The following is a 127781-nucleotide window of genomic DNA, read 5'->3' on the forward strand; positions in this document are numbered from 1 at the left end:
TGAAAGGGGGTACAGTTTTAGTGAAACTCCTGAGCAATGAGAAAAGAGAAGACGTAGCAATCTTCTCTCATGATTAGGTTTTGAGTTTAAAAAGACAAGTCTAATCTGTTTGGAAAACTGTTGACAGCCTTTATCATGTTCTTCATTTTAATAAATTCTACAAAGAATGGTGACAGACTTTGAAAGCATTTTTTCAAAATGGAATTAATTATAAAAATGTTTATAGTAGTTCTTTTTTTGTGTGTATATATAGTCAACTCTTTATTACCCAGCATTGATGTTTCTTTTGCATTCCTTGAAAATAGTCTTTTCATGTTTATTAACTGTCAGCATCCATAGTATAAGCACAAAACAAATTTGAAAATTAAAGCAAGTGAACCAGATGATTTCTGATTCTATCTTGACTAGTTACTTATTTTATTATGCCTTATTCTACATTTGGCCTTCATACCATTAAGGAAGTTCATCGAAATAGCACATTTAGCTCCAAAGATTTAAAAAAAAACAATAAGCTTTAGAATTGTCTGCCAATGATTCCAAAGGAAGAGCTGGCCAGTAGAGACTAGATGACAAAATTGATCCGTTTCCTGGCCTTGCAGGAATGAGATCTATATAGTGCATGTTATTTGATTAGAGGGATATTCCAAGATTATCAGCCACCTTTGTATTCAAATGCAGAGAGAAAATATCTACCAGAGTTCAATGGACAATGTTTTTTAGATTATTGACATTTACATTATCCACAAATTTGCCTTTATTCCTTACAGGGGAAAGAAAAACTGAAAACAAAGAATATCTTGTTACTCTGTGACTTAGTATAGAGGAGACTGCCTAGCTTTTCAGAAAACTTGTTTCTTTTCTTTTTTTTCCCTGGGCACACATTTAAACCATACATTCCTGCCTTCCTTGCAGTTAAGTGTAATTATATGACTGAGTTTCAGCTAATAGGATGTATTTGGCTAATAGAATGTGCCTCACTGCCAGGCCTGGCTCATAAAATTCTTCTACATCTGATCTTCTATGCCATTTCTCCACCTGCCTAGCTGACTAGGGACATGGCGACTTTGAAATCTTATGATGAAGAGGGCTATGCCGCAAGATAGAACAAGCCTCCATTTCAGAAACACTGCTTAGAGGAGAAGTGCCCAACAATCAGGAATACTTATTTGGGACTTGATGTAAGTAAGACAAAAACTTTTATTATTTTTGAGCCACTGAACTTTTTTTCTTGGAAATGGAGTATGGCTGAAAATAACAATGCCAAATTTGTCACATTGGATTAGTGGTTGAACGTCAAGCAGTGAGGAAACGGATAGCAGAGGCTGGAAAGATAGAGAATCATGATATGGAGAAACAAAACACATGGTAAAACTGTTTTCAATGATACCTCAACGAAAGACCATACAATCACTGAATCTGTAGCTCTAATGGAGATGATTAGAAAAAGTAAGGGAGACTGCTTTCAGCAAGCTATCACAAGAAACTAATGTGATCAGAAAAGAATTGCAGCTTGCAAACAGAAATGAAAGAGGATAAAGAAAGTTCGGAAGTGTCATTCCTTAAAGGATTGAGCAACGAAGGGCCATAAAGCAATTGTATGTGCTAGTTTGCCCAGGATAGTCATGGTTTATGACTATTGTTTCTGCCTAAATATTAATAGCATTAATATGACTCATTGAGGCAAAAAATCAGATTATAGATGTGGTCTTTCTACACAAAGCCCAGGTGCCCTCAAGGTAACTAGTTAGTTAACAGAAGAGAAAAATGCATAGTATAATATAGTTATCTATTGCTGTGTAACATACGACCTCAAACTTAGTAGCTTAAAACACAACCATTTATCTAGTCATGATTGTGCAATTGGGAAGTAGCTCAGTGGGGATGTCTCATCTTCGCTCTGTAAGAAATGAGCTAGAGTCACTCAGTAGCTGCATTGAATTGGAATACTATTTATCATAAGAGGCAAGGAAGCAAAGAAATAAATGAGGCTTGACAGTTATGTCGAAGAAGGACTTTTAGGTGTGGTTACTGATTCATAGAACTGAATGAAAAGCACATAAATCAATAATCTACTACAATTTTGAAGCAATTGAACTATCAGCACAATTATAAACCCAAACTTGCACATGGGGAACAAGCAGAAAAAACTGGGCAGCTGCCAAGAAAGGGTCACTTCAGATGTAGAACACAGAAGTACCTCCAGAGGGCAGGGTCTAGGAACCATAGAGGACAATGGAAAAGGGACTTCCAGCCAGAGAGAAGAATTGGTAAAGGCCTTCATAATGCCTGCTCAACAAAATTTCACAATTGTGACGACCAATAATGGCTGTGTATCTCTAATTCTTTCCCTTCCTGAATATGAGTGTTTATTACAATTATCTGACCCTGTTCCACCACTGTAATTTGAGCGTATATGTTGATGACAGTGGGGGACATAAAACTTGTCTTTTTAGGTCATGTCTGTACTCTAAAAATTGGTACATCAATATGGACTTCATTTGAATGTGGTGTCTGCATAAAACTTTGGTTTATTTTCCTTGAGAAGGGAATGAGTGTTTTCTACATGTAAGGAGAAAAGAGAAAACAAATATTTGGTGATCAGAAGACTAGACCGTGACAGAGACCTTTACGTGTTAACTAAAGTCCATTTCCTTTTCCTTCAAAGCACATAGATATGCTTCTTTCCCCAAAATTCCTCTTGCAGTTAAGTGTAACTGTGTGTGTGACTGAATTATGGCCAATGGAATGTGGATAGAAGTGATGGATGCCACTTCCAAGCCTAATCCATTAAAAACTTTCTCTGTCATCTGAATGATATCTTTTCTTATCCACTTATGGAATGAAAGCTCCTCAAGGACCTTAAGAAAGGTGGATCCTGGGTCCTTGGCTTGACTGAGAACACCCTCATTTATTGATGTGAGAAATCAACTTTTATTTTGATGAACCACTGAGAATTTAGGGTTTATTTGTTAAAGCAGTCAGCATTATCTTAACTAATACAAGAAAATTATATGTACCAAAGATAAACATTGTCTGGTTCACAAATTACTACAGGGTCAATCTTGTTTGTGATCAATAAACTCAATTGTATTTATTTTCAATAGATATTTTACAGTTTTTATTTTCTTCTGTGGGTTTAAGAGAAAAATAAAACCTGTATTTCTTAGGCAGATATTTATCTGCTTCCTCTCTCCAGCTCGGGGGTGGTCTCTGGTAGTTTTACCATGATTCTATTCTGCTTATATGCCCTCCCTCTCTGGTCTCGGCCCCCTATTAAGCATCCTTTGCTATCATTTCAGATTCCCTGGAAGATCCCAGCTTTGGAGCTCTGCTAACACCACCATTCCCTGTGGTGCTTAGCCCTAGGGGTGACAACTCCTGCTGATTCCGTTATCTGGATTGTCTCATGATCAACCTTGTTTGGCTCCTCAGCAATTCCATCACCTGTGTAAACAATTCTCTGAATTAAATTTCCCTGGTATAAAATATCTAAAGTGGTTTCTGTTTTCATGGCAGGACATTGATTGATGTGTATGTTAAGGAAAGCCTCATTCGAAAGGTGACATTTGATCAAAGACTTAAGAGAGGAGTGAGTTAGCTATGTTGATATCTGGGGAGAAGTGTATTCTAGGCAGAGGGAAGAATCAATGCAAAGTCCCTATGGTGAGAAAATGCCTGGTGTTGAAGAAAACTACAGAATGAGGAAGGAGACAGTAGAGGCTGAGGTAAGAAAGATACTGTTGTCAGATTATCTTTGATGTAAGAACCCATTGGAGGGTTCTGAGCAAGGGAATGACATGAATTGCCTTATATTTTAAAAGGACAGTTGTGACAGTTGTGTTGAGAATATACTTTAGGAGCAAGCATGAAAAAAAGAAGACATGTTAAAAGACTCTAGCAGCATTCTAGGCAAGAGATGATGGTGGCTTGGGCCTGTGAGCTAGCAAAAGAGATAGTGGGAAGAGATCATATGATAGTTATACTTTGAAGGCAGAACCAAAGGAATTTACTGGGGTGAGAGATAAAGAGAGAAGTTAGGGAGGACTCCAATGGTGTTGACTGTCTAAATAGGAATATGCAAAGTGGTCACAAGTCTTTAAGCATAGTAGTGAGAAATTACTTGCAAGTGTTCCTCTAATATCTGCACAAATTTTGTTTTATTTTATTTTTTATGTTCTTCTGGATATCTTCCAATGTTAATGGTTGAAAGTCATTAAAGCAGTTTCTGGTAACTGTTTTTAGTTCTTCAATTGACTGTTGTCTAATCTCATGTATAGGGACTTTGTGGCCACTCTGTCCTATGAAATCATTTTTCAGAAACATCCCAACATGTTTCAGAGCTAGTATACCAAAGAAAGGAGAGTCAAAGATAACTCCAAAATTTTTAGATTGAATAACTGAAAGGATAAAGTTGCCATTAGTTAAGATGGGGAAGGCTGTGAGTTGAACAGATTTGGAGATCATAAATTCAGTTTTGAACATGATAAACTTGTAATATCTATTAAGTATCCAAGTGAGGAGATCAAGTAAACAAGTGGAAATAGAAGTCTTTAGTTCACGAGAAAAGAATGAGCTGTAGATAAAGGTACAGGAGCGGTTGGTAAATGGATGACATTTAAAACCCATGAGACTGAATGAAATTGAGGGAGAAGAAAAGCAGACCAAGATTGAGTCCTGGGGGTCTCCAACATTAACATTTGGGGTAAGAAGAAGGAACTGGCACTGGAGTCTAAGAAGTGACTCATAAATAGAGAGGAAAACCAGGATGTATGGTGTCCTGGAAACCAAATGAAATAAGTGTCTTGAATACCAAATAATCAATTTGTGTCGATTGTTAAGTCAAATAACATGAAGTCTGAGAATTGATGATTGGCTTTAAAAACAGGGAAGGACATTGGTGACCTTGAAAGGGCAGTTTCAGTGAAGAGGTGGGAGAGAAAGCATGAGTGAGTGGATTGAAGAACGAATGGGAGAAGAACTGGAGACACTGTATATAGACAACTCTTTAGAGGATTGTTGTTGCAAGGAATGGGGCAGTAGTTGGTGGGATCGATTGAGTCAAGGTAAGCTCTGTTTTTTAAAATAGGAGAAATACAACATGCTTGTGAACTGAGGATAATGTCCCAGGAAATAATGAAATATTTATAGTGTAGAAAAGAAGGGGCAGAATTACTGGAACAATGTTCTCAGGTAGGTGTCATGCTGGGATGTGACCTAGTGTACAAATGGAGGGATTCACTTTAGATAGAGGCATGAGCAGTTCATTAATAGTAACCAAAGGAAGGAAGAGTATGTAAGTGCAGTCTTTGGTAAGTGATATGGTGGTGTGTGTTTGAAGAACTGTTCTTTCAATTAATTCAATTTTCTCAGTGAAGTAGGAAAGCCATCAGTAAGAAATGAGGATAGGAGAAGAGGTAGCAGAGGTTTGAGTAGAGAGAAGAAAGTTAGAAAGAGTCTTCTAATAAAGTCAGAAAATGAATGGGGTAAGAATATATGAATATAGAATATAGGGAGGTCTAATATGATTGCCAAACAGAATTGATCAATTTGAGGTTCATGATCGAGTGAGCCATATCAGTATGGTTTAATGCTTTTCCCTAGTCGTGTTCAGCTGCATGAGTGCAGGTGCAGGATAGAGATAGATTTGACTTAGGTAGCAGTTTTGCTGAGTCTAAGAAAGTGAGAGATGGGCAAGGGAGTTGTGAGTATAAGCAAAAAAAAAAAAAAAAAAAAATGATTATAATAATTGGCCATGACATTTTTTTCCGAGTAAGGAGGAGAATCCTCATCAAGAGAGTGTAGATAGGGAAATGGTGGTAGGATCAATGGGTTGGCAGTTCTTATGGAATCAAAGGATGGTTGGAGTAGCCAGGCTCCCTCTAACGCAGTATTTGCTCCTTCTGGACATCTTGTCTTCATGATCTGATTCTTTATATTTACATCTAGGTAGCAGGATGATAGAAGAAACAAAAAGGGAGGGGAAAGGAGATGCAATTGCTCTTTTTTATTTTTAAAGAGGCTTCCCAGGTGTTGTCACATGATACTTCTTTCTTACATTTCTTTGGCCAGAACTTGTTACATGGCTATTTCTAGAAATAGAGAGGCTGAAAATACTTTATTTCAGAAACCAATAAATAATGGCTTTTTCCCCCCCAAGGACACAGGAAAGAAAATATATTGGATTAGGCAATTACTATATTTCTTTGCATCTAACATGTGCATTTCCCAATAGTTTACCTCTCTGAAATCAGGATATATAATATAGTTGGTAGTGTTTCATGGTTTAATTGCTGCATTTTTTTTGTACTTAATAATACAGAAAATAATGATGCATTTTACAGTAGATGACATCTTATATTGGCAGAAAGATGGTAGTATTTTGCCAAGACAGAATATTGGATGGGAGGAACAGATTTGCTTCAGGTAAGAGAAAGGTAAGGAATATAATTAGTTTGATTTTCTACATGTCAAGTATGAGAATGACCGATTAGCGGTTGAAAATTGAGGACTGGAACTCCAGATTGTGATGGGACATGTGATCAAATTTATGTGGGAAAATTCTTTGAGTTCTTAGGAATTTTGATTGTTTGCACCGTCTGTTTTCCAAAAATAACTTCAAATGGCAGTTCTTCACTATAGGTAGAAATTATTTCACTTGTTGGCAAAGACTCAGCAGTTCTGCCAGCTATCATAATTTTATAAGATGATAATGTATTAATTCAAGATTTTCAATTAAATTAGCAGTGAAAAACAGAAGTGATTTAAAATATTAGTTTGTAGCCAATAAGTGATGGTGATTTTTTTTTCACGTCTATAGAGATTGCATGAGACACTTCTGATAGAAGTATCTGGTTTTAATTTATTTTCTTCTGGATGCTTTATTGAAGACCCATGTGCAAGGGGAAAAATTAAAACCAGACAATTTCAGATCTACTGCAAATTTCACATGCCATCAGAAAGATTAAACTAAATGTTTCTTTTGGCCACCATGCTTGAAATGCAAACAAAAAGTAAAATCGATTCACATTTTAAAACTTCTTTTTGAAATAATAAAATGGCATTTGGACCTAGGCAACTATTAAGCCTAGTGGTAGAATATACAGTTTGGGTGAAATTGTGAAAAAAAATCAATGCACATAGCAAATTATTTCAATTTCTGAAAGGCCTATATCCTGTACTTGAAATATGAGAAGTAAGGAAATGAAGGGGTTATTCATTTTTTTAAATGCAAGCCTAGAAAAAGCTAGATTCATGGTTTCAGGTCTCTTGCCAGCACTGGGCCCCTATCCCCAATATCCCACCAAGGTCTTCAGGAAATGGAACTTGATCAAAGATGAAATATTAGAAACCAATGAGATCTGTAGACCTGAGAGAACAATCACTTTATGAAGAATCTGTATAACAAATTGGCAGTTATAAAATAGTCATGGGGGTGTAAAGTACAGCCCAGGGAATACAGTCAATAATATTGTAATAACAATGTATAGTGTCAGGTGGGTACTAGACTTACCAGAGAGATCACTTCGTAAGTCATATAAATGTCTAACCACTATGCTGTACACTTGAAACTAATATAATATTGAATATCAACTGTAATTGAAAAAATAAAATTAAAACAATAATTTATACAAGCTTTTTCAAAGAAAAAATAACAACAAAAAAAGGCACTTTCCTCAATTTGTTTTTGACATTTTAAAAGTTTCAGTTAGCTTCATTCATTCATTCACTCATTCATTCTATACTTTCTTTGGGGCTGCTATGTAACAGGGACTAGGCTAAATACTGGGAAAATGATCAGCAACAACAGATATGATGCCTGTCTTCAGAGAACTTACTTTACATTCTGGAGAAGGAGATGATAAGAGTGCATTAAAACTGCAGCATGGGAGGTGCTCTGAAGGAAAGAAATGTGGTGCTAGGTGGGTCTACAAAAAAGAGTTGATGTGGTCAGGGAAGTCAGAGAAGTATTCTTTGTTTAAGAGCATCGGTAAAGATATTTTTGCTGCATGATATCTAACGGGGGGGTGGGGCGGTGCATGTTAAACAATTAAGCCACTTTTTATTTCATGTAACGCAAAGTCTGGAGGTATTTTGATCAAGGTTGATTCAGAAGTTCAATGATGCCATTAAAGATCTAGGCTCTTTCTCTCTCTCTGCTCTCCCATCTTTTATTGGTGGCTAGGTTCTTTGACTTGTCCCCTCATGCTCTCACATAGTTGCATCCAAAGGCAGGAAAGGAGGCATTTCTCCTTGTGTATCCCTTTTTTTTCAGAAGCCTTTTTTTCCCAGAAGGGATTTCAGATCCCCTTGATCTTGAGTATGTCCATGTGCTAGCTGCAAGAGCTGATGGGAAAGCAAGTATACTAAATTTTTTAGTTTCTATTGTAGGAGTCAGTCGGGCTCTGTCATTAAGCAATGGGGAGGTGGGAAATGCCTATAAGATACCTACAGTTTGTACCACAGGGAGTGACTTGTGATCTGAAGGGCCAAAAGGTTGACTAGATATCATTCCAGTAGGCAACAGCTTGTGAAAGGCTCTAAGCAAGGACAGAAAGAAAATCAGTGGCTAGAGAGGAAGGTGAGGAAACAGACCATGTGGGGCCTGTCAGATCAAGTTAAGAGGCTTTGTCTTTATCCTGAGGACAATGGTAAGCCATTGGAGGGATTCATACAAGTGACATGATCATGTGTTCATTTCCAGAGTAGAATATAAATTGGAGGCCAGAATGAATGTGGTAACCCAGTAAGGGCCATTGTAGATCTCCAAGTACAAGTGGGAGTAAAATGATACAGTTTACTAATTATTGTAAGTAAAAATTTATTTTATCTATGTTTATTGTAGAATTATAACAATTATTTCTGGAAGCATTACTGTGAATGTAAGGAAAAGTTTATATCTGTAGCTGGGGAGAGATTGACTTTATTTACTGGAGGATTTTCCTCCAGTATTTTATAATTCATCTTTATCATAAAAAGTTCATAAGGTACTAAAATTTATAAAAATGATAAGGAGGAAAAATAAGGCAGAGAGATGTATAGAAAATGTTGGGGTAGGGTTGAAATTTTGGAGGATTTATCCCAGAGAAATGAAAATTTATGTACACATAAAATGCTGTACATGGTTGTTCATATCGCTTTTATTTGTAATAGCCCCAAATATGAAACCACCAAATGTTTTGCAATAGGTGAATGGTTAAACAAACTGTGGTACATTCACCAATATTGGTTTTCATTTTCTGGAGAATCTTGATTAATATATCATGAAATGCTACTCAGCAATAAAAAGAAATAAAATATTGATATGCGCAATAACTTGGATGGATCTCAAGCTCATAATGCTGAGTGATAAAAGCGAATCTCAAAAAGGCATATACTGCATGAGTCCATCTATGAAACATTCTTGAAATGTCAAAATTATAAACACGGAAACAGAGTAGTGGTGGCCACAGGTTAGGGGAGTGGGTGTTACCATGAAAGGGTTAGCACTGAGGAGATCTCTGCAGTGATGGAATAAAACTTTATCTTTATCGTGGTAGTGGTTTCATGAATTGACACACGAGCTAGAATGACATAGGACTATACAAACACTTTATATCAACGTCAAGTTCCTGGCTTTGATATTGTACTGGAGTTATTAAAGATGTACTCAATGGGAGAAACTGGGTGAAGAGTACATGACACCTCGCTGTACTATTTTTGTAACTTACTGTTAAATCTATAATTATTTCAAAATAAAGTTTTCAAGAAAATTTCGAGATCACTCCCTTGCCTTTCTTCATCTTTCTGTGCATATTCTTTCTCTTTGGTGTTAGGTACTATCGTGCTGAATCTTCTTTCCTCATTTTCCTTAAGCTTTCTTTTATTTGGTCATAATGCAGAATTGAGTCATTCCTCATCCTCCTGTTAATCCTATTCTTTTAATAAAGGTTATGTTTTAATGTGCTTAATTTTAAAAGCAGCCATTTCTCTTTTAAAAATCTCTTTGAAAACAAACCCCACAAACCTACCTGCTTTTTATTTTATATAATCCACAGTTAATCTTAAAGTCAGTAGCCCACAATACAAACATGTTTCCAACACTTGTCTTGAAGATAATTTTTGTTTTATATGTATGGAGCATTAATAATATTCTTGGTGTCTGGATTATGATTACATATTCAGGAATTATAGGAAAAACAGTGATATGAAATATTATGTTCCATTAGTTTTTTCATATAAATCCACGCATCGAAAAAATAATCGTTTGCAGGCCATGTGTCCGGAGTTTCCGTTTGGAAAAAATGATCATTATAACTACAGAACATCAAACAGAATACAGCCCTTTCCTGAGGGCTTGCAAACTGAATCTGGCAACACTTTGGAAAAGTACTACTTTAGGTTCTCAAGAACCCAGAGAGCCTCTGGCTCTTCCATTGGGCTCAGCCTTAAATATTGAGTCCTTTGAAAAAAATTATGAGTTGCAGGTGTTTAAATTTTAAAGTTTTGCTTTTTTTTTTTTTTTGTCTTTTCATTAAATAACGAGTAAATAACTAATCCTAACAAGAAACAAAGATTACACTTTAAGGGGTAGTATTTACATTTAATGCACTTCTGCATTTTTCTCCTATCCGCTTTCCTACTTATCTCTTTCACCCAAACCTTTCACCTCTTTTCTAAACTCCAATATTTAACAAAAGCCCAAATAAGCATAAAATAAACAACTCTCCCCCACCCCCAAATCCATTACGTTGCAGTTACACCAGCTTGAAAACGAAGAAAGTTTGTCCCTTGCGGTGATCCGTCCTGGTGTTTGCCTGCGGCAAGATGGCGGCGGTCTCAATGTCAGTGGCGCTGAGGCAAGCGTTGTGGGGGAGAAGGGCAGCGTCTGTAGCTGCCATTTCCGTTTCCAGGGTTCCGACCAGGTAACGCTATTGCAAGGTTTCTTCTTCGAGCTTTTCGGGTCTCTTCACTTTGGCGGAGGTCTCTGCTGGCTGGGTCCCGTAGAAGGCCTCTGTTGACCCTTTTCTCGGGAGAGGGCGGGCGAACTAGCGGCGATCTAGGGGCGCTGGCCAGGCGAGTCGGGTGTGAATGCGGAGAGGTGGGAGGTGGACGACCTCTGGTTCCTTGGAAGCTTTGCACAGTTGCTGTGGGAGAGGGTCTGTGGGGTGGGGTTGTATCTGGGGCGGCGAGCCGAGCCCTACCTAGCCCCCAGAGAAGGGGAGGAGTCTCACAGGTTTTTCGCCCCACTAACCGCACCCCTCTATTTTGCACCTGTTTGCCCGTCACTCCAGCCCTTACTTGTGGGATAAATTCGTCTTTGCTTAAGTAGTAGTTGATTAGGTTTTTGGACAGAAAGATCGTTTTATTCATCAGTCTGCTTGGGAGGAAAACTTGGTTAGAATTCAATGTTAGTAAAAATATCACTGCGAGTAATATTGGAAATTAATTTTTTAAAGGCTGGTGGTAATGCTGGGAGGTTTCCCACCCAGAATTTTATTAAAGCCTCACAATAATTCAGAAATTTTTGTTGTTATTGTTTTGCCTTGAAGCATTTTTGTGATGGTGATTTTTTCAACTGTATCATCTGATCCTCTATTTCCCTATTTTCCCGACTTTATTAATAGTACTAACACGACAGCACACACACACAAGCATTTTTATCTGCGAATGATTATGTTTTATCGCTATTTTCACAGCTTGTTTGTTTATAAATATAAACCAGGGTTTATATTTAGTGTCTAATGCGTGCTTTTGAGACGACACTAAATACTTAGAATAAAAATGGGAAGACTGGATGGACTGATGTGAATGGGGTAGGAATGGAAAATTAAAGAATAAAAATTATTTCTTTAAGGTAAAATACTCCATTGGTTGACTTCGGGCTTGAATAGAAGTGGCTCAGGTTAGTTCTCGTTCTAGATATTATGGAGATTAATTTTGCATTCCCAAATAATAATGTATTCACAGTTGCCCTAGAACTGAAAACAGATTTGAAGTGTCCACTGGTGCATGGCTAATCAAAACATGGCTGTATATAAGTCACAGCCATTTTGTCAGCAGTTAAAGTAGTTAAGATATTACATTTTGGAAACTTTGATGATAATTAGTACTACTTATTCAGATTTAAAGAATTTTCTGTTTACAGGTGTGTTAGAAGAGATTTGAAAATAAAATTTAAAATCATGACTTTCGTTTTACACTTTAAAAAACTTAAAAGCCAAGGAAAACAAATTTAAACACAAGTCAAATGACACATTTGCTTTGCTTTCTGTACCACTTTTTTTCTGGAAGAGCTTATGCTGTTTATCTCTCTTTAAGGGAAATCTGTGGCCCTTCTCCCTTATCTATTCCTCGGTTTTCCTTGAAGTACTCTTTTCCTCTTACGATTTTAGAATAATGAGGATCTGAAAAGGTTGAGTGTGCAAAAAGAACTAATTAATGGGGAAATCTACATCTAAAAAGCATTTTATTGTAATATTTAGAAAACATTTGTAAATGATGTAACATTTCAGATCACTTGAGTAAAATGAGAGGGTTCAATCAGTAAGGCACTTGCTAAGGAGGGGAGTAGTGAAAAAAATTAAGTATTGGAGAAAAGGAACTATCAGAAGGAAAGAAGCAGTTAACGGCTACATTAATTTAAATGAACTTAACTATAATATATCAGTAAAAAAATAAAAAACTAGAAATCCAACAACATGTACACATAAGAGAAAAAAATATTTAAACAGCGTAGACTGTTCAGCTGAACTAGATACTTAGCTCATGCTCTAGAGTCTCAGTTTCTATGTGCTTCTCATTTCCCAGGACTGAAGAGGAGGGAAAACCTGATAAATGGCCTACATTTATCCTTACTTTCCATGACTTTCCTAAGGGATTTTCCAGGGTTAATTTAACTATTTAGGATATTCATATGAAAGCCAGATAAAATGTCATTCTATTTTAAAATAGCAGCACTTAGGACTCAGGACATTTGATGCAGTGGTTTTTTTGTGGTGGTGGTTTTCTTTAAACCTATTCACTAATACTCACCTAGCCCAGTTTCATCACTTCTCAGTATGGACCGAGTCTGGTGTGTACCTCAAACATAGCTCAGGGTCTGCAGCAGATGTTAATGACTTTAGTGGGAACTGAGTAGGTGGGACCTTTTTTTGAGGCCTATTTTGTACTCCAGTCTTGCTCTATTCTGTTGCTCTATTTCCTTTTTCAGCATTAGGTAAGCCAGTATGAAATTATCAGTCTGCAGGAACCTCCAATAAGTAAGAGGCCCTACGGTTGACAAAGAGTTCTGTGTTTATTAAACCTTGATGAGAAACTGTCTCAGCTCAAATTTGAGAAACATTTAGGGCATTTAAAACCAATAGATTGGCTTCTACTTGAGATAAGCTGGGATAAACAAATTCTTCTCTGTAGGGCAGCTACTTTTGCTATCTTTGGAACATATCAAAGCCAAGTTTTGTGCACTTGAAATGTTTTTAAAATATCTTCTGAAAGGTTTTATTGTGTGGCTTATTTTCCTCATTAAAAAAAAACATAATTAGTTGGTCTTTTTCATCAGTAACAGTCATCTTGGATGAATTCTCCTTAGGAGAATTAAATATTTTAATACTAATAAATATTAGAATAGTATCTGGCACACATTTAGGTAAGTAAACCTTACCTAAATAAATGTTAATTTTATTATCGGTTTGAATAGCCTGAATATTTTTCTTTTCATTAGTCTTGGTGATAGATATGTGATAGATGGAATTATTGTTTAAAATATTTGCTTCCATTCCCAGTTAGAGGATCATAAATCACTACCCGATTGGCCAGTCAAATGTTTTAACTGGATATGGTAAGCATTGTCAAGCAGAAACTTTAAGAGCTGTCCCATGCTTTTTCATGGCCCTTTCCCTCTGCTGTGGGATGGACACATACTGGATCAGGTCTTTTCTTTTAGTATAGATCCTGGAATGTAGATAACATGGAGCAAAGCAGAAGCTGATTCTTGTAGGTTGTATAAAATATGAAGAGACTAAGAAATAAACCTTTGCTGTAAGTCACAAAGGTGTTTGGGTTGTTGGTTACCTCAGTATAGCAACCTATGCTGACTTTTTTACACATACACATTTGCAAATGACTAGGTATTAGCACCTAGACTGCTATATCAGGAGTGAGGTCACTTGCTTTTGGATGGATGGAAAAAAATTTTATTTTTGTGTACTTCATGGCACTTAGTGCAATGGCTCACACATAACAAGTAAATGCTTACATAGATGAGTAAATACATTTTTAAAGATGTGTGATTGTAAGGAAAAGCAGAAAGCCATAAGCAGTATTTCTAGTAATAGCCAGATCAGTGAAAGCCAAGTAGACACTAACCTACATAAATATCTACAACACATACTCTTTCCTAATTATTTGCAATAGTTTGAGTTTAGGATATTCACCTAAAACTGCCTCTGGATTAAAGTTGTCTTATAAATTGATTTTTTTTTTTTTAATACTCATACATTTTCTTGACAAGTCTCCTGACTACTGTATTCAGATTAAAAGAGGTGGAAATGAATTTATTTGGGAAAGGGTACTCATGGAACATGAGAGCTTTTTTGGAATAATAGTGACTAAATGTGATCATGAGACTTGTTCTCTGCAAGCTACTTTACAGGAAGTTTTTAAAAGTTAGTAATACATGGGGCTTAATGGAGAAAGCGGGAGCAACCTAGTTCTTGTGTAATATATGTTGGAAGAAGTCTTTGTTTTGGTATGGGGTTAATACAGAATAAAACAATTTTAAATGGAAAAGCTTCTACAAATAATATCCCTTGGTGAAAGTTGAGAATCATTTTTATGGCTTTTATTCTGAGCACAAATTAATAATAATGCTAATATTTATTTCTCACTTACTGTGTATTGGCCACTGTGCCAAGGACTTTATCTACATTATCTTATGTATTTCTCATAGCAATCCTGTGAATTCAGGTGTTCCTAGTCTCTTCATTTTTTCAGATGAGGAAACAAATACAGGTGAAGAAACAGATTTTTTCAGTTTACTGGCGTACCTTGTTTTATTGCGTGTGGCTTTATCGTGCTTCACAGATGTGTTGTTTTTACAAATTTAAGGCAAGGCCCTCTACCAGAAAAAAACAATTATAGCTCTCTTTATTGTGGTGGTCTGGAATGGAACCTGCAGCATCTCCGAGGTATGCCTGCCAGTACATTACTAGGGACAGTCTGATTTAGCAGTCTAAAGGAATATGTTGACTTTTGCAGTGAGAAATAGTGTCTGATAGTAAATTAAAATCTCAGTATCTTTTTTCTTTTCCTTTTAGTAGGTCATGTTCTTTATTTGAGAGACTATATAATGCTCTTTACTTTCACTCCACTGGTCCTTTTGTACAGTGAGAGTCTCTCCAATTGAGAAATTAGAGTTTTTGTTTGCTTGTTTGTTTTTTAGTAAGGATTTCTTCCCTAAATTTCATAATAATTTTTGGTGAGAGACTTTCTATAACTGACTTGATTTTTTTTATATACTTTCTTACCCTCTTAAAAAAGATACATGTAATGTATGCATTAACAAGGTATAGTGAACATATTTTTTTGTTTTCTTAACTCCAGTGATCATTAGGAAAAAGTTATTGTATTCTGCCGCCTTTAAAAACTATCAGGTGTCTCTTATGCTTTCTGAGTTCTTGTGTCTGCTATTTAAGAGTGTTTTTGTATCCTTCCTTGACTGGTCTGCTTCCCTTTAGCAGTTTCCCTACCCCTTTTCATTTATCATGAGTTTGAACACCAAGTAAGTAAACCTATTAGAATTTTATATAAAATAAAGTAGGGTTATAAAACTCTGATGATGGCTGAAATATACTTTGTTGTAAATAAAGCTTTGGTATTTTTTAAGGTTGATAGATAATTACATATAATACGTGAGCTCTTAATATAACTTTTCTTTTTTAGTTTTCAGTGTCCAGCATTCTGATGGAACTTTTATTGTACCTGAATTAAGCAGTGGCCACTTTCTTCATAACGATTTTCATCTAAATATTTGGATGTTTTAGCAAACTGTTCGAAGTCTTTTGTCCTTTAATGACATGAGAGCAATTCAGAACTTCTATTTCAAATTCTCCTTCTGTTCTCTGTTATTATTTTGATAGGTGAATACAACCTTAGGTTCTTTACAGCTAGTTAATTGCTCAAATGTGACCTTTTCTTCCTACCTTTACTCACTAGACTTAAGTTTTTCTTTGTGGGATGGATCATGCTCCAGCCAGTTCAGTGGTTTTTAAATCTTTGCTGTGCATCAAAATCACCTGTTGTGTGCATAAAAATTCAGATGCCTTGGCCCCAATAAATATTGGTTCAGTAAGTTTAGGTTGAAACTTAGTTTTATGTTGATTCTGATGGGAAGGTAGGACTGTTAAGTACTTCAAAATGAATTTTTCCTTGGGGCAAGGGTGAAGATTTCCAGAAACAAACAAAATATCCCTCAATTTTTTCATATTTTCCTAATGTAAATTAAGTTTTATGTTTTTCACCCATGCACTTTATAGAGGCTTTTTCTTGGAGAAACTTTCCTTTGAGGCAAAGCAGGCATTTTGATAATTTTGGAGAAAGCAGGCCATGTTACTCACTCTCTGGAGACTCTTGTTCTTCCTTTTGGAAGGGCTCAGGTTTAATATAGCGCAGCTGTTGAACTCTCTGCCCTTCAAAGTTTTAAGAAGAAAGTGTTTTATCCTTTAAAATGGAAATGCCTTTTTTAGGGAGATTGTCTTTGGTGGATATAGTTCTCTAAGAAAGTTTCATGCTTTTCTAGAATTCTTTTGTTTTAGTGATTTCTTAGAATTGTTTCAGATGTTGAGAGCACCGTCTCAAAATAAAGATCTGGTTCCTTTTGTATTATATTTTGCTATATCCTTAACAAAACTAGATGAAGAGTTTATTTCTTTGTATTTTCTAGGACTTAAAAATATGTTCTTTCCTTTATTCAGCCACTCTATACATAAGTAAATGGACCTTGAATAGGGTTTACTAGACAAAAGATTCTGTTCTAGATGACTGTTTAGCAAGCCATATGCTTCTCCTAAAAATGTCATTCTGTCTTGATGAGCTTTAAAGTGAATACAGATGTTTTGGCTCTTTTGAGGACTACCACTCTTTATGTGAAAAGATCACTTCTTTTTCAAAGGATTTCTTCAAAAATATAGAAATTTGCATGAAATTTATTTTTATACCTTTTGTCTTTTAAGTCTAATGAAATTAGATTTAGACATTAGTAATATGAATTTAATTTTAATATCTTTAATACAAATGAGATAGAATTAAATGTCTCAATATGACTTTGTTAAGATGGTTAGTTTTTTTTTTTTTTAATTTGGAATTTAAAGTACTTTATAATTATTTCTGTCCAATGAAAGGTGATATTTTGGCAGGAAGGGATATCTTTTTTGATGTTCAGGGCCTTTTACTTTGGTAAGTTACCTCTAGAGGTTATAGATCATAGTCATAATGTTTGAGTTGGAGGAAAACTCTAGGATCATCCTGTTTGACCCTTATTTTAATGCAAGATTCTCTAGAACTTCCTGCTTCTTGATTGTCTAGAAGTTGAGAAATATATGGTTAATATCTGGTAGCCCCAGAAAACCCTCTATACTTTTAGACTCATTGGCAAATGATGTTTCTTTTTAGTTCTATATACAAAAATCCTGACCCCTGTATACATATCAGCTCTTTAGACAATTGAAGACATTTGTCATCACTCATTCTCCCTCCCAAGTTTGTGCTTCAGGCTTACCATGTCTAGTTTGTTTACTCTTTTTTAATGACCATATTTCTTAATGTTTGACTACCTGTTGGTAGTCCTTAGAATGTATTCCATTTTGCCAGTATCTTTCTTTGAACTATATATTATTTTCTTATTGTTGAATTTTGAGAGTTCTTAAAATATTCTGGATACAAGTCCTTTATCATGTATCTGGTTTGCAAATATTTTCTCCCAATCCGTTTTTTTCTTTCCATTCTTTTAACAGTACCTTTCACAGAGTAAAAGTTTTTAGTTTTGATAAAAGTTCAGCTTACCACTTTTTTTCTTTTATGGGTTGTACTTTTGTACTCTTTGCCTAACCTTAGACCATGAAGATTTTTTCCTATATTTTATTCTTGAAGTTTTGATGTGTTAGGTTTTACATTCAGATCTATGATCCATTTGGAGTGAATTTTTATAAAAGGTGTGAGATTTACGTTAAATTTTTTTTTTTTTTTTTTTTGCGCCACCATTTATTGTAAAGACTATCCATTGAATTGCTTTTGCACCTTTTCCAACAATCATTTGGCTACATTTGTCTGGGTCTATTTTTGTATTTTCTGTTCTGTTCCATTGATGTAAATCCCTTGGCCAATACCACACAGTCTTGCTTTCTCTAGTTTTACAATAAATGTGTATTGTACTTCAGTAGCTGTGATTCTTCCAGTTTCCTTCTTTTTCAAAAATTTTTTAGCTGTTCTAATTCCTTTGCTTTTCTATCTAAATTTTAGAATCAACTTATCTATATCTATGAAAAATCCAGGTGGGATTTTGATTGGTATTGCTTGAAATATAGAGCTTAATTTGAAGAGAGTTGTCATTTTTACTATGTTGAGTCTTACAGTACATAAATATGCTATATGTCTCTTCAATTATTTATTGATTTCTTTCATCAGTGTTTCATGGTTTTGAATATACAGATCTTATATCTGTTTCATTAGATTTATGCCTAAGTATCTGCATTTTGGGGAGCCATGGTAAATAACATCGTTTAAAATTTTTAGTTTCTAATCATACTGTATATAGAAATAGGATTGATTTTTGTGTTGACTTTATATTGTGCAATCTTGCGACATTCATATGTTCTATAAATATTTTGTAGATTGGGATTTTTAAGTGGGTAATCATGCAGTCTTTGAATAAGGGCAATTTATTTCTTCTGTTCCAATCTTTACACCTTTTGTTTCTTTTTGGTTTCCAGAAGGATATTAAATAAGATTGGTAACATTCTTGCCATTTAACAGTCTTAGGGGAAAGTATTAAGTTTTGACCATTAAGTATCATGTTAGTAAAGGTTTTTGTTTGTTTTGTAGAAGTGCCTTTTATTAGATTGAGGAAGTTTTCTCCTAGTTTGCTAATAGTTTTTATCATGAATGGATGTTATATTTTGTCTAGTGCCTTTTCTGCATCAGTTGATAAGATTCTTGTGGTTTTTTTCTTCAGATTGTTAATATGGTGAATTATATTGATTGATTTCAAATATTGAACCAGCCCTGCATTCTCAGGATAAACCGCACTTTGTTGTATTAATTCTTTTTATATATTACCATATTTAATTTGCTAAGATTTTGTTGAGGATTTTTATAGCCATGTTTATGAAGGATATTGGTCTGTAATTTTCTTTTTTCATACTGTCTTTGTATAGATTTGGTATTGTGGTAATACTGGACTCATAAAATGAGCTAAAAGTGTTTCCTCATCATCTGTTTTCTTTTGAGTTGCTTTAGTTTCATCCCCAAATTTAGATGTTATATTTTGTTTTCATTTGGTTCAAAATATTTTGTTATTTCCCTTAAGACTTCCTCTTTGGTGCATGGATTATTTAGAGATGTTTTAATTTCCAAGGATTTGGAGATTTCTCTATCTTTCCATTATTGATTTCTAGTTTAATTCCATTATGTTATGAAAAACTCAATTCCCGGGGTTTTCTCTTTACAGTTTCCATCCAGAAACCAGTGGCTCTTTTTACCTTGCTCTGTAGTGCAGTCCTACAATTGGACTTGCATCGGTGACTAAAGGATGGAAGGACAGAAAGAAGAAAAAAACAAAAAAAAAGCAGTAGGTATTGGTCCTACCTTCTTAGAATCACAATGAATGGAAAAAGAAGGTTTCCTTCCCTCAGAGTTTTCACTCTAGCAGGTTTCCATGTGGCCACAGGATTGCCTATGGCTGGTGCATGGTGCATGAGAGAACAGAGAAAAGAGGGAAAAAAAAAAATGCAATTTCTACTCTTGTCCATTTCTACTAGTCCCCTTTCTAGCTCCTTCAGACAGAGTGCTTCTCCTGGAGAAAGGCTTACTTGTGGATTTCCTGCTGCTTTAAGTTCATGCAGGGGATACTGGAGGGAAAAATTCTGGTAAATTCATTGCTGGTTGAGTGGTACTTTGAATTCTGGTGATCTTCCCTGATCTGCCCATTTGCTTTTCAGAGTCTTCAAATAGCTTTTCCATACATCTTGTCCAGAGTTTATGGTTGCATTCAGTCAGAGAGACAGGATAGAATATGCTTACTACATCTTAACAGGACCAGCCATTCTATGATGAATTATTTTTAAAGCTAAATTCTAATATGTCTTGCATTTTAGCACATCTGAATAGATTTAAAAGATTCAAAGATGATTCAAAAAAGGTCTTCATACGATCAGATTCTAAACCATTGATTCTCAACTGTGGTGGGAGGAAGGGAGTAGTTAACATCCCAGAATCTTAGAAATGGGGCAGAGGAAGGATTTCAAAATACATATGCCCTCAGTTGAAGATCATGGCATTTAATAAAAGATGGATGTTTGTTGCACATGTAAGTGGGTACAAAAATATATCAAGTCACTGGTTTAGACCATCAGCCAATAAATCTTAACTACTTTGAAAGGGTGTGGGAGTCAGAGATTTATTTTGAGGCACTGATGGAAGTTTTGGTGACTCCTCTCTAGAAATAGTTGCACTCATATATATAAAATCAGTGTTACATTTCTAGAGGATTCATGGATCCCAGACTTTGTAGCCCTTCCCTAGAGAATTTTAGGTCTTATACAATATTTTGTTTATACTAGCTCTTGTGTCGAATCTTTTAGTTACAAGTGACAGAAACCTAGAAACTCAAATGACTGCCTTAGGCAACAAGAAGGAATTGGTTTATGTTACCAAACAATGGAAAGAGCAAGAGTACAGCTAACCAGTCTCAGGGACCAGAGCAAGGAAGCTACCAGGCTCTTTCTAATTTATCTCTGACATTCTCTGACAGCTACTACTTCAGATTGTTATTTCCTGTGTGGCAGCAATCATAGCTGATGGAAGTTTTTTCAGGCTTATATCTCATAGCTTTATCACTAGGAGGTTACTGGAAATCCCCTTCTTTGGTACCAAGTTAAAAAAAAATTGGAAATACTCAATTGAGTCAGATTAAACAGACTAAGGGTTTACTATTATATAGTCATTATTTGTAATGCTAATTATACTGCTATATCATATGTATGTAGATCATAGGAACCCTGGAAGTCAGATATAATGAAAGGTGAGCTCCCTGAACAAAAATTAAGAACAGGAATACTTTATATTTAGATATCTTTAGGGAACAAATAACGTTGATATATATTATGTAGGCTGACTTTTTTTCCTAATGAACTTTAAGAGTTTACTTGATAAAGGTGTGTTCACTCATTCAACAAATACTTGTATTTCTTTTTTCTTTTCTAGTCCCAAAAGACTGCATTTCTACAGACTTTACTAGGAGGTATGTCCTCAGAACATCTGCTTTGAAGATGAATGTGTAGGGTAGAAGTAGTCAAGCAAAGGATCATTTCTCAGGATTTTGTGGACAGGCATTGTCTTAGATTGGCATGTGGGTATAGGTGATTTATTTGAGAGTTGACTTAGGAATTAGAAGTGAGGAGCCTGGGAGTGAAATAGGGAAGGAAGAAGAAACAATATTGAGATTGCTGCTGTGAGCCATAGAGGTTCAGTTCTACTGGAACTCCCTAAGAAGCATGCAGAATACCTTTCAGTAATGTCCATTTGGAAGATGGAAGGCTTGAACATTTATCTACTGGTTCTTATTCCCCTTTGGTTAATGAAGGTGTTAACTCTCCTGTGCTTTGCGCTATACCTGTGCTCCTAAAGACCCTGAGGCATAATAGGTTTACTTGAGGTAGGATGCAGGAGGATGAGCTCCTATAGCTGTGGCTGAAATGTCAGATGGGCCAAGAGAATATGATGTACCAAAGGTGTCGATTACAGGCTTCCTTAAAACTCAAAAGTCTCTGTAACCTATTTTGGGGGGATGGTGCTAATCATAAGAATTCTAATGTATCGTTTATTCAGCAATTGGGCACTGAAGTAGTTGCTTTATGTATGTTATTTCATCTCATGAAAGTGAATGATCTCATTTTAGATAGTCTATTGACAATTATAGTTTAACCCATTCTTTGGGTTGTAATTAACTCATATTTACTGGAATTTGCTTTATTCACCAATATTCTGAAAGCCATGACAAAGGATTGGGAAACTGACATCTTAAAACTCCCTTATCTGTAAATAGTAATAGAAGTACTCCAGGGAAGAGATAGTTTCTTCCATACAATTCAGCCTTTAAAGAATTCAGGATAGCAGAATACTCCCATACTATGTACCAGGTAGTTGACCAAGGACTGTGTATAATATCCCAACAAACAAAGATCAGCCTACAGAATTTTCTTTGAGAATGTAACAAAGCTAGTGGCCTGGATGATCTCATTATTTGGATGAGCATATATTTTCTCTTCACTGATACTGCCTAAAGTATTCAACATAGAGACTTTTGTTTATAGTTGCCTTTTAGGCTCTTGCCCCGTCTCATTGTCATCTCTGATAACTATGGTGGCAGCCTTGTCTTCCATCTTATCAGTGTGCTTCAGCGTACCATTTCAGTTCCTAGTTAGCAGTGGGATGGATACAACATGCATCTGAGGTTATTTCACAAATTTCAGTTTCCTCTTCCCTTAGTTGAGACTTAAAGCATCGTTATTCTGTTGCTGATGAAGTTCATGCTTTAAGTATATCTTAGTTCCTGTTTGTAAGTGGCCCCTAATTAGGGCCTAAGTTTTAATTTTGGGCTCAAATTTCATCTTTTGGCTTTGAGTTCAAACTGTTGATATGGCCAGCTCCCTTAATAATCTCTTGCTACTGTCCTTGACTCTGGCTTTGGCAAAAACTGCTTTCCAGAGGTTTTTTTTATTAACTCTTGATAGTAGCCATGCCACCAGGCTGTATTAGCTTTCTCATACTTGAGCTACTCTATTGGAGTTAGGAGCACACGTTTTGAAGTCAGCCGTACCAGAATTTGAGTCCTAGCTCTGTGCCTAATTTGTGTCTGTTTTCTATTCCATAAAATGGACATAATTCTGTTTCATAAAGTCTATAAAGTATTTAGGGCAGTGCCTGACATATGCTAAGTGCCAAATAAATTTTAACATCAGCAGCATCGTCATTATTCTTTTGTGGCTTCTTTTTCTCTCTTCCTTTGTTATTTCACCCCTCTTTTTTTTCCCTTTTCATAAACCTTTCCTAGATTCTACTTCCTCTTTCTGTATTATCAGAGTATCTTGGATCTTGTCTTTTTATTAACAGTATTTTATTCATGAGTCTATAAAATAATTATCTGCACTTGGCTTTTTCCAGATTGTGACCTCCCACGCACTCCTCAGCTCAATGTGTTTTATTTTTGGCATCTGTCATTCCACTGAAATAGCTTTCATCAAGGTTGACAGTGACCCTGTTGCTAAATGAATAGACTCTTCGCAGTCCTTATCTTATGTGACCTTTGCAGTCTAAAAAGATGACCTTCTCATTCTTGAAAGATTCTTCCTTTGACTTCCTAGTTTGCATCTCCTCCTTCTCAGTTCCCTTTGAATGCCCATCATCTTTTGCCCATTCCTTGAACTATAATGACAAAATGAATTTGTGTGGATTCACCATCTAATTTAAGAACTAGAGAATTTCCAATACCTTTATTTTTTTGCATACTCTGGTAGGCTGAATAAACCCCCGCCCCCCAGTTATGTTCATCTTAATCCTCAGAACCTGTGAACATTACCTTAGATGGCAAAAGGGTCGTTGCAGATAGGATTAAATCGAGGATCTTGAGATGGGAGATTATCTTGGTGGGCACAATGATGTAATCACAGTGGTTCTTATAAGAAAGATACAAGAGGAATCAGAAGGAAATGTCACCATGGGAGCAGAGACTGGAGTGATGTGACCACATGCTCAGGAATGCCATCAGCCTCTAAAAGTTGGAAAGGACAAGAAACAGATAGATTTTCCCTTGGAGACTTCAGAAGGATCCAGCCTTTCTGACACCTTGATATTAGCCCTATGAGATTCATTTTGGATTTATGACCTCCAGTACTGTAAGAGAATAAATTATGTTTTAATCTACCAACTTTTTGGTGATTTGTTACAGCAGTAGTAGGAAACTAATACACTTTCTTTGTATCTCATCTACTATGACTTCAGTTACCATCTGTTTTTTCTAAAGCCTAAATATATGTAGTTTATTTGCATTGTGCACTCATTTCACTCAAAGTCAGCACATATACACGGCAACTAAAAAAGAGTAGAAAGTATTTAAAAACATTTAAAAATTCAAGTTAATTCTAGTGATCATTTAGAACCCAACCAAAGAAATGGCTTTTTATTCCAGTGCTAGAGGACTGGCTTATTAAGAGATGCCATGTGTGTCTCCACTGGGGAATCGGGGCTTCTAAAGGATTTCCAAAGATAATTTTACTATTTGCAGTTCTTGCCTAATACACCGACTTTAGGACCTACTCTCCATATAAGATGTGTCTCTGCATCTTCTTCTTGACTTCTCGGCCCCTAACAGGACTTCTCTTCTTGGATTTTCCAGAGGCATCTCAATCACAGCATATCTGAAACAATTTGATGATGATCATCTTCACCACTCGTTTGCCCTCTTAATTACTGTCACCAACACCTAGCCAGTTAACTGAGCTAGAAACCTATGCATCTTTTTTGTCTCCTTCCTCTTAGGCTTTCTGTCAATTAGCCATTCAATTCTAGTACTCATTTTCCTAACCCCCATTCAGTTTCCATCCTTATGCAACTATCCTTGCTGCCAACCCAGCTTTCTAACTGGTCTCCATGTCATTAATCTTAGTTTGTTCTCTACACAGGGGTCCCCAACCCCCAGGGCATGGATTGGTCCGTGGCCTGTTAGGAACCAGGCCACACAGCAGGAGATGAGCAAGGGAAGCTTCATCTATGTTTGCAGCCGTTCCCCAGTGCCAGCATCATTACCTCAGCTCCACCTCTGATCATCAGGCAAAGAATTCTCATAGGAGCTTCAGTCCTTGATGTTAAAAAGGTTGGGGACTGCTGGCCTGTAGGATAAAGTCTTAACTTCTCAGCATGCCACATAGTCACTCCTTCATATTCCCTGATTGCATCTTTTATTCATTCCTTGGCATTCGTCCTTCTGGCCCAGTCTCCAGCCATACACAAACTATATTTTAGTGATCCTAAACTACTTTGCGCTTGTATGCTTGCTCTCTTTTGTAATTAAGGTTCTTTTTGCGTAGATTATTTCTTCTGCTTTCTCCGTCTTCCCTACCCCTACACCACCTCAACACCTTTGCCTATTAAAGTTCTATTCATCCTTGAGGTGAAACTTTAAGAATCATTTTCTCTAAGGAGCATTTTTTGAATTCACAAGCTTAGTTTTGTGATCTAAGAGCCCCCTGTCCTTACCTCTTACCTCTTCTGAGTAATTATGCTTTATTGTGATTGCCTGTTTCCTTGTCTGTGTTTCCCACAAGACTTAAGGTCTCAGAGCAGGAACTGTTTCTTCTTTACCTTTGCATTTTCATAGCATAACACAATGATTAACCTGTAATTGATACTCAGTAAACATCTGTGCTCATTTGATTATGGAATAGTATAAAAATTTTAAAAATATTTCACAGCAGCATCTCCTTAAGCAGAATAGCATTTTAGATACTTGTTTTCCTTATAACTATGTGGGTTTTAAATGTAACTGTCATGGACCATGACGTTATAGATTACTGAAAAATGATGACTTTTATAGTTTTATGATGCATCCTGCTTCTTCCTTATATTGAATAATAGTATTACAGACTTTTATCTTATGGCAGTATTTATTAAAATGTATACGTGTAATTCTGTCACATGGCTTTTTGTGTGATTTAAGTTTTTACTAACACTCCAAAATTTTTCATCAAAGAAATGGAAAAGATGGAAATGTATTGCAAATTTAAATAATTGCCAATAGTAAAATAAATTTTTTTCCGTAATAGCTGTGTAGCTATTATACTACAGATTGGAATGGAAGAGTGCTCGATATACAGAATAAACCCTGACAGTTGAGATTGAGAATTACATATTCTACTGTTATAGTCTATATTAAATAAACCACATAATTTTACTTAAATTTGTTCAGTTTTATTTATTTAGAAATAAAAACAAAAAATGGAATGTTAGAGTTTAAGACATATGGAATATTGTAGATATTGTTAAATTTTATCAATTCATTTAATTTGCTGGAAGGGAGTTGGGAAAAGGCAAAAAAAGCATTGTGGAAAAATAAGCAATTTTTGAGAAAATAAAGAATTCATGACTTTTCAACCAAAATTTAAACTACTAGTTTTAAGGTATTATACCTTACTTAAAAATAAATTTTGAACGTGTTTGTCAAGACTGTACTACACATAATAGGCACTAAATGTGCGAAATAATATGCTAGATGTATTTTTTTTTTTTCTCAATCCTGCAGCATTGGATGCTCAATGAAAGCAAAGTATCTGAACAGCTCAGGCAACAGTGTTAAAGAAGTTTTTCCTTACAGCCCTGCAACATCCCACCACACCTCCCATTCCCCAATGCAGAGTTGTTCCTCCATGAATAGAAAAGCACTTTGTATATTCCTTTATTATAGAAATTACCACTAGTATTCAAAGCAGTGACATTGAAATTATTGTTTACATGTCTGCCTTCCCCCAATAAAATCTTTAAGGCCAGCCATTGGGTATATCATTGTGCAGAAGACTTAGTAGATATTTCAGATGTTTAATGAATTGAGAATAGGAATTAGAATCTTTGTATACATTCTTAAATATATGTGGCCAGCAGAATTCAGCTGGGCTTTTCGAATATGCACTATTTTGTAGCTGATAATATTTACTCTGGCCAGATCTTTCAAACTTCTCTTCAAAGAGTATTTTACTGCCTGAATATTTATCAACATAACCAAAAATATTTTAAAGTCAAACATCTTCCTTTAGGTACAGCATAGTGATTATAGTTAATAATACTGTATTGCATATTTGCAAGTTACTAAGAGGGTAGATCTTAAATAGTTCTCATCACAAGAAAAAAGGTTGAAACTATGTATGGTGACAGATGGTAACTACACTTATTATGGTGGTCATTTAACAATTTATACAAATGTCTAATCATGTTATTCACCTGAAACTAATATACTGTTATATGTTAATTACACTTAAATTTTTAAAAATCTTCGGGTGAATATTTTTAAAAGATGGAATGTTATGGAAAGTCAGTGGAAAAAATGCTGGTTTTATGTCTCATGTTCTTATTAGTTTTGTGATTGAAATCAAATCACATACAATTCTGACAAAACTTATTTAAAAGTCAGACTTGGGTGTTTAGTTAAGTAATTAGAGAAGTCAGTGGGAGTTTTAATTACTCTGTTCAGGTGTAGTAATCTGAGTTATATAACTGAATTTGGATAAATCTTAGTAATAGTTGAAGTTTTCTTAAATGGTGTGAAGGCCTGTAAAACTGTTCGTTGAATAACAAGCAGGCTGTTTTCTTCATTAAGCTAACCACTGTGAAGTTCAGTGTGTGCGTCTTTATTTTTATGTAATCTTTTGTGCAGTTGTGCATATATATTTTGTTACATTTATGAGGTGATAAAGTCTAGATTGTAATTTACACTTGTTTTTTTAAAATTCTCTTTGAATTTGTTTAAACAAATTAAGTTTTTCAAGTTTACAGACATGAGTTAAAAAATACGGTATTTCAGAGTATTACTGTTCTGTTATCTAGTGCAGGATATTTTCAATTTTTTTTTTTAAATTAAGAACTCACATCTAGTTACATTAATTTATTACTAAAACTTTCCTTGATTTGTGCCTTATTTCCAAAAACGATTGCTCTAAAATAGGTCATAGGTAGCAAACATCTACTGCAGCTGTTTAGGGAAGTGAATTGTTAAGTTTTTACTCTGAACTTTTTTTGTAGTTGAATCCATGTCTTAGAATTGGCATAAAGTTCAGGTTAAGCTAATAAAAACTTTAAATGAAATTTCACTGTAAATTTAACAACATTACTTTCTCAAGAATAATAATGATTACTAATAATTTTACTTGGAATATATCAAGAACAATGCTAAGTGCTTATCATTTATATCACTTTAATCTTAGTAGCTCAATGAGGTGATACCATGATAAACTAAAAGGGTAGGTAATAAATTATGATGATGGGAATGGTCTGTGGTCAGGTCAGGAAGCAGGGGCCTCCTTAAAGAGGTGCCCCGTTTACAGCCTCTATATTGGTTTACTGAAGATGAACAATAGCAGTAGTCTAGTCAAGTCAGGCAACAATATCTTTCTTCAGGTGGGAGATCATAGGCCCAAATGGAGCTCTAGACCTTGAGTGCTGTTTTAAAAGTCTAGGCTTGCTGAGCTTGCTCAATTGTTAAACCTCGTTCAGTGGTGCCCATGCAGTTTTTCTAGCCAGATATATACATCTCAAGCACCACTTATTTTATTGAGGAAAAACAATTTTGGTCTTGGTTTATGCCAATCAAAAAAATCCTATGATATAAATTTTAATAATGGTATTTGAAAATAGAAGTAGCCTCTTCTGGAGAGTGTAACTAACTAACTATCCCAAGGGTATACACATTAGATGGTTCTATTACCATTTTTTTCTTTAACAGCTGGACTAGCTAACATTTGTTGAGTTTTGACCAAGTGCCAAGCACTTACTAAAGCTTTATATATGTTGTCTCATTTAATCCTCACGTTAACCATATGCAGTAAGTAGAAATATGGTCAATGTACTTTTCAGTGTAATATTTTGAATAGATAATGCAGTCATAGAGTTTCGTTTATTTAAGTAAATTATATGTAAGTCTTCCTCTAGTCTGCCCACCATCTGCTCATTTACCACTGCTCCTCCCCCACCAATATATCATTGTTATTAGTTTCTTATGCTTGGAGTTTGTCTATGCATATTCAAGCAAATACATTCTTATTTTCCATTTTCCACAAATGAAGCATACTAATAGTTTTTTATTTTGATCTTTGTTTTACAACTTCTTATTACAGTCTTTACACGTGCAGAAAAGAGTACAGTGAATCCATAAACCCACATTATTTTGCTGTTTTTTGCTCATTTTGCATTTGTGTATTATATGTATATAGGTAAGCAAAATGCACATATATCAGTATGCGTATGTATGTAGATGAGCAAAATGCATGTATACATCTTTTTTACCTAAGCTTTTTGAAAGTAAATTGTAAATCTCATGGTACTCCATCCCTAAATACTTCCATTTTTTGAGGTGAGTTACCACTAGCCAATGAAGGATTTTAAGCAAAGGAGTGGTGTGATTATTATTGCTTGGTGATGTAGAAGAGGATTAGAGACAGGGGCCGGTTAAGTGATTGTTACAGTAGTCCATGTGAGAAGGAAGAAGGACGAAAGTAGACCTGTGGATTTGGTAGTATTTTGTGGTTAATTGGACAGAAGAGTTAGCCGTTTACATTTTTTTAGAGAAAATCTGGAAAAGAAGTGTTTGTTAATCTTTTGTAGGGTTACATTTCCTCTCTTGCCGCTAAATGAACTTTTCCTGTTTGTTACTAGATGGAAAGAAATGAACATTTATTTCTTTACACCAGACACGCCATGGCAATTACTTAACATGTTATTTAATTCTGCCAGTCATTCTATGAGGTATTATTATCCTTATTTTTGTAAATGAGGAAATTGAAGTGCAGAGTTGTGAAGTAATTTGTTCAAGATCACATCGCTCTTAAGTGGCAGGTCCGGAATTTTAACATCGGTCTGACTAACTCTGAAATCATTGTGTGACTGTTTCCAAATTGTTTCATGAAGTTAAAAAAAAAAAAGAAAGTGATTTTTTTCTAAATATATTTTTAAATATATTTCTAAATATATTTTTTCTAAATATATTTGTAATTATTTTTAATCATGTAATCATCAGCGTTTAAAAAATAGGGTACCCAAGAGTGCCAGATCTGCGGATGGACAGATACTTCATCTTTGAATTGAAGAGTAAGCAACACCTACCAACTAGCTTTGTCTTTGATGTAACATTGCTAAATGATGAATGCTAGTCTGTTCAACTGTTATGTCCTATAAATTCAGCATATTTTATGTGAACAAATTTATTATTTTATTATAAATATATTTGTGATACATAATCCCAATGGTTTTATGTTAGAAGTTTTATCATAAAAGATTCCTAAACTGAAGCAAATAAGCAACAAGTTGGAATACTTTAAAGTGAAGATTAATGTGATAAATAAAATACTTAGCCTTTTTTTCTTTTTTTTTTAATTAGGCGAGCCATCCAAGATGAAACAGCATTAAAGCTGGTGTGAAGCAAATAATCCAATGGCTTTTTGACACCTAAACTTTGGGGGCATTAGAAAATAAATTATGTTGCCTTTAAAGAGTAAAAATGTAGCTTTTTAAAAGTGACATCTTGATTCACTTGAAAATAGTAAACGATCTATAACATTCCCAACTTCAAATAATCAAAGTAAAACTCATCAGACAGCCTAAGTTCTCATATGCCATTTTCTGGAGAATAGCGTAGATAAAGAATTGCCTATCAAGCTAAATCAGTCAGGATATATACCCCCAAAATCTGTGGCTTAAAATAACAGTTTATTGTTCATGCTTCATGTCCCTTGCTGGGAGTTCTACCCCTCCATTTATCCTCACTCAAGACCCAGACTAACCACCATTGTTTACTCTGACAGAGGAAAAGAGGTAATTATGCACTGACTTTTAAAGCTTTTTCTAGATGGTTTCACTTCCTCTCATTTCATTGGTGGAAGTAAGTTACATGCCCACACCTAACTTCAGAGATAGCAGTGAAGTGTAATCTCACCACATGCTTGGTAGAACTGGAGTCTTGGTGCACAGCCATAATTTCTAACACACAGCCTTATGAGGAACACAGATTTATGCATGGTTAATTAGTAGAATCATTTAAACAGGGTGGTTAAGTACCTCTGAAGTAATCCCACTGTGATTAAATTAAGGGTCTTGATGCTGAAAGGTAAACTAGGTAGGTAAATGAAAATGTCTAGTAGTTACTTATTTGACCAGAGGAGTAGACTGGTTCAACTGGGCTTGCTTTTCATTGTGTTTTGTACATTACATTTTCATAAATATATTAAAGAAGTTTGCTCTTATGCGCTTACTTGTAATAGAAATCTGTTAGTGAAGAAAGATTCAAAATTCTCAATTATTTTTATGCAAAACATGTCGAATAACAGTGCTAATGCAATGATCTGGTAATTAGTATTAAATATGATAACGAAGCATCACTTATTTTTTATTACATTAGACATACTAGAAATATTTTTAAAAGTATAATTTGGGAAAATATGCTACATGAGAGTGCAAATGAATAACATTGAAGTTCAATAGCTACAGTTTGGTCTTCTAAAAATTCTTGAAGATTGATTATATATATATAGAGAGAGAGAGAGAATTTCTACATATGTACATGAACAGGTATTCTCAAAGCAAAGTTATAAATCTTTAGCTTTGACAAACTTTTGTGTTTGTTCCTCCTTATTGGTGTTATAAACCAAGTGTCAACAGTTTCTTCATAAGGCATATTCTTTTTTACTTTAATTGTAAAAAATGCATAATATTTTATGTGTTATCATTTTAACTATTTAATTGTAGTTCAGTGACATTAAGTACATTCATTTTGTGCAACCATCACTACCATACATCTCTAGAACTTTTTTCCATTTTCCAAAACAACTTCTGTACCCATTAAACAATAACTCTCCATTTTCCTCTCCAGCCAGCCCCTGGCAACCACCATTCTACTTTCCACTCTATGAATTTGACTACTCTAGGTACTTTGTATGTGTGGAATCATATACTCTTCATCCTTTTGCGACTGGCTTATTTCATTTAGCATTCATTAAAGGTTCATCCCTGGTGTAGAACGTGTCTGAATTTCCTTCCTTTCTAAGGCTGAATAATATCTCATTTCTATATATACCACATTTTTAATCCATTCATCCATCAGTGGAAACTTTGGTTTCTTCCACCTTAGGCTTCTGTGATTAATGCTGCTATAAACATTGTTGAACAGATATCTAGCTGAGTCCTTGCTTTTAATTCTTTTGGGTATATATTACAAGTAGAATTGCTGGATCATGTGGTAATTCTGTTTTTAATTTTTTAGTGATTATACTGTTTTCCATAGCACCTATACCATTTTACATTCCCATCAGTTTCCAAATTTTCCACATCCTTGCCAACACTTGCTCCTCCTTCCCTCCTTTTTTCCTTCCCTCACCATCCTAATGACTACTATGTGTTATCTCTTGGTTTTGATTTGTATTTCCCTGATAATTAGTAATGATGAACATCTTTCATGTGCTTATCAGCCAATTGTATATCTCCTTTGGGAAAATGCCTATTTCAAGGCCTTTGCTCATTTTCGAATTGGGTTGTTTTGTTGTTGAGTTTTAGTAGTTCTATATATAAATTAGTAGTTCTGGATATAAATTCTTTGTCGGACTTGTGACTTGCAAATACTTTGTCCAGCCCATTTCTTTTCCTTAATGAATGACATTGCATTGTATGGCTCTGCCACAGTTTATTAGTTCACCTATTGAAGGCTGTCTTGGTTGCTTGCAATTTTTGACAATTATAAACACTGTGATAAACATTGTTTTGCAGATATTTGTGAACATATGATTTATGTTCAATTGGGTAGATACCTAGTAGCATAGTTGCTGGATTATATGTTAAAACTTTGTTTAGCTTTGTAAGGAACTGCCAAACTGTCTTCCAGAGTGGCCATACCATTTTGCATTTCCACCAGCGTGAATGAGATTTCTTGTTTCTTCACATGCTCACCAGTATTTGGTGGAATCAGTTTTTTTTTTTTTCTTTTTAGCCATTTTAATAGGTATGTAGTGGCATCTCATTGTATTTTTAATTTTTAGTTTCCTAATGACATGATGTTGAACCTTTTTTTATATGCTTATTTTACAATCTACATAGCTTTTTTGGTGAGGTATGATTAGATCTCTTGCCTACTTTTTAATCGGGTTGTTTTTCTAATGTTGAATTTAAAGGTTCTTTTTTATATTGTGCATACAAGGCCTTTATCAGATAAGTGTTTTGCAAATGTTTTCTCCCAGTCTGTGCATGTTTTTTCATTTTCTTAGTCTGTCACTGACGAGAAGCTTTTAATTTTGACGAAGTTCAGCTCATGTATTTTTTCTTTAGTGGATCATGCTTTTGGTGTTATATCTAAAAACTCAGTACCAAACCAAGGACACCTAGATTTTTATGTTATTTTGTAGAAGTTTGATAGTTTTGCTTCTTACATTTAGGTGTGTGATCCATTTTGAGTTAATTTTTGTAAAAGGTGTAAGGTCAGTGCAGATTAATTTTTTTGTGTGTGGAACTTTTTGCATGTCGATAAATGCCACTTATTGAAAAGATTATCTTTTTCTCCGTTGGATTCTTTGCTACTTTCTCAAAGATCAGTTGACTATATTTAAGAGTCCTTTTCTGATCTGTCAATTCTGTTCCATTGATATATTTACCTCTTCTTTTACCAATAACACACTTTCTTGATTACTGATAAGTGTAGTGAGTCTGAAATCTGTTAGTGACAATCCTCTGACTTCGTAATTCTTTTCAGTATTATGTTGACAGTTTTAGGTCTTCTGTCTTTCCGTGTAAATTTAGAATCAGCTTGCTGACATCTACAAAATAACTTATGGAATTTTGATTTTGGATTTATAAAACAAGTTGGGGACAATTGACAACTATATTGAGTCTTCCTATCCATGAACATGGACTGTCCTTTAAGTAGATGTTTTGTGATTTATCAGAGTTGTTTAGTTTTCCTCAAATAGCCCTTTTATATATTTTGTTAGATTTATCCTTAAGTATTTATTTTTTGTGCTAATGTAAATAGTATTGTATTTTTAATACCAAATTCTAGTTATTCATTGCTAGTTATATAGGAAAACAGTTGACCTTTTTTTGCAGGTTCCATAAATTTGTTTACTAACATTCACATATGTGTATAATAATATTGATGTGGTCTACGACCATGCTACTATGAACAAGCCCGATCTCAGAAGCTAAGAAGGGTCAGGCCTGGTTAGTACTTGGATGAGAGACCACCTAGGAAGATCAGGTGCTATAGGTGTAAAAAATAAGGGATTGTAAGCTGATAAGGTCCTTGGAATCCATGAGGTCAACCAAGGGTTACCTCTCCTAATGGAGGGACGGAGGGAGGGAGGGAGGGAGGGAGGGAGGAAGGAAGGAAGGAAGGAAGGAAGGAAGGAAGGAAGGAAGGAAAGGAAGGAAGGAAGGAAATAAATAAGGAAATATTGATGTGGGTAATCACGTGCTTGCTCACAAGCATATTCTCAAGTTTATTTTTAAAGTATAGTTGACATGCAGTATTAGTTTCAGGTGTACAACATAGCGATTCACATTTATATTTCTTACAATGTGATCAGTACAATAAATCTGTAAACATCTGTCACCATACAAAGTTATTACTATAGTAACTATTTTTTCCTTATGCTATATATTACATCCCCACAATTTACTTTTGCATATTAATATTGTATCCTGCAGATTGCTATTGTAATTACTTGTTCATTTCAGGAGGATTTTTGTTGATTCTTTGAGCTTTTTCTATATACAGTGATGTCATGTGCAAACTAGGACAGTTTGATGTCTTCCTTCCCAATGTGCATTCTTTTGATTTCATTTTCTTATTGCATTAGCTAGGACTTCCTGTAAAATGTTGAATAGGAGTAGCTAGAGGGGATATCCTTGCCTTTTTCCCCGTCTGAGGGGTAGCATCTAGGTACCATTATATGTGTTGTAGATTTTATGTATATGTTCTTCATCCAGTTACGGAAGCTCCCCCAGTCCTAGTTAGCTGAGAGTTTTTAGCATGAATAGGTGTCGGATTTGGTCCTTTTATGTGACAATATGATCATGTGATTTTCTTTTTTTCTACCTGTTGATGTGTTGGATTACATTAATTGATTTTCTAATACTGAACAAGCCTTGTATATTTGGAATAAATCCCGTTTGGTCATGGTATATAAACCTTTTTGTACATTGTTGGATTTGATGTACTAAAATTTCGTTGAGGATTTTTGCATCTATGTTTATAAGAGACAGTGGTTTGTAGTTTTTATTTTTTAAAAATGTATTTACCTGGTTGTGATATTAAAGTAATGGTGGTCTTGTGGAATAAGTTAGGACATGTTCCCTTGTTTCTATTTTCTGAAACAGACTGTAGAGAATTAGTATAATTTCTTCTTAAATGTTTGGTAGCATTCATCAGGAAACCATTTGGGCCTGGGGCTTTCTTTTTTGGAAGGTTATTAATTATGAATTCAGTGCCTTTAATAGCTGTCGGCCTATTCAGATTATTTCTCCTTATGTAAGTTTTGGTAGTTCATGTTTTTCAAATAGTCCATTTTATCTAAGTTATCACATTCATGGGCATAGAATTAGTTGTTCATAATATTTCTTTATTAATCCTTTAAAGTCCATTTCCATGGTATGAGTAGTGATGATACATATCTCTTTGATTTTTGATACTGATAATTTTTGTCTTCTCTTTTTTCTTGGTTAGCTTGGCTGGAGATTTATCAACTCTACTATCTTTTTAAAGAATAGTTTTTGGTTTTGTTGATGTTTCTTTACCAATTTCCTTTTTACAATTTCATTTCTGCTGTAATTTTTATTTTTCTTGCTTGCCTTGGGTTTATATTGCTTTTTTCTATAGTTTTTCATGATGGAAACAGATTATTGAATTTAGATTTTTCTTTTTTTCTGATATACATATTCAATGCTATAAAGTTCTAAATGCTGCATTTACTGAATCTCACAAATTTTAAAAAGTTGTATTTTCATTTATTCAAATATTTTTAAATTTCTCTTGAGGTTTCTTTTGAACCATAAGTTATTTAGAAGTGTGTTGTTTAATCTCCAGATAATTGGAAATATTCCAATTTTCTGTTACTGATTTCTAATTTAATTTCCTTGTTGACTGGGAGCATACATTGTGCTTTTCTTAAGGTGTGTTTTATGACCCACGATGTGGCCTATCTTGGTGAATACTCCATGTGAGCTTGAGAAGAAAATGTATTCTGCTGTCGTTGGATGAAATATTCCATAAATGTCAGTTAAATCCAGTTAATTGATGGGGCTGTTAAGTTTAACGATGTCCTTACTGATATTGTTTGCTGGCTCTGTCAGTTACTATTAGAAGAGTGTTGAAGTCTCCAGCTATAATAGTGGATTTTGTTGTTTCTCCTTGTAGTTCTTCCAGTTTTTGCCTCACATATTTTGACATTCTTTTGTTTGGCATATATACCTTAAGGATTGTTTATGTCTTCTTGGAAAATTAACCCCTTTATCATGATGTAATGCTGTTCTTTATTCCTGATAATTTTCCTTGTTTTGAAGTCTGCTTTGTCTGAGATTAATATAGTTACTGCAGTAAGATTCGATTACTGTTAGCATGGTATATCTTTGTCTCTTTACTTTTAATCTATCTGTCTTTATATTTAAAATGGTTTTAGGCAACGTATAGGTGGGTCTTTTTTTTCTATCTACTTTGACACATTCTCTCTTCAGTTGGTGTATTTAGACCATTCTCAATTGATGTAGTTGATAATATCTACCATGTTTATATCCATTCTCTCTTTTTGAGGTGATTTTTGTCTTGGTTTCCTGAGTCCTTAATATTTAAAAATATTAGTCTTTTATCTACTATGCATGTTATACTTATCTGACATTTCCTTTTTCAAATTTAGTTTGTAGTGCCTTCCGTTGTTCAGAAGTTATATTTCTTTCATAGTTTGTGGTTATTGTGTCTTGATTAAGAAAACTTTTCTATCTAAAAGTTATAAAAATTCTTATATTTTATTCCAGTAATTTAAACACACAACACATTTTTTTTTTATGTATTAATTCATCTAGAATTCTTTGGTATGTGATGTAACTATTTTATGAGGATTCAGATATTTTTCTTTCATGAAAGGATAGCCAGTTGTCGCTATCATTTTATTGAATAGTCCAACCTTTCACCATTGATTTAAAATTGTACATATATAATAAATTTACAGATTTACATAATCTAGTTTTGTATTCTGACCAGTACTATTTATTTGATCTATGTGTCTTTGCCTATGCTAATACCATATTTTAATTACTATAGCATATTAGCTGGCAAGGCAGATCCTACCTTATAATTGTTTTTCAAATTTTCTTGATTATTTTTATGAATTTTTTCTTCCCTATGACAGTTATTAAATTTTGATTAATCATTGGTTAACAATGATTAATCTAGAATTTTGTAGATTAATCATTGACTTCTTTGTGGTAAATTTGCTTCCAGTTAATTACAAGACATGCCAAAGAACAAGCAACTTAATTCCTTCTTTTAAGGCATTCCAAACCAGTAAAGTTTTTCTTTAGTGGCCAGTATAGTTCAATAATTTAACCTTTCTAAATATGAACTTTTCATATATTTCTTGTGTTTTGTAATAGTACTGTCATCACCATGACATCTTTATTTTTTATTCCTTTTATTTTTACCTCATTTCTATTTATTCGATAACCTGGTGCTGTAAACTTGGATGTATTTCTCCTTGACTATACATTTTCCATCATGCCCTCCATTTTCTTTGTTACCACCCTCAGAAACCTCACCCACATTCTCCTTATTACTCCTCAATATCATAATATCATGTGAACATAATTACCCTTATCCATATTACACATATCTTTCCTAGTCTCTTGGATGACTCTCAAAGGATTAGTTTAAGTTTTTGGTTTGAGTTGTGTCCAGAGGCACAACTACTATTAGTTCCTGCTACAAGTTCCACCTGGCTCAAAAGAATGGGAAATAGGAATCTATGAGCAGAAGATTATTAATTTTTATTGACTTGACTAGTTGAACATTTAAAGATAATATTAAGTACTGTGGGTAAAAGTTAGAAATTATTACGATAAATCTGAATTAGATTCAAAGATTATAAAGTATCTTCACTGTTATTTCCATTGAATTTAACCAAAGTATTCATAGGATCTTTATTTTTACTCCACATATTTTCGAGAATATTAACATGGTCTCTTGACCCCTTATCTTTATTTTTTCTATTTATAAGTAGTTCTTTCTTCTTCCTACTGAGTACACAGTATAATGAAGACAGTTTAAATTTTCTCTGTTGTTTCAAGATCTTGAAAAGCTTCAAGATCATTAACTTGAAAGTAATTGACCCACATATCAACATATTTTAAGTCTGAGATAATTATTGTGACATAGAGACTATGTATATATTATTTTTTTATTGTTTCAATTAGAACTCTTAGTAATATTTTCTTATGGTTTAGTATGGAACTGAACACTTTCTGATTTAATGTGAATTTGATTAATTCAATTGGCAATAAGTTGATAACAAACATAATTGGCTTTAATCAAAAGGTTTAGGATTAATTAATTCTTTAATTTGTATTTAAGATTAGGAATTTTGCTTTGTCTAGAAGTCCAGCAGTCCATTTCTTGTCCTTCGAAGTTACTGGTTTGATTTTAATGTTTATAAACCCATATTCAATTATTTGTAGGGATGTTTTTGCTATCTATAGTTGGACATGAACTACTCTGATAATTGCTTAAAACGACAATCATTTGTTTTACTCACAAATTGGCAATTTGGGCAGTGTTTGGTTGGGAAGCTTATCTCTGCACCACGTGGTATCGCGGGGATGGCTTAACTTGAGCTAGTGATCCTTGTCCAACAGCTCACTCACATGGCTGGCAGAGCGGTATTGACTATTGATTCCTCTACACATGGGTCTGTCTGTGGGGCACCTTGGACATTCTCATACATAATGACTGGTTTCCAAGAGTGAATATCCCAAAAAACGATGTTCTAAGAGACAAGAAGTTGAAACTGCTAGTTTTTTAAGGCCTGAGCCTGGAAACACGCATTGCCTCACTTTTGTATTATATTGATCAAGCCATAATAGGGCAGAGATTTTAGGAATGGAGAACATAGACCTCTAGCTCTTGATGGGAGGAAGGAGTGTAAAAGATATTTGGAGCCATGTTTTCAGACTACTGTAATGATGTGGGGATTTTGCTATTCTTAGTTGATAAGATTATTTTGCTTCAAAGGGAGAATAGTGTTCGAACGTTGAGACAGTAATATTAGTTTTATTCAGATACTATTTTCCAGTGCAAATGGTTTTTCTATCTTTTCACCATTCAGACTTTTTGAAGAGTATATCTGAAGTATTAAACAGTATTTGCAAGATGTGTATGAGGAAAACTAGAAAACCATGATGAAAGAAATAAGAAAAGATCCTAATAAATATACATGGATAGGAAGATTCAATATTGTTAAGAAGTCAGTTTTTCCCAACTTGATCTATACATTCAACACAATCCCAATCAAAACTTCAGCAAGCTACTCTGCAGATATCTAGAAACTTATATTAAGTTTATAAAGTCAAAAGACCCAAAATATTCAATATAATAGTAAAGAAGAATAACAGAGTCAGAGGACTGACACTAACTCACTTCAATATTTAGTACATAGCCACAGTAATCAAGACAGTGTGGCATGATCAAAGAAATGCACAAATAGATTAGTGGACAGAATTAATAGTCCTGACACTTAATAGACACTTAAATATAGTCAACTGATCTTTGGGAAAAGAGCAAAGGCAATCAATGGAGAAAAGATAATCTTTTCAATAAGTGGTACTGGAACTTATTCACATACAAAAATGTCAGTCTACACATTGACTTTACACCTTTCTCAAAAATTAACTCAAAATGGATCATAGACCTAAATGTAAGAAGCAAAATTGTCAAACCTCTACAAGATAACATAAGACAAAATCTAGGTGCCTTTGGTTTGATACTGAGTTTTTACTTACAAAATAAAAAACACTGTCCAAGAAATAAAAAATACATGATTGAGATCTTACTAAAATTAAAAATTCAGTGAAAGATACTTAAAGAGAGTGAAAAGACATGCACAGCTTGGAAGAAAATATTTGGAAAACACATGTCTGATTAAGAGCTTGTATCCACAATATACAAAGACTCTGTAAACTTTAGCAATAAGAAAACAACATAATTAAAAACTAGATAAATGAACAGACACCTCACCAAAGAAGATAAGTAGACGGCAAATAAGCAAAAATGTCTCAACATCATATGTCATTGGGGAATTGAAAAATAAAACGAGATGTCACTACACATCTGTTTAAATAGGTAAAATCCTATACAGTGACAACTTTTATTTTGGTGTAGTCCCATTTGTTTATTTTTTCTTTTGTTTCCCTCATTCGAGGAGATAGATCAGAAAAAAAATTACTAGTAGCGATATCATAGAGTTTACTACTTATATTTCCGTCTAGAAGTTTTATAATTTCAGTTCTTACATTTAAGTCTTTAATACATTTTGAGTTTATTCATTTCAAGTATATGGTGTGAGAAGATGTTCCAGTTTCATTTTTTTTGCATGTATCTGTCCAGTTTTCCCTCAAGAGACCGTCTTTACCCCTTTGTATATTCTTGCCTCCTTTGTCATAGATTAAATGATCACATAGGCACAGATTTATTTCTAGGCTCTCTATTCTGTTCCATTAATCTATATATCTGTTTTGATACATAGCTGTACCATGATATTTTGATTACTAGAGCCTTGTATAGTTTGATATATTAGTATGATACCACCAACTTTGTTGTTCTTTCTCAAGATTGCTGTGGCTATTCGAGATCTTTTGTGGTTCCATATACATTTTTGGATTATTTCTTCTAGTTCTGAGAAAGATGTCATTGATATTTTGATAGGGGTTGCATTGAATCTATGGATTGCTTTGGATAGTATGGCCATTTGGAATGATGTTGATTCTTCCTACCCATGAGCATGGTATATGCTTCCATTTATTTGTATCTTCTTCAATTTCTTTTTTCAATGACTTATAATTTTCTGAGAACAGGTCTTTTACTTCTTTGGTTAATTTGATTCCTAGGTATTTGATTGTTTTTGATACAATTATTAATGGGATTGCTTTCTTAATTTCTCTTAATTTCTCTATTTTCATTGATGTCTAAAAGTGCATCCAACTTCTGAGCAATAATTTTGTATCCTGCTACTTTACCAAATTCATTTATCAGTTCTGACAGTTTTTGGTGGAATTTTTAGGGTTCTCTCTATAAAGTATCATATCATCTGCAAATAATGCCAGTTGTACTTCCTCTTTTCCAATTGATATGCCTTCTATTGCTCTTTCTTGTCCAATTGCCTAGCTAGGACTTCCAATACTATGTTGAATAGAAGCGGTGAAAGTGGGCATCTTTATCTTGTTCCTGATCTTAAGGAAAATGCTTTTAGCTTTTCCCCATTGAGTACAATGTTAGCTGTGGATTTGTCATATATGGCCTTTATTATGTTAGGTGTGTTCCCTCTATTCCCACTTTACTGAGAGTTTTTATCATAAATGGATGCTGGATTTTGTGGTTTTGATTTGCATCTCCCTAATGATTAGTAATGTTGATCATGTCTTCTTGTGCTTGTTGGCTAGTTGTAGATCTTGGATAAATGTCAGTTCAATTCTTTTTCCCATTTTTAATTGGGCGGATTTTTTGTTGTTGTTTGACTGTCTCTTTTGAAACTTATTAATTTGTAGGAGCTCTTTCACATATTTTGGATTTTGATCCTTCACTGTCTTTTTAAATATTTTCTCCTTGTTATCTTCATTAACAAGGAAAAGCTTCTAAACTTATTTGGTTTAGAAGTTTTTATGTAGTAGCTCCTGTTATATTTTCCTTTATATTTTATATCTTATTTCATAGTGTTTTATAGTCTAATATTAAAAATACTGTCTTTACTCTTACCTTTCATTGATATGACTTTTTTTACAGGCTAATCAGAAAATAGATATTTGCTGTATCATTTACATTTAATCTAAAATTAACTGTAGATCACATTTTGTAGGTATAACAAATTAAATGCTGTGTTTGTAATTAACTCTGGATCTTTGTTTATACCTTAATGATTTAGAATTGGAGGAAAATTTTCTATATCTGAGACTTCATTTTTATATAATAATTGCTGTCTCCATGTTCAGGGAGTAGTTACTTAGCACATGACCTAAATAACCTAAACATACACACATAAATACACATATACCCACACATATTATGTGTGCTTTTTTTACTTAGGTATTTTTTTCTGAAATAAATTATATGAATATAGTTTCAAATAATAAAAATTCCTATTTGTGATCTCTGCAATCTAGCCTATCTTAAAAGTTTTTTCCTTTAAAAAGTTTTAATTGTGATTTTAACTCTTTCTGGTAGTATTATTTTAATATCTTTTATCTTTTATTGTTACCTTTTATATATAACCTGATAAATAGGAGATATTTTGTTTGGTATTTTTTATAATAGTTATGTTTATAGAAAATGATGTAATAGCTTCATTTTGTGATTAGAGATTAATCTGAAATTATAAAAAATATCCTTAAAGTATATATGCTTTAAAATTTTTTAAATTTACTTTGGATTATGACCAATGTACAGAAAGATTTTATATAATTTAAGAGAAAATTGTTTAAATTAAATCTGATGAGCAGCCCAAAATTGTACAGTTCATGGATTATAGGATTTTGATCTAATAATTTGCACTATTTTGATTTAACACTTCTCTTCATTAGAGGAGCTGTGTAGCTTTATTTTCTTTAAATGTAGCTACATTTTCTAATATTTTTAATATTTCAAGTTCTTCTGAGTTTTCTTATTATTGCCTAATGTTTTTTCTTGCACTCTGTGGATTTGGTTAAAAGTATTCAAAATGCTTTTATTGTCATGTTATTGTTTATAATGATTTCCAGAGTAAATAGATTTTAAAAGATGCTTAATTATACTTTTTAAGTATAATGACCAGGACATGTATTTTAACTGTTTGTAAAATAATATAAAATAAGTTATTTGGTGTATTTCATATAGATATCATTTCTGAGCATGGTATTTACAGTGACAAGGAGTTAAGTTTGGGAAATAATTGACAGATTAAAAAATATATGCTCATAAAACAAAAAAGCCTTTTGTATTTAAGTTCTGTTATTAGTAAGTAGATTTTCTATAAAGCTGTGTACAGCAGTCCCCCCTTATCTACAGGAAGTGCATTCTGAGACCCCCAGTGGATGCCTGAAACTGTGGTCAGTACCAAACCCTATGCTTTTTCTTATTTATTAATATATACTTATGATAAAATTTAATTTATAAATTAGGCACAGTAAGAAGTTAACAGTAACTAATAAAATAGAGCAATTATAACAATGTACTGTAATAAGTTATGTGATTGTGATCTCTCAAAATGTACTGTACTCGCCCTTCTCCTGATGTGAGATGATGCAGTGCCTACGTGATGAGATGAAATGAGGTAGATGTGCTAGGCAAAGGGATGATTCATGTCTTGGGCAGGACTACATGAGATTTTATCATGCTGCTCAGAATGGTGTGCAATTTAAAACTTATGAATTGCTTACTTCGAAATTTTTCATTCAATATATTCGGACCATGATTGACCATGGTTGACTGTAAGTAACGGAAACCACAGAAAACGAAACTGTGGACAAGGAGGGGACTACTGTATGCCATAACAACTGGAAGTTGAATGTTTGTCATGAAATTTCATGTGTTATTGGTGATTGTGTCACATCCAAATAATGATGGTGACTTTATTGAAATTAAAAAAACTGCTTTATATTTAGTTGGCTTGGAAATTTTATTCATAATTGTATATACTAACTTACTTTCAAAAGAGAAATCCACATAGGATTGCTTAATATTTTGGAAAACTCTAAAATGTAAATTGTCACAATTAATGATAGCTATGACATTCATCAGTATATTTATTTCATGTATACATGAAATAAAAAATCTGTTCACCTTAATTTCTTTCTTTGGGGTGAGTGTGTGACGATGCCAATATGAAGGAGCTAGATTCTGTGCCCTTTTTATTTCTGACTTAATATTTCTATTTTAACTATTCAGGCTTTAATTCTGTGAATGGGATATAGGGCCAAACTAATAACAGTAGTTAAAATGATCATACATATCCTTCTGATTTAAACTAATTTTGTTTTGAAATCAGAGTGAAAAAACTTTTTTTATTGGTTAACATTAAATAATTCTATCACTTTTAGGCCATTAAGAATATGATTGAGGTTTTTCATTTTCATTCTGGTGCCATCATTTTGGAATTAGCATTGCAGAAGAATTGATATAGTTTTGCATTTTTATTTCTGGTGGTGACAAACTAGCTACTGTCCACTCATAGAGAGCAGTACCGTACTTGTGAATGGTGGCCTTTTTGTGACAGAGAGCTTATAGACTGACATGAAGTGCAGCCTGTGTTGAACTGTCAAGTGAGAGTCTGACAAAAACTCAGCGGACAGAACTAATTGGAGAGAAGGATTTTTGTGCCCTCTTTCTTTCTATTCTTTTTGTTTCATAAGGCAGATATTGTTAAAGCAGCTTGTCTATGTAATATTTGTCTGCCTCTCTTTTCTCGTTGCATGGATCATTTTTAAATTTAAAAATTTGCACTGCAGGTCGTTGAGCACTTCCACATGGAGGTTGGCACAGGACCAAACTCGAGACACGCAACTCATAACAGTTGATGAAAAATTGGTAAGAATTTTTTTCTGTACACTGCTAGAATTCTGCCTTCAGGGTTATTTTTGTGCAATAGATTTTCCTAATGGTGATTTACACAAGAAAGTGATTTAAATTTGAATTTCTAGGTTGTGTATAAATTTTAAGAATTTATTTTTTGAAATATTTGTCACAGAAAGATAAAAGTAATTTGTGTTTAGCATTATACACAAATATTAAGTCATATAAATATTAAGAAATTAAAATTACAAGACTTTCATTTATGTGTAGCAGAACATTTTTACTTTGGTAACACATGTAGAGTTTATTTTCTCAGTTATACTCCTATTTAAGTTGTAAGATACCAGTACTATCTAAAATTAAGTATATCGGGTTTTTCTGGAATCCGTTATTCTAGTGACTGATTATGCGTGTGTATATACACAAATGTACACATCTCATTTCTACATTATGCATGAGTGACTACAACCTGCAACAAATGAATAATATTCTTTTGTTAATTAGTGGCAGATAGAATTTTGGTAACTATAACATAAAATTTTTCAAAGTGTGGTGTTACTGTAAATGCAACTTGTTGTTTCTGCTTATGTTGTGTAATAGTATAAATTTTATAAAGTTTCTAAGACTTTCAGTAAAAATGTGTTATAGCGTATAAGCATGCCTTTTATATCTGGTTTACCATTATCAAATATATGGGTGGGTTTCTTAACTACACCCTTTCTAATTGTTTATATTCTTTTATCACTCAATTTTGAGCGTATAAGCATAATTTGACCAATAACTCACACTTAAGTTTCTATCTGTACCATTACAGATATAGTTAAATACATAAGTAAACAGATAATGTGGAAATCTCACATCTTATGCTTAAAGCTGTTTGGTTTTAACTTTAAATCATCTCTTAGATCTGGCTTCTGACTTTGCCAGTCTTCTAGTCTGGGCTATTATCATCTTGCACCTAGATTGCTGCAGTAGTTTCTTAAATGATCTCCACAGATATTTTAATCTTCCTCTAATTCATTTTCCACAGGATAACCAGAACAGTCTTTTTTTAAATGCTGTTTTTGTCATCCCTCTTGTGTAAAATCCTTTTGTGTTTCTTACTGGTCTACGAGTAAACATTAAAACCCTAACATGGCCTTTGAGGTTTTTCATGATTTAACTCCCATTTTCCTCTTTCTCTAGGTTTATCTTGTACTACTCACTGTCTTTTATCCTCTTTGCTCCAGCTATATCAAACCTGGAACTTGGCTGTTCCTTTTCCTTCTCAGGGCAAACAGATTCCAGTTAACTCTGCCTAGATACTTTTTACCAGTCCTCTAGCTTTTCATCCAGGTCATCCACTTATTCATCAGATGTTAATCAAATATCCCTTGATTAGTCAAGTATAAAAGAAATGAGGCAGGTATATGTGTGAGAAGAGGAGGATTTACACATACCATGTATTCATTAATTAATGAGGGTATTTTAATTTCTCCAATGGCCATTTCTTTTAAGCCCCAGTATTATAGAGGTTACTGTCTATAAAATTTTCAAATTTTATAGCATTTTCTAGTGATGCTTCTAAGTTCTCTTTCTAGTCTGAAGAATGTATAAGTCAGACAGCAGTTTGTTGCTCTAAAGGTGCTATGAAGCATATCAAAGAGGTATACAGATTGCTTTGAGTTTCGTGTTTTTAATTATATCTCATAAATTAGTTGTATACTTTCAATGAATCTTGTTGCCCTGTATAGATTTTTTCCAGCTTTGTTATAACTTTCTTGAAGTATGTACAACTCAAAATGAAAGTATGATATTCCAGCTGAAATCAATTGAAGTGTTATGTATAATTATTCAGTTATCGAAGTAATATTTAATATGGATAACTGAAACCCATAGGTAATTTTCAAACCTGAGTTTTAGCCATTCATTTAGGTTTGTATTAAAACAAAGGTATTAAATAATCAAATAGGTGATATAATGCTGATAGGAGTTTTATGTCTTCTTGTTGCTAAACAGTATCAGATGGAGAGTTCAATAAGTAGCCTAATGACAAGACCAGGGGCTGAAGAGTACTTATAGAAGAAATATTAAGCAATTAGAGTTGATTATATTTGCATTTTGGACAAAAATAGTTCTGAAAATATCTGTCAATATTAATGATAAAAGTGTTTCAAAATGTGAAGTAAATCCTTATGAGTAGTTTAAAAAGGGATATGGAAACAGCATTTTAATGTCACTATAATATAAACCAATTTATTAACTTAAGATACCATTTTTATTAACCACTCAACACCATATTGCTGTTATATTTGTGCCTGAAATTGTATAAAAGCTAAATCTTGTAAGGGAATTGTTAGTCATTATTATGATTTCTATTGGATATTCTTATATACTATATTTAAAAAATATAGGTGATGCCTGTTAAAGCCCTGGTCTTAAGTGAACTTGACCTAGTTGGGGATCAATTTTAGTGGTTATTTTTAGTTTTAGAAAATGGATGAGGAATTTAAAACCAGAGGATAACTTCAGACGTTACCTTGGTTATAGTACTGACTCAACTTACTCTTCATTTAAAAACTTGTTTAAGATAAATCTTATGTGGGAATGCACTAAGTAATTAACTAGATAAAAGCTCAATTGCTAAAGGGCGAGGGTTGGAAGCATGGCAGAAGACTCATAGCCTTCTCTAGGACAGTGATTCTTAAAGAGTGGTCTGGATTGGGGAGCCAAGACCCTTGTAGGAGATCCACAATGTCAAACTATTTTCATAATTATGCAAAGACTTTATTTGCCCTTTTCACTGTGTCGACGTTGACACCGATGTTACAAAAGCAATCGTGGTAAAACTTTTAGCAACTTAGCAGAAATCGAAGCACTGGGCCCAAACTGTCTATTAGTCATTGTATCCTTCACATCCTCACATTTGAGGTTTAAAAAAAAAAAAAAAAAGAAAAAATCAGTTTTACTTAACGTTCTTGAGGAAGCAGCAAAAATTATTTTTAAAATCTCCACTCTGCATACCCATTTTTTTTACGTTCCATATAGCAAAACAGAAGTATGCATAAAACACTTCTGCCGCATACCAAAGTACCACTGTTGTCTCAAAGAGAAGCACTTGTATGGTTGAGTTGCTGTTGCAAACAACTTAGCCAGTTTTTTCGTGGAACACCTTTTAATTGAAAAAACTCATAACAGATGGCAAACTGTGGTTACTCAGTCTTTGGTACATGGCAGACATTTTTTAGAAACTAAACCTGTCACTTCATGGAAGTGTTGCCCATAATAAACTTTCAAGCTTTCAAGTAAAATTGATAATTTTTAGAACTTGATTCTGCTGCTGATCTGATTGAGCTTGAAAACTTCCTAGCACTTAAAGACTGTCCTAATGGTATTGGTGGTGATATTAATAAATGCGATTTAGAATATTGCATAATGAAATATGTTAACATTTGGAAGGTCTACATACCTCTGTGAACCAGTTTTTCCATATGACTACTATATAATGATATATAAAATCATGCATGGGTAAAACATTGGTTTAAAATGCCAGAGAGAATTGCATTTAATGCATGAAAATATTAAGGTTATTAAAATATTGTTCCATTTTCTAATTACATATCTGTGTGAGGATGAATTAATTGTCTTCATATATTGCAACCAAAACAATTTAGCACAACAGTTTGAACGTAGGAACAGGTGTTAGAATTAAGCTGTCTTCTATTAAGCTAGAGATTTTTAAAAATGCAAATCATTGCCACTCTTTTTACATAATTTTTTAGTGTTGAAAATATAGTTATTTTTCATAATCATGGAAAATTGGTTCATTATTTTAAACTGAGTATATACCTAAATTTTTCTCTTTTAATTTCTTATATGGCAGATATCTATAGATATATCTTATATAAACAGAACCTTTTGAGTCTCAATAATTTTCAAGACTGTAAAGGAGTCCTGATACCAATATGATTAACAATCATTCTTCTAAATCTTCTCTTTTCTAGGTTAAATATCTCCATTGAACATCACATGAATTCTAGTTAATTCATTATCTTAATTACCTTGCAGATTGAGTGAATCCCTTTTAAACTATTGTTGCCAGGATTTCTTAGGATACTCCAGATGTATGGTGCAGGGTTTGGTGGAGATTATTATATCTATTCTTTTAATCTCAGCAGTTCTATTAAGGTAACTTAAAATTTAGGTTCTCATGTTTCTTCCTTATGTGGATTTCATAGAGAGCTAAAACCTCAGATCACTTTTTTATTTGTACCATTGTCATGTTTCATTTCTCCTATCTTAAGTATATGCTGTTTTTTATTTTTAACTGTTCTTTCTAGATTGGTTCAAAGAGCATATTACCAAGTGAAGCTTAATTTTTTTTTTTTACTGTTATATCTGATAGGCAGAATTTAATGTTTATAACATAAGAAATTAAAGGAATTTTTATAGTGTTTCGTGGATGTCAGTATCATTATAAGTACAGAGAAAAAGCTGTTTTATTTTGGATATGGATTGTATATTGACAACATGTATCCTGTCTTTTTTTAGGCATAGAATGTAAAAGGGAAAGTCTGCCTGGCATTTTCTAATGTAAAGAATCTATTCTTTCATTTTAGAACTATATACAATGTTGACATAGAGAAGAAATCTTCGGAGAATAAAGTTGTAGTTATTTCTTGGATTTCTGTCAATGAATTTTATAGCAGAGCACATGGTAAATTTCTAATCAGTCAGCCTTAAAAATGTTTTCTCTATTGTGTATAAGCTGCTAATTATCCTTTTCATTTACTTCAGAATTAATAAAATTTAAAATATCAAAAGAGTAGATGACAGCATCTTTAATCTCATAAATTTATGTAGAACAGGGATGTTTTAACAAAAAACATTTTGTGGGTTGCAACATTATTATTTTCAAAAACGTGATACTTCCTACAAATAATAAGAAAAGCTTTTCATTTTTTGTTAGTTTTTGTTGCAGGAGTTGCTGTGCTATAGAGGTTGGGTGAAGAATGTCTTTGCCTTTGTGCTTTATTAAGAGAGTAACTTTTCCCTTTATGCTACCCCACCCCAGTCTCCTTTCAGTACATTTGATGAATTTCCAATGAACGTGGGTTTTTTTTTTTTTCTATGTTCACTTGGACTATACAAAATAGAGTAAATTTTCAATACTCTTTAAATATTTTTAGTAGGTGCTCCCCCACAAAACAAGCAAAATATAAATTAGACCTACATAGGTATATTTTTGAAATGCTTTTTAATCATTTTTATTACCTAGTTTTTAAATACTAATTTCTGTTTGTCACAATTACCTTATATTAACTACTACTATAGTTAAATTAAATACAGAGATAGAAAAATCCCCTGATAAAATATAAGAATTGTTTCAATTTATTAATAAAAATAATGAGAAATAAGCCTTAATAGTTTGGACTTTAGTGTATTACTTCTGTAAAATTATGTTGGCTGCCATCTTTCCTTCATTCTTCATTTATTTTTTCAGTAAATACTTATTGAGCACTTATGTGTGCCAGGCACTATGCTTCAGTGTTTATATTGACACTTTAAATATTTTGTTTTCATTTAGATGCTTAGTTATTTTGTTTAAAACTATTAAGCACCACCTGTTTTAAATTACAGTGTTATACATACATAAGTTCTCAACACAAATGCATAAGAAAAAGGAAACTTTATTTAGCAATCTGTAAATCTCAAATTTATGGAGTGGGATGGGGGAAGGATGGCTATCTTTTCCAAGCTTTTTTTGAGAAATTACTTTATCATACACACTTTAATGTAAAATCCTTATAGAATTTTAAGGAGTCTGTATTAATATCTTTATTTAAAAATTAGGTGTGCATATAAAATGAATAAAGTCAATATTTTGAATGTTGCCAATTTGTTGTGTTTTTACTGCTTGACAGTTTCTTCCAAATAGCAATAACATAGTTAAAGCTTTGTTACTTGCTGATTCTTTTAATTGTCATTTGATTAAGCACATGGTATTAGTAGCACACTGGGTGATAATATTGCTGTTTTAGAATGTCTGCGAGCAGCAACAAGTTATTTAATAGACTTTTTTTGTCACTTTAATAGGTTTTAAATTTTTCATTGCTTGAACTTGCTCTAAGAAATTTGTAAAAATAATTTTTGTAAGCTTTCCAAAATAAAACAATTACATTTGCTATACAAGTATTGGTTTTGTGTTGTTTTTGCCTCTTAACATACTAAAAGTTTATAAATGAAAACTTTTTATAAGACTGTAAACTCAAATTAAATATCTGCCATTAAAAGGTGACCTGCACAAAAAGATAAACTTTAGTTAAAGGCTTACATTTGCTTTGACTGCCTGCTTTTTTTTTTTAAGGGGTCAGTTTTCTTTTAGTGAGATTACTTTCTTTTGGTGTATGGCAGTGCTATCTCTGCTAGATTATTGGAAGGAGTAGTGTCTGTGATTGGGATTATACAGCCTTCTAGCATCTCAAGTGTCTGTTTTGTCTGGACTTTCCTCACGAAGCATTCTTGTGCAAAAATTTCAAGGCTTTAGTCTGGAGCACTGGGTCAAAGGATATGTCTCTTTGAAGGGTAGACAGGAGTTTTTTTATGTTTTATTCACTAAGTAGTATTTCATTTTACATCAAAGAATAGCAGCTTTTGAGAACCTTCCACAGTGGCAGTTTAGCATGTGGGGTTCTTTTAAGACTTTCACTAAATATGGAATAATGTTTCTTCATGTTTTTCAGTCTACAAATGCTTATCTATATTTTTATATTTAGATGAAACTATTAAAATAAAAGAAAAAAAGCATTGATTAAATGTTAGTTTGAAAAGAGTTTTATTTTTAAAAAACTTAACAATGTACTTCTGATTTTACACTACCCACAAGCTACTGAAAAAAAAAGGCGAATAGCCTTTAAGATTGTAGCAATACTGTTGCTTAAAATTCTAAGGAAGAAGTAATGACTAATGGTTTTGGAAGTGTAAATTTTATAGTGAAATGGCCATTCTTTAATTAGCCTTTTCCTCAAGTATGAGAGGAAGTGGGGGAGGGGGAGAGATACTGATTTTGAAAAATATCAAAAACTCAAGTAATGAAAAATGTGGACTTACTATAGCTAGAAGTAAGTGTTCTTTCTACACCTTTGGAATAGGTTAATAAATGTATTATGAACCAGTAACATTAATCACACAGTAAGTGGTTGCTTATATGTTTAGAAGATTGAGTTATATTTAATATTCCTATCACATGATATATATACTCAAGCATATGAACTAATATTAAAATAGCTTTTATGTTTATGGGTAAACATGCTCTTAAATTACTGAAAATTTATCGAAGTAGAATTATTCAATCATTTAAAATAGAAATATTTCTACTCATTAAACAAGTCAGATCATTTATTATATACAGTTATGCAAAATAAAATTATATTGATATAGAACTTTGTAAAGTATACTCCCAATTAAAATCACATATTATCACACTGTATAAAACTTGTGCTTATTAAATACTTAGAGAGGAACAAAAGATCTACAATATTCAGCCATCTCTATTATCTATGATTCTTCAGCAATTAAAGCAGATTTATTTTCCTCTTTGTTCCCACTTGGAATACTTGAACAATGCTGGAGAATTGAACTGACTGGAATGTTTTATCTTTCAAAAGCTTTAAGGTTCTATGTACCAATTAGCAAAATACAGTAAAGGTTTAAACTGTTAATAGCTACAACATCTTTAATGCATATATCTGTAGTATGCTAGTGCTGTGTAACAGTTCTCCATTGTATGTCTCTTTTAAGGAGAGTAACTGTGTCAGTTTTTTTCTTGCTTTACTACCTGCTGTGTATGGAAATTGTGTATAGTACTTGACACTTGCTTTCAAGAATTTAAAATTCTTGCATGTTATTATGCAGTATCTTTGACTCTCACTAAAGTAGAATTGATATTTTATTTGGATGTTATATTAAGTTTTTTGTCACATTTTAGCAGTTACACAATTTATATGTAAAAAACATTAATTTTCTTTAATGAATTTAAAGTACACAGCTGTGTGTTATCTCCTTGGAAACTGGTTTTTTAATTTTATTCATTTAACTGAATATAATTATAAATGAATCATCAAAGATTATATCAGAGTGTTGATGATTTATTTTATACTGTATTTGAATATGTTTGTTTTTTATATTGTTTCTTTGGTAGTAAAAAAAGAGTATTTTGTTTTTAGTTGTATAGTTTTTTTAATTGGATGGCTTGCCAGATAATTTCAGAACTCAGTTCATCCAAATACCCACCTTAAACTTGTTAAAGCCTCATGTCCATCATCTTATAGTAAGTTCTTAGTGAAGGCATGGACGAGAGCAAGTGAAGAAAATAGGAGTAACATCTTTTGGTGACAATTATTTATTCTCTACTGGATCTCTGGGAATAGAATTAGAGCAAAGGAAAGGAGAATGCAGATCTCAGAATTTGAAACTAGCAAACTTTGATTCTGTTTCTGTGTTCAAGCTTTCTAATTTTACATAACTTAGTCTGTGCTCAGATTCTACTCTTCAAAATACCACTTGCAAGCTGGCAAACATCATTCATGTTTTGCAAGATGAGGAAGTTTAAAAAATAGGTTAATGATATAGAAGCTTTACTGTATGCAATGTACTATGCGTCCACAAAACTGCCTCCTTATAAGACATACTTTTCAAGAATGTGTGAATAGGCTTTTTGTCCAGTTTGTTTCATGTTTAATACTTCTTTCAGTTTTGAGTATATTGCATATTAGTTAATGAGAGTTTTTTTTAATTTTAATGCCTCCAATAAAATAGATATTTAAAAATGATCTTGCCTTTCTCTGAGCAACATGTAGATATATACCAAAATATTGGGCTGAAAGTGCTAATTTAAATTCAAGAACTGAGGATCTGATTAGTGTACCGATTTGCATCTATTACAATGACTACGGAGTCTATATTATTATAATTAAAATCTACCAATTAAAAAGGTTTTTAAACCTAATTGAATAGTTTGAGATTTGACATCTGAAATATTAAAATTAGGTTTCTGGTTTAGTTAGCATTATAATGTATTAAATATTCAAATTTGCCTTGCATGATCTGCACCTAGACTGTTTAGAGACTTTAAGTCCTCCAGTGCTAGGAGTTTTCAACTGTGAAAACTTGTGCAGATCCTACAAGGGATTTTTTTTTTTTAACATCCCTTATTTATAGTATAGAATGTTACTGTACTTTTTCTTTTGTTCATTCATTTGTTTGAGTCCATGCTATGTATCATATTCTAGGCCGTGGGGATATAGCAGTAAATAAGGAAAACATCGTTGCCTTTAGAGTTTATATTTCTCATATGTAAGCGTATGCTAACTTTATAAATCATTAAGAAGTTTTCATTAATGAATTTTATAGAAGAAACTCAAGGTGATAGGATAGAGAGTAGCTGACAAGGTTGGATGTCATAGGGGTTATTTATAAGGCGATCAAGGAAAGCCACTTTGTGAAGGTATGATATGTGAATTAAGATCTGAATGATGAGAAGGAGCCAGTTTTATGAGAATCCCACGTAAGAGCATACCAGGTAGAGGAAAAAGGTAATGCCACAAAGTGCAGACTAGCGGGTAGTAGTCAGAGAAGAGAAAGAAAACTATGACATAGTGGGAAAGGGGGAGTGATTGATATAAAATGAGGTCAAAGAGGTAGGCAGGGGCTGGATCAGGTAAGATTTTTTTTAGTCATGCCTTTTTTTTTTTTTATTATGAATCTTTTTTATAGTTTTCAAAAAGTATTTAACGAGTTATTATATTTTTAACCACTACTTTCTAAAAGGAGTTTTTGTCTTTGTGTTTTAAATTTCTCACATGATATAACAATTCACTGATTTTTCTATTAAAGAATCTCCAAATTTGAAATTGCTTTATGACAAAGGTCATATTGGGACCTGGAATATTAAATTCATCTTCTTTCTCAAATCTCCCACTTTCCATGGCTCTCCCACCCACCACCACCACCCCCCAAAAGGGGAGAAAAAGTTAGTGGATATTTGTAATCAAGGTATAGAAAGGTAAGAAATTGGCTGAGCTGCTGTCCATCATGTTGGTGCTGACAAAGCCAAAAATATGTTTAAAGTTCTGCACCTTGCTTCAGGTGGTGTCATGGGCTGGTGATGATGGTTGTGTCTTTATCTTAACTTTGATTCTACTTCGACTCTCTCTGCCTCCCTTTTTGTCTTTTTCTCTGCTGCTTGGAGTTTGTCTTTGTGACTCTCTGTTCTTCTTCTGCTGACAATGTAGCTGACAGTCATCTCTTTCCCTTTCTGGCTGTTTGTGTTGCCCTCTACCCCTTTCAGACCTCCCTTCCAGTGGCTGGCTCTTTCTCTTCCTCTGCACCTTCTGGCTGTCTGGTTTGGGCTCTCTGGCCAGTTCTTTGGCTGTTGTAATTCTTTTCTTTTTTATACTACACTTTGTTTCTTCTACTCCCCTTGTTGTTTTTCCTCCCCTTTTCTTCTTTTTCCCCATAATTCTTTTTCTTTTGTCCCTTTTCTTTTACTTCTTCCTCTCTTTCCAAAATGATGAGAGAGCTACGTCAGATCTAGAGAGGAGAGACAAAGAGGCCCTCCCTTCTAATCGTTTTTTTCCCCTCAGGTCTTATTTCTCCCCTTGAGAATATACAGGACTTTTGAAGACATTTACTAACTGGAAAAAATAATGCCATGATTTGCACATTATATTATAATTGTTATCTTTAATTGAATCCGAATTAATTGAGAGGACTACTGTTCTGACTTACATTTGCTGTTCAGATGCTGAGTTCTAGGGAATCTTGGAGCAAAATGTTGGCCCTAATTTATAATGGTCTTATATTAGGTGTAATTATTTGTGAATAATATATGTGTATCTATACTTGGTAGTTAACAGTTTTTGTCATGTAACTTGCCTTTTCTAACAGCGTATAGAATTTTACTAAATTATTTGTGATGATTACTCTTTACATAGATTCTGACAATTGTGTAGATGTATTGCTATGTAATTATCATTCCAATGAGAAATTATTTTAGTCACTTATAACTTATTTTTAATGGTGGGAATTTTAAACTATATTACTCAAAAGTTTCTTAAGGCCTTATTTGTATTATTATACATTATATTTAGTCATAAAACTAATTTTAAAAGGTATTTTTACTGATTTTAATAGTAAAACATGCACATTGTAGAAACATTAACTTGGAAATGTTAAAGTATAAAGAAAGTTAAAATTTTAATCTCACAGTCGTGGTGAATATACATACTTTATAGTTTGATGTCCTATTTTTTTTACTTGCATTATATTGCGAATATTTTTTATCTTTAAAATTATTGAAAACCATAATTGTAAGTAGAGTTATAATTTCCCATTGTGTAGCTATACCATAATAACATCTATTGTGTTATAGCAGATTGTTTTATAATTTTCACAATTATGCACAATGCTAGAATGAACACCTTTGTACCTAAGTCAAATCTTTGATAATAACTTTGTTTTGGGATTGATTCTTTGAAGTGGAACTACTAAATCAAATGATTTAGTATTAATATTTTAAATATTTTTGATACCTAAAGACAATTGATAAAGAATACTTCTGAAAAGGTTTTTACTTATTAATTTCATATAATTTGAGAGATATGACTCTTCATAGCCTGTACTTTTTTCTAGTATTCATGGTCCAGTTCTATGGCTGCCTTTCAGACTCTGGCACAGGGTATAACAGATTCTATCTAATATATAAATACTGTACATCTAAGAATTAGAAAATAGTAAAAACACATACTTAAAAGATGTAGCATTGAATTAGAAAGGACTTTAAAGCTTAGTACATACTGAGAATCAACATTATGAACTTAGCCATCATTACACACACTATCAATTTATGGATATGTAGATCGATAGATTTCTGTCATAAATATTTGTAAAATATTAGGCCAGTGTATAGCAATTAGTATTACTACTGCTATTACTATAATATTGCATCATAACAGAGTTTGTTGTATAAAGAATGTGGCTGAGGAAGTTATGAAACAGTCTTCCTGTTTTATGTGTCTATAGTTCTTTTTGTTACAAAGCCTTTCCAGAGCAATGCAAGGTGATCGCCCACTAAAATATCTACAGTACTTATCATCATCATTTCTTCGGTGAACTACATTCTTATTGATTTCTAATTTAATTTCGAAAACATACTCTTTATGATTTCAACTTAAAATTTTTCTGAAACTTTTTTTTAATGGTCCAGAACATGCTCTATCTTGATTAATGTTCCAGAACATGCTCTATCTTGATTAATGTTCCATGCACATTTAGAAGGAGTGCATTTTCTAATTTTTGGGTTTGGTGTTCTATAAATTTCAATTAAACTTTAAGTTAGCTAATAGTGTTATTCAAATTTTCTTTATCCTTATATTTTTGCCTATATCTTTTATCAGTTACTGAGAAAGAAGTGTTAACAGCTATTAGTTGGCATCATTTTTTTGCTTCACTTATTTTGAAGTGCTATTATGTGTATAAAATTGAAGATTGTTATATGTTTTTGAAGAATTGATGTTTTTATTCTTATGTAACATCACTCTTTATCCCTGTGCAAATCCTTGTTCTGAAGTTACTATGTTGACATTAATATAGTTGCTCCTTTTTTCTTATTCTTAGTTTTGCATGGTACATCTTATTCCACCCTTTTACTTTTAATCTATTGGTGAGCTTATATTTAAAGCGTGTCCCTTATTCATATATTTGGCTCTTGCTTTTATTTTATCTAACTTGATAATCTCTGCCTTTTAATTCTCATATGGTTTCTTTTCTCCTCTTACTCTTCCCTTTCCCTTCTCCCTCACTATTGTTCCCATCTTCATTTTGGATTGAGCACATTTTTAGAAAGCCATTTTAGCTCCTCTATTGATGTTTTAGCTGTACTTTTTTCTAGTGGTTCTGTTAAGGTTTACGATATACATCCTAACTTTTTACAGTCTGATGAACCTGTGATATGTCACTTTACATGTAACAATGGAACCTTAAAACAGTGCTTCTATCTATCCCTGTAGTCCTTTGTGTTAATATTGACATACATTTTACTTCCACATGTTACAAACAATAGTAAATTATTAATATTGCTTTAAACAATGTTATCTGTTAAAAAATAAGGAAATAAAAGTCTTTTATATTTATCCACACATTTACCATTCTTGATGCTCTTAATTTCTCTATGTAGATACAGATTTCCATTTGGTACCGCTTTCCTTCAGCCTGAAGAACTTCATTTATGAACATTTTTTGTAGTACAGATTTGTTAGGGCAAAATATCTCAGCTTCTGTTTATCTGGAATCACTTTGATTTTGCCTCTGCTTTTGACAGACCTTGCCTTAGCTGAGGCCACCATAATGAAATAACATAGACTGAGTGGCTTAACAGAAATTTATCTCTCATGGTTTTGGAGGCTAGTAGTCCACGTTCCAGATGCCACCATGTGTGGTTTCTGGTTTGGACTGGCCCCCTGGCTTGTAGATGGCTGCCTTATCACTGTGTCCTCACAGGGCTGGGAGAGAGAACCAGAGAATGAGAGAACGAGGTGGGGAGGGAGGAGAGAGAGAGAGCACATATGCTCTGGTGTCTCTTATAAAGGCACTAATCCTGTCACAAGGACCCCACATCATGTCCTATCTAATCCTAATTACTTCAAAGGCCCTATCTCCAAATACTGTTATATTGGGGTTAAGTCTTCAGTATATGAATTTGGGGGCGATATGGGGGGTAGTAAATGATATGGACATTTAGTCCATAACGACCTTTTCATTGGATATAGAAATATAGGTTGAAGGTTTTGGGCACTTTAAAGATGTCCTTCCATTTTTTTTTTTTTTTAATTATACATAACAATTTACCATTTTAACCATTTTTTAGCTTATAATTTTTTTAAATTATACATAACAATTTACCATTTTAACCTTTTTTAAGCACTTTTACAATGTTGTGCAAACATCACCACTATCCATTTCCAGAACTTTTTCATGATTCCATACAAACTCTGAACCCGTCAAATAGTAACTCCCCATTACCTCTTCCTCCAGTCCCTGCTAACCTTTATAATATCTTCTATCTCTGAGTTTGTCTACTATAAGTACCTCATATAAGCAGAATCGTACTATTTTTGTCTTTTTGTGACTGGCTTAATTCATTTAGCTTAATATTTTCAAGGTTCATCCATGTTTTAGCATGTGTCAGAATTTTAATCTTTTTTAAGATTATATAATCTATTGTATGTATATGCCACATTTTGTTTATCCATTCATATATCAATGAGCATATGGGTTGTTTCTACCTTTTAGTTGTAAGCAATGCTGCTATGAACATGAGGGTGCAAATATCTGTTCTAGTCTCTGCTTTCAGTTCTTTGGGGTATACCCAGAAGTGGATTTGTTGGATTATATGATAATTCTGTGTTTAACTTTTTGAGGAACTATGTACTCTTTTCCAGAGCAGCTGTACCATTTTCATATTCCTACCAGTAATGCACAAGGGTTCCAATTTCTTCACAGCCTCATTCACGTTTAATTTCTGTTTTAGATAATAACCATCCTACTGGGCGTGAAGTTGGTATCTCTGGTTTTTATTTTGATTTTCTGAGACTAGTGATATTGAGCATCTTTTCATGTGCTCATTGGCTGTTTGTATATCTTCTTTGGAGAAATGTTTATTCAAGTACTTTATGCAATTTTGATTTGTTTTTTTTTTTTCTTAATTGAGTTATAGGAGTTCTTTATGGATTCTGGATAATTAATCCTTTATCAGATATATATCCTTGGATGCACAAAAGTTTTTAATTTTGATGAAGTCCAATTTATTTTTTTCTTTTGTTGCATGTGCTTTTGTTGATATATCCAAGAGATTCTCACCAAATTAAATGTCAAGAAGATATCCTCTTGTGTTTTCTTCTAAGAGTTTTATAGTTTTAGCTCTTATATTTAGGTCTTTGGTCCAGTTTGTTAACTTTTCTATATGGTGTAAGGTAAGGATCAAATTTCATTCTTTGGCATTTGGATATGCAGTTTCCCCAGCACCATTTATTGGTGTTTTCCCCATTGAATGGTCTTGGCACTCTTGTTGAGAATCAGTTGACTGTACATGCAAGAGTTTATTTCTGGGCTGTCTGTTCTGTTACATAGGTCTATATATTTGTCTTTATGCCAATACCACACTTTCAAATATTGCAGCTTTGTAGTAAGTTTTGAAATCAAGACATATGAGTCCACCCAATTCTTATTTTTCAAGATTGTTTGAAGCAAAAATTCCATACTAATTTTGTGATGAATTTTTTGTTTCTGCAGAAAATTTATTGGAATTTTGATAGGAATTGCATTGAATTTGTAGATTGCATTGGGTAGTATTGTCATCTTAACAATATTAAGACTTCCAGTCCATGAACGCATAAAATCTTTCCATTTATTTGCTTTTTTAAGCAGTGTTTTGTAGTTTTTAATGTACAAGTCTCTCACCTTCTTGCTTAAGTTTATTCCTTAGTATTTTATTCTTTTTGATGCTATTGCAAATAGAAATGTTTTCTTAATTTCCTTTTTTTATTGTTCATTGTTAATGCATAGAAACAACTGGTTTTTGTGTGTTGATTTTTTTTTTTTATCCTGCCACTTTCCTGATCTTGTTCATTAGCTTTAATAAGTTTTGTGTGTTTGACTTCCTATATATCTGCAAACAGAATTTTACTTCTTTCTTTCCAATTTGGATGCCTTTTATTTCTTTTTCTTGCTTGATTGTTCCTCTTCAGAAGTCTGCCTTACAAATGTTAGTCCACCTCAGCAGCCCTGAACTCGATTCCTCCTACCTTCTGTACTCAGTGAGACTGCTATGTTCTGCTTGGGTTCTACTTTTGTCTGGAATGTGCCTCTAGGCATAAAGATGGGACAGTTGTAGGACTGTGTAATGAATTTTCTTTCTTTCAGAGATTATAGTATGATGCTGCCTGTTTTCCAGTTGTCCCATATCTGAAAATAGTTGCTTAAACTAACTTTCCTAGTTTTATAGTTTTACATGGCAAGAGCAGTAGTCTGGTATCTGTTACTCTATCATTGAGATTGGCAACGAAAGTCCATGTACTATGTTGTGATGGTTTTTTATAATAATGGCTTTGTTAAAGAATCTTTACTTTTTTAAATCAAACTGTAATGATTTGCTCAGTTATTGATTCTCTCAATTCTTTCTATAAAACATACTAACACCCTGACACTACTACACTATGATTTAATTCAGCTTTCATTTTAGTGTATTGCCAGATTTCAGCTCTCAGTGATTGAGTCACATGCTTACCAAAACTCAGTTGTGCTTTCTCCCCACACCTTTCAATGCCAGTTTTACTTGACGTTGTAATTACATAATTTAAATGGATATTACATCAGACAGAGAAAGTCAGATACCATGTGATTTCACTTATATGTGGAATCTAAGGAACAAAATAAACGAACAAATAAAATGAAAACAGATTCATAGATACAGGGAACAAACTGGTGATTGCCAGATGTGAGGAATGGTTGGGGGGATGGGTGAAAATGGTGAAGGGATTAAGAAGTATAAATTGGTAGTTATAAATAGTCACAGAGATGTGAAGTATAGCAAAAGGAATATAGTCAATAATGTAATAATTATGTATAGTGCCAGGTGGGTACTAGTCTAATCATGGGGATCACTTTGTAATTATATAAATGTCTCACCACTATGCTGTTCACCTGAAACTAATATATATTGAATGTCAACTCTAATTGAAAACTAAAAATTAAAAAATAAAGTTAAATAAATGAATACTACAATCTAAATGCTATATGAGGGACAAAGAGTTCTTTCTATGACAGTTCTATTGAATACTTTGAAAAGACAATAAAAGTGAATTTGCGACAATTTCTGTCAAATAGGTAGAGGTGAAATTTCTATTTATGATGTAAATAGAAATCATGAAATTCTAGACAGATTTGAACTCAGATGGCTTCACAAATGTTTTTTATTCTCACTTCACATTAAAAACACTATAAATTGTAGGTAGTTTTGCTTAGTAGTTTATGGAAGAAACAACACTTGGAATTCTAATCATTTGATCTATACTGAGAGAGCTAGCTTTATCTCAGAAATTATTAAAAGAATGTACATGTATGTTTTTTGAGTTATAATACAGTGTTTAAGGTGTGAGTATGTGTGTGCATGCATGCACACTTGTATGTATTTACTTAGTGATCTCATTTTCACTAATATTTTCAACTAACTAACCAACATCAGTTCTTAAGTCAGAAAGCAAACCTCAATTGTGTTGTTTAACTTTTATTCTTATGCTAAATTAACAAGGAATTGTTTTATACTTTTTTGTGTCTCCTTGAAATCTAGTTTGACTTGCATGCCATTGCCTCTTGAATATTGCTTAATTAAATCAGAAACATTCAGCTTTGGGTCCATTATTTTTTTTTTCAGCTTCCTTTCCAGATTTGATTAATTTCATTTATTGCTTAAGCTGTCACTTAATTTTAGGAAGTTTATCTACCTTCAGTAGATAAACTTCAGTTTATCTACCTTTGTCCTGATGTTATTCAACAATTATTTTGTATTTCTCTGGCATTTGTTTTCATAATTCTTAATGTATGTTGCGAATATGTCAGCCTTGTAATTTACTACCAGGGTATAAGGTGGACTGTTTAAGGGATAACAATCTTTTCAAAATACAGTATGCTCTATAAGTTCCAGTATGCTCTATAAGTTCCAAATTTTTTTTTATTATTGCAACTTCTGAAAAAGCTACTATGTGACCTAATAAAGCAATATCACTTAGTGATTTAAAAATCCAGAAAATAGGATTAAAAAGTGGGGGAAAAAAGTTTTTCAGCTATTAAAATGTTCATCATTATTACATCTTGTAAGTTTAAAAAATTTATTAGCTTAATAACTTTTAGAATGCTTCAATGAATCATACTTCATTGAAGCAGAATTGATCATTTGGTAAGCATGATTTTTTTAAAGTAACTTTCAGTTGTTATAAAATTAGAAAACAAAGATTGTTTCGAGTATTTCCTTGTAAAGATGGAAGAAATTTCCTAATTCTAGGAAAACAAAACTTATTTCTATATAATTTTAAAAAATCGTAGCATACAGTTATAAAATAACTGCTTAGTAGACTTAATTTGGCTATGCCATATGTCAAATCATACTACAAAATAGAACTATGTGGACATGGAGAAATCTTTTGGCTGGCCAAGTAATTAAATCACCAGGAGGCAGATTGACAAAAGAAAATCAAATTTAATATCAAGTGCACGGGAGCCCCTGCATACTTGAGAGGTTCAGAGATAAGGGATTTGAGGTATATAAGACAGCCTGAACTGGGGATGAGGCAAGGTGCCTTTGGGACTTCCAAAGGTCATTGCAGGATGATAAGAAGAGCAGACATTTAGTAAATAGAGGTTTGTCCTAGCCTATAGATAGGTCAAAAGGAGTTATCTCTGATAATCTTTTAATGCCTCTAATCCAAATATTTCTAGGTAGTTAAGAGAGAGGGGCAGAATATTCTCTTAAGCCAGAAGCTAAACTTGCCTTTAGCTAGAAGTAATCTGCGTATCACTGAGGCACATCTTCTTCTGGACCCCCACAGCTATGTACAGTAAAGATAATGAAAATATTTCCCATTCCCACACCATTACAAAGAAGTTGTACATCTATATGATGTTCCAGAGTTATTTTGAGCAGTTAGATTTTAGATGAGTATTACCTTTTCATGCCTGTTACTTCAGGTAGCAGCTTTTATAAAGTGACATTACATCATTTGGGTCAATTTTGAGGAGATTTGTTAATTTTTTGTATTTTTATTTACAAGTCAAAAATCAAAATGATCCTCCCCTTTATAGTATTGTATGGAAAACACACACACTAAATAAATTCAAGCCAATTAATATATGCCTGTTTTTCTGTGCCTTGAGAGAATAAAGGGAAATTGGCCTACATGGTGGGTGGCAATATAAAATTTTACCACCCATTCAGAAAACAATTTGATAACACATCAGAAACCAGGGAAATTCTTATAACCTTTGACTCAAGTAATTCTGCTTTCATCGACTAACCTTAAAGGAATTAGGTTACTGAGATTTTCACTGCAGTAATCTAAACTTAAAAAGCATTAATAACAAAATAATTTGATTTTTCAATAATAAGGAATCGGCTAAGAAATTGTGGCACATCAATTTAATAGGTTATTAACAAGGCCATTGAAACAAGAAATATGAAGATGGGTAGCTACATGGCCAAAAGTTAGTGATGTGATACTTAGAAATAATCAGCGTAAAATGATATAACTATATAAGATGGATATGTGTATAGATAATTATTGGTAAATAATGCAAATAAGAAAGTAGTTGTTAGGATGTTAAGCATATGGATATATTTTTAAATTTCTCTAATATTTTTATAATATTTTAACAGCGTCTTTTAAAATTAAGTCTTCTGAAAGAATTATCTCTCCCTCTTTGGTCAGGTTTTTTTTTTTTTTTTTTTTTTGACACTGTTTTACCTTTAAAACTAAATGCAGTCTCTTATTTACCCTGGCATTTTTCATATTTTACTTAATATCCTATTTGATCCTTCCAAACAGTGCCATAATGTAGGTTTTGTTGTACAGTTTTTAAAGGAGGACACTGATACAGGGAGTTAAAGCAATTTGTCAGTACTGCACAGGTAGCAAATAGTGGAGCTTGGGTTCCTCCAGATTTAATCTGACTCATATTTCTTTGTTCTTAGTCAATATTCTGTTTCATAGTATGATTATTTAGTTACCACTCCCACTCTCCCATGGGAGAGTCTTCTTAAATCCAGGAATAAAGTCTTTTAAGAAATATCTTCTGTGGCCCCTGGCACAGATAACTTGGCATTAGTAGAATCTAGCAATTTTAATTAAAATGAACAAAGGTAAATTATACTTTATTCTTTCACTTTCATGAATGTCATAGACTTTTCAGTATGTGGTTATATACCTAATAAAACAAATTTATTTAACATATATTGTACTCAGTGTTTTCTACATATGTAAGAAATGGAATATTTAGCCTTTATTTAAAAAGGAAAGCTAGGTTTTTCTCTCTTCCAGACTTGAAGCAATTTACGCTAATTACAAAATTCTTTGTTGTGTTTTAACTACTAACTCAAATTTTTCAAGGAAGGTGGAATATTTGCCCCATCTTGATACCAACTTTTCGTTACTTGTTCACTCTGACCTTTTAAAAAGTTCAGTAGTAATTTTCATAAGAATAGAGATCATGTCTATACTGTTGAGCATTATGTCCACTGTCTAATTCATGATGCTGAAAAATATGTTGAATAAATGACACATTGTTTTTATTATACAAGATAAGCACTTTACATACATTATTTAGTCCTCCTTATACCCCATTTAATTGATTTCATTATATGATGAATTAGAAGAAGTCTTAATTTGCCAAAAGTTGTGAGTTAGGATTCTAACCCAGTTTTGACTCAGGCTTTTGCATTTAGCCATTGCTCCACCTTATCCTTCACAGAAGGATCTAGGAGTAATGAAAATAGTTTGAGATTGAGACACATATCTCTGATTATTTAGTTTTTTACTCTTTATATGATTAGCAATATCATTTTTATGATCCATTTGTATCTTAATATTCCATTTAAAACTTTTGAATCTACGATAGCTTTGCTCAGCATGCAAAATATAATGGAATTCACATTCTGACACTTGTTTCATTACCTCGCTGGACTCCCACATTAGTGTGTTGCCTTTACAAACAAAAATGGTTCTGCTGGCACACTTCTAATTTATTTTAAAAATTTTGATTGTATCTGAATCACTGTGGACACTAACTTTTTAGAAGTGTTTAAAAGTTTTTATGTGGTAAGTAAATATGGTTATGCTACCTGCCAACTCTACCTTTTTCAAATTATAAAATTTATTTTATAAAATGTCCTTCATTATTTATGAGACCCTTTAATGAATTTCTTGTATTAGGTATCTGTAGGGTACTTGAAGTTTTTATTACACATAATAAAATGGTTTTCCTTTATTAACATCTTTCATGGTTGAGGTAGAATATAAACACAGTCATCAAATTTAGATCAGTTTAGCTCTAAAATAAATTTAGACACATAATTGGTAACTGATAGCCTTTAGTAGAACAAGCTTCTAAAAGCAATATTTGTACTTAGTGTTTCAGTATGTGCTCTATTAAAACTTTTCACCATTGATATACAACAACAAGCAATTTAGTGAACTTGTTACCAAAAGGGCCTGGTAAAAATTTTGGCTCTTCTGAGAGCACTGAGATATCTATCAAGAATTCATCTAAAGTAGAGAAAACCTTTTTCATTTATTTCTCTTTATGACAAGCATAAACTATTAAGGTTAAGTGGGTGGGGCAACCGGAAGTAATTACTAAGGCCAGTGGCATTTTTGTGGTTTAATAAAGGCAGAAGCTAATTATTCAGTTTTTATTTAAGTGAAATGGTGCCAAAAAGGAGGTTCCTGCAGAGCAGCTGCACTCCTTCAGTGTTACCCTAATTTACCAAAGACACAACTGTCACAAACAAAACTTTTAAACTTGATATATAGCCACAAAAGTAAGGAGGCTTTTGTTTGGAGTGCATGCAGAAGAACTCCTTTATACAAATCAACCGGCAGATGACGGACAATGATGAAAATTTGATTCTTTGAAGTCATAATAGTCATTGAAATGTGTGAAATTCTGGTATTGAAAAGAGAGCGGCCAGCAAGACTCTAAATCCTGGGTGGTTGCAAGAAGCTTGCTGGGAGGTTTTTCTGCATTTTGACACCAACTTCCCATTGCTTGTTCCCTGCTTCCTTTGTTAAAAAAAAAAAAAAAAAGTTGAATTCACACAAGATAAATGGGACAGTTGATAACCGAATCATACAGTTTTTATGTGGAAAACTAATATTTTATAATGGAAATTGGTATTTGAAAGAATAAAGTTCATTTATATATACTAGCAAATACTTTATGATTTTTTAAATTTCTCTTCCATTTAACCACACTTGTGAAATGGAAGGTCACATATCAGCTCTACTAGAATTTAAAATTGTAGAAGAGATAGTACTGAAAGAGTAGAACTTTGGAATTATGGTATACATCTTTTCAGTAGCAAATTTTTAATTGAGTGTCCTTTATGAATCATAATTACTATTTTTAAATTGCATGTCGTACATATATTTCTGAAACTTTATTAAGATAGGAGCATTCTTTAATAGTAGGAATATTGGTTTCATGTTTGACCCAACTGCTTAAAAATTAAATGTTTTAAAGTTTAGTAAATCTGTGTATATTATCTGTACAGGAACTTGATTAGAATTTACAGATAATTATTAACTGGTGGGTCTTGAAGTTCTTCCGTTGCCAACTTCAAGGCTTCTCATACCTTATCTGATTTAACTTTTTGTAATCTAAAAAAATGGATGAATTGTTATTTATAAGTTATCTTTTACCAATAAAATGAGAAATCTGTAAGAGGCAATATTGACATCTTCAAAGCATTTCTATCTTTTATGAGTAGGGTTAAGAAAAATGGCAGATGATCCCTATTGCAATGCAGAAGTAGAAATCTAGAGAGACTATCATTAGTTCAGTATGATTTAAATTATTTGCAGATGTTTATTTTTTAATTTTGGCAAAAGTTGAGTCACAGGTAAGTCAGTGAGAACTTTAGGAAAAGCAAAGCATTGACGACACAGTTAAGAGTTCAACATAGTGCCTCATAGTTCGAGTATTACATTGTTTTAGTGGAATCTTGGAGTGAGAACTGTAGCCCATTGAAATGTCGCTTAAAGGACAGGTTCTTCTGTCACTAGTTGAAGCTGTGTGGATGAAATGATAACAATAGAGTGTCTTAATGCATTTTAAAAGTGTGAGAAATCAGTTTGTCTAGACTAAGAGTGTGCCTACAGGGACTAGGAATTTAGAGCTTCAGTGCCCTTTAGGTGTCAAATATGTGAGAGTTGCCAAACCTTTTTATTCTCTCTTTGGCAGCAGCTCAGTTCAGCTGCAGTACCTTGCATGCAGGGATGCTACGTCAGAACAACTTGGGCTACAAAATTCAGAAACTCATTTGTTTGAATGAGCTTTAAATTGGTGGGAGATATCTATAAATAATTGCCATAAAATTTGGAAGCTGGGAGTTGAGAGTTCAAAATATAAGGGGTTTAACAACATTTTATAGCTACTTATTTTAAAGAAGTTTTCATTCCTAAAAAATCATTCCATTCCTTTCTACTTTGATAGTACAAATCAAGAAGTACTAGTTCCATTTTTAAAAAGCATTATCGGCTTTTTAATTAATTACTTTGGCATATATACATCACACTTAATAAAGAAAAAGTATGTTTCCTGAGATAACTAGTGTTAAGAATATAATATTTCCTTTTCTATGTCTTAATTTGAAGAGTGGCCAACTTATAGTTCCAGTTTTTATGAACTCAGCTCAGAATGGAGGGGTTACTGTGGAATGTGGAAACGATGCCTTACCCCTTAATTTTGTAACACATTTATATTGTTGGTTTATACCCCGTTTCAACTGTAGCTGATGAGGTAGTACATATTAAGATATACAGTGTTAAATAATAAATACGACAGATTGCAAATGCTATAGTGAATTCAAAGGGAAATAACTGTCAAGGACTCCCCACGACCTAATTCTCTTTCAAGCTCTTCATTAGAAGAATATGCTTTAGAAAATCATTAAACGTGTAATACCAGAAATTACTTTTCTTTGAAGTTGAACTTGACAATTAAAAATTACCAATTAAAACTTACATTCATACGTTTAAAAAGTACGTACCAATTGCACTCATTTCGTTTTTTTTATTTTATCCTATATTAAAAGAAACTTTAAAAAAATGTAGCCACATAACAAGTGCATATTGGTGTAAATGTTTACATGGATCATTTAGATAGTTTCTCCAAAGAGACAAATTGTGACAAAGTCACCACACCTAATTATTGGTATTGTATTAAGCAGAAGATTGGTAGCCAGCTAAAATAACTTCAAAGAATTGTGTTTTTAATCTGTGGGTAGAAAGACTAAGAGTCAGAAATACACTTAGTGTTTTCCCAGTACATGTTGCAGCACTAAGTATTTATAATAATTCATTGATACAAAACATTGATTAGAATGGAACAACAAATTTGATATAATTATTTTCCTGCTAACTGTTCTTTTTAACCATTCATGCAGTTCATTCATTTATTTTGCTACTGTTGTGCAGCATCTTGTTTTAAAACTGCATGAATTAGACATAATAATAATTTTGTACTGGCAACATTTATTTTTACTAATTCTTTTCTTTTAAATCTTTTTATTTTTCAATTACAGGTGGCATACAATATATTAGTTTCAGGTGTACAACACAGTGATTAGACATTTATCTGTCTTACAAAGTATTCACCCTGTTAAGTCTACTACCTACCTGGCACCATACATAGTTATTACAATGTTATTTCCTATATTCCTTATGCTAGTTATACTTTACATCACCATGACTGTTTTTATAACTACCAGTTTGTACTTCTTAATTCCTTCATTATTTTCACCTATCCCTCAATCTCTCTCCCATCTGGCAGCCATCAGTTTATTCCTTTTTATTTATTATGTATTTTAGAGTCCCACGTATAAGTGAATTCATATTGTATTTGCCTTTATCTGACTTATTTCACTTAAGTCCATCCATGTTGTCACAAATGGCAAGATATCATTCCTTTTTATGACTAATATTCCATTACAAACACACACACACTATCCATTCGTCTATCAATGAACACTTAGGTTGCTTCCATATCTTGGCTATTGTAAGTAAATAAAGCTGCAATGAACATAGGGTGTATATATCTTTTCAAATTGATGCTTTGGGTCTTTTTGGATAAATATCCAGAAGTGAAATTTCTGGGTCATATGGTAGTTGTGTTTTTAGTTGTTTGAAGAACCTCCATACTATTTTCCATAGTGGCTGCACTAGTATAAAATCACACCAGTGCACGAGGATTCCCTTTTTTCCAAATCCTCGCCAATACTTGTTGTTTGTTGTTATATTGATGATAGCCATTCTGACAGGTTTGAGGTGATATCTCATGGTTTCAATTTGCTTTTGTCTTCTTTGTCATAGATTAATTGACCATGTAAATAAGAGTTTATTTCTGGGCTCTCTATTCTGTTCCGTTGATACAGTGTCTTTTTTTTATGTTAGTACCATACTGTTTTGATTGCTTTAGCCTTGTGGCATAGTTTGATATCAGGTAGTATGACACTTCCATCTTTGTTATTCTTTCTTAAGATTGATTTGGCAGTTTGAGGTATTTGTATTTCCATATAAATTTTATCATTATTTGTTCTAATTCTGTGAAAAATGCCGTCGATACTTTGGTAGGGATTGAATCTGTGGATCGCTTTGGGTAGAATGGATATTTTAACAATATCCATCTTTACTTCATCCTTTCCAATTTGGATACCTTTTATTTTTTCTCTGATTACTGTGGCTAGGACTTAATACTATATTGAATAAAAGTAGTGAAGGTGAACATCCTTGTTTCATTCCTGATCTTAAAGAAAAAGCTCTCAGCTTATCACTGTTGAGTATGACCTTAGTGGTGGGTTTGCCATATATGAGATAGGCCTGTGTTGTTACACATTTCCCTCCTAGAACTGCTTTGGCTGTGTCCCATAGATTTGGGGTTGCTGTGTTTTCATTTTCATTTGTCTCAAGGTACCTTTTGATCTCTTCCTTGATCTGGTTGTCAATCCATTCATTGCTTAGTAGCATGTTATTTAGCTTCCATGTGTTTGTGTATTTTTCAGTTTTCTTCTTGTAATTGATTTCTAATTTCATACATTGGTATCATTGTGATTGGAGAAGATGCCTGATATAATTTTAGCTTTCTTAGATTTATTGAGGGTTTTTTTGTGGACTAACATGTCTGTCCTGGAAAGTGTTTCATATGCACTTAAAAAGAATGTATACACTGCTGCCTTTGGGTAAAATGTCCTAAAAATATCAATGAAGTCCATCTGATCTAAGGTGTCATTTAAAGCTACTGTTGCCTTGTTGCTTTTCTGTTTGGATGATCTATCCATTGATGTCAGTGGGTGTATTACTGTTGATCGCTCTCTTTATGTCTGTCAATATTTGCTTTATATATTTAGATTTTCCTACGTTAGGTGCATAATGTTTACAAGAGTTATATTCTCTTGTTTAGTTGACCCCTTTAATTATTATTAAATGGCCTTTTTTGTCTCTTGTTACAGCCCTTGTTTTAAAGTCTATTTTATGTGATATAAGTATTGCTACCCCAGCTTTTTTTTTTTTTTTTTTTTTGGTTTCTATTTGCAAGAAATAGCTTTTCCCGATCCTTTACTTTCAGTATCTGTCTTTCAATCTGAAGTGTTTCTTGTAGGCAGTATATTTACAGATATTTTTATTGATTCATTCTGTCACCCTATGTCTTTTGATTGGAGCATTTAGTTCATTAAAAGTAATTATTGATAGGTAAGTATTGCCATTTTATTGTTTTCTGGTTGTTTTTGTTCTTTTTTATTGTTTATTTTTTCTCTCTTGTGTGTTGATGACTTTCTGTAGTGTTGTTTTTGTTTTGGGTTTTTTTTTTCTTTATTGTATATCTCTGGTAGATTTTTGGTTTGTGGTTACCATGTGCTTTATACATACCAAGCTATGTTTGTAGCAGTCTATTTTAAGTTGATGGTTGCTTAAGTCCGAACACATTGTAAAGTCACTACAGTTTTTCTCACCCTCTCTATGTTTATGTTTTGTCATTATTGTTTACTTCTTTGGCGTGTATGTTTGTGTGTACCCCTAATTTATCATTATAATTACACACGATCTTCCTAATTTTGTCTTTGTACTAGCTTCATAGTTGTTTGATCTGCTGCTTTTAATGTTTGCCTTCGTCAGTGAAAATTTTTTTGCTTTTTTTATATTTTCTTATTCATGTTTTTGATCTTTTGTTTTCTATTTAAAGACACCTCTTTAACTTTTCTTATGTTAGTGGTTTAGTTATGATGAATACCTTTACCTCTTTCTTGTCTGGGAAAATCTATCCTTCCATTCTAAGTGATAGCTTTGCTGTGTAGAGTTTTCTTGGTTGTATGTCTTTTCTTTTTATCTCTGAATATTTCATGCAGGTCCCTTCTGGCCTACTAAGTTTATGTTGAAGAATCAGCTGACAGTCTTATTTGAGCTCCCTTGTACATAACTAATTGCTTTTTTTTTTTTTCTTTTTTGCTTCTTTTAAGATTGTCTTTCACCTTCAGCATTTTAATTTTTAATTATGATGCATCTTGCTGTGGGCCTCCTTGGGTTCATCTTGTTTGGGATTCTGTACTTCTTGGACTTGTATGTCCATTTTCTTTGCTAGGGTAGGGAAGTTTTCAGTCATTATATTTTGAAATAGGTTTTCAATTCCTTGCTCACTCTCATTCTGGTACCCCTATGATGAAAATGTTGGTACACTGGATCTTGTCCCAGAGTTCTAATTTTTTTTATTTTAATTTTTTTTTCTGTTCCATTGGGTATTTTCTGCTATCTTGTCTCCAGTCACTGATTCGATCCTCTATCTCATCTAATGTATTCTTTGATTCAGTTATTGTATTCTTTATTTCTGACTGGTTCTTTTTATGGTTTCTATCTTCTTATGAGGTTCTAAGATCATCTGTTCTTCTCCTAAGTTTATTGAGCATCCTTATAACCAGTGTTTTTAACTCTATTTGGTAGATTGCTTCTCTCCATTCCATTTAGTTCTTCTTCTAGAGTTTTGTCCTGTTCTTTCATTTGCGATATATTTGTCTCCTCGTTTTGGCTGACTCCTTGTACTTCTATTTATTAGGTAGATCTGCTATGTCTCCCAGTGTTGGCCTTACGTAGTAAGTGTCCCTGGAGGCCTGGTGGCTCAGTCTCCCTGTTTACCTAAGCCAGGTGCTCCAGTAGTGTCCCTTACATCAGTGGGTAGGATTGACCTTCAGTATGACTGGCTGTGAGGGCTGGCCATGACAATAGTAGAGAAGTTGTTAGTATGGAGAAGTGGGGCCAGTGGCTAACTCTATGGAGCGGGAGCTGTATAAGCAGGGCTCTGGTGTCAGTCGAGTCTGTTCTTTGGGCATTTAGTTTCCAGAGCTGGTTGGGTAGGCCACTGGATGTGTTGCTTCTGCGAGGGGCTCTGGTACTGGTCAAGGTCAGCTGCTTTTTGTGCCTAGCTTAGAGTTGCATAGTGGGATCTACAGAGTGATCTGTATTTGGTTGCCATTTGTACTGGGCTCGTTGGTGCTTGGGAGTGACTATGCTACGAATCGACGCCCTCTGCCACTAGTGCCTGGCTTGGGACCCTTTGGTGGGCACCACAGTGTGAGCTCAGGCCAGCCACCTCTTGTGCCTGGTTTCTGGCTGTTTAGTTGAAGCTATGTTCCAGGCCAACACTGGCTGCAGCTTATACCAACCTTGGGGCTACCTTATAGGAGTGACAATGCAAATGAGACTGGTTGTCACTTATGCTGGGTTTGGGGTAGTTTAGTAAGAGATACAGGGCATTCTGAGGCCAGTCACTGCTTCTTTGGGATTTGTGGACCTTTGAGACTTCAGGAAATTCGGTAGCATGAGCTGAAAGAGACTATTTCTATGGAGGAGCCACTGGAAGAAGTTTGGCTGGGCATGTGAGTTAGGTGGAGTGGGATCTCAGGTAATCACCAGGGCAGGAGGACCATTGTGAGCCATGTTAATGGAAAGCTCAAATTCGGCACCTGCCTGCACTGTGCCAGCACTTCAGGTCCAGACAAGCTGTCCTGACCCTTGCTTCTCCAGCCCTCGGCCTGAAGTTTGTCAGTTTAATTCCTTTCTGTATGCACCTGGTGCTTTTCAACCTGCTGCCTTTACGCTGAAGTCCAAAGTGAGTGAGTGAGTGACTCTGTGCTTGGGCCTTTAACACCTATAGTGCCTGTGTCTCCAGCAGCCCTCCATCTCACTGGGGTACAATCTCTGCTGGTTTTCATAGCCAGATGTTATGGGGATTCCTTTTTCTGGCCCTTGAGCTGGAACCTCTTGCTCTTCAGGGGGGATCTCTGCAGCCGAGATATCCCTCCTGATTCATTGCCTGATTCATGGATGTGGGACCTGCCCATTCCATATCTCTGCCCCTCCTACCAGTATGTGGCTTCTTTCTATTTTTAGTTATAGGACTTCTAGTCTTCAGGTGATTCTTCGTGATAGTTTTTCTATAGTTGTAATTTTGATATGGTTATGATAGAAAACAAACAGCGTTTCCCTATTCTGCCATATTGACTGGAAGTCTTAACCAGTTATTTAAAATTTACTTAAGTGAATCATGATTTAAAAATGCTTCATTTATAAGAATGATATGGTTGACCCTAATGTGATCTTACTTTGATAAAGTATTTCCCGTTACTAGAGACTTAAACTCCAAATTCATTATTTTGGGTTCTGACTGCTACTATAATTTGATAAATATATCTAATCTGAGGCATCAAAATTGCATACATTCAGATTGTTACTGGGTAGAATTGAGCATTTGTTACTGGGTAGAATTACAAAGAGCATCAAGAAAGTTACCATTGTTTTTATCTTACATTTCAGCAAAAATTGTGCAACTTTTTTGGCTTACCTTATTGAATAGACTTGATGTATCTTTTTTTAAGTAGGTTTTACCAAAGAGAGATATATCAAAATGCTAATTAAAGTTGTTAATTGATATTGTTTACAAAAAGGTTCAAGCCTTCAACCGAAATGCCTCGTAATCAGTTTGACACAGAAACCACTGGAAATAGATTTTTTTAAATTTAAAATTTAATCACTTTTTATATCTCCTTACTTTTAATATTTCTTTATATTCTTTCTATTCTGACCAGTTATACTTGCTCATGAAATAAGAGTCTGTTGACTGCAAGCTCTTCTACCAACAGACTCTTCAGAAATTACCAATACTTTGTTGGATAAAAGGGTCCTAAAATTTTTTTATGAACCCTTTTTCACTGTACCCTCGTACTCCCCCAACATATTTTCCCCAAATATCAGAACAGCAGTTTATATGGTAAAATAGCAGAGTAGTGAAATAAGCCAGAAAGCTTTTAACAAAACTCAACTTACAAATAAATCTGAATAAAGTTGCATGAATGTAAAAAACAACAAAGTAGAGTGTATGTGGGCTGTTAGATACATGTTTGCTTGTTTTTTCTGTAGGATATCACTACTTTAACTGGTGTTCCAGAAGAGCATATCAAAACTAGAAAAGTCAGGATCTTTGTTCCTGCTCGTAATAACATGCAGTCTGGAGTAAACAACACGAAGAAATGGAAGATGGAGTTTGATACCAGGGAGCGATGGGAAAATCCTTTGATGGGTTGGGCATCGACGTGAGTAATTTGGTTTCATTTGAATATTGTTTTCAGCTTTCCTTCTCTATGTAGATTTTCCTTTTAAATATACTGACTTTCAAACTCTTTCATGTATAGTATGACAATACTTTTTGAGACTGTATAGGCATCACTGTGTTCTATGATATAGATATATATTACATTTATTTAAATATAAGATATATTTAATATTCATATAAGTGCGGTCCAGCACAATGAACCATAGGAAGTCTTTTTTCAGGGTATTATTTACTAGATAAAATGGCTGACATTGTGAGCACTGTTAGCATGTTCCCCAAGCTATGTACATTAGCTTAAGATGTACTGTTTAAATAGTATTAATAGTGATACTTATTTTGAAATAAAAATTTCTTTATAAAGTATTTTTTTGTTTGTAAGGGGAAGAGACTAGATGAGTTTAGATATTAGCTATCTTGAGGGAAACTTTTAAGTTCCTGAGCTTTGTGATTAATAAATGTATACTGCACTGGAACAAAGTGGTCACAAATTTTGTGGCACCAATGAAATCAGTGACCTAAATCTCTTTGATGGAATATGGCCCAAATGGTAAATAGCAGAACTGCCTCTAGTTGAATAAAAGAAGCTTCTACTAGAGAAAACAGCCAGACAGTCTAGAAAATTATTATTCTTATTAAGACTCCTAGAACATTGTGTGTCCAGGTTTCAGTTGAAGATAGTTATCAGTAAATTATCTCACTTTAGAAAGTGTGATATTTAACATTTTTTCCTGTCAATGTACCTGGGAGAATTTTTGTTAAAAATGTTGGCTGTGTTGCTATTTAAATAGAATATTTTATTTAGCAAAATGATCTATAGGCACAATATTTTTAGATGTGTTGTATATTTGGATTTTATATCTCATGTTATATGTGGAGCATCGTTGTAAATCACGTTTGTAGAGACTAACAAAATTTATAAGGAACAACTTTGTCCATATCCAGTAGTTGAAATATTATTACTCTTTAAGTCACTTGAGATTTTAATGTGTTCATCTCTATGCTAGATTCATCCACTGCACTCTTTATTGATGGCATTTGGTTAGTTTTCAATGGGGGTTATTATGCGTAATGCTAAAATGAAGATTCTTGTACATATCTTTTGGTGAACTTATAACTTCTTGTTAATAGGCCAGTTAACCCCTGAAACGTTATTTATCAGGTAATAAACCTATTTATGTTAAGAAGTATCAAAACCTATTAATTCTCTTATGCTTATCTAGTTAATAGCAAGTGGCAATTAGATAAGTTTTGTTCTAGCAGACAGTTAAATTACTGATAAGACCTTGAACTTGTAGAGAATATATTTTATGCTTTCTTAGGGTGGGTCTGTTTCAGTTTTACCCCTGGTCTTAGTCCTGGAATGTAGTGTTTAAAAAGGCATGGCCTTTGAGGTTTTGACGGAAAGCACAGGAGTTTACCCAGTCCTCCTAACTCTGTGGGGATCCTAACTCATTCTCCCCTGTAGCAAGGAGACAGCTGCTGAAATCTCTGCTCAGTTCTTCAGCCTTCTCAGCTGTTGTTTAGAGTCTTGCTTATTCATGTGTAGTTTAAAAGCTACCTGCTCTGAGGATTCCTCCTTTTCACTATTTTTACCCCTAAATTTCCAGTTCCATTGGCAATCCTAAACTCCATTTACAGACTCCTTGTGCTGAGACTAAAGCTTTCTGCTTGAGTTCTTGGTGCTTCTAGCTCTCTGAACTAGAGAGTACCTTTAGAGCATGAGTCCCTAACCCCCCAGGCCACAGGCCAGTACCAGTCAGTGGCCTGTTAGGAACTGGGTGCACAGCGAGAAGTTAGCAGCTGGGGAGCTATGGAACCTTCCTCTGTATTTGCAGTTGCTCCACAGTGCTAACTAGCATCACTGTCTCAGCTCCACCTCAGATCATCAGGCATTAGATTCTCATAGGAGCACCAGTCTCTGGTGCCAAAAAGGTTGGGGACCGCTGCTTTAGAGATGAAACTATGTAAACCTTGATTTTCTCCAGTGTGGGTCCCTTCTTTCAAAGGTTGAATCTTTTCCAGTTCCTTTCCTGCTTTTTGGTTACTCTGGTCTCTTCAAACAGTTTTTTTTTGTTGTTGTTGTTGGGTTTTGTTTTTTTTTTTACTGTCTTATCTAGAGTTTATAATTATTATGTAATTTTTAGGTAGATAAATCTGATTTTAATGGCAGGCAAATCTGCCTTTACCTAAATTAGAACCTCAATAATTGAGAACTGAGCAAATAAAGTCCAAAAATATAAGCACAAATTGTACTTAGTAAACACTGAAAAGAGAATATACAGTTGGGGTATGAAAGACTTCTTGGAAAGTATTGGTATTCAGTGTGAACCATGAGAAATGATTGGGATGCACTTCTGTATGCTGAGGTAATGGCCTCTCTCTATATTTCAAGTGGAAGGAACAGATTGAGCTGGTAGGAACTGTAATGACTGAAAAAAAATTTCCCCCTCCCACTAAGTTCTAGCTGGACTAATAAGTTAATAGTGAGAAAATAACAGGAGAAAATCAAATTTTAATATGTGCTCATAGAGAATTCACATAGGCCTGAAAATTCCAAAGACAGGCAAAATTGGGCATATGTCATTTTTGACAAAGGAGAAAAGGAGGAAAAGGGGACCTTAGATTTCAAAAGTGAAAATGGGTGACTTACAGGTAATTGAGGAAGAGTAGAATAAACATGGCAGGCAAATTCCTGCTAGGTCCCAGAAGCAGTGGGACTCGGGGTGGGTGATTCAGCCACCATGCCCCTGCCTGTATCCCTCCCATCCACTATACTCAGTTGAAATTAGGCTAAGGCAAACATCCTAAGATTTATTCCCTGGAGCAGGCCTTTCCTTCCGAATCTTCAGAAAGGCGTAGGGTCAGAGGTTCTTTAGGCCTTTTGTTTCATAATAACCAGCTTAAAATTAGTATCCCAAAAGGCACAGTTTGCGGGGTTGTAAAGCTTTTTGGTCCCTTTCAGAACGTACAGGCTACATTTAGAGGAACAGTTAGTAATCTGATTTGATTGTTTATTTTGAAGGGGAGTAATTAAAAGACTAGAAAGTAGGTTCTGATCATATTATAGAGGTACTTAAACACTAGGGTAGGAGATTGAAATTGGTGAACAGCAGAAACTAAAGTTTTTAAGTTGAGCAGTGAAGGAGTTTGGGAGTTGAACTTTAAGATTAATATAGCAACATGATGAAGAGTGGATGGGCATCCAAAAAGGAGGCAGAAAGATTAGTTAGGAAAATACCATAGCAGTTTGAGGAAGAATAAAAAAGGGTGTAAGGTCATGGTGACAACATACCTAGAAAAAGAACTGCAAAATATAGGAGATAGAGAAGGGTAGAAACTGAGTGGCTAGAAGGATGGTGGCTTTAGTGATGCGAAGTGTTACTATTTAACCTACAGATGTAATTATTCACAAAGTAAGGATAATAGTGAAGGCTGTACCACCTTTGCAGGAAATAGAGCTCCTGGGTCCTGAGTTTTTCCTACAGTTTTCTCTGTATTGTTTCTTATTCTCACCTAAGCTAATGTGTATGTCAATATTCATCAAATTCCTGTATTGTATTTATGTTGAACTCTGTTCTCTGTATATTTAACTATAAACTGAGAAATTGTACGTGCTTTGAAAAGGAGGAACCAATATAAAATTATCATTTGTTATTAGTACTAATATAGCCAGCTAATGTGAAGCTCTTTTGTCTGGGGAGGGGCGAGGCAGGAAGGTTATGCTAGGAATACATAGGGATCTCAGAGTCCCAGAATAGTAACATAATGTATGACACGAGCTTCAGCAGCAACAGTTTATGGATCATCACTTCATTGAGAGCTACTTCCCATGTATTCTCTGTGTATCTTTCCACTATCCAAATTACTTCCCGAACCCTCTTTTCTGTATTTTACTTCCACTGTTTCTACATGATATTTAACAGAATAATATATTTACTTTTGAGAGATTCATAATAAACATTTATAGCAAACAATTCTCTGCCTTTTTATAAACAGTAATAAAAGTGACATTGCTGAAGTTATATGGTATTTTGTAAAGAATCTGTGTAGAGGTGTAAACATTACCACTATCTTAAATTGAAGGACTCAGATATCAGATCTTGGAGCTTTAAGTAGTCATGCTTTACATGTCAATGATGTAAAGAGTATTATCCACAATGATGGAAGGGTCATGAAGAGTGGGTGTTGTTGCCATCTGTTTTGGGGCGGAGGGCGGGGGTTGGTAACGATAGTACTGACAGTTGGACTCATCAGTAATTTTCTTAATTTGAATTTATAAGGTCAGTTTGAGAATCCTCTTGGGTTTTTTTTTCATTCAACTAATTTTTCTTTTAAGAGTTGAATAAATTATTTTACTAAAGACTAAAAATTGCTGAATGCCTTTGCAATTAAAATTTGACAGAAAATTTCCCAAATTTAACGCAGAAAAAAATATTCAAACAGTTAACTGTTTAAAAGTGTTTATTCAAAATAAACATCAGTAGCGTACTTATTTGATATTGTAACTGTATTTTCTAAACATTTTACACTTTATTTTAAATATTGTTTATTAAATCCTGGGGGAAAAATTGTTTCTTACAGGGCTGATCCCTTGTCCAACTTGGTTCTGACCTTTAGTACTAAAGAAGACGCAGTTGCCTTTGCAGAAAAAAATGGTATGTTTGCTGTTTTTGTTTTACTTTAACAAATGAAATCAAAATACAATTTTATGTTCTTAATGTTAACCAGAATCAGTCAGGGAAATAGAATTTAAGTTGAAATTCTTCAATGTATCTAAACCAGTCAGTGGTTTTAAGAGTTTTTACAGCATCAGAACAGCCCTTTCCAAAAAATAAATTTAAATGGAATGCCCACATAACATAAAAGCCAAACTGCTCTAATTTGAAGTAGAGGCATGGAATAAAACTTTTCTAACTCCTCCCTTGTTTATGAATCCCTCTGCAAAATCACTAACATTTGGTTCTTAAACTCTAATTGAACCTTTCAGTTTTGACACCTGTTTATTAATTTCTTCTTTGGCTCTTCAAGCCAAATCCATGTCTGTTATTCCACCTAATAGCTCTTTAGTTATTTGGAAATAGTTATTATCATAGCCACTCTCAATCATCTCTTGATTGCATCATTGTCTTCTGTGCTTGATTTAGTCTCATGTTGTTTTATAATTTCGTGTAGCCTAAGCATATAAAGTTTACAATAGTGTAACATCCAAGTCCTTCTCATTCACTTACCCAGAACAATGTCCTGTCCTGCAAGCTCTTTTCATGGTAAGTGCCCTATACAGGTGTTCCACTTTTTCTTTTGTACCGTATTTTTAATGTACCTTTTCTGTGTTTATGTTTAGGCACACAAATTCCATATAACCCAGGTGTGTAGTAGGCTATACCTTCTAGGTTTGTATAAGTGCATTTTGTGATGTTTACACAAGGAAATCTCTTAATGACATTTCTCAAAGTATCCCCACTGTTAAGCGGCATGTTAACTATTGGTTTATGTTGAGCTTAACAAAAGTGCAAAATGTCTTTTTTTTTCCCTCATTTTCTACTGTTAAGCTGTGTAACACAGTAGTGAAGAGAGGCTTTGGAGTTAGACCAGTCTGAATTCTAATCCTCATTATTCTACTTTGAAGATATGTGATTTGGGATTAATTTCATAATGAACTTTTTTTTTCACTGTTGAAATAATAGCACTTATGGTGTACCTAGTTCAGTACCTGATACAGTAGACACTTGGTATCTCAGATTCTGACCCCTCCCTCTCTCAATCCGGTATTTCTGCTGTTTGTCTCAGATTCAAATGCACTACTGTACATTTGTCCCTAATATATTGTTGTTCTAGTTGGTCAAATTGAACTTGAATCTAATTTAGTTGTCTATTTGAATAAGATAATGTCTACTTAAATATTCTGTTAGTATAAGGTAATATATAAATGTAAAATATTAGTGACATTTGACATATATGTAAAAGCACTAAAGGTTAGTATTATTAATATCTAAGTATTTGCTTTTTACCTCAAGTTAGTATTGTATAATTGCCTGGATTTGCATCCATGTTGAGTCTCTTACTATTTGTATGATTTGTACTTCCATTTTCTCCTATAAATAGTGGTAACTGACAATTGAATGAGTTAATAAAAAAGTGCTTAGAATATAAATAGCTATATAATAGTACATAAATTCAATTAGTAGTTGACTTTTAAAAACTAAACTTTTTGTAAGTATAATTCCTTATTAACACTTTCTTGGCAATTTTCAAATTTCTGATTGCATAATCTCAAAGTGATCATAGTCTTTAAGATATTTTGCTTTAAAATTAACATTGTTTTTTTTTAAACTTGTGGAAGAAAAATTTTTTATCTATCCTTATAGGGTCTAATAATCAAATTAACATAAGACAGATTAAATATATGATACCCAAGGACAAGTGTGCAGTTGAGGTTTTTATGCTATCCTGAACTAGGGATTGGGATAGGGCTTCAAAGGGGAGGAGGATAACTCACAGAATGATAAGAAGGAATGTTTGTCCTGCCCTACAGGTAGGTCATTCAAATAAAAGTTATTTTTGGTAATAGCTCTTTATGGGTCAGGCCCCCTATCTAAATTCTTTTAGGTAAAGGAGAGGTAAAGTTTTTCTGTATCTGCCTGGACTCGATTGCCTTGAGCTCAGAATGAACCTTATATGACTTCAGTTGTGATGTGAATTGCAGGTGTGAACTAGCCACTGCTGTTGTTGAAATCAGGTGCTGATCTCCCCAGGAAAGAAAACTGAACGTTATCAAAGACGGTATAACTTGAAAAAACTTAATGGCTAGTTCCTTATGAAACTTTTGGCCCACAGTAGATTAGGAATTTTAACATACAAGGTGGCAAGAATTATATCTGTCTTAGTCACTACACAAAACCTACACAATGGATATCTGGTGACATTACCGACTTTCTAAAATGTAATAAGAATTTGAAGCCACCTTCATCTCCTGGGAAAGTCCTCAGTGACTATCCCACCCTTGAATTCACTATAGTACTTGTGATCTGCTGCATTTATTTAACATTTAGCATTATATATCTTTAAATAGATGAATTCTGTTTCTAGCTATTATGGCAGTAAATCTAGACAAACATCATAGAATGGTACAAAATCATGGAGTGGAGGATCTTTTTCAAATTACCTAGCATCCTATCCATTCTAATTTGCCTCTCTTGAATAGGTGAGTAATGGGAGGGCAGGGGCATAGAAACGGACCTCTCCTCCCCCCACACCTAAGATTTTGTTGTGAGCTAGTGCTATTGAAGGTCGGGTGAACCAATGTTTGATAAGTTAGGGCATTAAGAAACATTTCAGAAACACTAATATATGAAGACTGTTGGATTAAGAGGCTAGTAACTAGGATTCTCATGATGGTCTGCCTCACAGGAGAGCTTGAACAAGGCATGTTTCACTATACTTAGCCTTTATAAGCATGCTCCTTACTTTGAAATGAGAAGTAGGATTGTGTAAATGCTCCAAAACTATAGGTGTAAGGATATTAAGCCCATGGACCACCTCATACATATCTTTATTTCTTTACTGTCTAAACCAGTGCCTTATTCATCATATGCTGTAGAAGGGAAAAAAAATGTTTTTGTTGATATAGATGATTCTTTGTTGATAGTAAAATGTTTGCCTTTCAATAGTACCTAGAAATAGGTTAGGTTAAATTAATACTACCACACAAAAGGTAATTTGTATACTCAGGGACTCTTCTGAAAATGAGCCACCTTTCATTCATTCCCTTCTTAGTTTTCTCATTTCTCTTACTTTTAAATGGTTAAAAAAGGGGAGTGGGCACCATTTCCCTTGACATTATAGAGAATCACTATATTGAGGAACAAGATTATATTTCAAACTTGGGTAATGAGCATCATCGCAAAAACTAACATTAACACTAAGTTATGAGCTAGTTACTACACTGAATACTTTTTATTCTAATTTAATCCTCACTATATCTGTATGAAGCAAGAACAGTTATTATCACCATTTTTATAGTTTAAGGCAACTGAGGTTTTAGAGACGTTATATAACATTAACAAGGTGAGATACTTATAAGTGGGTGAGCAAGTTTTGTTTGAATGCAGCCATATTCATTCATTTGTGTATTGTCTATGACTGCTTTTTAGCTATACTGGAATAGTTGTAATAGAGAACACAGGATCCCCAAAGTCTAAAAATATTTTCTATTTGCTTATTTACAGAAAAGATTTACTGAGCCCTGTATAAAACTTATTTTTACCATCTCAATACCAAGACCCTTTTTTCTGATATTTTTATAAATTCAAAATTACTCTTTATTCGAACATCTTGCAGGGCCTATACCTAATAGATATGTTCCTCAACTAATAATTCAAAGTTCTTCACAATATAAGCAGTAAATCACTAAAGCATTAACCTAGCTTTATCTTACTGTGCCCAACTAACTCATTCTACCCTTATCGCTAGATGTACTTTCCTCCATCTATGTTACTTGTGTTCCCTTATTCATCATTATCCCTATGAACTCCAACTTAGTCTTCAAAGTACATTTTAAATGTTACCTCCTCCTTGATCCCCTATATTATTTCCCTTCCCCACCCCCAACTGGATGTGCTCTTTCTTTCTTTCAGCATCCACAGTAATTTGTTCCTTTCTTACAGTTCTTAGAGTTTTGTACTTTATACTTTTTTGGTATTCAGTATGTTGATTACCCTGTTGTTATGCCAGCAGTGGTGGCTAGGCTCTGGAGATCAGTGGTTAAATAGGCATAATCCTTATACTCAAACTGTAATATTTTATCCTGCCTACTGGATTATAAGCACCTACCAAAGAAACACCCAGTCCTATGCATCTTCATCTTTTAATGTGCTCAATAAATATTGGTGAATTTGAACAGTATATTTAACGATGTTATTTTCTCCAGATTATGATTTAAGTTTTTGTTCAAGGTGAATTTGGCTATTTGTTCTATTAGGAGAACTGTTAATTCCATCTAATTAGAAATCTGAAGAAAGAAAATTATAAAATCATTAGCAATTTCTTATAGTGTGTTTATAAAATACAACTGCAAACGTTTTCTGTTCATTTGTAGTTTATCCTGAGTTTATTAAGGGTTAGCACCTTCGAGCATATTTCAGTATATTTAAGATGATCATTTGATAACTTTAGAGTTGTTTTCAAGATGTATGTTATTTATTGTGAACTCTTTCTAAATACTAAGGCCTAGAGAAGTCAATAAAACAAGACCAAGATCAGTCATATAGTTCCTGATAGAGCCCAAGTCCTTTGGTTTTTTCTGTTGGAATATGCTGCTGTTATATCTTAAGAGTTAATCAGCTAGGTCTGTACTGTCTGATATGGTAGGCACATGTGACTCTGTAGCACTTGGAATATGTCCAGTTTGAATTGACATATGCTATAACTGTAAAATAAATACAAGATTTTAGACTTAGTATTAAAATATTAAATTTTTATATTGATTACATATTTTAATGATTATATATTGGGTTGGGAAAATTTATTAAAATTAATTTTACCTGTTTAAGGATTTTTTAATGTGGCTACTAGAAAATTGTATGTGTGGTTCATTTATGTTCCTAGTGGACAGCACTGATCTAGAGTACTTAGCAATATACAAGATATATATTATATACGTATGTAAGTATTTCATTAATACATATCCTATGGGGAATATAAGAAATAAGAAAACCATATCCAACTTTGAAAAGTTCACATTTTATACTCAAGAAATCTATTCTTTAGGCACTCTTACCCAGTATGAATCAAGGGTAAGTGGAAACTCCGTTACGTATAATAATGAAATGAAATAAAAGAGCTAAGAGAAACCTGTATTATTACACAACCCCCTATTTTCAATTTCTTAACCCAAAAGTAAGGTGTTGTGCAGATCCATCTTTTTATATACGAATGCCCTCATCTCAGACTAAAAGAAATGTTCTCTTCTTTCTGTTATTGATAATTCCACCAACTTACCCCCTGCTTCTCTTTTTTTGCTTAGGTCTCTCTTCTCACCATACCTCATTTTCTGTGGAAGGCTGGTTCTGTGAAACGGGGCGGGAGGCGGGGGTGGGGAGACGGAGAGAGAAAAGAGTAAATGTCCTCCCTTGGCTTCTTTTCCCTCCTGCTCCCCACATTCCACAGTACCAACTCTGACTTCTCCCTCCCCCAACATACAAACTAAAGAAAATATAAATATCCCTGTGTCTTTCGGCTTTAATCCCAGATCTTCATCCTAAAGGTCTTTCTTTGACCTCAGCATATATTCCTGAGAAACTCTTGAAGGATACTTTTTGTTTTCTTTGAAATGTAGATGAATCTTACTTCAGTTCTTTGTGTACTGAAAAGACCCACCTTTCTCACCCATGTGGCTTTTGTCTTGTGTTTCATGATGGGGTCGAATCCATGAGGAGAAGGAAGCTGCATCTTTTAGAGAGGTGGAAGATAGCTTTAGAAAATTTTGGTAGTAGAAGGCTAGGATCTACTACCATTTACATGCTAATGAAAACCAGAAATGACTGTTTCCTTTTTTGATCTGATTTAAAACTTTGTGACTTTTCTTTGGTATGCCATTTCACCCCCTGTGTTTTTCTCATTGTTGTAAACTATAAAAACTCCTTTGAAATTCTCAAAATAGAGGGTTTCTTTTAGTAATAAAAAGACAGGATAAACTGCATTCTGTTCATAGTGGGTCTTTTGGGAAGGAAAACTCACCTCTGAAGTCACAGAAGGTAGGAGCAGCGAAGGATGCAGACAGGTCAAGCTCTTGATCCAGGGAAAGAAAGAGATTGGAGTTGCAGCCCAGGACACCAACTGCAAGGTCTACACTTCGACCTAACTTAAACCTAATGCGGGGCTCAACCTCACATTCATATATCTGTTAAGACAGTTTTTAATACAAAGAATTATGAAGCTAATACAGATATAAAACATGTGTTAAAGGATTTATTTTATTCACATGATATAAAGGAACTAGGTAGATATAATCAGTTCAAAGTAAACGTTGAAACAAAAATTTATGTGGCAAAAAGGAATACAAAGGGAGACAGAATTGGGGCAGGGAATCAATTAAATCACTAGCTGTAGGACACAGGACAGAATTTGCATATCTATCGGTTATATACGACTTAAGGAACTGAGTTAAAATCAGATAACCTGGAAAGGAAAGGGCTTGCTATTGATGTAGTTTTACACTTAAATGTTTTTTATTTTTAAAAAAATCTCAAAGATTAATTATGACCACAAAATAAAATTGGGATATTTAGCCTGATTATTTACATAGGCATAGCAGGAGTGTTAATTTGACACTGTTGGGGAACAGTTTGTCACCCTAAAATATGACTTTTGGCATAAGAATTATTTTTGGCTGGTTAATTTTAAGAAACATCAGATAGGGGTGAAACTCTGGAAACCAAAGTAGAAGTTATCCTTTGTAAAAGACATTTACATATGTAAAGGTATGTCACCACTGTACCTCGAAAAGGGCAATGACCTTATCTCTAGAAGCTCTTATCTATGCAGAAGGCTGAAATCTGCTTAACAACTTCATTCTTGCTTGCTGTGCTTTCCCTGGTAACCTCCCTCAACCGACTCCACCTCTCCTAACATCTTTTCTTGTTTTCACCTAAAGATGATATTTAAGGTGGTGGCTTCAGCTGTTTTCTCCTGCTAATCTGTCTCATGTCAATTTAATTTAGAGGGAAAAGAGGAAATTTTCTCCTCCCCCAAGGGTAGAAGGAAAAATACATTTCCTTCTACCCTTCTTGGCTGAGAACCACCCCCACCTCAATAAAAATAACATGGTAAAATAAGTTTAAAAACATGTATACCTCTTATGTACATAGAAGAAACCCAGGAAATCCAAGTAACTCCCCCAAATGGCCCTAGCCACTTCCTTAAAAGATTTGTCTCCAACTAAAGACAAAAGATGACCGTGACAGGGATGGGAGAGTAAGTTAAGGGACTTTATCAGACACTATAAACAAATGTATGGTTTCTATGCAGATTTAAATCCAAGCCTTCTCCATTTACAAGTTTCTATTTCTAGATGTTTCTGGAACAAATGAAGATTTCCCTTGTAAATGTAAATGCCCCTCACCCAAGGGCAGCTACTACTGTTTTCAGAGATTTTCCTGTTTACTATTTCTTCAGAATAGCCCAAGATAATCCTTATACCAAAGGGGCATATTATGGGGAGACACATTCTGCTCCCCTTTACCACATGAGTTTTCTTAAGGTTTCTTTTTCTTTCCTGAAAACTTTCATAAGGTATCTAAATTGGACTTTTCAAAGTCTCTTGAGACTAGGAAGCCAAACCAATAACTTGCTACCAGATTTTTCTGTGGCGTGTATTAACTTGGGCAACTTCCTTCCTTCTTCAAAGTCTGCAAAATATCCTGAGGTTCTCAAACTATCCTAAGGTTTCTCACCACCTTAGGGAACTTTGCCAGCCAGTGCCAGGCCACTTTCGCTAGAAGGACTTTGTAAGCATTGGCTCCTGATTAAGTTAGCTTCATTCTCAAATAGTCATTCCAGTTAAAGCTTTGGTTACATAACCATTGTTTCCAATTACGTTCTAATAAAAAGATGGACCTATTTTAATTGAACATGTAGAAATAACTGTTAACATGAAAATAAGAACATTCGACAGGAATTCCCAAATTCTTTAGCGGTCATACAGGGAGAGTAAGATATCATCTACAAATGATATAAATTTTAGTTTACAAAGCAAAGTCTACCAAATTGTAATAAATTATAAATACCTCAAGAGGAAAGATAACTTCCTTCTATGCCCAGAAAATAGAACATTAAAATAATATCAAAAATATTCCAAATAAAAACTACAACCATCTCTCATCAATTCATTCAGTCCTAAGTAGTTAATTCTTGTTTCACTGGATCACATCTTTATCTACTTCTCAACTGAGTTCTGGGAATTCTGACTCAGTCCACTAGTATGGCCTTAAAATTGTTTAAGTGATGCCATCAGAAGAAGCCTGTACCGAAAAGTACCTAATAAAGTTCTCCATGGAGCTCTAAGACAGTCTGTCTTTGTTGAAGACAAAGCTCTCTGGCCTATAGCTTGATTGCAAAAGCTTTCAGGGAAGTATCACAGTAAAACAAACAAAAGTATTTGCAAATGTTAAAAGACTTAAAATGGCTGAAGTTAACATTAATGATGAATTGCAAAAGTGAACTATATGACTTCATAACAAGAATGCCACCATTAAGTGACATTAAAGTCATTCCGAAAATGTTAGACAAAATATCTGTAAATAATTATTCAAGCCTATTTTCAAAGAAGACAGTAGATGTTCGTCTGATTTATAAAAATGAACATAATCTTTACAGAGAAAAAATGTTGAGATATGACATAATAATCTTGAGACGTAATATACTATGAATATACCAAAAACATATCAGTACCAGAAAAAGTGATTCAGTAAGTGTGGGGTAGGTCCTTAACATCTGTATATTAATAAAACCTCATAACCTCATACCCGTCAGAATGGCTATTACCAAAAAGTCAACAAATAATATGTAAAAGAGAACCCTTGTGCACTGTTGGTGGAACTGCAAATTGGTTCACCTAGTATGGAAAACAGTATGGAAGTTCCTAAAAAAACTAAAAATAGATCTACTTCACTTCTGGATATTTTTCTGAAGAAAATGAAAACACTAATTCAAAAAGATATATGTATCCCAATGTTCATTGCAGCATTGTTTACAGTAGCCAAGATATGAGAGCAGCCTAGGTGTCCATTGATAGATGAATGGATAAAGAAGAAGTGGTATGTATACACCATGGAATGTTATGCAACAATAAAAAAGAATGTAATGTTGCCATTTGTCACAACATGCATAGTCCTAGAGGGTATAATAATAATAAGTGAAATAAGTCAGAGAAAGACAAATACCTATTTCACTTACATGTGAGATGCAAAAAAAAAAAAAAAAGAACAGACGCATACTCATAGAGACTAAAGGGGTGGTTGCCAGAGAGGAGCTGCGGGGAAGGGATGGGGGAGAAAAGTTCGTGGAGGGGAATTATATAGTCAATAATATTGTGATAAGTTTGTATGGTGATAGATGATTAATAGAATTAGTGGGGTGATCACATTGTAAAGTATGAAAATGTTGAATCACTATTATACACCTGAAAATAATATATCTAATGTAATATTGTATACTAACTGTAGTAAATAAAAAATAAAATTCCTTAGATAAGTGATACGGATTTCCAATTTACTTATTCTGGCCTAAAAGATACAAGATCCAAACTAAAGAAGTAAAGATATAACCAAGTTAATATTTTTAAAAATAACTGAAATTGTGACTGATAACCTATACTTTTGTCTAATATCAGGCAAAGCAGCACCATTATTCTGATAAAGGTACCATGGACAGTAAGGTCATTGACAAATCTCTATTCTTAGCATGTAGTATACAGTTTCTGAAATACTTGTATTAACATTGTACCTCAGGATGGTTAAGCAACTCTTCTTGACAGCTCTTCCCATGCAGCTCATCTATAGTAACACATCAAATAAACCTAATTATGTCTAGCACCTTTCTTTTTATGTTTGAAAGAATACGTCTTTGTGATTTTCCAGAGTCCCTCTGGGGACTCTCAAAGATAATTTAGGTGCAAAGATATTCTGAATGTTTTTAGTTTACCATTAGGGTGTGATTTGGGAGAGAGAAATCAAAAATTGTCAGATTTGAACACTTAGGAATAGGATCATGGGTGTCTAAGAAACATATTTGGCTGCTCATTTCTAAGTGGCTATCAAACTTATAAACATGGAAAGTAATGTAACTGTAAAAAACCTGAGCTTTTACATAAGTCATCAAGGACTTAAAGTTAGCATAAAGCAAATAAGGTTATTCTGATAAGCCACAGAACCTTTGCAATCTAAGCAGATTAGACAAAAATAATCCATATTGTAGGTAAAAGTGATAAATAGTAAACTAATGAAACAACCTTATCAAAACTGAGCCAACTTTGCTAAGATTTTAACACATTTCATAGCTTTTCAGACTTTTTAGACATACTATAAGACAAAAATTTTTTGCAAATCTTATTTCTCTATCTATTCAGGTTTTGTCCTTCACCAGTCTCTTTCTTATTCTGAAATAATACACTTACTTTAAAACCTTACTATTTTTCCTTTAGTGAACAAAAAACACATCTCATTACCTTATATACAAAGTTCTGATCTTTTACCACTATTCTACAAGAAGTTTCATTTATGTATATTAATTGTATCTTTTAACCAGTTACTTTGATTTCATAGAGAAAACAGATAATTGAAAGCTTATACACAACAGCATTTTAGACTAGCAAAACTCATGCATGGAACACAACTTTCTACAACCATGTACCTTCTTTATAGTCCAGCTTTTCCAAGTTGCAAAAATGAATGTGTCCATTAACAAACCTAAAGTTACAGCCTCTATAAAAATAAGAAGCAAAAGTATATAAACTTAAATTTTTGCTTAGTAATCAATGCTCAGTATTCTTAGAAGTAATCTAGCTATCTAAATAATATCCGTTAATAAGGTTTTAAGTTACCCAAAGATCTTGGAAATTTATTTCACAGTGACATACTGCAAAATTACTGTTGAAATAAAACTGTCAGAATAATGATTCATTTTGGATAAACACAAATATACATTTTTCAGAATTATAAACATTAAACAGAAGTAATGCTAGCTTATTTGATCTGTAAACTTGTATAAGAACATATCCAGGTAGAATAAAAATCAATATTTGTATTTTATGTAAACTGATAAATTAGGGAACACATTGCTATTTTAATTAAACTAAAATTTGTCATGTTTGCCAAAGATTTACCTATGTTATCTGAACTTCAATTCTTAAATTTTTTTAGGTTCTCTAAGAATACTTTCTAATTATAGCATGTTAAAAGTATTAAAAGTTCAATTTCCTTGTTTTCTGAGAATTTTTAGGAATATTCCACTTATATAAGCCCCCTAAAGAGATTTTATATAATTAATACTACCTGAGGTAGAAAAATATTACCTAAACATATAATGAGGTAAAGGCTTTCCTAAATTGACACACTGTTTAACTGACAAACCTGTAGACAGACATATAGTCACACAGACATATAGTAACACAGACATATAGTCATGCAGAGAGCTTATAACTTCAATTCTAAAATATTAGCCATGGGTTATATTAGTAAACAGAATTATGAAATTCCCTGGTCCATACTAATGAGCTGTTCTCTTAGTACAAATTCTTCATTTGTGTGAGCGCAAATAGACAGAAAAGACTAACCAGAATTTCTTATTTCTCACCCAACAGAGAATAGATCTCTAAAACCATTAATACATTTAAAGAAATCATCAAATGATCAGACCATAACACCAATACCCAGGAGTAGTAGAGAGCAAAATTAAAATTAGAAAAACAGAGTCAGCAAAGTTCTCTTAAGTTCACCTGTTGGAGCCAAGAAAAGATGTGCCTGGGCTTAAAAATAAGGCACACCACTTCTGGTGAACAAATTTGTTTGGCTTTGGTTGATGAATCTTTTAGGCATCTTGGTGGAACTGCCAAAATTGTTAAAAGAGTATTTCCTGAGATAAAATCATAACTCTAATATATAGATATAAATGAACATGAAATAAGGGAATTAGGCAGATATTATAACCAGTTCATAGGAAAGGCCAAAACAGCTCAAATTTATATAAAGTAATATTGAGATAAGTTGCAAACAGAGACAAAACTGGTACGGGGGAGTCGGGGGGAGGTACCAGTTCTGTAAAGTCACCACAAACACTAAATTTGCGAATACTGGAATCTGAAATACTGCTCCTAGAAAAATACACGGTTAGAGTCCTGTGAGCCTCTGATCACAAGATTTTGTTAGTTGATCAATACATAACACATTGTTTTTATGTGTGTTTGTCTAAAACACCTCATTTCATGTGTATTGTTGATTCATGAACATTGAACTCAGGGCTGACAGCACTAGAACTTCCTCCTGAACAAAGCTTAGCTAACACACATTGGTACATCCCAGCCTTCTTGTGCTTAGGAACACTAGAAAGCCTTATACTTGGGGGGGGGGGGGTGCGGGAGGGGCCTTTTCAACAGTAAAATCACCAAGAAGCACAAAAATGCAAAAAAAAAAAAGTGACTGCAAGTATTCCACAAAAAGGATACTTGCTTACAGAACTAGAGGTGAAACGAGAAGGCAGAGTATTACTTTACTTGATCTCAGCTGGAAACATTTGGGGTGACTCAAATTGATCACTGCTCTATGCATGTCATGGTCAATGACCATAGAAGCTTCGTGAATGTTGATTTTAGGGTTACGAATACATTTTAGTAAGTGAATTCACAAATACAGAATCCACAAATATTATTTATACCTTATACCTACAACTTACAGAGTTACAAAATAAAGGCAATGAATAGGGCTAAGATGTGTTACACTATAGATAGTGCATAATCTTCTGTGGAAGGACCAATTTATTTTTCTACCTACCTCTTTCTTCTCAATCCCCAGGCCCAGGTACTAACTGGCTGTCTTGTGGCTAGGGAAATGTTCAACTTGACTGCTAAGGCTCCTGAGGGAGAGAGATGAATTCCTTAGATTCCCTATTGGAAGTCTGAAAAAAATCTTTCTCATAACAGCTAGCGTTCTACATGGCTTAGTAAGGTTCCTAGTGTGTTGTGAGTTAAATAGGATTCCGGAAGTCCTTGTGCACAGACCACACTCCAGACCGATTACATCAAAATCTTAGTGATTTTTGGATATCCACCATTGTTGTATAGTTTCTTTCTCTAGAAAAATGTGTTTAAAATTTCTAATGACTGATTTTCAAATATACTTTTGGAACACAAACCGGTTTGTTTTGTAGCAAATTTTGAATAATGTGATTCCAGTTACTGCTTTGGAAATAATACTGTATAGCAACTATAGTATTTGAAAAGGTAAAAGGGGACTGTCAACCATCACTTCAAAGGTGGAATTTTTTTTTTTGAAGTATTATAGCTGTGACAGGTATGAGATGTTATCTAATATTTCTCATGCCTGACATTTTCACCTTATTTGCTTGTTTAAATTATTTTATATAATCTTTGTGAAAAGGAGTGCTTTGCCAGTGTATCCAAAACAGTTATTTCAGCTCCATAATATTTTATAAAAGATGATCTAAGATATGTTTAAATTATTCTGACCCCATCCCAAATATTAAAGTGAAATTCCTTAAAAGCCCCCTACCTCCCTTTTATAAGTTGGTGCTTTGCTTTCACCGAAGCATAATATGAATACATAGCCTGGTGAGGTATCTTGAAACCTTCCAAGTACCAGCATCCTTCGCTTTGGCCTCCTAAAGCCTTTGCTATTCTGATCCTATGCCTCAGTTAGCAGTGACTGCCAGTTATGCCAGTTTGTGCCAAATTATGTGTTGGTTCTTGCTTTGTACAGAAATGGACAGGAGAAATCATTAAACTGTTCATTTTCAAACTAAAATCAGGGTTTGAGATTAGGCTATTAGAGGAGAAGAAATACCTCTGGCAGGACTTGAACCGAGGTTACTAAAAGTAATGTATTTCATAAGCAGTAAAAGCACTGATGAATGTTTCTGTTTTTGCTTTACTGAATCAAATATTAAATGGTTCTGTAAATAAAAATGAATGGAATTTTCTTTTTCTGTTTCATACATGGAATGCACAAGTTAACTGTTGTGATCTGGTTTTGTTCAGAGGCTTTTTGGCGGGGGCGGGATGAGGGAGTGGCATTTGAAACAATTATTCCAAACATATCACAGGAAGTGGAATATCCCAACCAGTTTGGAGACCAACAAATAAATGGGTGTATTTCTGAAAAAAAAAAAATTGGGTATAGGATATTACAGATCATATTTTAAGTTTACTAGAGCATTTGCCAGAAGTACTTCTCTGATACTAGGACTTAAAGTTCAGATATCTTTGTGAAAGCATTCCAGTATGTGAAACAGCAAAGAGAGTCCGCTTCTCATCGTTTAGGTGCTGGTGGTTGGATTTGTGTTTAATCCGTGCCATATGGCTGCTCTCCTCAGTGGGAAGTGAGAGCAGCCCTAGGAGCTTTGCCCCATCCCTGGGCAGCTGCCCTGGGCTTAGTTGCTTTGATCTTCTGCTGCTGCACAGCTGGGAGGAACAGGACTGGTTTTCAGTGTCCCAATAGAACAACATATGGGACCATTGTCATAGACTACACCTTGATTTTATATAAGCATTCTTAAGGGAGTGCACATGTTTTCACTTCTATGTTCTCATTCAGAAAATCAAGTTAGAGTTATTTATTTTAAAAACATTTTTAAAATCCCTTATTTTAGGGATGAAAAGTAATTCTTATAGAACTTCACAAATACTCCATTCTTAAATTTCTATATGGTATTTCTTTTAAGTTTTCTTTTTAAGAACGAGTTTTCAAATGGGAAGTAGAAAAAGATAAGTACAATTCTTATAACTTACCCATTAAGTACAGATGTTTAATGTCTTTTCAAGTGTTATTATGGTTATTTTGTCTTTTTAGCTAAAGCTCACTGCTTGCTCCAGAAGCCTTTATATTGCCACAATATTACAAAAAATAACTTGGGAAAGATTGTACTATGAAATATAGTGGGACCAATAAACTTGTTTATCCAGGCACTGTAAAGTAAACATTTTGGAGAGGGATGCTTGGATATGTGGTCAGAGTCTTAATAGTTTCAAAGAAAAAAAAAAAAAACAGATTTTTATTATAGCATCAGTCCTGCATGGTAGAAAAGTCTCCTGAATGATGGGCAGAAAATCCAAAGGGAGGTAGATGTAGACTGTGACTTGCGTTTCAGTCTCTATTGTGAATTGTCATTAGACTTCTTCATACCCTTTTTTGCTTTCACTTAGAGAAGCACATTTGCTTGTGCAGCTTTGGAAACAAAGTTGTTTTCCACAGAAAAATGAGAGAAAGAAACTTTTCCCTGTACTCATCCTAACAATCATGGGTGGCTGTGGTAGAGTAATAACGTAGATATGGATACTATTAGCAAATGCATGTTTCCTCCATGTGTTTGTTTTCACAGGGTGCTTTGCCCATTCACATTCCAATCCCTATAATGATACTTCTATTTATTGTTGTTATCACCATCAACAGCAACTATAATCTGGCTCCCAGTTCCCAAGAGCCAGCTCACTCCTTAGTTACCAGGAGAAAACCCAAACCAGTTGTTCCTTTATGTGTACAAAACCTGAGTCTTCTCACATTGCAGTGACTCTGACAGCATTTTGAGACTCCATGAACAGAACAGATAATAGAGCTAGGACTGCATTCTGATTAAGTAAAAAATTCCTTCTAGTGGTGGAAAGACAGATTAACCATGTAAATGAGAAAGTGATTATCAGGTGTCTGTATAGAATACCAGTTCCTAAATATTTCCAAGTACTGTCTCATTTCTTCAGTTCCTCTTATAATGTTTCTGTTGGGCTGGAGAATGTGTTGGGAGGCAGAGTGGGGAGGAACATGGGTTTTATCACCCATCATGTGGTAAGAAAAGATCATGGATGTCTTGGGTAAGTTACCAACAGTCATTATAACTAGACACAGAATCGAAACTAGAAACTATTTCTTTTCTTTACAACTAATGGGGTCATATGGGAGACATAGACTCACTTTCCAGGGATTCTTAAAAGGAAAAAAAAAGTTATGAAATCACAGATTGAAAGGAAAGGGGTAAAACTGATAAAAATTGCATTTACAAGATATTTTTAAAGAAATGCAGTTTTATTTATGAGATGGTTAGGTACATAGCTGTAAAGTCAACCTGGGTTAAAATCCTGGCATTGTCATTTATTAGCCAGGTTGCCTTTAGGCTGCTTTTGTGTCCTTCTCTGTGCTTTTTCCTCATAATTAAATATAAGATTGGGGTGTAAAAAAATGTCTACCTCATAAGCCAAGCAACCTATGAATTCAATTTTAAAACTCAATAAATGCATTTAAAGCACTTAGCACAGGACCAAGAACATAGGACGTAGACTACCAGGCATCCCTGCTTCAGGCCTTGGTACTTGCTGTTCTCTGCCTGCAAGTGCTTTTCCCAGACATCCTCAGACTCACTCTCTGACCTCCTTCAGGTCTTCACTCAAATGTGATCTCAGGGAGGGAAGGCTTCTTTGTCTACCCTCTCTAAAATGTTTTCTCCTTAGTACTCACTAGCATAGAACATTTTTAATCATAGGTATTACTATAGCATCTAATATTGTACATATTTATTATTTTCTCTTCCTCTACTGACTTGAAGTTTGGGAATTTTTTGTTTTATTCATTGCTTTACGTATAGTGTCTAAACAGTCCCCGACATGGAGTAGGCAATTAATACTATTAAATGAATACTATTAAATGAATAGCAAATGCTCATTACATATTATTATTACATATCAATAAATGCTTTATATGATTTTTTATAATTATCAGAATCATCTGTTGATTAATGAAAGAAGTACTTGAGAAGTTTATAATGTTAAAAATTACGATGCTTGGTTCACAGTATTAATTTGCTTACCCAAACCCCTTTCTGTTGTTAATAACCAGGCCAAATTATACCTAATTAGATCCAAAACATCACAAATTCAAAATTAATGGGTTCCAATATGATGGAAATTTTATTTACACTAATACTTCACATAGAAGATTTGTTATGTAATTACAAGTCAAATTTGGGGGAGAAATAATAGCTTAACATTTATTGAGTGCTTGCTATAAATCCTGAGTCAGTATAATTAAGGCATAGACCCCCAAATCGGGCTGTTTTCAAACCCCGATTCTGCCCCTTCCTTGCTGAGTGACCTTTTGCTAGTTACCTAACCACTCTGTGTGCCGGTTTCATCAGTTATATAAGGTAAATATTAATTCATAAAGATTTTAGAAAAGTACCTTTCTCATAAAACTCAATAAATAAGTTTCTAAGCACTTTGCAAGAATTAGCTTGTTTAATCCACTTGACAACCTATGACATAGGTACTATTCTTATGCCCTTTAGTAAATTTTTTGAAATTTAAATAACCGCTTGTTGATGTACTTATTTTATAAGTTCAGACCTTCTTAAAGTAACATATAACTTTGTGATTGTGTTTGTTTCAAAGGGTAAAAGTACTCAAAACATTTTCTCTACTCTGAAAGTAAGGTTATGTTAACCAAGTGAATTGGATCAATATTTTCTCTCCAGGATTCTGATGTCTCATTTGTATTTTTAGATCATTTGTTTCATTTGCTTTCTTGCTTTTCTATTTCCTTATAGCAAATGAAAAAGTTCTAGCAGTGGAATTATTAGTAGCAATATACTTTGATGACTTGAGTTTCATAGGCTTCATTTTTGTGGCAAAATTGAATTCTAAGGGGCCATTGAAATGTAAGTTTTGTGGTCACAAATAGTGTAGTCACCAAGAAGCACTAGAATGCATGACAACTCACAAGATAAAGGAGCTTACTTAAGTAGACTATGTAATATTCAGTTTGGACATTTTATACATGATATGATTCAGCCATGAAGCAGCTGTTTCAAGATGAATTATTTGAAGAAAGTCCTGAGAGAGAATGATAAATTACAGGGATGCAAAATGAATCTTAAGAAAGGTGAAAGTTAGAGGTTGCTTGGACTAGGGAATAGAAAGGTAACTGAATTACATTTTCCAGGGGGAGGATGTTGATTAGGTTGTTCTCTGTCTTAAGAGAACTGAAGAACTGGACTTAAAACAGAAGACATAAACATAAATAAATCTAGTTTTCAAAATTACAAAATACTGTGAAGGGCTTTGGAGAGAGGATATAAACTCTCAGAAGAGAACAAGCAGTTTAGACCAGTGATTCTCAAACTTCAATGCATAAAAATCTCCTGGGATCAATAAAGTACAGATTCTGATCCAGTGGGCTTTTGGTTAGGCCTAAAAGTTGGCATTAACAAATACTTCTGTGGCATTCTAATGTAGATAGCCCTTGAAACAAATATTGAAAAACATTCTAAGTTTAATCAGTATCCTGTCAAAGTTCAGGGAGTTTAACCAAGTGATCTCTCATGATCCACTCGAACTCTGATTTATACAGATAAGTATGTACATGTTTTTCTGTATTGTTTTAAATGAGCGCCAAACTGTTGTAAAGGCACCAACTTTTAGAAAACAGTGAGACAGGTTATATTATTCAGTGCTCTTCATTGCAGTTATTAAACCACATAGAGTAATGGAAAATTTTGCATAATACATGACCATTGGTAATTGAACAAGGAATATCGAGCAAGGAGAAATTGAATTATGGGTTACAGCTTTAATTTGAGAGATGGTAAATCATCTTCAGGCAATATTTTGAACCCTCTTGTCACGGGATTATAAGGGAACAAATTACTAAGTATTTATATTTCAGATGTGTTGACATGTACTCCTGATGATAAATTTATGAACATTAGCCCTGCTTACAGTGTTCTTCAGGTGAACTCTTCAGTTCTGTTCCTTGGGTTTGTTTTTGTTTTCTAGGATGGAGCTATGATGTTGAAGAGAGGAAGGTTCCGAAACCCAAGTCCAAGTCTTATGGCGCAAACTTTTCTTGGAACAAAAGAACACGAGTATCCACAAAATAGATTGGCACTGACTGTATCTCTGTGCTTGACTGTGAATAAAGTCAGCTGTGCAGTATTTATAGTGCATGTATAATACATCTCTTAATCTCCTAATAAATTTGACCTTTAAACTAAAGATACATTTTGTGGCGTCTATTTTAAATGTTTTTTGATATCTCAAATTGAACATGTTGCGATTTCTGGTATACAGAGGAGATCTGAGGTGATTATACCTCTAGGAAATTACGGTACTTAAGAAATCTATTAAAAAGGAATGCTTGAAATCAGCTGCAACATTTAAGTGCTTGCTTTTTATAGACATTCTCACCTTAATGGTGTTTATAAACTACCAGCCTTCGCTATTAAAATGCTGTCTTAGAAATTCTTTTATCATAGGTAGAGAAATTCACGATTACATTGCAATCTGATAAACCTAAATCCAATCTCCTTATTACTCAAGTTCCTGACTTTATAGTTTATATTATCTAAGCTTCTTTGAGCCTGAATGAATCCACAAGAGATATATAAGAAATGAAGAGTCAAGACACAAAACTAAAGTCATCAACATACAAGAGAAGAGAGCAAGAAGAAAGGAACAGAGAAGTACAAAAAAAAATCAGAAAATAATAAAATGGTAATATCTACATACCTATCAATTGCTTTAAATGTAAATGGACTAACTGCTTCAATGAAAAGACATAGGGTGGCTGAATGGATAAATAAAAAGACTTGTATATATGCTGCCTACAAAAAGACTCACTTCAGATTGAAAGATACAAAGTAAAGGGATGGAAAATTTTCATACAAATGGAAACAAAGCTAGGGTAGAAATACTTAGTCGAAATAGACTTTAAAGCAAGAGCTATAAATGAGAGACAGGGCATTTCATAATAATTAAAGGGGTAAATTAAGACAAGATAACTCTTATAAACATCTATGCACCCAACATAGAAGAACTCTATAAAGCAAATGTTGACAGACATAAAGGGAGCAATCAACAGTAATAGTCACAGTAGGAGACTTTAAACTCCATCAACAACAATGGATAGATCATCCAAACAGAAAAGCAACAAGGCAACAGAGGCCTTAAATGACACCTTAGACCAGATGGACTTCATTGATATTTTTAGGACATTTTACCCAAAAGTAGTAGTGTATATGTTCTTTTCAAGTGCACATAGAACACTTTCTAGGATAGACCACATTAGTCTACAAAAAAAAGCCTCAATAAATCTAAGGTCTAAAATCATATCAAGCATCTACTCTGATCACAGTGATATCACTGTATGAAATTAGAAAAACACACAAACATGTGGAAGCTAAATAACATGCTACTAAGCAATAAATGGATTAACAACCAGATCAAGGAAGAGATCAAAAGGTACCTTGAGACAAATGAAAATGAAAACACAGCAACCCCAAATCTATGGGACATAGCCAAAGCAGTTCTAGGAGGGAAATGTGTAACAACACAGGCCTACCTCAAGACACACACACAACAAAATCTCATCTAAACCATCTAACCTTACACCCAAAGGAACTAGAAGAACAAGAATGAGCAAAGCTCAACTTGACTATAAGGAAGGACATAACAGATCAGAGTGGAAGTCAACAAAATAAGAGTCTTAAGAATCAATGAACCCACAGCTAGTTCTTTGAAAAGATAAACAAAATCTATGAAGCTTTAACCAGACTCAGCAAGAAAAAAAATTTAAAAAAAAGAGGGAGGGCTCAAATAAATAGACATGAAAGAAGAAAAGAGATAACCAACTCCACAAAAAAACCAGAGGATTATCAGGAACTACTATTAGCAATTATATGCTGACAAATTGGACAACCTGAAAGAAATAGATAAATTCCTAGAAATGTACTATCTTCCAAGGTCGAATTGGGAAGAAACAAAGTCTAAACAGACTGATAATTACTAACAAAACTGAATCAGTAATCAAAAACTCCCAACAAACGAAAACTCTGGACCAGATGACTTCACAGGTGAATTTTGCCAAACGTTCAAAAAAGAATTAATACCTATCCTTCTCAAACAATGCCAAAAAACTGAAGAAAAAGCTCCCAAACTCATTTTACAAAGCCAGCATTACCCTGATACCAAAACCAAAGACAGTACAAAAAAAAAAAAAAAAAAATTATAGACTACCCCTGATGAACATCAATGCAAATATCTACAACAGCCTGTTAGCCAGCCTAGTTCAGCCATACATTTAAAAGATCATACACCGTGACTGAGTGGGATTTATTCCCAGGATGCAAGGCTGGTTTAGTGCCTGCAAATCAATTGTGATATGTCATATAAACAAAATGAAGGATAAAAATGGCATGATCATATTAATAAATGCAGAAAAGCATTTTGACGAAGTCCAACTTCCATATATTGGGAGGAAAAAAAAAAACTCAGCAAAGTGGGGAATACAGGGGACATACCCTCAACATAATAAAGGCCATATATAACAAACCCACCGCTAACATCATACTAAATAGTGAAAAGCTGAGAGCTTTTTCTTTAAGATCAGGAACAAGATAAGGGTGTCCGCTTTTATTCAACATAGTATTAAGTCCTAGCCACAGCAAGCAGACAATAAAAGGTATCCAAATTGGAAAGGATGAAGTAAAGATGGATATTGTTAAACTGTCTATTCTACCCAAAGCGATCCACAGATTCGATTCAATCTCTATCAAAATACCAATGGCATTTTTCACAGAACTAGAACGAATAATTCTAAAATTTATATGGAACCACAAAGACCTCGAACTGCCAAATCAATCTTGAGAAAGAAGAACAAAGATGGAAGTGTCATACTACCTGATATCAAACTGTGCCACAAGGCTAAAGCAGTCAAAACAGTAACATAAAAACAGACACTGGATCAATAGAACAGAAAAGAGCACCCAGAAATAACCCCACGACTATATGGTCAATTAATCGATGACAAAAGAGGCAAGAATATACAATGGAGTAAAGACAGTCTTTTCAGTAAATGTTGGGTAAAATGGAAACGATTACTTTCTAAATTGATTAAAGGCTTAAATGTAAGACCCAAAACCATAAAATTTCTGGAAGAAAACATAGGTAATAAACTCTTTGGCATCACTCAGTAATATTCTTGTGATAGGTCTCCTTGGGCAAGGGAAACAAAAGAAAAATAAGCAAATGGGACTATATCACACTAAAAAGTTTTTGCACAGCGAAGAAAACCAACAAAAGAAAAAGACAGCCTACTGAATGGGAGAAGATATTTGCCAACGATGCGACCTATAAGGTATTAATATCCAAAATATATAAGGAACTCATATAACAACACCAAAAAAAAAAAAAAAAAACCCAAACCAATCCAATTAAAAAATGGCCAGAGGACCTGAATGGACATTTCTCCAAACAGGACATACTACAGATAGATAATAGGCACATGAAAAGATGCTCAACATCACTATTATGGATATGCTAATCGAAACCATGAGATAGTCACCTCTCATCTCTCAGAATGGCTATCATCAGTATGTCAACAACCAACCAGTGTTGGCAAGGATGTGGAAAAAAAGGAACCCTCATGCACCATTGGTAGGATTTTAAATTGGTGCAGCCACTATGGGAAACAGTATGGAGGGTCCTCAAACAATTGAAAATAGAAGAAACCTGAAACACCAATTTGAAAAGATATATGCACCCCTATGTTCATTGCAGCTTTATTTACAATAGCCAAGATATGGAAGCAACCTAAGTGTTTGTCAGTAGACAAATGGTAAGTGTGTGTGTGTATGATGGAATATTAGTCATTAAAAAGAATGAAATCTTTCCATTTGTGGCAAGATGGATGCACCCAGAGGGTATTTTGCAAAGTGAAATAGGTCAGAGAAAGACAAATACCATTGGATTTCACTTATATGTGGAATCTAAAAACCAAACATACATAGATACCAAGAAAAATTGATGATTGCTAGATAGGGAGGTAGTTGGAAATTTGGGCAAAGAAAAAGGTGAAAGAATTAAGATGTTCAAAGTGCCTGTTGTAAAAAACAGTCATGGATGTAAAGTATAGCATAAGGAACACAATCTATAATAATGTAACTATGTATGGCGTTAGATGGGTACGAGGTTTATCTGGGTGTTCACTTCATAAAGTATATAATGTCTAATCACTGTTGTACATTTGAAACTAGTATAATGTTGTATATCAACTAATTTAAATGAGTAAACCCTCAGTGTGATGTCAGAACAGCACTTTATGATATTCATGATTTATGAGCATGTATGGCTATTAATGGATAAATGGAAAAACAACAAATTTTTGATACGTGGTTTAGAAGATATTTGAATTTGTTAGAATTTGTATACAGAATAGTCTAAAAGTCAGATTTTCCATTCCTGCAGTTATTTGCACCATGACTAGGATGGTCCATGTGGAACAAGGCAGAGTGAAGAAATGTTGAAAGAAATATTACTCAAAATTGACATCTGTAAATATTAAAAAATAAGGTACTTCCCTAGTTTTCCATTATTGTGTAAAACAAAATTCTTAACATACCTTATTTGATGAAGCATTTATTTTTCTGCTGTGATTTGGTTTTTTGTTTATAAATCTATGCATGGGAAGATGAGTTCATTTCTAGTTGTATTGAAAGCAAGATGCCAACGAACTACCCAGCTGAAGATTCACAGCAGACCATTGGAAATGTGGGTCTGGAACTTCGTATATGGGCCAAGAACATTGGCTGTATGGTGTAATTAAAGATATGGTAATGAATACAGTAATAAATACAACATTACGGGAAGAGAGAGGAAAGGTCAAAGACAACCTCTTAGGGAAAATATTTTTGGTAAGTCAAGAGGAAGATGTGGTAAATAAGGAATAAAAGAGACCAATAAAGGGTTTTTTGTTGTTGTTTTAATGAAAAGGATTATCTCAGCTTAAAGGCCACATACCTCTTTTTAGGTTGCCGGATGCTTAGGATCAAGGTTAGAAGAATATCAGAAATGGAAATTGAATAAAACTAGAAGCAGTTTCATAAATAAAATGTTCTTCTAGTAAGTACAAGGCTCTTTGTATTAGTTTCTTATGGTTGTTGTAACAAATTACCACAAACTTGGTGGGTTAAAACAGCATGCATTTTTTTTTTCTACACTTTTGAAGATCGGAAGTTCAAAGTCAGTTTCACTGGGCCAAAATCAAGGTGTTGTCAGGGTACTGCCTACAGAAGACCTGGGGAGAATTTATATCCCTGCCTTTTCCAGATTCTAGAGCTGCATTTCTTGCCTTCCTTGATTTGTGGTCCCTTCCACCATTTTTAAAAGCAACTAACATCTTCAGTGGTCTGATTAATCTTCCTCCCTTCAGGTCAAGTTTCCCTCTGCCTCTCTCTTATAAGGACACTTGTTACTACATTTACCACTCACCCAGATCATCCAAAATATGGAAAAATAAAGCCATGAAAAATGCCCCAGAACCATCTCACTCTAAACTGTCAATCTGTCAAGTTTGATAGTACATCATTATCGGTATTTATCATTATTGGTAGAGGTTGATTACATTTTAGAGGGACCTTCAAAAAGAACTTAATAGATCTAATTTAAAGTTGTGGAACTGGGAGAAACTTATTCAGCTTTCACAAAACCAATCTTTATATCACAATGAAGTTTCATACTGTTTGTCCTTGTGAATAGTTCACTAGAATGGTCACATGCCCATTTTGGCCTGACTCTGATGAAGTTAGGCCTGCTTGAGCCTAGAAAAGTTTAAAATAAATAAAAAAATTAATAAGTACATAATTAAATTTATCATATTTAATGTCCCCTTTAGAGAAGAACCAAAAGCACAGTATTCCTAAGTAAGACAATCCTTAAATGTCAGGTGTGCCACTTACACTTCTCTGTGCCTTAGTGTCTTTATCAAATGCCATTGAATAAATAAGCACCTAGTAGATACTTTATAAATGTCCTCTCCATGGAAATAAATTCACGTCATTTATTTGTGGCCAAGCATTAGGCTAAATACCTGCTAGGTTTTCTAATTTAAGTAATTTTTTAAACGTTAATCATAATATGACATGTAAAGATAAAGTAGGATGCCTACAGATAAGAGAAGGACAAATAAAATAATATACAGTATAACTTTTAAAGTGTGCTTATAATTTAGAATAAACAGTACTTAACTGACCTGTTGTGAATACTTGAATTAATTAGTGGTTTATGGGTAGGCAATGGAAGCAGTATGTATGGGTACAAAGTGATATAATTAATCTTGTTTTTAATATCTAACTCAAATTTACCCTTAAATGACATCTTTATATCTAGAGAAAATTGCCGACAATAGTAGGTTACAATGTATATCTACTGATATTTTCAGTAGCAATAAATAACTATTGGCCTCTAAAACTTTAAGAGTTTGAATCTGAAGATTTTATAATTCTCAAAATGATAAAGTTTGTATGAATGAAGGAAATTATATTAAAATCAAAGAAGATACAACATGAAGTTTAGTTCATCTTTATAACTTAAATAGTTACCTCTTTAGGATATATGTCATTGGTTTTCTTCACAATGATAGAATTCATTAATGGTTACAGTTTAGTCTCTGATTAATGGATGTCAGTGTTTGTATTATGCATTACTGTCTTTGTCAGTTTGGGCTGCTGTAACAAACTACCATAGGCTAGATGGCTTATAAAAAATAAGTATTTCTCACAGTTCCTGGAGGCTGGAAGTCTGAGGGTGTCAGCATGGATGAGTTCTGGTGAAGGCCCACTTCCTAGTTCATAAATAGCCATCTCTTTGCTGTGTCCTCACATGGCAGAATGGATGATAGGGTTCTCTGAGCTCTTTTATAAGGGTACTAATCCCAATAATAATCACAATAATAATCACTTCCCAAAGGCCAACTTCCTTATCCATCGCTTTGGGAATTAGGATTTCAACAAATTTTTGGCAGGTGGGGATACACACAAACATTTAGCCTATAACATTCCACCTCTGTCCCTCCCCCCAAATTCACATCCTTATATGCAAAATATATTCATTCCATCCTAACAGCCCCAAAGGTCTAAAATTGTTCTAGCATCAAATCTAAAAGCCCCACATTTCATCTAATATCTAAATCGTATATGGGTAAAGCTCAGCATATGATTCATCCTGAGGCAAAATGCTCTCTAGCTATGCACTTGTGAAACCAAACAAATTATATGCTAACAAGATATAGTGGAGGGAAAGACATTGGGCAGATATTTGCATTTCAAAAGGAAGAAATGGAAAACATGAAAGGGCTAAGAGGTCCAAAGTAAGTCTAAAACCTAACAGGGCAAACAACATGAAATCTTAAGACTCAAGAATAATTCTTTTTGCTTTGATGTTCTACCTCTGGACCCACTGGGGTGGGGTCCTACTTTCCAGGCCCACTGGGGTAGCAACATTACCCCCACAGCTGAGGGGCACCGCCTACACTAGCTCACCTCAGAGTCTGTGCCCATGCTTCGATTCTCAATGAGAAGGACACTAGACTCCCAAGGCTCTGCCAGGTGGCCCCACCCCCACAATTTCACTGGACATTGGTATTACCCTTTGAAATGGAAGTTGAAGCAGTTCTATCTCCTGTGTCCATGCACTCAGGGCCTGTGGAGGGAGTGGCTTCTTAAGTAGATTATTTTCATTTAATTATGAGAGTAATTGACAAAAACATGAGCCAACCAATCTAAAAGTGTTAATATTATTGCAAGCCAGCTTTACAAATATGAAAACAAAACAATTGTTTTTGATACCAGTTTACAATTCTTAAATAGGGGAAAATGTTTTGAAAATGTAAAACTCAGATGATTATTAGGGGGATTTACATGTGAGTTCAATATATGCCAAAATTAAAGCATGCTTTACTCTTTCTACAAATAGCAATTCACTTAAGGGCACGCAGTGCAGTGCACTTGGAAAATGTAAATTATACAAACGCAAGACGGAATAGTTGAACTTTATGTAAGAAGGAAGAAAATTGCTAGCAAGGAGAAAGAGATGAAGAATCACAGAAGACCATAAGATGAATATGAATTAAGTAAATATGTAACAATATGAAATGGCCCTAGGTAGTAGATAATACAATTTCACTTTGTACCAAACAAAGAATTATTTGGAATAAGTGAAGAATTGCTTCAGTTAAACTTCTAAAGGATCAAGTACACATTGCATATTATTTTAGGTTACATCTCTCAAAGAGATATATGGAGAAAATTCCAGAGAAGAAAATAGCCAAATGCCAAAAGGTAAATAATATAGTAAAAAATAAAGTCTTGACACACCCTCAGCTATTGAGAACTAAAAATAAAATAGACTGCTTGGACAATGACAAAGGGTTGAGAAATAACCAAGAGGTAGGCCAGAGTTAAACCTTATCTCTTACACGAGGCCACTCCTTTAAGACTGGAGAGATGGCTGTTTTATCTAATGCATAGAAACCAACACAGAGAGTCAAGAAAAATAAAGGGATATGTTCCAAATGAAAGAACAAGAGAACCCCCGGGGGGGGGAGGGGGGAATCCATAATGAAACAGACATAAGCGAATGACCCAATAAAGGTATCAAAATGATTATAAAAATGCTTACTGAAGGAAAATAATGAACACATAACTTAAAGAAAATATAAGAAAGTAATGAATAGAAGTTACAGAGCTTAAAATACAATAACTAAAATGAAAAATACACTAGAGGATTTCAACAGTTGAAGCAGAAGAAAGGATTAATAAACTTGAAGACAGGGCAGTGAAGAAAGTATAGACTTTTAGGACATCAAGTGGACCAACATTTGCATTATAAGGATCCGGAAGGAGAAGCAAGAGAGGGGAAGAAAATTTATTTGAAGAAATGGCGTGCATTGTAGCTCCTGCCAAGTGGCCCCATGCGCATCGAAAGTGGTGACAGGCCTCAACTTGCATTATAACTCCAATCATGTTGCCCCAAGCCTGCCAAAAGTGGCAGCCAGTCTTGTAACTCCAAATAAGTGGCCACAAGCCTGGCACAAGTGCCAGCTGGCATCAGCTTGCATCATAGTGCCCACCAAAGGGTCCCAAGCCCAGCACAAATGGCAGCAGCCTCAGTTCATAGCATAGCCTCTCCCAAGTAACTAACTCCAGATAACTGTAGATTCCATCAAACAGCCTCAAAACCTGCACAAAAGATGGCTGACTTTGGCCTGCACAGGAGCCCCTCCAGATAATCCTAAAGAATTCACCAAAATCTATTAGAACAAATGAATTCAGTAAAGAAGCAGGATACAAAATTAATGTTGAGAAATTGGTTGCATTTTTATACACCAATAACCTTCAGAAAGAAATTAAGAAAACAATCCTATTAAGATTGCATCAAAAGAATAGAATACCTAGTAATAAATTTAATCAAGGAGTTAAGAAGTCTGTACTAGGAAAAGTATAAGACATTGAAGAAAGAGGTTGAAGAAGATACAAATAAATGGGAGGCTATCCTATGCTCTTGGATAGCAAGAGATAACATTGTTAAAATCACCATACTACCAAAGCAATCCACAGACTGATTCAGTGCAATCCCTATCAAAATACCAATGGCATTTTTCACAGAGCTAGAACAAATAATCCTAAAATTTATATGGAACCACAAAAGACCCTGAATAGCCAAAGCAATTTTGAGCCAAACTTGAAGGTATCACACTATCTGATATCAAACTAAACTACAAAACTAAAGTAATCAAAACAATATGATACTGGCATAAAAACAGAGATAGATCAATGCAACAGAATAGAAAACTGAGAAATAAACCCACACCTATATGGTCAATCTATGACAAGGCAGGCAAGAATGTACAATGGGATAAAGACAATCTCTTCAATAAATTGTGTTGGAAAAACAACAGATATGTGCAAAAAAAAAGTAGCCCACTTTCTTATGTCATAGACCAAATAAATTTAAAATGGATGAAAGACTAAAATGTAAAACCTAAAACCATAAAACTCCTAAAAGAAAAGATAGGCAGTAAACTAATATCATTCTTAGTAAAAAAAAAAAAAAAAAAAAAAAAATTTGGCAGTCTCCTCAGGGAAAAAAGAAACCCAGCGGGTTACATCGAACTAAACAGATTTTGCACAAGGAAACCATTAACAAAACGAAAAAACAACCTATTGAAAGGGAGAAGATGTTCGCCAGTGATATATCTGATAATGGGTTAATATCCAAAAAACATAAGGAACTCATACACCACCAAAAATCAAAACAAAACAAACTAAAAACAATTAGAAAATGATCAGAGTACCTCAAAGGATATTTCTCCAAAGAGGACATACAGTTTGCCAATAGACAGATGAAAAGATGCTCAGCATCACTAGTCATCAGGGAAATGCAAATTGATATCACCGCACACCTGTCACAATGCCTATGATCAATAAATAAGTGTTGGCAAAGATGTGGAGGAAAAGGAACCTTTGTGCACTGTTGGTGGGACTGTAAATTGGTGTAGTCACTATGGAAAATAGTACGGAGGTTTCTCAAAAACACAAATATAGAACTACCATATGACCTAGGAATTCCACTTGTTTGTATTTATCCAAAGAAATACAAAACACTAATTTAAAAAGGCACATGCACCCCTATGTTCATTGCGGCTTTATTTACAATAGCCAAGATATGGAAGCAACCTGGGTGACTGTTGATAGACAAATGGATAAATGTGTAGTAAATATACAATGGAATATTACTCCACCATAAAAAATAAAATCTTGCCATTTGTAACAACATGGATAGACCTAGAGGGTATTATAATAAGTCACACAGAGAAATACCATATGATTTTTCACTTATATGTGGAATCTAAAAAATCAAACAAAACAGAAATAAACTCATAGATAAAAAAAAAAAAACAAATTGATAGTAGCCAGATGGGAAGGTGGTTGGGGAGGAATGAGTGAAAAAGATAAAAAGGCCCTTAAGAAGTATGAATTGCCAGTTATAAAAATAGTCACGAGGATGTAAATAAAGTACAGCATAGAGAATAAAGTCAGTAATATTGTAATAACTATGTTCGCTGTCAGATGCATACTAGACTTATTGGGGTGACCATTTGATAAGGTATATAAATGTGGAATCACTGTTGTACACCTGAAACTAATATGATATATCAACTAGAATTGAAAAATCAGTTTTAAAAAAGTATTAAAGGAGAGAGTTTTCCTAATAGGCAAAAGCTAAAGGAATTCACCACTAAACCATCCTACAATAATTTTAAAGGGAGTTATTTAAGCTAAAAAGAAAAGGTGCTAATTAGTTACACAAAAACATATGAAAGTATAAACCCCACTGGTAAAAGTATATAGTAAAGGTGGAAGATTAATCACTTATAAACCATTGTGAAGATTGAAAGACAAAATTAGTAAATATAACTATTACTACAATAATTAGTTAAGGGATGCACAAGATTAAAAGATATAAGATGTGATATTACAAACAAAATTTTATGAGACAGTAAAAACAGAACTTTAGAACGCATTCAAAGTTAAGTTGTTATTAACTTAAAATAGACTGTTCTAAATATAAGTTGTTACATGGAAACTTCATGGTATCTCAAAGGAAAAACCTATAGTATATAAATAAAAACAAAGAGAAAAGAATCTAAGCATACCACTAAAGAAAGTCATCAAACCAGAAAGTCAGAAAGCAAGAAGGGAATAGAAGATCTTTAAAACAGCCAGGAAATAATTAACAAAAGTAATGATTACATACCTATCGATAATTACCTCAAATATAAATGGACTAAATGCTCCAATAAAATGATATATAGTAGCTGAATGGATTAAAAATCGGGGCCCATATATTTGCTGCCTACGAAAGTCTGCTTTAAAGTATAAGGACACACACAGACTGAAATTGAAGGGGTGGAAAAAGATATTCCATGCAAATGGAAACCAAAAGAAAGCTGAGGTAGCTATGCTTATATCAGACAACGCAGACTTTAAAACAAGGCTATAATAAAAGAAAAAGAAAGGCATTACACACTGGTAAATGGGTTCAATCTAAAAAGAGAATATATTGTTTGTAAATATTTACACAATGAGAGCACCTAAATATATAAAGCAAATATTAACAAACAAAGGGAGAAGTAGACAGCAATAAAATAATGGTGAGGATGATAATACCCCACTTTCATAAATGGAGAGATCCTCTAGACAGAAAATCAATAAGGAAACATAGGCCTTAAAGGACACATTAGGCCAGATGGATTCAACAATTATATACAGAACATTCTATCCAAAGACGACAGAATACATATTCTTCACAAGTGCACATGGAACATTTCCCAGGATATGTTAGGCCACAAAACAAGGCTTAATAAATTTCAAAAGACTGAAATCATATCAAACATCTTTTCCAACAATGGTATGAAACTAGAAATCAGTTACAAAAAAGAAAACTGTAAAATTCACAAATATGTGGATATTAAACAACATGCTAGTGAACAACCAGTGGGTCAAAGGAGAAATCAGAGAAATGGATAAACACTTTGAGACCAATGAAAATGGAAACACAACATAGCAAAACTTAAGGTATGCAGCAAAAGCAGTTTTAAGACGTTCTTAGTTATAAATGCCCACATCAAGATATAAGATAAATAACCTAATTTTATATTTCATGGCACTAGAAAAAGAAGAACAAATGAAGACCAAAGTTGGTAGAAGAAAGTAAATAGCGAAGATCAGAACAGAAATAAATGGAATAGAAACTAAAAAGACAATAGGAAATGTCAATGAAACTAACTGCTGGTTCTTTTGAGAAGATAAAATTAGCAAACCTTACTAGACTAAGAAAAAACGAGAGGACTCAAATAAAACAAAAATGAAAGTGGATATGTTACAACTGATACCACAGAAATACAAAGGATCCTAAGAGACTACTATGAAGATAATATGCCAACTAATTGGACAACCTAGAAGAAATGGATCAATTCCTAGAAACATAAAACCTACCATGACAAAATCATGAAGAAATATAGTCTGAACAGGCTTAGAAATGGTATGGAGATTGAATCAGTAATCAAAAAACTTCTGACAAGTCAAGGACCAGACAGCCTCACTGGTGAATTCCAAACATTCATGAAAAATTAATACCAATTTTTCTCAAACTCATCTGAAAAATAGAAAAGGTGGGAACACTTCCACACTCATTTTACAAGGCCAGGATTACCCTGACACAAAAACCAGACAAGTACACCACAAGATAAGAAAAGTACAGGCCAATATCTCTGATGAACATAGAAACAAAAATCCTCGATAAAATATTAGCAAACCAAATTCAACAATATATTAAAAGGATCATACACTCCGAACAATTGGGATTTATGCAAAGATAGAATGCAAAGATGGTTCAACAACCAAAAAACTTTAAGGTGATACACTGTAACAAAATTAAGGGTAGAAGTCACACGATCTCAGTAGAGTCAGAAAAAACAGTGGACAAAATTCAACATTGATTTATGATTTTAAAAAACTCAACAAAGTGGAAATATAAGGAGTGTATTTCAATATAATAAAGGCCATATGTGAAAAGCCCATCGCTAACATCGTACTCAGTGGTGAAAACCTGAAAGTGTTTCCTATAAGACCGGGAACAGGACAAGGATGCACTCTCACCACTCTTATTCAACACAGTATTGGAAGTCCTAGCCAGAGCAATTAGGCTAGAGCAAGAAATAAAAGGCATCTGAATCAGAAAAAGAGAAGTAAAACTACCACTATTTGCAATGACATATTATATATACAAACCTAAACACTCCACCAAAAAAAATAATAAGTTAGAATAAATGAATTCAGTAAAGTTGCAGGATATGAACTCAAACAAAAATTTGTTGCATTTATATATATAGGTAATATATACAGATAACCAACCATTAGAAATATAAATTAAGAAACAATCTCATTTACAATTATGCCAAAAAGAATAAAATACCTAGGAATAAATTTAACTAAGAATGTAAATGGTCCATACATTAAAAACTATAAGACTTTGATGATAGAAATTGAAGAAGACACAAAGTGAAAAGATATTTCATGCTCATAAACTAGAAGAATATTGTTAAAAAGTTTATGCTACCCAAAACAATTTATAGATTCAATGTATCTCTATCAGAATTTCAGTGGCATTTTTCACAGAAATAGAACCAACAATCCTAAAATTTGATGGAATCACAAAAGACCTTCAATAGGCAAAGTAGTCTTAAGAAGGAAGAACAAAGATGGAGACATCGTTCTTCTTGATTTCAAACTATTACAAAGCTATCATAATCAAAACTGTGGTACTGACATAAAAACAGACACAAAGGTCAATGGAACAGCATACAGAGCTGAGAAAGAACCCATGCATATATGGTCAATATATGACAAATGTGCCAAGAATATATAATAGGGAAAGGACGGTCTCTTCTATAAATGTTAAGAAAGCTGTATAACATGCAAAAGAATGAAACCCAACCACGATCTAATATTATACAGGAAAACTAACTCAGAATGGATTAAATACTTGAATCTAAAACCTGAAACCATAAGACTCCCAGAGGGTAACATAGTAAGCTCTTTAACATTGGTCTTGAAGTTATTTTGGATTTAATATGAAAAGCAAAGACAGCAAAAGCAAAAACAAATGAGACTACATCAAAATAAAAATCTCCTGTAAAGCAAAAGAAATCATCGACAAAATGAAAAGGCAACCTACTGAATGGGAGAAAGTATTTGCAAACCATATATCTGATAAGGGGTTAATATCCAAAAATATATATTGAAAAACTCATACAACTCAATAGCAAAAACTAAACAATTTGACTAAAAATGGGTAGTGAATTTCAATAGACATATTTCCAAAAAAGACATATAGATGGCCAAAAGGTATATGAAAAGATGCTCAACAACACTAATCATCAGGGGAATGTAAATCAAAACCAAAATGAAATATCACCACATACTGTTAGAATGTCTAGCAGAAAAAACACAATAGATAACAAATGCTGATGAGAATGTGGAAAAAAAGGAACCATTGTTCACTGTTGATGGGAATGTAAATCTGTACAACCACTATGGAAAACAGTATGGAGGTTCACCAAAAAATTAAAAATAGAACTCTCTATGATCCAGGAATTTCACTTCTGGGTGCTTATCCAAAGAAAATGAAAACACCATTTCAAAAGATACGTCCACCTCCAAGTTCATTACAGCATTATTTGCAATAGCCAAGATATGGAAACAACCTGTGTGTCCATCAGTGAATGAATGGACAAACGTGAGACACGCACAGAGAAATATTATTCAGCCATTAAAAAGAAGGAAATCTTGCCATTCGCAACAACATGGATGAACATGGCGTTATGCCAAATGAAATAAGTCAGATAGGAAATACAAATACTGAATGAACTCACTTACAGGTGGAATTCTAAAGAAAAAACATTGAGTTCATAGATAGAACAGATTGGTGGTCACAGGTCCGCTGTTGGAGTGGGTGAAATGGATGAACACGATCAAAAGGTGCAAAATTCCAGTTATAAGTCGTGGGTTTGTATGTACAGCATGGTTAATAATAGTTAATGATACCATATTACGTATTTGAAAGTGCTAAGAGAGTAAATCTCTGAAGTTCTCATCACAAGACAAAAAATTGTGTTACTATATATGGTGATGGTGTTAACTAGTCTTATTGTGATGATCATTTTACAATATATACAAACAGTGAATCATTATGTCATATACTTAAAATATAATGTTATATATCAATTATACTTCAATTTTAAAAAATAAAATAGAAATAAAATTGGGACCCTTTGAAAATTTGAGAATTGTCCTCATACCAAAAAGGGATATTTCCTCAATTGTTACTCAGTTGAGTAACAAGTGGGGCAAGTAACAGTGCAGGTCCTAAAGCAGCCGTCAGGAGGACACAGGACACCATCAGATCTCAGCAAGCCTGACATGTGGCCTGGATCTTCTTTCACCAGAGATATCTGATCCAGAAAAACTTTGTCTGAAATATTGAATATGAAAAATGATGCCTTAGCATTGTGGAATCTTTCTGCTGTAATGGTTCTGAAGAATTTTTTTTTTACCTCTTGTTTTTTTAATTAGAAAAATTATTTTGGTAAAAATCACAATATGAGATCTATCCTCTGAACAAATTTTAAGTGTATAACACATTATCGACTATAGGTACAATGTTATACAGAGCTCTAGAGCTTATCAAAAGAAAAATCTTATAAAGTAGAGAGCTTAATGAGAGCTTTAAGCAGTGGTTCTCAAATATTTAGGTCTCAGGACCTCTTCATACTTTTAAAGTTATGAGGGACTTCTGTTTTTGATTCCAACATGTAAAGAGCTTGTAACATATTACTCTAATCCAGGAGTCCTCAACCCCGGGCCATTGACTGGTGCCAGTCATAGCCTATTAGGAACCAGGTCCCCCAGCAGGAGTTGAGTGGTGGATGAGAGAGTGAAGCTTCATCTGTATTTGCAGCTGCTCCCCAGTGCTAGCATCACCACCTCAGCTCCACCTCAGATCATCAGGCATTAGATTCTCATAGGAGCACCTGTCCCTGGTGTCAAAAAGATTGGGGACCGCTGCTCTCATCCTTACAAGAGAAAATTGGACAAACAAAATCAACTTTTCTTGGACCTATCAGAGAACAGAGGTCACAGCACAAACCTTTAGCCAAAGCCTGAAGATAGAGGTAACCTAGAGGGTCATGGCTGAAATCGGCTCACCTGGATAAACTATTGGAGCCATAAACTGGTAGGAACATTTAAATGGTAATTTTGAAAAATTGCTGAAGACTGAGTATGGATTAGCTTGAGGATTAGAACTTCCTGAGTGAAAACACCACACATCCATAGGTTTCTATCCAAGGAACCCCACAAGACTCTTAAGCAAAGTGTCAGAAATGATCCCCTCATGTGTCTTGCAGGGAGAGGGGAAAAGTAAACATTATGAATTACATTTAGAGTGTTCTCCGTAACAGAAGCCCAAGAGAGCCTCATCCCATCTGGGTTAGGGGCATTTCTCTAACTATAGCCCCCTCCAGCCTTCCTACCTATGGAAAGAGAAAAAAAAATCTAAGAAACACATGTGACGGTGACAGAATTGGGACACAGGCCCACTAAAAGCTTGAGGTTTAATCATAAAATTGTAAGCCACTTACCCTTTCTAACACTTTACCACACAGCCCTAGTATAATTACAGTGGATGACCACTGAAAGAGCTGAAAGATATAGACTTGATCCTGTGAGTTCTTAGGCAAGCCCAAGATAAGAAGCAAAAGAAAGGACACCTGGGGAATTTGAAGTTTCTGGCATTTATGGCTGCAGCAAACATTATACAAAGCCCGATTTTTAGTTAGGTTAACATAAATCTTCACACTAAAGACCTACATCATTCAGTTCCTATTACCTTAAATAACATGCCTGGGTTTCAACAAAACATTGAAAGTCCTGCCAAATGGCAAGAAAAAAATCTAAAGAGGCAAAGGAAGCATCAGAACCAGACTCAGATATGAGAAATATATCTATCTATATTATCACAGAGAATTCAAAAAATAACTATGATTAGTATGTTAAGGCCTCTAATAGAAAAAAGTAGACAACACACAAGAACAGATGGATAATATAAGCAGAGATATGGAAGAAACCCTAAGAAAGAATCAAAAAAGAAATCTAGAAATAAGACATAGTAATAAAAATGAAGAATGCTTTTGATAGACTCATCATTGACTTGATATAGCTGATGAATGAAGCAATGAGCACGAAGACAAGTCAAGAGGAACTCCCCAATCTGAAATGCAAAGAAAAAAACGAATGCCAAAATAAATGAAAAATCCACAACAAAACATCCAAGATCTGTGGGGTAATTTCAAATGCATAACATATATGGACTTAGGATACCAAAGGAGAAGAACGAAGCAAAAGACATATTTGATGTAATAATGGCTCAAAATTCTCCAAATTTTAGCCATCAAACTACAGATCCAGTAAGTTCAGAACACAAAGCAGGAAAAACACCAAGAAAAATCTATACCTAGGCATATCATTCAAACTACAGAAAACTAAAGACAGAAAATCTCGAAGGAAGCCAGAGAGAGGAAAAGCACTTTTCCTACAGATGAATATGTGTAAAATTTACAGCAAACTTCTTGTGTGAAATCATACAAGTAAGAAGAGAATGAGGGAAATATTTAAAGTGTTGAAAGGAAAAAATCCTACCAACTGAAAATTTCATATTCAGTGAAATTATCTCTCAAAGGTGAAATAAAAACTCCCATGCAAATAAAACCTGAGGGAATTCATTGCCAGCACATCTGTTAAAAGAAATTCTTCTAGGAAAAGGAAAACAATACTGGTCAGAACTTCAGATCTGTATAAAGAATGGAAGAGCATCAGAAGGAATAAATTAAGTAAAATAATATCTCATATTTTTTTTTCTTAATTGATCTAAAAGATAACTGTTTAAAGTAACAATAGTAACAATGTGACGGCATATGGATGAAAAATGAATGATAGCAATGTTATAAGTGACGGGGAAAATTGTGGATACTGTACTTTGTTATAAAGTATCTGCCCAACATGTGGAACTGTATAGTGTTAGTTGAAGTTGGTCTTAGATTAGCAAAAATGCATATTGAAAACTCTAGAGAAACTGAAAAGTTTTATTAAAAAATCCAGCAACACAAAATCAAAATAACATGATTAAAAAAGGAGAAAACGACTTCAATAGACATTTCTTCAAAGACGATATACAAAAAGTCAAGAACATTATGAAAAGATGCTCAACATCACTGATCATCAGAGAAATGCAAATCAAAACCACTGAGATAACACCTTACAGACATTACAATGGCTGCTATAAAAAATAAAAATAAAAAACAAGCTTTGGTGAGTATAGGGAGAAATTGGACCCTTTGTACAATGATGGTGGGACTGTAGAATGGTGCTTCTGCTATGAAAAATAACGACATTTTCTTGGAAATTAAAAATAGAGCTACCATATCATTCAGCAATCTCACTTCTGGGTGCATATCCAAGAGAACTGAAAGCAGAGTCTTGAAGAGACTTTTGTACATTCGTGTTCATATTAACACTATTCTCAATAGCCAAGAAATGGAAGTAACCCAAATGTACATTGACAGATAAATTGATAAACAAAATGTGGTATATACTTAAAGTGGAATATTATTCAACTTTAAAAAAGAAAATCCTGCCACATGTAACAGCATGGATGAACCTCGAAAATATTATGCAGAGTAAATATGCCAGTCACAAGAAGACAAATACTACATGATTCCACTTATTTGAGTTATCTAGACTAGTCAAATTCATCACTTTGGTAAGTAGAATGGTGTTTGCTAGCGGGTGTAGAGCTATTGTTTAGTGGATATGGACTTCTAGTTTCGTAAGATGAAAAGTTCTGGATTTGTTCTTTTTCACAACAATGTCAATATACTTAACACTACTGAATTGTACAATTAAAACTGATGGCAAATTTTATTTTTTTATACCACAATAAAAAAAATCGATAGCATTCATATACGGAAATAATAACCAGGTAGAGTTAAAATATATGAGAAAACTCCATATATAATAGTGACAATAAATAGAAAGAATAAAGTACTTAGAAATTTAATAAGAACTGTCCAAAACCCCTATGAAGACAGTTATAAAATATTCCTGAAAGACACAAAAATAGACGAACAAATGAGAAGATATCCTTTGTTCTTTGATAGGACATCTCAACATCATGAACATGTCAGCTTTCTTAAGTTTACTTATAAATTTATTGTGATCATAGTTTGTATATGGATCTATACAATTTGATACTAAAGTTTGTAGGTAAAAACATAACAATATCTAAAAAAAAAAACCACACGCAATGAAAAAAAAAAAAAAAACACTGAAGGAGGTTTACCCCTTCAGGATATTTAAACATACTGCAAAGTCTATAATTAAAACAATTTGGTATTGAGCATGACTGGACAGGACAATGGGCTAGAACAGAAAATCCGGAAATAGACCAACTACGTATAGAAATTTAGTATATGATAAAGTTGTTATGTCACATCATTTGGGACAAAAAATACTTTTTTAAATAAATGGTATTAGGATAACTTGCAAAAGATAAAATTTGATCCTTTCCTCACACTAAATACAAGAATAAACTTTAAATGGATCAGAGGTATAAACAGAAAGAAAGGAAGTGGAAGAGGGAGGCAGAAGGAAAATATGTAAACTCTAAAAAAAGAAAACATGGGTGAATTTCTGTATAGCTTCAGTGGGGAAAGGTTTTTAGTTGTGATTCAAGGCCTTTTAGCTGTAACTCAAAATCCAGGTACAATAGAAGATTGATAAATTTGGTTACATAAAAATATAAATATTTGGGATATAAGAAACCATAACCAAAGTCGAAAAAAGTAAACTGGCAGAAAATATTTGCAATATATATCACAGTTGAAGGACTAATCCCTAATATACTAAAGATATTTAAGAACTGAGGTGGGAAAGGGCAAATTATCCTATAGAAAAATGAGGAAAATTCATGAACATAGAATTCTCAGACATAAAAATGACCCTTAAACATATGTAAAGATGTAATTTCAATCATGAGGGAAAATGCTAATTAAAATTACCCTGCAAAATCATTTTTCGCCTATCTGATGGGCAGAATATCAAAAGCTTGACAATATCCTTTGTTGCTGAGGCTGCAGCAGCACTCTTAAAAGGCTGATAGGAATGATAAATTGTTCAACCTCTGTGATGAGGAATATTTAACAAACTCAGTGTTTAGCAATACTTAACAAACTACGTAAGTATGTATTCTTTGACCCAGTACTCACACTTTGAAGATACACTCCAGTAAATGTAAAACTAGACAACCTTAATTGTAATAGAATATATTAGAAACTACATAAATTCTAAGCATAAAAATTGAAGTATGGAACAACCACACAATTTGGTATAATACAGGTGATTCTGAAGAGAGGAAAACTTACGAACTGATATGGAGTGATTTCTAGGGGATTTCATTTACTAAAAGACATGCAAAATAATACAGATAAAGATCTATATATCTTCTTTCTATCCATCCATCCACCAACGCTTTTGTGGAAAAAAAAAAAAAAGACTGGAAAATAATGAAGTTCTTTACCTAGGAGGAATAAATTAATACCATAACCACAATGAAAAGGAGAAAAAGAAAAAACTTATTCAAGTTCATTTGAACACAGTATTTGACTGTGTAACAGTCTTAACAGTCTTGCATGGGGTGAAATGGCGGGTCTGAATTGCAAACAAACCCTTAAATCTTACTATCATTTTTTTGGTACAGTTGTTTTATATAATGGTATGGGCAATGAAAATCTGAAACAAATTTAGATGTGTTACACAATTAAGCAAATAAATATCTTGTTTTCACTGAGGAAGAGGGACAAATACATATAAATTGAAGAATTAACTTTGTAAGGATGAATTGGAATTGAAAGTACCATAAACTCATAATTTCTAAAATATGCATATGTGTGTGCATGTATATATATGTATTCATATATGTTTGTATATATACTTGCATATTTACATGAAGCACAAGAAGCAGACAAACCCTTGTCAGAGAACATAGTTAGCATTGAGATCTTGGTCCATAATAACGTTTCGCAATGAAATGAACTAGAGCTTCTCAGAAAAAGGACTCTACTGCTGCTCCAAGTCCAGTATAAGTACAAAATGAGTCCAAAACATCTTGCTATGCCAGAAAGTAAGAGAACATGCCAACAAAATTATTCACAAGAATGCAAAAATCCAAATTGAAGGGAAGCCCACTGGTCAAGTCTGGACAAATTGAGCAGAAAAAATTACTTAGTACAGTAATAAAGCATCAACCATTAGGGAAAAGAAGAGCAACTTATGAATCCATATTGGTAATAAATAGAGATAAATAAAGGAGGGGAAGGAAGGACTCTTGCTTATAGTAGAATGCCAAGTGCTGAGTGGTAATCTGGAGAGATTGCTGGAACTGGAAAATCAGCAGATGTCAACCATCACAGCCAAGACTTGATTAGGCAGTGGGACTTCTGAAATGTCTACATAAGAATCTTAACAGACCCTAGATAAATACATTACTTAATAATTTTTTTAAATGTCTCTGACAATTGACCAAATGGCACACAATAAATTTGGAAGCATTTGCCCGAGAAAATCTATGTATCTTGGTAAGAAAAGTGGGAATCTGTGTCATTTAATCCAAGGCCTGCTCCTATCCTCCCTACCTACAGGTTGCAGAAATTCTCTTCTGGGCAGGCAGGGCAACCCATGAAGACTCACAGCTCCCATCCTCCCTCACTCGTTCCAGGTCTGGGACATAGTTTCCACTTCAGGAAAGGCTAGGGTAAATTGGGAGGACCCACGACTCCCATCTCCATCCCCATGGTTCTAGCTTTGTGTTGTGGAGCTTTTACCAAAGGTAGGCATGGCATGTGGTGAAGACTGATAGCTGTTAGACCCTGCCTGAAGGGGATTGATTTAGAGCAGAGCATGGAAAAAGATATGCCCAGAAGCATTGTCAAAAACAATGAAGATCAGTGACAAATAGTCAAGGAAGGCTAACATCTCTGTGATGCTAATAAGGACATTATCAGAAATGTAAAGAGGACATATAGGTAAAGAGATAGCCAAAGAGAACCTTGTTAAGACTACACTCATCCCTGGTCATTTGAAAAGCTGTGCATGTGAGCGAGACTGCACCCAAGTAAGCAGAGAAGTTACTAGTCCCTGGTTGAACATTGGGCAGACTTGTAACTACAACCACAGTCCCCACACACTGATCTAACAGAGTGGAAGCATTACTGACACGGGGGCTTAAGTACAACCTCTGACTAATCACTGACCATCAAGCTATGTTGACGCATGGACAACGCCTCGGAAGCCTAAAAATAAAGGTGGAAAGCAACTGAGTAGTGACACACCTCAGACTGTACACTACAGAGGAAACAGACTCCACAAAGTTTATCCAGTCAAGTCAGTAAAGAAAGAAACAAAAAACAGCAACAATAAGCCTTGAGTAGCAATGCAGAATAAGAACTGAGAGTTGCTGTAATATCTAAAGTATCCAATTATCAACAAAAAACAGTGAGATATTTAAAAAAAAAAAAAACAGAAAAGTGTGCCTCTTACACAGGAAGAAATATCAGTGAGTAGAAACTACCTTTGGGGGGACCAAGAAACTACCTTTGGGGGAAGAAATATCAGTGAGTAGAAACTACCTCTGGGGGGACCAAGATGTTGACACTAATGAAGATTTCAAAGCAACCACTATAAATATGTTCAAAGAAGAAAAGCAATCCATATTTAATGTGTTAAAGTATAACAATGAATCACCAATTAGGGAATATAATAAAGAGATAGAATTCTTAAAATTAAAAAAAAAAAAAGGAATCGAGCAGAAATACTGGGGTACAAAAGTACAATAATTGAAATGAAAACTCACCTGAGGAATTCAACAATAGATTTTAGCTGGCAGAAGATCAGTGAACTTGAAGATAGATCAATAGAAATTATTCGATCTGAAGAACCAAAAGAAAAAAGAATGAAAAAATATGAACAGAGTCTCAGAGATCTGTGAAACACAATTGAGCATATCAAAACAACAAAAATAACAACAACCACCACCACCTAATTCTATCCCTTAGGGAGCTAAGAAAAGAAGAACATAGTGAGCCTAAAGTTAGCAGAAAGGAGGAAATAATAAAGATTAAAGCAGAAATAAAATAGAGAACAGGAAAACAAAAGATAAACAAAACTTTGAGCTAGTTCTTTGAAAAGATAAACAAAATAGACAAATCTTTAGCTACGCCAACCAAAAAAGAAAGAGAGAAGATCCAAATCAACATTATAAGTGAAAAAGGAGACATTATAACTGAAAGCACAGAAATACAAAATATCAGAAGAGGTTACTATGAACAAATGCACACCAACAAAGTTACAATCTAGAAAAAAAGAGAAAAATTCTTAGAAACATACAACTTATCAAGACTGAATCAGGAAGAAATAGGAAGTCTTCATAGATCGATTACTAGTAAAAAAAATTGAATCATTAATAAAAAATTTCCCAACGAAGAAAAGCCCAGGACCAGATGGCCTCATCGGTGAATTTTACTAAACATTTAAAGAAGAAAAATTGCAATCCTTTTCAACTCTTCCAAAAAATTGAAAAGGGAGGGAACACTCCCAAACTCATTTTATGAGGCCAGCATTACCCTGATATCAAAGCCAGAAAAGAACACTGCCAGAAAAGAAAACTACAGGCCAATATCCCTGATGAATATAGATGCAAAAATTCTCAACAAAATATTAGCAAACCAAATTCAGTAGCACATTAAAATGATCATTCACCATGATCAAGTGGGATTTATCCCTGAGATGCAAGAACAGTTCAGCATCTGCAAATCAGTCAGTGTGATATATCACATTAATAGAACAAAAGAAAAAAAATCATGATTATTTCAATACAAATGTAGAGAAAGCATTTGACAAAATTCAACATCTGTTCATGATAAAAACTCTTTTCAAATTTGGTATAGGAAGAATATAACATGATAAATGTCATATATATGACATTCTCACAGCTAACATCATACTCAAAGGTGAAAAGTTGTAAGCTTTTCTTCGAAGGTCAGGAACAAGAAAAGGGGGCCCATCGTCCTCACACCTATTCAGCATAGTACTGGAAGTCCTAGTTAGAGTAATCAGGCAGGAAAAAGAAATAAAAGGCATTAGAATTGGAAAGGAAAAAGTAAAATTGTCACTATTTGCCGATGACATGATTTTAAATATAGAAAACTTTAAAATCTTTACCAAAAAATTATGAGATCTGATCAACAAATCCAGTATAAAGTTACAGGATGCAAAATTAACATGCAAAAATCAGCAGTGTTCTAGACACTGAGTATCTGAAAAAGAAATGATAGAAGATCCTACTGACAATAGCATCGAAAACAATAAAATACTTAGAAATAAGCTGAGCCAAAGAGGTGAAAGATTGCTACACTGAAAAGTACATGTTAATGAAAAAAGATAGCACAAATAAATGGAAAGGTATCCGCTGTTCATGGGTTGGAAGAATTAGTATTGTTAAAATGTCCATACTACTCAAAACCATTCCATGCAATCCCTATCAAGATACCAAGGGCGTTTTTCACAGAAATAGGAAAAAACAATCTTGAAATTAAGCACAGTGAAGATATGCTTACGGCTGAAACTTGGCATACAAATTTTTAGCCCAGAGCAATTTTTTTTTAAAAGGAAAATCTAATCAAGTTAGTCAGAGAAGGAGGGTTCAAAATGGCTGATCTGAAACCACAGAAAGAATTTTTTTCATTTTAGAATTCCTGTCGTATCTGGTAGAGGCGAGGAGGTAAATAAATTCTTTGGAATTTAATACTAAAAGGAAAAGAAAACCCTCATTTCAGTCTCCCCTTCCTATACCAATCCTTATTTCTCTGGCAGGATGATACCCATTCACTAACAGTACTTTCGCAGCAGATTTGAAAGACTCCAGCAATGGCTGACTGGGATGTAGGTGGCAGAAGCGAAGCTTTACATTGTGGTGCATATATACATATAAACATCTGACACTGTGGTGGTTACCAATAACTTAGCTTGAGAACTGCATTTTTGTAAGGAAAAAAGATTTTTGTTACATAAATATCAGATTGAAAAGAAACACCTTCTTGATGAGACTGAAAACAATGTCCAATGTTCACCTGCCACTCATAATTTAGCTTGTACCTTCTACCCAGAGCTCTGGGTTAGAGGTGAATTATTCTGCTTTTGCAGAGTTTTGATTCTGGAACCAGTGATTCGCTTCAATGGCCACAGCAAGTTACCACCTAGATAAAACTCCAGGATCAGGACAAGGGGCAACCCTCTGGCCTGAAATCTTTCAAAATCATAAGCAAAATTTCCTGGGCAGTAGGGAAGATGAGTGAATTCACGGAAACGAATTGTTTCCGTTTCATTTTGGAATTCTTCCATCTGGATTTGCAGGCCACATACGCATGGGTAAGTACAAAGGGAGGAACCCTGGGCCCCTGCTTTGCTTAAGTTTTCTTAGGAATCCATATAGACTAAAATTAGTGGCAGAAGTAAGCTTTCATTTCAGGGAATAAGAAGCCCCTTTTAAAATTTTTAATGTTTTGAATTTTATAAGCTTATCAGCAGGTAGGATGACATTCCCGATTTAACAGAGACAGAGGGGAAAGGGAGTTACTGAATGCTTTGCCAAGCCTAGGAAACAAACACTAAGGTGAGAGCAGACAGAGGACCGGTACTCTCTGTCAAACCACAAATTCTCATTTTCTATACTTCATTTCGCCAGTCCCACTCTCATATAGAAATAGGCAAGAAAAACGGGTAAGTTAGAACAATTCCTAGGATAATGAAAACTGACATCTCTTGAGTACCGCGTGCCAAGCAGTGTTCTAAATACCTAAAATGTAATAAATTATTTCATCCTTACGACTCTGCGACTTACAGATAAGTGAGGCACGGAGAGGTTCATCAATTTGCCCAAGGTCAAAGTCAATGAATGCAGGACCGGGCAGGTTGAATGTAAGCCTCAGTGCCTTTCTCTTCACCAGGATGCTGCAGCCCACTTGGCCTCTGGATTCCTCTTCAATGATCTCTCTTTAACATCAAAGATTTTTATTGGACCAAAAATATAGGCTTTAGCTAATCCAAAAACTGGCATTACTACTGGTCCACGAATTATCTTAAAGTTCTAAAATTCGAAAAGTTTTATAATCTAAGCTTTTTTCTGGAATTTTAGCAAAATCCTATTTGGCAGCAAAATTTGACTTGAGACCACTTAGCGTTTTATCTAGTCCACCAGTACAACTATTCACACATTTTGCTCCAGAAGTAATTAACATATTTGCTTTCAAGGTGTTGCTCTAGACCATGCTGAAGGTATTGCGTAACATGATACATGCATATTGCATTTCATAACAAAAAAATTCTGAATTTCAAAACATATTTGGTTGGCCTCAGGAATTTAGGAATTATGGACCAATAGAATGTGCTTTTTTCACCCTCAAAAAAGAGTTGGTGTAGGTCAAGGTGTATAAGATACAGTCTAATTTTTGCTTTTGTTAAACACATGAGAAAACTTGTCCAGAAAAATTTTTATGAATTTTGCAAGTGTATACAACTAGTTTGTAGCAGAACTGGAACTGAGGTCTAGATCTTGAAACCCTGTCCTTCAGAGTTCCTGATACACCTCTCGATAAGGGCTCTATGCTTCTTTGGCTTAGAGCAGAACTTCCAGTAGCTGCAGTGGGCTCACCAGACACAGAGTCAGGTTATGCAGGAACAAGCCCCAGAGCAGAATCTCAGGCCACTCTCATGTGTGCTTTCCCTTAGGGACAGAGGGGAAAAAGCAGATAACTTCACTTAAAGGGAGACAGTATGAATTAACTGTGTTCAAGAATTAACTGTGCTTCTTATTTTAAAGTAGAAACTCTGGGTCTCCTATCCCCCTACCCTGTCTAGTGCTGTAGAAATCTGCATTTTAAGAAACATTTTAGTGATTCCAGGTCCGAGTCCTTCAACCCAACCATGCTTTGTTTAGCAAGGTCATTCTTGATCAGCACCTGCATCCCAGGTCCTCCAAGTTGCATAGTTCCAGCGACAGCCATTCACATCGTGGCCTCTTTGTGAATGGGGCCTCCTAGAGTTGTGCAGTGCACAGCTTGTGCAGCCCAATACCATGGTCCTGCATACATCAGCAGATGCACTTCCCTTCATGAATGTCAACTAGGCTGACCCAGTTTTACTAGGGCACCAGTACGGGAGAGCCAGGGAACGTGAGAAAAGTTCAGCTCTGATGAACTTATCCAGAATGGTACAATCAGGATGTATAGAAAATAGCCATTTTAATTTCAGCATACATGTTTTGCATTTTACAGTTCACTACTATTTTTATCTACTATTTTATTTCCCATGCTTAAGCTTCTGAAAGATTGTAATCTAGCCCTGTTGATGTTCTCATCTCTTTTGTCGGCCTTCCCCATTACTCTTTACTGCTTATCTACCTATCTACTTCCTATCTACACTAAGCTTACTCCAACACCCCCACCACACACACACACACCATCACCAAAACAAAAAAAACAAAAACAAAAAACCCAAAAATCTGTTCCGCTACTTTCTGATCAGTCCTGACACTCTAAAACACCCCCGCCTGACCTGGCTTCTGATCATCTAGTCTGTGTCCTAAGCTAATAACTCACGGTGGAATTTCAGTCACTGGGGTCGGTGGAGCAGCATGTTTAGGGGTTTGGATATTTTCATTTAGGTAGATTTTAAAAACACTTTTCAAAACATACCATATATCTGCCTCATTACTCGTGGATAGTAATAGAAAATCTAGTTTCTACTTATTATACAGGGCTGGTCATCTATGATTATTTAGAACTTGTGTTTAATGCCCCGCCCCCACCCCCACATACACACACTTAGTCACTGTGCCGCAAAGCCAAATAAAAGGTCTTTCTCAGAGGAAAGTAATGGAAACCTCCAAGCTAGAGTTGGCAATATTGTATCATAAACTAATTAAAGGGGAAAGAGACAGACCGTGTCAGTGGACTGGTCAGTGCCCTGGCAAGTATAAACACTCCAAGAGATCAGAAATGCCATTCTTTCTCCAGCTGGCTCAGTTCTTGGAGGACATTAGGCACAAACCATGAGCCCTTGGAGACAAAGATGATGTCATTTGGTCTTGCAAGTTCCTGGCCCAGGAGCATCTTCTAGGTGTCCCACAGCAATAAAGAGAAACATGACAGAATTGCTGAGGGCTAAGGAGGAAACTGAGGGCAGCCAGAGGGGTCAGGAGGTAGAGCACAAA

At 34.0% G+C, this 127781-nt stretch overlaps 1 protein-coding gene and 1 long non-coding RNA gene across 4 annotated transcripts; both read left to right on the forward strand.

Annotated features, from left to right (window-relative positions):
• The first annotated feature begins 10754 nt into the window (after positions 1-10754).
• On the forward strand, positions 10755-99002 carry NDUFS4 (NADH:ubiquinone oxidoreductase subunit S4). 3 transcript variants are annotated; one of them, XM_023523611.1, is made up of 6 exons: positions 10755-10901; positions 44722-44800; positions 75049-75221; positions 79823-79896; positions 80474-80505; positions 98784-99002. In XM_023523611.1, exons 1-6 carry the CDS (start codon positions 10804-10806, stop codon positions 98958-98960), a joined length of 633 nt encoding a protein of 210 aa, XP_023379379.1. In that variant the 5' UTR covers positions 10755-10803; the 3' UTR covers positions 98961-99002. The 3 variants fall into 3 exon arrangements, with proteins under 3 accessions (XP_023379379.1, XP_023379381.1, XP_011378905.1); XM_011380603.2 differs by lacking the exon at positions 80474-80505 and having other exon boundaries at positions 10756-10901; XM_023523613.1 differs by lacking the exons at positions 79823-79896; positions 80474-80505.
• LOC111731776 lies at positions 48579-50181 on the forward strand. Its single transcript, XR_002777312.1, has 2 exons — positions 48579-48952; positions 49316-50181. It is a non-coding gene; the product is annotated as an uncharacterized LOC111731776 (long non-coding RNA).
• Positions 99003-127781: the final 28779 nt, after the last annotated feature.

This window comes from Pteropus vampyrus, unplaced genomic scaffold, assembly GCF_000151845.1.
Source record: "Pteropus vampyrus isolate Shadow unplaced genomic scaffold, Pvam_2.0 Scaffold397, whole genome shotgun sequence".
Taxonomy (NCBI): Eukaryota; Metazoa; Chordata; class Mammalia; order Chiroptera; family Pteropodidae; genus Pteropus; species Pteropus vampyrus.

Coding starts and splice junctions, on each gene's coding strand:
- NDUFS4 (XM_023523611.1), top strand. CDS start 10,804: ATGGCGGCGGTCTCAATGTCAGTGGCGCTGAGGCAAGCGTTGTGGGGG. Junction 10,902..44,721: donor GTTTCCAGGGTTCCGACCAG/GTAACGCTATTG, acceptor TTTGCACTGCAG/GTCGTTGAGCACTTCCACAT. Junction 44,801..75,048: donor TAACAGTTGATGAAAAATTG/GTAAGAATTTTT, acceptor TTTTTTCTGTAG/GATATCACTACTTTAACTGG.